The 144,179-nt window shown below is 45.0% G+C and overlaps 1 non-coding gene across 1 annotated transcript; it reads right to left on the bottom strand.

Annotated features, from left to right (window-relative positions):
- Window positions 1-10,150: 10,150 nt before the first annotated feature.
- On the bottom strand, window positions 10,151-10,225 carry Trnat-ugu (transfer RNA threonine (anticodon UGU)). Its single transcript has one exon. It is a non-coding gene; the product is annotated as a tRNA-Thr (tRNA).
- Window positions 10,226-144,179: the final 133,954 nt, after the last annotated feature.

The raw sequence follows: 144,179 nt of genomic DNA, 5'->3' as shown, positions 1-144,179 counted from the left end.
GAGAGATTCAGTTCTGACATTGCAATTCATAATGGAAGCAAGACTAAAGAAAAATCAAGACACGTAGACACGTTCATAGGATTTGTCAACCTGTAAAAAGCGTTGACCACTGTAAAATGGTCCAAGATGTTAGAAATTCTCAGAAAAGCTAGCGTAAGCCATAGGGAGAGACGTGTAATACACAATATATACAGGAGCGAAGTGGGAATAATAACACTGGACGACCAAGAAGGAAGCGATCGGATTAAAAAGGGTGTAAGACAGGGATGCAGTCTTTCCCCCTACTGTTCAATCTGTACATCTAAGAAGCAATGGTGGAAATAAAAGAAAGGTTCTGGAGTGGAATTAAAATTCAAGGTGACCGGGTTTGTCAATGATACGATTCGCTGATGAGATTGCTATCCTGAGTGAAAGTGAAGAAGAATTACACGATCTCCTGAATGGAATGAACAGTCTAATGAGTACAGAATATGGATTGAGAGTAAGTTGAAGAAGGTCGAAAGTACTGAGAAGTAGCAGAAATGAGAACAGCTAGACACTTAACATCAGGATTGATGGGGACGAAGTAGATTAAGTTACGGAATTCTGCTACCTAGGCAGCAAAATAACCAAACACGGACAGAGGAAGGAGGACACCGAAAGCAGAGTTGCACTGGCAAAAAGGGCATTCCTGGCCAAGAGAAGTCTACAGGCAGAAATTTCTGAGAATGGCCGAGAGAAGTCCACTACTATCAGACATAGACCTTAATTTGCGGAAGGAATTCCTGAGAATGTAGGCTTGGAAAACAGCATTGTATGGTAGTGAAACATGAACTGTGGGAGAACCGAAACAGAAGAGAATCGAAGCATTTGACATGCAGTGCTACAGGCGAATGTTGAAAGTTAGGTCGGCTGATAAGGTGAGGAATGAGGAGGTTCTACGCAGAATCGGAGAGGAAAGGAATATGTGGAAAACACTGATAAGGAGAAGGGACAGGATGATAGGACATCTGCTAAGACATGAGGGAATGACTTCCACGGTACTAGAGAGAGATGTAGAGGGCAAAACCGGTAGAGGTTGACAGAGGTTGGAATACATACAGAAAATAATTGAGGACATAGGTTGCAAGTGCTACTCTGAGATGAAGAGGTTAGCACAGGAAAGGAATTCGTGGCGGGCCGCATCAAACATAGTTCAGAAGACTGATGACTCAAAAAAAAAAGGCCAATTCTTCATCTGATTTTCGCGTTACGGAGCCTGATTTTGAGGATACTGTTTTAAAATGGTTCGAGGACAGTTTAGGGAGCGATGTCGGATTAAACTGAATGTGAACATAGTTCAGCATAGGAACGGTGAGACAGTGGAAACGACTTTGTTTTGCCACCTGTGAGTTTCTTGAATGCAACAAGTGGTCAAAGTGATAGAGTTGTAGAGACTGAACCTTTTGATAAAGGTACCAGTAGAAACCAACGATGGCCAACCGCATTATTTTCGGCATGTTCCACATAAGTGGGGTGAATGCGTTTGTCCTTCGCCATTTCTACAAACACGATACTCAGCTGAGCCGGTTTAATTTTTTTGAAGAAGCTTGCAAACTCATTGGCGACGTCACAGATAAAAACCGAGGTAACAACTCTCACCGTGTTTTGGGTGTACCAAGAGTAGAAGTCGTTGTACAACGAGTGGAAGAAGGCAAAACATGCTCCATCAGTGATTCAGAAAATGAGAGAAAGACCTGTTACATTTGTCATTGTTGCAAGAAGCCAGTCTAGCTTGATTTCTCTACAAAAATTTCCAGTGAGTGCAAAGAAAACCTCTGAGGGGAAAAAAAATACTAGTGTAATGTTCGGTTTTTGAATGTTTCATGGCAGTTTTTCATGTTTTTACTATTACATGTATAACAAACAATATACATATTGAGTAAAAATCTCTCGGTGTACATGCCGCGTCAATTCAGGATAAAACTCCAAGCTTTCGACCACTACCTCCATGGTCGTCGTCAGGGCTAAAACTGACTGTCGTGAACTAGCGAGGTTCCCACTTTTATATGCAAAGGACGGCTTCTGATTGGCTGGAATACGTCAGCGATATGGCGCGTAGTGAAGTGGTGCCCTCTACTTCCATAGATGTAGTTGCTATCCCGCGTTGCTTGCAGCGCCATCCCTTGAATCAGGAGGTAAAGTGCGGGAAGTTTTTCTCTGCGATTTTTCTTTATCCAGTGCACTCTTCCAAGTGTTGCTAAGTGCATAGCCGTTGTCTCTATTAAATTTACTATCGCTAAGTCTAATTTCGACTGCTTCCCGGATCACAGAGTCCCAGTAATTCGATGCGTGGGCTATTACTCTGGTTTAAACCAGCTTGGAGTTTTATCCTGAATTGACGCGGCATGTACACCGAGAGATTTTTACTCAAGAAATACGTCGCGAAAGACTTCGTAGCAATATACATATTGTACAGAGTAACGTTTAGAGTTCAGGCTATTTCAGTTTTCACAGCATTAACATTATCGTGTAATGTTATATCCATTTACTGCAGTTTTTCTTGTTTAAATGCGTTTCTGCCCCTAAAATAAACTTAAAAATATATTTGAATATATTTTTGTGCGGAGTTACTTAGCCTTTTACACAAAAAACTCCACTGTTTCACTGAAACTGATGAATGCCATTTTCATGGCTGTTTAAACATAGCAGTTTGTCATATCGCACCTGGGACAGAGTGTGACAAAGAAATTGACCTGGGAAACCTTGGGTTAAGCCAAGCCTACAGCTAGTAGTCTAATGGACTAAGATGCGGTGAACTCTGTGCATTGGGGCCCGGAGAAATTTTTCAAGGAGTGGGCGAGACTGAAAAATTACCATTTTTAGTCGCCCAAGAACTAAATTAAACAAGAACTACACTAGAGTTGTTTTACCTGAGAAAGGATAACAGTTACCTACTTTGGCACCTAAACGGTAAGTATATTTCTACACTATACACAAAGTAGTTACCTGAGAAATGATAACAGTTATCTACTTTAGCATCTAAACGGTAAGTATATTTCTACACTATACACAAAGCAGATTTTCTGTGTCAATAATACGAATATGGATGCCACATCTCTGATTAAAGGACCTGAAATTACATCCTCATATGATCAAATCCCAGGAATGCAGTGAGTTAAGAAATAAAGCTGGAAAATATTTACAAATGTAACTTACACTCCCCTGGTGTAAAATAAATTCTCAAATAGGAAAAAATTCATAATAACTGTGAAAAACTTGCAGCACACAACAAAACTGGCTCATTAATACCCAATCGAAGTGGATAAATAGGGAATAAACTACAAAAAAAACTTTATTAGTTTTGGTGCCATCTTTAACAGTGAGTTTGCTTGTAAAACTTCGGAACTGTTCACGTTCACGGATTTATTGGTTCACTTCCGTAATTTATGTTTTTACAGTTGACTGAAATAACTGTAGCTGAAAAAAAAACATGTTTTGGGAGCTACATTTGTTTTGTATAAGAATTTCTCGGTTCACTTACCACGTCAAATCCGGATAAAATTCTAAGCTTTCCATGACACCCTCCATCATCGTCATCACTTTTAATCTCTGACGACGATTGCTGCTGGGCCAAAGGAAGTCCGACAGGGTATCAGGAGGCATCCCATGACATTTTGTCACCTCAGTATAACACCTCGATGTCTTGTGGGCGAGACTCGTTAGCAATTTAATATCTTAAAAAATGAATTAGCTGTTGTTCAACAAAATTTTCCTACCAAAGTCGCTTAAAACTGATCAGACGTAGTAAATTACTGAAGCAAACATGTTGCTCTTGTTGTGGTCTTGACCGGAAGACTGAACCCGCTTACTGTGTTCAACGCTTGGTCCCCTTCTACAGTTCTTAACCCTCACACTTGTTTCCATTATCAAACTGACGATTCCTTGATGTCTGAAAACGTGTCCTTATCAGTCAGTGAATTCTCTTAGTCAGGTTCTACCATAAATTTATTATTTCCCGAATTCATTTCAGTACCTCCTCATTAGTTACTTGATCCACCCACTCAATCTTCGGCATTGTTCTATGGCAAGACGTCTCAACAGCTTCTATTTTCTTCTTGTCTGAGCTACCTGCTATCTGAATTTCACGTTCCGTTACACCACACGACAGGAAACTACCTCCAGAAAATTCTTCCTCACAAATTTATACTCATCTTCCGTCGACTGTCCCAAATCGTAAACTATCCAAAACAGTTCCTTAGTTAGAGGGATTTTTGTTTCAGAGATAGTTCTTGTCCCTATGTTCACAGTACCTTTTCTTTGTTTCGATCTGGTGTTGTTTTTGTCCCTGAGCATAGACTCGTCCAGGTTTCTTCTCTTTCTCTCGAAAACACTCGAATGCTTTTTTAAAAATAATAATTTGTTCTGCATTTTTCTGTCTTTTGAATGTCTTCATTAGTTCATCCCTGCTGAGCCTTGGGTATCATTGGTCCACTTATTGTACTTATTTATGTTATTCAATTATTAGAGCTTGTCCTCAATTCTTTTTACCACTCATTAACATGTGCTATCTCGAAAGACACATTTTTACCTTTTTTTTGCACCATTGGTAGAAAAAACTGCAGAAAAATGATCCGCATCGTCCTAGTGATGCCTCGTAAACAACGAATGAAAAATTCTGGCGTAAATTCTCTTCCAAAGTAGTGCCTTGTTAAATTGTGTATTAAAGAGACTCCTATTGAAAAGAGAAAGTATTACGAATAAAAACTATCGGTCCTATCGTATTAATTCCAATTTTACTTCTTCTTGCCTGTCAGTTTATGACAAATATCACAAACGTTCAATGTAGGTGCTTAACTTACGACAGCCTCTTTCCTGAAAAGTGGGGCTTTTGTTTGCATGACGTATTTCATGTTGAGGAGCAATATCCAAAGAAAGTGACGCACCTGGTACGGACTGTGTCAGAGAGTTCTGGAACTTCCTCATTAGATTTCTATATTCGATGTTAATAAATTGCACTTCTTCAGAAGCGTTTTTCTTGCCATTGTTGGTCTACATTTCATATCCTCTCTACATCGGTCATGATCAGCTCCTTTTCTCCGCAGTCCCTCATTTCCTACTCCAATTCACCAGCCATCGCCTGATTTAATAGTCTACCCTTGTTACAGTTTTGTTAATTTTCACCTTATGCCCTCTTTTCCAGGCACTATATATTCTATTCACCTGCCTTGCCCTTTGCCGTCTCTGACAGAATTACAATATCATCTAAGAACTTTAAAGTCTTTATTTCTTGTCTCTCACTTTTAAGACGCTTTCCAAACTTCTCCTGGGCAATCCGATTTCCCTTCTAACGATTTTTCCGATCAGTGTCCAGTGTGGCATGTGCCTTTGCGACGATTTGCTGTTCCACTTAGAAAGAGCTCCGTAGCCACAGTCTCAGGCGTTAAACGACAGACACCTGCGAATGCGTCACATACACGAATCCGCCTACCTGCTGTGTCTCGTGACACCCCCCCACCATTGTGTGGCGCTCATCAAGTCGTCGGCACACGTCTCGAGTTAGCTAACATTGACTTGACGCTGTACGAGTTTTGTGACGTCGCTTACTGCTATTTCGTGTTGAAGAGACATTTCGTCACGTGAAAAACAAAATAATTTCTGTGATATTTCGAGCCTAGGACTGTTGATAAAATATCGATATATCGATGATTTTTTCGAAAAGTATTGATACTTATCAGCGATATCTATCTCACCGACATATACAAAGACATCTAAACGCAAATATCGAAAGACGATATTTTTAATTTACATTACATTTTCTTAGAAATTTTCGGTAAATGTTTGAAATCGCTCTTTCGAAATGGTAGTAGACATAGTTTTACTTTCACTCTGTAAAGGACGCTTTCTACTTTTTGAGCTTTCATCACTTCTCTTTGACTGCGTGGAACAAGTATAGGTAGCACAAAGAAGTAGTGTGATTGCACTGGAGGGCGGGGGAGGGGGGGAGTGTCGGTGCGGATGGAATCACAAAAGATTTCCGATGTGAAGAATGTGAAGAAATAGCGTACCAGTTCCGTTAAAATAAATTTTTTAACGCAACTAGAGTGCTATATCTTCTATCGACAGTCTTCAAGAACGGCTCCTGAAAATAATGAAAATAATGTAAAACGACAAGGCTGGTCTTTGCGGTGAACGGAGACGCGCGAGGGGAAATTCTGACGTAATCGGGGCTCGGCGCTACCAACATAAACTGCAACGTTCGTCTTCATCGCACAGTTTCGACACTACAGCTGCTATGTCGCTGCCGTTTGCAGAAATGGAAAAACGGGGAAGCAGACGTGGCGGAGCCATCGGACGCCTTTCACTGTGGCACTTAGGTGCAGTTACCGTTGTCAGCAAACTGGTTATCGCCAAGCGTGAAGATGCATTGTCTTCAATTCTTGCCATAAAGGGGAATAAACAGGCTGCTAACTTGTTGATGAACAATTTGTTTTCCTTTTTTTTGTTTTGGGGGGTTGGGTCACCAGTCCTCTCACTGGTTTGATGCGGCCTGCCACGAATCCCCCTCGTGTGCCAGCCTCTTCATCTCAGAGCGGCACTCGCAATCTGCATCCTTAGTTATTTGCTGGATGAATGGAATGGATAGCGTCTTGAAAGGAGGATATAAGATGAACATCAACAAAAGCAAAACGAGGATAATGGAATGTAGTCGAATTAAGTCGGGTGATGCTGCCGGAATTAGATTAGGAAATGAGACACTTAAAGTAGTAAAGGAGTTTTGCTATTTGGGGAGCAAAATAACTGATGATGGTCGAAGTAGAGAGGATATAAAGTGTAGACTGGCAATGGCAAGGAAAGCGTTCGTGAAGAAGAGAAATTTGTTAACATCGAGTATAGATTTAAGTGTCAGGAAGTCGTTTCTGAAAGTATTTGTATGGAGTGTAGCCATGTATGGAAGTGAAACATGGACGATAAATAGTTTAGACAAGAAGAGAATAGAAGCTTTCGAAATGTGGTGCTACAAAAGAATGCTGAAGATTAGATGCGTAGATCACATAACTAATGAGGACGTGTTGAAGAAGGGATCGGTTGGTAGGACATGCTCTGAGGCATCAAGGGATCACCAATTTAGTATTGGAGGGCAGCGTGGAGGGTAAAAATCGTAGAGGGAGACTGAGAGATGAATACACTAAGCAGATTCAGTAGGATGTAGGCTGCAGTAGGTACTGAGAGATGAAGAAGCTTGCACAGGACAGAGTAGCATGGAGGGCTGCATCAAACCAGTCTCAGGACTGAAGACCACAACATCAAACAACATTCCAGTCTCTGTCTTCCCCTACAGTTTTTGCCGTCTACGGCTCCCTCCGACACCGTGGAAGTCTTAACAGATGTCCTACCATCCTGTCCCTTCTCCTTATCAGTTTTTTCCACATATTCCTCTCTTCTCCGATTCTACACAGAAACTCTTCATTTCTTACCTCATCGGTGCACCCAATTTTTCACATTCGTCTGTGGCAAATGGTTCGATTCTCTTCTGTTCCTGTTTTCTCACAGTCCATGTTTCACTGTCATACAATGCGGTACACCATACACATATAATATCTAGTAATAGATCAATAAATCAGCTCTGAAACCAGCAGTATATCTGTACAGCTGATATTTTTGTAGGTCGATGGTTCGAAGGTTTATCCGCTGATTTGTAGATATACCGATAATTTTACTGAATATATCGAGTGTGGTAGTGTTACTTTTTTAATATCAAAATATTGGATTCTCTATATTTTTAAAAATATCAGCACTCCTAATTTCGGCGACGTGTCACCTGTAGCAAGATCCCTGTGTCACAAGCAGAAAGTTTAAATCTTGCAGTAAGCATATTGGATCCAGAATGAGATTTTCACTCTCCAGCGGAGTGGGCGCTGATATGAAACTTCCTAACAAATTAAAATTGTGTGCCGGACCGAGACTCGGACTCGGGACCTTTGCCTTTCGCGGGCAAGTGCTCTACCAACTGAGCTACCCGAGCACGACTCACGCCCGGTACTCACTGCTTTACTTCTGCCAGTACCTCGTCTCCTACCTTCCAAACTTCACAGAAGCTCTTCTGCGAACCTAGCCCGCGAACGGCAAAGGTCCCGAGTTCGAGTCTCGGTCCGGCACACACTTTTAATCTGTCAGGAAGTTTCAAGCATATTGTATTTATCGTGTTCAGTAGAAGCCCATATTCGGTGGACGTTACGTAATACCTTACACCCTATGAATATACGCTGTTCCTAAGCAGCAGCACATTAATGTCTCGAGAATGAATCGTTATTGGTAAGATTTGTTGTACTGAAAGTGGGTGGATAAAAAACTTTCGTCTTTAATTACTGTCGCATTTTAACTCACTTTTCGTCAAAGTGAGCCATTTTAACGCAATGGAATACGGAAGATTCATGAAAAACGTGTCGTTCTTTTTGGGATTCGTTATATTAAACGTAAATCAGTAACATACCAGCAATTAAAGCCTGTAGAAGACTCTAAGATAAAATACAAAGTAGCTCATATAAGAGGTGCAATCCAGCGTCGTGAATAGAGGCACGATGTTACGGAACAGAAGCTAGGCGGGTATACCTTTCCAGTCCGACTATATCTATTTTCCACCTTCGCGTTTCCCAAAAGATTGTGGGACATTCTTGCGAAACTAATGGAAATAATATGGGTAATACTTGATGTCATGCAAACATAAACGTGTTCTCGGTCAGGGCTCATTTTGTTCGATTTGATGAATTTTTATAAGCTGATGTCCTTACTGGCTAGACATGCAGAGACTATGTTGTCTCAAGGAAGAAGCGAAGGACATTGTGTTTAATGTCCCGTCATTAGAGACGGAGCACAATCTCGGATGACGGTAAGGGTAGGGGAAGGAAATCGGCCACGCCCTCTGAAAGGAACCGTCCCGGAATTTGTCTGGAGCGATTTTGGGAAACCACGCAAAACCTGAATCAGGATGGTCCGACGCCGGTTCGAACCGCCGTCCTGCCGAATGCGAGTCCAGTCTGCAGAACGACTGCCGTCCCTTCGTTCGGTGCTTTCTGTCTTAATACATCTACTTCTACAGGCTGGTAATTATCGGTGGTGTAGCGGCAGCGTACTCGCTACCCGAGCACGGGGTCCCGGGTTCGATTCCCGGCGGAGTCAGGGATTTTTCCTGCCTCGAGATGACTGGGTGTTGTTGTGTCGTCTTCATCATCATCATTCATCCCCATTACGGCCGGAGGAAGGCAACGGCAAACCATCTCCATTAGGACCTCGCCTACTAAGGCGGTGTGGGTCTCCCGCATCGTTCCCCTACGCTCTGTAAAGAAGCATGGGACTTCATTTCCATTTTCGTGAAATAAAATAGTCATAACTTCTGAATGGTTTGCGTTAGGGCGTTGAAACTGCACTATCGACTTCGGGGCATGATGGGAAGTAGTATGAGCATGCATGGTTTCGTTTAGCGACTGAGCCCTTTTCATCTGGATGGGTTCGTCGATAAGTAAAATTGGCGCATTTGGAGAACTGAGAATCGGCATTTCGCGATCGAGAAGTCTCTTCACCATCAACGGGTGGCTGCGTGGTGTGCAGTGTCCAGTCGCGGAATAGTCGATGTGTATTCCTTAATTACACGATGAGTATCGAACGGTACTCGAAGGTCTTGGAAGACGATTTCATCCCCACTATCCAAAGTGACGCTGATTTCGACAAGATGTGGTTCATGCAAGGCGGAGCTCGACCCCAATCGAAGCATGAGAGTGTGTGATGTCCTGGAGGAGCAGTTTGAGGACCGCATTCTGGCTCTGGGGTGCCCAGAGGCCACTGGCATGGGCCTCGATTGGCCGCCATATTCTCCGGGTCTGAGCACACGCGGCAGCAATAACCCCAAAACAGTCTCTCAGGAGGTCATTCGACAGCGTCGATGCTCCAACACTTCCAGAGGCTCATGCAGAATTTCGCTATTTGTCTGCGCCACATTACCGCCAATGATGGGAGCCATATCGAACAAGTCATAACCTAATTCCGAATTATATATGACGGTAGTATCTGTTCCCGAAAGAACAGTTACCGTCGATGACCATGCAGCTTTGCTAGAAATGAAATGATAATTAAATAGACACCCTAGCTGCAAGCAGGCGTTGATACACTTCATTGGGGACATGTTGAAAATGTGTGCCCCGACCGGGATTCGAACCCGGGATCTCCTGCTTACATGGCAGACGCTCTATCCATCTGAGCCACCGCGGGCACAGAGGATGCCATGTAAGCAGGAGATCCCGGGTTCGAATCCCGGTCGGGGCACACATTTTCAACATGTCCCCAATGAAGTGTATCAACGCCTGCTTGCAGCTAGGGTGTCTATTTAATTATCATTTCATCTAATTCCGAATATCTGTCGTGACGTTTACACATTGATTGAAGTGTGTGCACGCCGTACTGATCTACGATTTTTTTTTCATATAGTTCCATAATTGCAGATCTGTGCTGTGCAAACCACCATGAAGTGCGTAGCACGGCGTGGATGAGTGGTTGAATGCCGAACTGTAACTATTCTAACTTTATCCTCGCGATCCCTGTGTGAGCGATACTTAGGGGGCTCTAGTACATGATTTAAAGCCGCTTGTTGAAACTTTTTTAGTAGACTTTCTCGGGATAGTTTACGTCTGTCTTCAAGACCCCGCCAGTTCAGTTCCTTCACTATTCCTGTAACAGTCTCCCACGGATTAAACAAACCTGTCACCATTCGTGCTGCCCTTCTCTGTATACGTTCAATATCCCCTCTTAGTCCTATTTGTTGCAGGTCCCACACACTTGATCAGTATTCTAGAAGCGGTCGCACGAGTGATTTGTAAGCAATTTCCTTCGTAGACTGACTGCACTTCCCCAGTGTTCTACCAAGAAACCAAAGTCTGCCACCTGCTTCACCCACGACTGACCCTGTATCATCATTCCATTTCATACCCCTATAAAGTATTACGCCCAGATATTCGTATGAGTTGGTCGATTCCAACACTGACTCATTGATTTTATAGTCATACCTAGGGTACTAAATTTTTTTCGTAGACCAAGTTGTCAATCTCCACACCATGTTGAAATCTTATAAAGATCTAACTGAGTCATTACGCAGATTCTTCATTATGGATAAGTGAAAATCGAAAGACTTGCACCCGGCAAACGGTCTAACCGACCACATTTAGATTTATTTACTGCATCTGAAGAAGAGAAATTTGTTAACATCGAGTATAGATTTTAGTGTCAGGAAGTGGTTTCTGAAAGTATTTGTATGGAGTGTAGCCATGTATGGAAGTGAAACATGGACGATAAATACTTCGGACAAGAAGAGAATAGAAGCTTTCGAAATGTGGTGCTACAGAAGAATGCTGAAGATTAGATGGGTAGATCACATAACTAATGATGAAGTATTGAATAGAATTGGGGAGAAGAGGAGTTTGTGGCACAACTTGACAAAAAGAAGGGACCGGTTAGTAGGACACGTTCTGAGGCATCAAGGGATCACAAATTTAGCATTGGAGGGCAGCGTGGAGGGTAAAAATCGTAGAGGGAGACCAATACACTAAGCAGATTCAGAAGGATGTAGGTTTCAGTAAGTACTGGGAGATGAAGAAGCTTGCACAGGATAGGGTAGCATGGAGAGCTGCATCAAACTAGTCTCAGGACTGAAAACCACAACAACAACAACAACTGCATCATGTGCAAAAAGCCTGATTTTTACTGTTAATATTGTCTGAAATGCCAACGTCCTTGCCGCAGTGGTTACACCGGTTCCCGTCAGATCACCGAAGTTAAGCGCCGTCGGGCTGGGCTAGCACTTGGATGGGTCTGCCGAGCGCTGTTGGCAAGCGGGGTGCACTCAGCCCTTGTGAGGCAAACTGAGGAGCTACTCGTTTGAGAAGTAGCGGCTCCGGTCTCGGAAACTGACACACGCCTTGGAGAGCGGTGTGCTAACCACGTGACCCTCCGTATCCGCATCCATGACGCCTGTGGGCTGAGGATGACATGGCGGCCGGTCGGTGCCGTTGGGCCTTCCAAGACATATTCGGACGGAGTTTAGTTTTATTACCTGGAAGGTCATTGTGAGACCTCTTTTTAGTCAGTTTTGATGTGGTTTCTCTTTTCACTCGCGTTCCTCTCTCTGATTCGTTGCAGCTAATTGAAGTTAAGTTTGGTGTCGAGTTAACAAATTTGTTTCGACATGTGCTGACTTCCACTTACTTTTTATTGAATGGTCAGTACTACGAACAGACTGATGGAGTTGCAATGGGAAGCACGTTATTACCTACTGTGGCCAATTTGTTTATGGAGGACTTTGACGAACGTGCATTGGAGACAGCGACCTTGAAACCTGCGTGTATTTTCACCTATGTAGACGATACTTCTGTTGTTTGGCAACATGGAAGTGAGAATTTAAACGGGTTTTTCGAACACCTGAATTCAATCCATCCGAATATTGTCCGCATCTCGTGGTGGTGCGGTAGCGTTCTCGCTTCCCACGCCCGGGTTCCCGGGTTCGATTCCCGGCGGGGTCAGGGATTTTCTCTGCCTCGTGATGACTAGGTGTTGTGTGCTGTCCTTAGGTTAATTAGGTTTAAGTAGTTCTAAGTTCTAGGGAACTGATGACCATAGATGTTTAGTCCCATAGTGCTCAGAACCATTCGAACAATTTTTTTTTTTATATATTCCTGAGCCTCGAGTCAAACAGAGATGGGGTGTACGTCAACACGATACCACAGTTCATCAAGGGTAGTGACTGACGTATTCTGACGAGCCAGTTACTCGGCCACCCTTGACCAGATGTTTCCAATTGGTGAGAGATCTGGAGAATGTGCTGTCCAGGCCAGCAGTCGAACATTTTTTGTATCCAGAAAGGCACGTACAGGACCTGCAACAAGTGGTCGTGCATTATCCTGCTGAAATGTACGGTTTCGCAGGGTACGAATGAAGGGTAGAGCCACGGGTCGTAACACATCTGAAATGTAACGTCCACTGTTCAAAGTGCCGTCAATGCGAACAAGAGGTGACCGAGAAGTGTAACCAATGGCACCCCATACCATCACGCCGCGTGATACGGCAGTATGGCGATGACGAATACATGCTTCCAATGTGCGTTCACCGCGATGTCGCCAAACACCGATGCGACCATTATGATGCTGTAAAGACAACCTGGATAGATTCGAAAAAATGAAGTTTTGCCATTCGTGCACCCAGGTTCGTCGTTGAGTACACCATCGCAGGCGCTCCTTTCTGTGATGCAGCGTCAATGATAACCGCAGCCACGGTCTCCGAGCTGATAGTCCGTGCTGCTGCAAACGTCGTCGAACTGTTCGTGCAGATGGTTGTTGTCTTGCAAAAGTCCTTATCTGTTGACTCAGGGAACGTGGCTGCACGATCCGTTACAGCCATGCCGATAAGATACCTGTCATCTCGACTGCTAGTGATACGAGGCCGTTAGGATCCAGCACGGCGTTCCGTATTACCCTCCTGAACCCACCGATTCCGTATTCTGCTAACAGTCATGAATCTCGACCAACGCGAGCAGCAGTGTCGTGATACGATAAACCGCAATCGCGATAGGCTACAATCTGACCTGTATCAAAGTGGGAAACGTGATGGTACGCATTTCTCCTCCTTACACGAGGCATCACAACAACGTTTCACCAGGCAACGCCGGTCAACTGCTGTTTGTGTATGTGAAATCGGTTGGAAACTTTCATGTCAGCACGTTGTAGGTGTCGCCACCGGTGCCAACCTTGTGTGAATGCTCTGGAAAGCTAATCATTTGTGTATCACAGCATCTTCTTTCTGCCGGTTAAATCTCGGGTCTGTAGCACGTCATCTTCGTGGTGTAGCAATTTTAATGGCCACTAGTGTGTTACCTGCAAGGTCATTATTATACAACATGAACGGTAAAGATCCAAAACACACTTCCGTGGTGTACACGCGAAGTTACTTCTGCGTCTGACGGCGACTCTCCATCCAAGACAACATGCTGCGTCGTCCCTATCAAAGCGTCCTCAGTCCAATTACTTGTTGACAGATACTGAAGTTGTTATTTGTCTTTAGTACAGACCGAACAACGTGCCTAGCAAATGGACAAGGCAGGAAGTGTGCGTTGTAGTAGGTGCAGGGACTGTACGCGCGCCTTTTTCGTGCGGTCCGCGAGCCAAACAGAGCCGGCTGGAGAGCGCTGTCGGCAGTGCGCGGGCCGCGTCGCGACTTTGGGCGCGCCCTGTGCCGCGCTCCTTTTGTCCGGCCGGCTTTCCCCGGCGCTGCCCCCTGGAGCGCGCCTCGGCGGCGCCTCTGAGGCCCCCGCGACGCTCGCGGTGCGTGGAGGAGGGGGCCTTGCGCGAGGCGCCCGGCCTCCTCCCTGACCTTCCCCAGGCGCGGCCGCGCTTGGGACAGGACAGGACCTGGCCGCTGCGTCGAGCGGACGGGGGGCGCTTCTACGCCGGCGCGTCCTCAGGCGTAACTGCTCTCCACTTACCAGCTCTCCCGCGTTCCCCGGCCTCTACCGTATTACGACAACTCACTCCTATTTCTCTGTATGCCTCAAGTAAGTGAAATAAAGTTGAAATATAATGACTTTAAAAATATGACGTTATCCCGTACGCTTGCTGTAGTTGTTTTTGCAGCACGCGCGTACGGGTGATATTCAATATCACACTTTGTGCGGTGCCATTTGTGCCAAGTTTATTTTCGGGGCTTATTATGTGTTTGTAAACACGCAGGAGGTCGCGACGTTGACGATACAGACGTCGACGAGGCATAGTGCTTCAATGCTGTTACAGACAGAGCTCACAGTGGAATGGTTCCGCTGGCGTGCACTGCCCGCTTACATACAGTACGCATAAAACATCGTCCGCAATTCTGCTAAACGCATTCTCTGAAAATCCTTTCGAGCAGTTAATTCTTGAGACTTCAAGAAGAATATAACAATTCCAATCCCAAAGAAAGCAGCCTGCAAAATACTAACACGAATTCCTTACAGATGAATGGAAAAGCTGGTAGATGCCGAACTCGGGGAAGATCAGTTTGGATTCCGTAGAAATATTGAAACACCCTACGACTTATCTAAGAAGACAGATTAAGGAAAGGCAAACCTACGTTTCCAGCATTTGTAGACTTAGAGAAAGCTTTTCACAATGTTCATTGGAATACTCTCTTTCAAATTCTGAAGGTGGCAGGGGTAAAATACAGAGAGCGAAAGGCTATTTACAATTTGTAAAGAAACCAGATGGAAGTTATAAGGGTCGAGGGGCATGAAAGGTAAGCAGCGGTTGGGAAGGGAGTGAGACAGGGTTGTAGCCTCTCCACGATGTTATTCAATCTGTATATTGAGCAAGCAGTAAAGGAAACAAAAGAAAAATACGGAGTAGGAATTAAAATCCATGGAGAAGAAATAAAAACTTTGGGGTTCGCCGATGACATTGTAATTCTGTCAGAGACAGCAAAGGACTTGGAAGAGCAGTTGAAAGGAATGGGCAGTGTCTTGAAAGGAGGGTACAACATGAACATCAACAAAACCAAACGAGGATAATGGAATGTAGTCGAATTAACTCGGGCGATGCTGAGGGAATTAGATTAGGAAATGAGACAGTTAAAGTAGTAAAGGAGTTTTGCTATTTGGGGAGCAAAATAACTGATGATTGTCGAAGTAGAGAGGATATAAAATGTAGACTAGCAATGGCAAGAAAAGTGTTTGTGAAGAAGAGAAATTTGTTAACATCGAGTATAGATTTAAGTGTCAGGAAGTCGTTTCTGAAAGTACACTCCTGGAAATTGAAATAAGAACACCGTGAATTCATTGTCCCAGGAAGGGGAAACTTTATTGACACATTCCTGGGGTCAGATACATCACATGATCACACTGACAGAACCACAGGCACATACACACAGGCAACAGAGCATGCACAATGTCGGCACTAGTACAGTGTATATCCACCTTTCGCAGCAATGCAGGCTGCTATTCTCCCATGGAGACGATCGTAGAGATGCTGGGTGTAGTCCTGTGGAACGGCTTGCCATGCCATTTCCACCTGGCGCCTCAGTTGGACCAGCGTTCGTGCTGGACGTGCAGACCGCGTGAGACGACGCTTCATCCAGTCCCAAACATGCTCAATGGGGGACAGATCCGGAGATCTTGCTGGCCAGGGTAGTTGACTTACACCTTCTAGAGCACGTTGGGTGGCACGGGATACATGCGGACGTGCATTGTCCTGTTGGAACAGCAAGTTACCTTGCCGGTCTAGGAATAGTAGAACGATGGGTTCGATGACGGTTTGGATGTACCGTGCACTATTCAGTGTCCCCTCGACACCAGTGGTGTACGGCCAGTGTAGGAGATCGCTCCCCACACCATGATGCCGGGTGTTGGCCCTGTGTGCCTCGGTCGTATGCAGTCCTGATTGTGGCGCTCACCTGCACGGCGCCAAACACGCATACGACCATCATTGGCACCAAGGCAGAAGCGACTCTCATCGCTGAAGACGACACGTCTCCATTCGTCCCTCCATTCACGCCTGTCGCGACACCACTGGAGGCGGGCTGCACGATGTTGGGGCGTGAGCGGAAGACGGCCTAACGGTGTGCGGGACCGTAGCCCAGCTTCATGGACACGGTTGCGAATGGTCCTCGCCGATACCCCAGGAGCAACAGTGTCCCTAATTTGCTGGGAAGTGGCGGTGCGGTCCCCTACGGCACTGCGTATGATCCTACGGTCTTGGCGTGCATCCGTGCGTCGCTGCGGTCCGGTCCCAGGTCGACGGGCACGTGCACCTTCCGCCGACCACTGGCGACAACATCGATGTACTGTGGAGACCTCACGCCCCACGTGTTGAGCAATTCGGCGGTACGTCCACCCGGCCTCCCGCATGCCCACTATGCGCCCTCGCTCAAAGTCCGTCAACTGCACATACGGTTCACGTCCACGCTGTCGCGGCATGCTACCAGTGTTAAAGACTGCGATGGAGCTCCGTATGCCACGGCAAACTGGCTGACACTGACGGCGGCGGTGCACAAATGCTGCGCAGCTAGCGCCATTCGACGGCCAACACCGCGGTTCCTGGTGTGTCCGCTGTGCCGTGCGTGTGATCATTGCTTGTACAGCCCTCTCGCAGTGTCCGGAGCAAGTATGGTGGGTCTGACACACCGGTGTCAATGTGTTCTTTTTTCCATTTCCAGGAGTGTATTTTTGTGGAGTGTAGCCATGTATGGAACTGAAACATGGAGGATAAATAGTTTGGACAAGAAGAGAATAGAAGGTTTCGAAATGTGGTGCTACAGAAGAATGCTGGAGATTATATAGGTAGAACAGATAACTAATGAGGAGGTATTGAATAGAATTGGGGAGGAGTCTGTGGCACAACGTGACTAGAAGAAGGGATCGGTTGGAAGGACATGTTCTGAGGCATCGAGGGATCACAAATTTAGTATTGGAGGGCAGCGTGGAGGGTAAAAATCGTAGGGGGAGACCAAGAGATGAATACACTAAGGAGATTCAGAAGGATGTAGGCTGCAGTAGGTACTGGGAGATGAAGAAAGTTGCACAGGATAGAGTAGCATGGAGAGCTGCTTCAAACGAGTCTCAAGACTGAAGACCACAACAACAACAACTATTTTCAGTTTTTGGATCACCTACAATACTCAGATATATCAGTAAGTGTAAAAGCTCTAAAAAAATATTAACATGATGCATATTCTTTACAATATTGCATAGCTTTCCATGTATAGGACTATTGCTTGTCGCAGCCAAAGGCCTGTAAGAAAGTGGCACTTGTTCCGGAACTACGAGAAATGTAGAGAATAGAATCCTGTTATTTGTCATCTCTCTGGAACCCCCGATGACCAGCGGTTATTTCCGTAGCAATAGGGAAATATTTTGTTCACTCCAGTAAGTAACTCTCCTGCCTGGAAATATCACCGGTTTTACGACCTTGAACTGGAGTCAGGAACACAGTTACCAACTTCCAGGTTAGCAGTAGTGGTAGCCCATTAACTGGCAGAGTACGTGGGCGAATACGACGACTGCCAGAGAAAAGTACCCACCCTGACAGTTATTTCCATAGTCGCTCGAATTCCTTATGGTAGCTATTTGCACTACCCGCCCGAACTAGATTGACGCGCAGAGCGGTGACTAGAGGGGATGACTGTACATGCGCAATGCCTTTACGTTCTCCCCCTATCAGCCGCCGCTCTGACATTAACTGTATTTGTTTGTGCTGAAAGCAGTGAGAGCGCACGAGATAGTACACAGTTCTATCAACAGATAGCGCCCAGTCTCGCACTTATTTCCATGGCGTACAGAACACCTCCCAGATGGTCCATGTCCGTCCATCGTAACAGGAGCTCAGATGAGTTGACGCGAAAGCGTAGTACAGGGCCGGCCAAACGCTGCACAGTTTGCAGACGTGCGGAAGTGCTGCACATGTGCGCACGTGTGCGACAGCGACATCTGTTATCAGACATGTGTCCTAAATGAACGGCGGCGGCTCCACTTCCCTGCTTATGTGGTACAAGCAAGAGCGGAACATACCCAGTCTCGTTTACCCCTGGTAACCGTAATCTTAACAGAGAAGTTCTGACAAATGGCAGGTACTGTGAAGAAGCAAAGGACGGGAGATCTATGTTCTCAGCCGTTTGAAAATGACTGGGAACTGCAATTCTTTCTTGTAGCCGTTGGTGAAAACTCACAGTGTTCGCTATGCCGCCGAATAATAGGCGGCCAGCGTAAGTCTTCAATTGAAAGACACTACAATACATATCACAAAGGCGAGTGTAGTGTACTGAAGAGTGGAGAACGGCAAGCAAAATTAAATGTCCTTAAGAAAATGGATGAGACACATCAACTCGATTCTCACGACCAGTGATAAATGTGTTTGGATTTATTCCTTTCATAATTAAAAATTATTGTTTACTAACTGTGCATTGCTGCCTCATTCTGCTCCATGTTACATTATTATCAGGAAAGTTGGTCATTAAACCGATTGTTCCAATGTATACTTACATTTAGGGTTTTTTTTAATGTGTGAAGCTGAAATCGATAAAACGCAACATTCATGTAATTGTCGGTTACTGTGCAGATTTCAGACGGAGCTGATGAAAGATGTAGCAATAATGGTATTGAAATAACAGGTGATCATCGAGAGGTCTGCGGTTGTCATTCTGTTCAGAGGTCAGTGAGACAGAAATTATGTGGGTGTAACTGAGGGCACCGAGAATTAGTTATAGGAAACCTCGCATTAGTTTAATGTTATTTGAAATCATGAATAAGATCGTTGGAAGTCGCTAAGTGCTCTCTTTCTCAAATAATAGATCAAAAACATTACGCGTGTTTATGTGCCGTCAGTCAAGCTGCCTTAATGAAAACCCGCGGCTGTTAACTGTATTACTTGTCTTACTGGGTTAAACTGTCAACATAAAAGTAGACGTCTCAATGAGTAGACTGTGACAGTATTTTAAATGTTTAATACGCGAAATACCTTCCCACGGTCGGCTTGCAAGCTGTGGAAAGAGCACTAGAATGCGCCGGTACAGAGTCTCCCAGCAAGTGGATAAAGCGACACCTGTGCGCAGAGACATGCACTACATGAACGCTGACGGCTGCGGCGTGCACGCTGTGACCTGGAAGTTGCACACGTGCGGGAGCACCGCACGCGTGCACAACTTCTGGCCGGCCCTGGCGTAGTACGATCTTCGGTACACAGGTGGCGCGAGGCATTGATGGCAGTTACAGAAATAGCTGCTAGTTTCAGATGAGCGGTTATCACACTAACTGCTACTTCTCAGTAAGCGGTTATTTCTGTCAGTTAAGTTATTTGTTGCCATCTCTAGACCGCGCCAGCGCCCTGCCTGGCGGAGCTGCAGCTCAGTTATAAAAGAATATGTTCAAACACGCATCGCGGAAAACCTGACGAACCGTGACCCCGGCGAGCTGTGTCGTCCTCCCGCCACCGTGGCTCTCGCGGCAGCACCAGCAGCGCGCTATGTGAGGAGCAGCGGGGGCCGCGTTCGGTGCCAGTCCCGCCTGGATATCTGCCCCCCCCCCCCCCCCAAATGCTATGTCCTTGAGCGTCATGCACTCCGCCTCGCCTTGCGTGTACGCCTCCCGTCCCCCACGCGGATCCTCTATGACCTCATTCCTTTCCCCCATCTGCTCCTATTCCTCGAACATATCCTCTACACCTGTTGTGGCGTAACAAACACACTGAAGTAGCCGAAAGGGCACGCGTCAACTCACGCCGTCTTGCGTGAGGTCTGAAACAGGATACTTATGAATGCTATAAAGAAAAGAACGGAGCTTAGGTTTACTTAACTTTAATTTCCTTGTGGTACATATCTCTTGATAATACAAGTGCGACTCTCTCCAGATATGGTTAATGGCGCCTTGCTAGGTCGTAGCCATGGACTTAGCTGAAGGCTATTCTAACTGTCTCTCGGCAAATGAGAGAAAGGCTTCGTACGTGTAGTCGCTAGCAATGTCGTCCGTACAACTGGGGTGAGTGCTAGTACGTCTCTCGAGACCTGCCTTGTGGTGGCGCTCGGTCTGCGATCCTGACAGCGGCGACACGCGGGTCCGACATGTACTAATGGACCGCGGCCGATTTAAGCTACCACCTAGCAAGTGTGGTGCCTGGCGGTGACACCACAACACCTCCCGCCACCTTGCTCCCCCTCATCCCCTGGTTGCTCCTCTCCTCTCCCACCCCCACCCCCTGGCACGCCTTCACTGTTGTGTCCCCCTTACCCTCCATCTCTACACCTTGTATGTCCTTTCCGAAGGTGGGTTCCATCAACTCCCCCTCCCGGATGATGCCCTCTCTCCCTCCTTTTATCCCTCCTATCAACTCTGATCCTCACTCCCCCTCCTTTCCTCCTTCCTTTTCCCAGGCTCCCTCTCCCCCCTTCCATCCTCTTTTTTCCCCACCTCCCCTCTCTCTGCCCCCTTCTCTCCTGCGAGTCCTTTTGCATTTCCCTCCTCTGCCTCTTCTCATTCCCTCTATCGTCTGCCCTGCCCCTCTCCCCCCTTATGAGTCCTCTTTCTCCCTTGGTTCCCCCTTTTCCTCTCCTCCCTCCTTGTTTTCCCCCTCCTCCAGCCCCCCCCCCCATCATCCCTTGGCTAGGGAGTGTCACCTTTGTGCCGACATTTTTGTGCAGTGTTCTACAGTGAGGGTTTTACAGTGAGTGTTCCGTGTTGTGTGTCTTTTGGGAAGTGTTTTGAACGGCCATCATACTGTCGCTGGGTGTGATTTTTATCTCTTGCGAACAGAAACCAGACTGTCGCCATGTTTTTTAATTGTGTGTCTACTATGTTCCTCGTCTGATTCCTGTGTGTTTTATTAACATTGTCAACCCCTTTGCTTTCCGTTCTAACTTTCCGCAATTTTCCGCTATTTTACACTAAGTCACCGTTTTATCGTCTTTTTCCTTGCTTCTTTTCTTCTTCCGTTTTTAAAAAAGTCTGTAGGCTGTAGAGCAGCGTACTAAGCTGCTGCCAGCCAGCCCCCTTCAGGGGGGAATTGAAATTCAATAAAGGAAAAAAAAAAGAAAAAAACGCCTTCGGCCCAGCGACACGTCTGAAACTTGCTCGCGGCCAAGAAACGCTGGGACTGGCGACAGACGTGCCCCCGTCTTAACGCTACCCTACCTGTCAACCCGTCTAAGTACTGGCCAGCCTTCCGCCGCCTGACCGGGTCTAAACGCCCCCCCCCCCCCCACTACCCTCTCCTTCGTGATGATCACCCCTTTCCTGATAACCTCAGCAAGGCCAACCATTTTCCTTCTTACCTCTCCGCTATCTTTACCTTCCCTGACGATCCCCAGTTCGATTACTCCCTCTCCCCTGATGTCCGCGAGCGAGCTGACACCTCTGCCCCTCCACTCGCTTCCAGTACTTGGACAACATCACACACACTGAACTCGTTGCCGCGATCACTACTCGACATATCGTATCTGCACTAACGCGACACCGCTCCCGGTCACGACAGTCACCTCTGTGAAGCTCCTGCGTCCTTCCTCTCCACCCTGGCCACACTATATAATGTGGTCTTGTCCAACGGCTTCTATGGCGACCTGTGCAAAACCTCCCGTATCGTGATGTTCCTCAAACCCGACAAACCGCCATCCGCTGTCGCTTCCTACCGTCCCATCAGCCTTACGTCGGTCTTCATTCAGCAAGGTCCTGGAATCCATCCTCACCAGACACACCCACCAACATCTCCGCCAGCACCGCCTCCTTCCCGCTGTAAGACGTGTATATTTCTATTGTCTATTGTCAAATCACAATTTATGAAAGATGTTCATATTTTATTAATAGGATTAAGTAGGAATAATTAATATTTGTCATGTTGGAAATAATTGTGGTAGCAGGGAATGTCTGCACCAAAGTATTGTTGACAAGAGAGACCGCACGTTGATATAATTTTAAAAAGGGTGGGAGAGACAGCGTATGGATACATTTTCAGAAAACAGCGGGAAAGACCGCGTATTGATACATTTTGTAACGGTAGCAGGGATTGTGTGCACCAGAAAGCATTGTTGGCCACTAGCTATGATTTACAAGAGATTATAAACGGATGTACAGAGACATCAGCTAACTATTATAATAAGAGGAACTAATATTATTGAATTAATTTTTTTGAGAAAGTCAAGACTACTGAAGGTATGCTTGCGCATTGCTAGTTGTCAGATTATTGTAAAAAGTAAGTCCCATTTGAACGTTGTAAAATCATTTCATTCAGAATATAATTAACGTTTGCCAGCAATATTGCATTTGTAATTATAATCCATCCCAAAAACCATCAACGTAAAACTTTGCAAAATTTTATTGTTGTCAAGAAAAAGTTTAACTATGAATTACGCAACTTCAGTCACATTAATTAAAGAATAACGTCAGCTTTGCTATTAAAGAATAACGTCAGCTTTGGTAATAAATACAGCCCACCAGCAGCTAATAGAGTATAGTAAACCAGAGTAAGTATATTCGTGTCGCAGTTCGATGTAGCAGTCAGATGGCGATCCAGTAACAGTAAAAAAGGTAAGGAACAGTTTTGGGTTATTGCAGGTAACGACTGAGGGCCACACGACGACGACACATTCTATGTTTCGCCGAAATAATCAGAAAATCACTTTTAATAAGCAGCAATTAAATTTGTATATGAAGATAGAGAAAGAGAATAAATTTCAAAGGGAAGATTTCAATTGTTATTATTAAGCAAGAGATAGAAATCCTAAGGAAAGATTTCATAGTTTATTGTAAAAGGGAAGGTTATCAATAAGAAAAGAGATATAGAGGAGACGACGGGAAGGTTTCACCGCTACCCAATGTGGCTTTCGACCGTCCTTCCCTCCCCATGACCTTCTCCTTCACCTCACTCACCTCGTCTGCGAGCAACTCAACTCCCGTTGCTCTGCCATCTTCCACTCCCTTGAATTTGGATGTGCCTACGACTGTGTTGGCATTCCTGTCTCCTCTTCAAGCTCCAAACCTTCGCCCTTCCTATCAACTACGTCCGTCTGATCGCCTCCTTCCTTTCCCACAGTCCTTCCTATGTCATCATTCATAACACGGATTCCCACACCTTCTACGTCTCCACCGGTGTGCCCCAGCGTTCAGTCCTCTCCCCTCTTCTCTACCTTCTGTACACGGCAGACGTGCCGTCGCCTTCACCTCCCTTACACCTTCTCCAGTTTGCCGATGACACCGCCTTCCTTGCCTTGCCCCCACCCCCGCAACGCTCCCAGCACCTTCTCCAATCCCATCTTGACCGGTTCACCACTTGGTGAAAACCAGTGGTTGCTCAAGGTCAATCCTTCCAAGACCCAGGCAATCATTGTAGGCAAAACCACCCCTTACTTCCGTCTCCTCGATTTCTATCTTACTGTCTATGGCCATCCTATCAACCTCACCCTCACCCTCATGTACCTTGGCGTCACCCTCGACCGTCGACTCTCCTGGACCCCCCACATCCAGACTATCCAAGTGTAGGCACACTCCCGACTCCGTCTCCTCGAGCTCCTTTCTGGCCGCACATGGGGTCAGGACCCCCCCGCCGTCCTCCACATCTATAAATACCTCATCTGTCCTATCCTCTGCTTTGCCCATACCACATGAATTGGCGCCTCTCCTACCTTCTACAAATCCCTTCAAATCCTGGAACACCATGCGCTCTGCCTCGCCTATCGCATCTGCCTCCGCTCTCGGATCCTGTATGACTTAATTCCATTCCCACACCTCCTCCATTTCCTTGAACGGATACGGATTCTTTATACCTCCCACAAACTTGATAATCCCCACCCACTTGTCTCTCCCATCCATTCCCACCCCCATCCACTGCCGTGCCTGTACTCCATCCCACCTGCTCTCCACCTCTCCACACTCCATACCTTTGCCCAAGGTGGCTTTCGCAAACTCCCCCTCCCTGATGATGCCCTCCTCCCCTCCATCTACCCCTCCTACCAACTTTGATCCTCCGTTTCCTCCCCCTGTGTTTTTCCTGCAGGGCAGTCTCTCTCCCTTCTCTCCCTCTTCTCTTCCTCCCTCCCTCCCTTCCCCCCTCCAGGACTTCCAAAACCCCCTACCTTCTCCCCTCCCCCTCCCTTCTCCTCTCCCACTGGGAATTAACACCCCCCCTCTCCCTCCTACCTGAACCTTTGCAAGGCCCCGGGTTTGTGTGTGAACAGTTCATCTTCGTGCGCTGGAGATCGTCGCCAATGTCCGTGTGTGTCTTTGTGTCAGTACTTCAGTGTGGCTCCGTTTGTGCTTCTCCGTTCACGTGTGGAAACTTGTTCTTCCCCGTTGCGTTTAGTGATGGACGTTTTTTTAATGAAACACTGCGCTCGTGAACGGCTTCATTTATTTCACTATGTCTGTCTCCCATTTTTATCCACCAGGCTTGTTTGTTTTTCTGTTTTTCTTCAGGTGTTCACTGTGGCCAAAGAGCCGCATACACAGGCCGCTGCCGGCCTACCTTTATTGTAAAGGTATTAAAATAACAATAGAGAAAAAAAGGGCCTTTGGCAGCCTTCGATGGATCACCTGAAGATGACTGTTAGGTGTCGCACTGAAATATCGTGGAGTGAAGTTTACGACGACCGGCTGCAATCCCGAAATCGTTTCGAACGTTTAATTGGCCAGGAAAATTTTAAATTTCATATCAGACGCGTTTACGGGGATGAGATGGTCTCACATATAACAAGTTTGGATAAGCCACATGCTAAGAGAGCAAAACGTGTTTACTGGGATGTCGGGAACATGGCACAATACCAAAATTTGCCAGAGTGACGCATGTTATGAAGACTACCGTTGCACAGAAGACAACGGAGAAGGCCAGTCACGTTATTGTTAAGGACAGAATTTGTTATAGGAGGCGAAGGTTGGATGCCATTTCGGAAAAACTGTTCCACCTGCATCTGAAGGTTGCAGCACTTCTCCCTCCTGTACCATGGGACTGGGTTGATGGAGTGGTTCAAATGGATCTGAGCACTATGGGACTTAACTGCTGAGGTCACGAGTGTGATGTCCTTAAGTTAGTTAGATTTAAGTAGACCGAGGCAGGGTTCGAACCTGCGACCGTAGCGGTCGCGCAGTTCCAGATTGAAGCGCCTAGAACCGCTCGGACACAGCGGCCGGCTTGATGGAGTGACTTCAGCCAAGTTTGACCGCACACACAAGGATGCAAGCTCTCGGCAGATGCCAAAATTTGATCGTTTAGTGCCGCAACAGCCATCGCCACAGGGAATAACTGCACGACCTTCCGTTGTCAACTTCATGGAGAAGAATTTGGACGACGTGATGCCGCCTGTTTCGGGTAAAGGACTCAATTTTGCACCTAAACCAAGTGCATTACCTCTGATAAGTTTTGCGACCGGTGTGGAAGAAGCTGCGCAACGCCTTCCTATGGACGCTGCCGAAGAAACAAGAAGGGAAACTTGGCGTGGTCTTTTGAAAGCTCACACTCAATGCAGTAATATAACCTCTGAAGAAAGGGCTGCACTAACAAGGGGAGGCCACCAATTGTGAAATTCAGATTCGATTCATACTGCGCATAATAAAAGCTCATGGCCAGAGGTGTAATGTGGCAAAGCACCAAGATGCACTTCTCAGCCGTTGTCGAGAAAATCGTCAGTTAAAAGAAACCGTTGCGGTGAAATACTCTCTACGATTAATAATTTTCAGCAGCGTCCTGACGCAGCGGTAAGCGCTCGGGTTCGTAATCCGAAAGTCGCCGGATCGAATCTCGCGCCATGCAATTCTTTTTTATTATTAGTTTTTTGTAATTCAAATATATATATAACTATTAATGAATGGCTTATGCATGTTGGTGAAGGCGGATCGCTCTCCAATTGTACCGCCTCCATTTTTCCGTTTGTTTAACAGGGTGTACCAAAGCTCTCACGTCCGCTCTGATTTTCGACGATGTTATAAGTTGCGCTAGGGACCGCATCTGCCTTCTTTCGAAGTTAGCTGGCAACTACGCTGTTATGCGGCGGCTCGTTTCGGCCCATTCAACATCTGTCCTTCAAGTGTAACGAGCGAGTAACGGAGTTTATATATCATACCTGCTGCAGCAAATTTGTGTTCGTGGGGTCTCTATTCTAATTCGAACGTTTGACTTACGCTATACGTATTCGTTTCGGAATATCGTTTCTACGTCTTCCGTTAACTATACGTGGTTAACATTATGAAGACAATTAATAACATTTGTGAAATACAACTTTGTTTGCGGAAAACATAATGATGTTCGAAGTCGCCAGTTTTTCCACGACAAACGACTTTCAAGAACTTATTATATGCATAATTGTTGCAACTCATTGCCGGGAATTATATATGAATTACAAAAAACAAATAATAAAAAAAAGTGTGCATGGCGCGAGATTCGATACGGGGAACTCCCGGTTACGAATCCAAGCGCTTACCGCTGCGTCAGGACGCTGCTGAAAATTTTTAATCGTAGAGAGTATTTCACCGCAACGGTTTCTTTTAACTGTCGATTTTCTCGACAACGGCTGAGAAGTGCATCTTGGTGCTTTGCCACATTACACCTCTGGCCATGAGCTTTTATTATGCGCAGTATGAATCGAATCTGAATTTCACAATTGGCGGCCTCCCCTTGTAAGAGCTCTCCGACAAGATCTGACCATGGTGGTGTTGAAAGCTGATAAAGATAAATCAGCTGTTTTGTTACGTCGTAGTCTGTAATCGGAGAAGGTGTATGGGCTACTTAGTGGTGCTACGTAAAGGAAGATCGAACACGATCCTACGGGACGTGTCCAAAGGAAGACGCGTGCACTCCAGAAATCTTCCTCATTACCTCCAGAGGCCATCAAGTGTTTAAGACAGCAAGGCAGCCCACCAGTAAGAGTATAAGGTCCTCGTAAAGTGCACAAACGTGGTCTTCCTTTGCGGCTTTAGTGAGTAATATTGATGCCGCTACATATAATTTAGCCAAACATCTTGCTTTCTTGCTGACACCTCTGGTTTGCCACAGTTCGGATCTACATCTACATTTATACTTCGCAAGCTACCCAGCGCTGTGTGGCGGAGGGCACTTTACGTGCCACTGTGATTACCTTCCTTACCCGTTCCAGTCGCGTACGGTTCCCGGGAAGAACGACTGCCGGAAAGCCTCCGTGAGCGCTCGAATCTCTCTAATTTCATATTCGTGATCAACCTCGTGTGGTATAAGTAGGGGGAAGCAATGTATTCGATACCTCATCCAGAAACGCACCCTCTCCAAACCTGGACAGAAAGCTACACCGCGATGCAGAGCGCCTCTCTTGCAGAGTCTGCCACTTGAGTTTACTAACCATCTCTGTAACGCTATCACGCTTACCAAATAGCCCTGTGACGAAACGCGCCGCTCTTCTTTGGATCTTCTCTATCTCCTCCGTCATCCCGACCTGGTACGGATCCCACACTGATCAGCAATACTCAAGTATAGGTCGAACGAGTTGATGGACTATTCTAAGGACTCTCCCAATGAATCTCAACCTGGCACCCGCCTTACCAACAATTAATTTTAAGTGATCATTCCCCTTCAAACTGTTCCGTACGCATACTCCCAGATATTTTACAGGAGTAACTGCTACCAGTGTTTGTCCCGCTATCATATAATCATGCAATAAAGGATCCTTCTTTCTATGTATTCGCAATACATTACATTTGTCTATGTTAAGGGTCAGTTCCCACTCCCTGCACCAAGTGCCTATCCGCTGCAGATCTTCCTGCATTTCGCTACAATTTTCTAATGCTGCAACTTCTCTGTATACTATAGCATCATCCGCGAAAAGCCGCATGGAACTTCCGACACTATCTACTAGGTCATTTATATATATTGTGAAAAGCAATGGTCCCATAACACTCCCCTGTGGCACGCCAGAGGTTACTTTAACGTCTGTAGACGTCTCTCCATTGAGAACAAATGCTGTGTTTGCTAAAAACTCTTCAGTCCAACCACGTATTCCGTTGGCTCTTACTTTGTTTATCAGGCGACAGTGGGGAACCGTATCGAACTTCCAGAAGTCAAGGAAAATGGCATCTACCTGGGAGCGTGTATCTAATATTTTCTGGGTCCCATGACAAGTAAAGCGAGTTGGGTCTCACACGATCGCTGTTTCCGGAATCCATGTTGATTCCTACAGAGTAGATTCTGGGTTTCAAGAAATGCCATAATACGCGAGCAATAAACATGTTCTAAAATTCTACAACAAAAAAATGGCTGTGAGCACTATGGGACTTAACTTCTGAGGTCATCAGTCCCCTAGAACTTAGAACTACTTAAACCTAACTAACCTAAGAACATCACACACATCCATGGCCGAGGCAGGATTGGAACCTGCGATGTTAGCGGTCGCGCGGTTCCAGACTGTAGCGCCTAGAATCGCTCGGTCACCCCGACCGGCAATTCTACAACAGATCGATGTCAGAGATATAGGCCTATAGTTTTGCGCATCTGCTCGACGACCCTTCTTGAAATCTGGAACTACCAGTGCTCTTTTCCAATCATTTGGAACCTTCCGTTCCTCTAGAGACTTGCGGTGCACGGCTGTTAGAAGGGTGGCAAGTTCTTTCGCGTACTCTGTGTAGAATCGAATTGGTATCCCGTCAGGTCCAGTGGACTTTCCTCCGTTGAGTGATTTCAGCCTTTTTTCATTCGTGCGAGGATTTAGAGAAGGAACTGCATTGTGGGCTTCCTCTGTGAAACAGCTTTGGAAAAAGGTGTTTAGTATTTCAGCTTTACGCGTGTCATCCTCTGTTTCAATGCCATTATCACCCCAGAGTGTCTGGATATGCTGCTTCGATCCACCTACTGATCGTGTGCGAAACTCAGCCGATTTTATCAACACCGCCGGGCGGTGTAGGCGACCTGTCACCGTGACTCTGACGCATGCGCGGAAACACTTGTCAGCGCCCTATGTAGGACGCCTTCGCCAGTTTTTGATGGCTCACCTGACTTGCAGGTGTCCGGTCGAAGTACCGTCGAGTGAAGTTTGCGATGACCGACTGCAGTCCCGAAGTCTCTTGGAACACTTAAGTCGTGGGGAAACTTTTTTCCGTATTTGTTCTGCAGCAGCCCAACGTCGCAGATTAGGCTAGTTCAGAATGAGATTTTCACTCTGCAGCGGAGTGTGCGCTGATATGAAACTTACTGGCAGATTAAAACTGTGTGCCCGACCGAGACTCGAACTCGGGACCTTTGCCTTTCGCGGGCAAGTGCTCTGCCAACTGAGCTACCGAAGCACGAGAGCTTCTGTAAAGTTTGGAAGGTAGGAGACGAGATACTGGCAGAAGTAAAGCTGTGAGGACCGGGCGTGAGTCGTGCTTCGGTAGCTCAGTTGGTAGAGCACTTGCCCGCGAAAGGCAAAGGTCCCGAGTTCGAATCTCGGTCGGGCACACAGTTTTAATCTGCCAGGAAGTTTCTTAGGCTCGTCCAGTCCATACTTTTTCCTGGCTTCTCTGTCGGCTGTAGTTTTGGCGTAATGCACGACTCTCTCACCGTAACTACAACGAATTCCTCGGCTCGATGGTGCTTTCCACTCTAAATAATCGTTAGCATTCTGATAAAGCAGTTGTGAGCGTACGAGCTGAGGCGGGAGATCAGAGCGGCAGTTTTCCGCGGCAGGGCACGTGGCTGGCTGTTGCTACGGGGCTAATGGTGGATTAAACTTGAACTTGGTCCCATGGAATGTGGCCAATCATCTGAGTACCTTAAATCTAAAATAACTATAACATCAAGATACAAAATAATGAACTCAAACGTAATCTGAAATATAGCTGGTGGCGAGCGGCTAGCGTTCACGCGCCGTTGGTAGAACCCGAGCGCAAGCTTGGCAGGCGCGTGTTAGCGTCCTTGGAGGAATTTATACGCCAGAGAAAAATTGATAGAAACAAAACGAAGAGTGACACGGAGGTGCGAGTTGACACTGATGGACAGAAAAATATGAAAAGCTAAATTATGTAGACACGCCACAAAAATATATAACAGTTTGAAAGTTATTGTTGTCTTAAAAACTGTAAATGTATGAAAGATCAAAAGGTGATATCTCGGCAACGGTTTGGCCGATTAATGTGAACAAAGTGTCTACGGATGCGGCTAGTAGGGCTGCATCGAGCAACTACAGCCGATTTAGCTCAGTATGTACCATTTCTGAATGAGAGGTCGGAATATGGGATTCGACTGAGACAAACTACGTTTTGGTAATAAATATATTTAAAGAGACGAAACTAACGGCAGCATTCTAAAGTTTAAAGAGGTAGGTGGGTAATTAAGTATGTATTTTTATTTGTTTATTTATATGGTAGTATCAAAAATCCTGGAAAAAGAAAATCACGCCACAAAAACATTATTCGTCAAGGAACGGTGGCAGATACAAAACATTCGTCTTCAAATTGTTATTGCCCGGAAAACTTCCATATCTTTCAGTATGTCATATATGTTTTTGTGTTTAGTTTTAGAATATACGTAATTTTTCACAACATTGTTTCCAGTTAGGCAGTTGTTTAGAGAGTGGACAGGGTGGCCATCTTTGATGACAGGGGAGTTGTTTCTGAGCGACGGTAAGAGCCGGACCTGCCGCCCATCTCGGGGTAGTAGTGGGTCGGTAGCCACGATCGGGAACAAGTGTGTACGTGGCGACGTTGGAAAGCGATCGAGTTGACCGCAATATAGTGGTACAGGACAGCAGACAACAGTGTATTTTGTGAACTGTGAACAGGTTGTCGAGTGTCGTGATCCCGACGTACGAATTTTGTAGTGAAGCGTTGTAGTATCAGTTATTTACGTCCGCCCTTACGTAAAACCCCTTCAGTCTGCATTTCAACTGTTCAGTCAATATACTGAAGACTACTCGTGGAAAAATACAAATGAACTACTTGTTCAAATTATAAATCAACCTGAGTGACTCCATATTTTGAAATTTCACCGCAGTACCTGCTTGCATTGTTTTTTTTTTTTTTTTAATATTTTATTTCAGCTTGAAAACTGAGTTTACGACATGTGTGAGCTGGCACTGTAAGACGAAAAACGTAGCCAAACACTAAGACCAGCCACATCTCCGGGCCGCTCAATGAAGATTAGTGGTCAGTGTAAAATATATATATATGGTGGTCCATTGATAGTGACCGGGCCAAATCTCTCAAGAAATAAGCATCAAACGAAAAAACTACAAAGAACGAAACTTGTCTAGCTTGAAGGGGGAAACCAGATGGCGCTATAGTTGGTCCGCTAGATGGCACTGCAATGGGTCAAACGGATATCAACTGCGTATTTTTTAAATAGGAACCCCACTTTTTATTGAATATTCGTGTAGTACGTAAACAAATATGAATGTTTTAGTTGGACCACCTTTTTCGCTTTGTGATAGATGGCGCTGTAAGAGTCACAAACGTATAAGTACGTGGTATCACGTAACATTCCGTCAGTGCGGACGGTATTTTCTTCGTGACACATTACCCGTGTTAAAATGGACCGTTTACCAATTGCGGAAAAGGTCGATACCGTGTTGATGTATGGCTATTGTGATCAAAATGCGCAACGGACGTGTGCTATGTATGCTGCTCGGTATCCTCGACGACATCATCCAAGTGTCCGGACCGTTCGCCGGATAGTTACGTTATTTAAGGAAACAGGATGTGTTCAGCCACATGTGAAACGGCAACCACGACCTGCAACACATGATGATGCCCAAGTAGGTGTTTTAGCCGCTGTCGCGGCTAATCCGCACATCAGTAGCAGATAAATTGCGCGAGAATCGGGAATCTCAGAAACGTCGGTGTTGAAAATGCTACATCAACATCGACTGCACCCGTACCATATTTCTATGTACCAGGAACTGCATGGTGACGACTTTGAACGTCGTGTACAGTTCAACCACTGGGCACAAGAGAAATTAGGGACGATGACACATTTTTTGCACTTGTTCTATTTAGCGACGAAGCGTCATTCACCAACAGCCGTAACGTAAAGCGGCATAATATGCACTATTGGGCAACGGAAAATCCACGATGGCTGCGACAACTGGAACATCAGTGACCTTCGCGGGTTAATGTATGGTGCGGCATTATGGGAAGGAAGGATAATTGGCCCCCATTTTATCGATGGCAATCTAAATGGTGCAATGTATGCTGATTTCCTACCTAATGTTCTACCGATGTTACTACAAGTCGTTTCACTGCATAGCAGAATGGCGATGTACTTCCAACACGATGGATGTTCGGCAAATAGCTTGCGTGCGGTTGAAGCGGTATTGAATAGCATATTTCATGACAGGTGGATTGGTCGTCGAAGCACCATACCGTGGCCCGCACGTTCACCGGATCTGACATCCCCGGATTTCTTTCTGTGGGGAAAGTTGAAGGATATTTCCTATCGTGATCCACCGACAACAGCTGACAACATGCGTCAGCGTGTTGTCAATGGATGTGCGAAGATTACGGAAGGCGAACTACTCGCTGTTGAGAGGAATGTAGTTACACGTATTGCCAAATTCATTGAGGTTGAGGGACATCATTTTGAGCATTTATTGCATTAATGTGGTATTTACAGGTAATCACGCTGTAACAGCAGGCGTTCTCAGAAATGATAAGATCACAAAGGTACGTGTATCACATTGGAACAACTGAAATAAAATGTTGAAACGTACCTACGTTCTGTATTTTAATTTAAAATTTACCAACTGTTCGCCTCAAATTGTGAGCTATATGTTTGTGACTATTACAGCGCCATCTATTACAAAGCGAAAAAAGTGGTCCAACTGAAACATTCATATTTCTTTAAGTACTACACGAATATATGATAAAAAATGGGGGTTCCTATTTGAAAAAACGCAGTTGATATCCGTTTGACCTATGGCAGCGCCATCTAGCGGGCCAACCATAGCGCCATCTGGTTTCCCCCTTCAAGCGAGACGAGTTTCGTTTTTTTGTAGTTTTTTCGTTTGACGCTTATTTCGTGAGGTATTTGGCCCGGTCACTATCAATGGACCACCATTATTGTTTTATAAAGAGTATAATTCTGTTTCCATTGAAAACTGTACGACGGTATTGGGCACAACGCACTGTCATGTCTACATTTCAGTACCACTACGCAATGTACGTTGAATATTTAGCTCTAGCCCCGACGTGCTGTGGCACGAATATATATGAAACAGACCGATAGTACCCGTCCACGCTATGAGCAGTGTTTGTTTGGGATGACTCCTGCTGCACATAACAAAACAGAAATCGTGAATACCTGCCGGAACATCAGGGAAAATCCGCTACCTGTTCTTAGAAGAGGCATTCTGAATGTGTGCAAATTTGTTAAATTTTATTGTGATTGTGTATTCTATGCCGTGAGAAAGCGAATTGTTCTGTTCAGCGTCACTTTTCATCCGTTAGACCTAAAAATGAGGGGATCCTTGCACCTGTGGCACGTGTCAGAAAACATAATCCAGGATCAACTGAAGACGTAAAGTCTGTATATGAGTCGACGATCATTTTGTTTTGAGCACTTTTATTTTCACAAGTCCGTCTTGATCACACAGATTGTTTTTACACTTTATGACCGGTTTCGGCTCATCGCCATCTTCAGATGATTTGTATCAGAATACTTTAACGATCTGCAGATGGTGACAAGTCGAAACCGGTCATAAAGTATAAAGAAATCTATGTGATAAAGAAGGACTTGTGAAAATGAAAGTGCTCATAATCCAGGATGTCTGAGTCGTTCCTACTCATCGATGTGACAGGAACGATCGTTCGAAGTGAAACAAGTCTAGTAAATAAGGGCTCTGAATTGCGTAACTTAACAGCTACGAGCATTTGTTCATCTTCGACACTGTCACAGAAATCTCTCCTGTCGCAGGCTCTTTGCGTTCCATGTTTCGAGTCGTCATAGTACGGATCGCAACAAGAAAAATGTGTCCAGTAAACACAGGCTCCTAAATACCTCATCAGCTGTGGGCACTCATTCGTCTTCCCTGCTGTGAAACACATCTCTTATACTGAACAAGGAAACTGGTACAGGCATGCCTATTCAAATACACGGATATGTAAACAGGCTGAATACGCCGCTGCGATCGGCAACGCCTATATGAGACAACAAATGTCTGGAGCAGTTGTTAGATCGGTTACTGCTGCTACAATTGGAGCTTATCAAGATTTAAGTGAGTGTGAATGTGATGTTGTAGTCGGCGCACGAGCGGTGGGTCACAGCATCTCCGAGGTAGCGATGAAGTGCGGATTTTTCCGCACGACCACTTCACGGATGTACCGTGAATATGAGGAATCCGATAAAACATCAAATCTGCGACAACGCTGCGGCCGGGAAAAGGTCCTGCAAGAACGGGGCCTACGACGACTGAAGAGAATCGTTCGGCCTAACAGAAGTGCAACACCTGCGGAAATTGCTGCACATTTCAATGCTGGCCCATTATCAAGCGATATGGGCCTTTGCAGCTGAAGGCCCACTCGTGTACCCTTGACGACTGCATGACACAAACCTTTTCGCATCACCTGGGCCTGTCAAGACCGTCATTGGACTGCTGATAACTGGAAAAATGTTGCCTGGTCGGACGAGTCTCGTTTCGTGTTGAATCGAGTGCGTGGAAGTGTACAGGTATGGAGACAACCTCATGAATCCAAGAGCCCTGCATATCTGTGTGGGACTGATCAAGCTGGTGCAGGCTCTGTAATGGTGTGGGGCGTGAACAATTGGAGCGATATGGGACCCCTGATACGTGTAGATACGACGCTGACAGGTGACACGTACGTAAGCATCCTGTCTGATCACTGCATTCCGACGGACTTGGACAATTCCAGCAGGACAATCCATCACCCCACACGTTCAGAATTGCTACAGAGTGGCTCCAGCAACACTCTTCTGAGTTTCAACACTTCCGCTGGCCACCAAACTATCCAAACGTGAACATCACTGAGCATACCTGGGATGCCTTGCAACGTGCTGTTCAGAAGACATCTGGATCCCCTCGTACTCTTACGTATTTATGGACGGCCTTGCAGGGTTCGTGGTGTCAGTTCCCTCCAGCACTACTCCAGACATTATTCGAGTGCATGCCACGTCGCGTTGAGGCACTTCTGCGTGCCCGCTGGGGCTCAACTCGATATTAGGCAGGTGTGCCGGTTTCTTAAGATCTTCAATGTAGCTCTAAAGGCATGCGTTTCAGAGGCCATGTTCACTAGATTTTTTTTTTTTTTTTTTGCTTCAGTTTCCTTCAGATGATCGTTCGCGTCATATCCATGAATAATGACCCTGCCGACATATTTAAAACGAGTTTGTATGCATGGTCATCCGCAGCATGCACAGAAATATTTGTATTTAAAATAAAAACACACCTTTTCTTGGCCACTGTATTTTACACTACTGGCCATTAAAATTGCTACACCACGAAGATGACGTGCTACAGACGCGAAATTTAACCGACAGGAAGAAGATGCTGTGATATGCAAATGATTAGCTTTTCAGAGCATTCACACAAGGTTGGCACCGGTGGTGACACCTACAACGTGCTGACAAGACGAAAGTATCCAACCGATTTCTCATACACAAACAGCAGTTGACGGGCGTTGCCTGGTGAAACGTTGTTGTGATGCCTCGTCTAAGGAGGAGAAATGCGTACCATCACGTTTCCCACTTTGATACAGGTCAGATTGTAGCCTATCGTGATTGCGGTTTATCGTATCGCGACATTGCTGCTCGCGTTGGTCGAGATCCAATGACTGTTAGCAGAATATGGAATCGGTGGGTTCCGGAGGGTAATACGGAACGCCGTGCTGGATCCCAACGGCCTCGTATCACTAGCAGTCGAGATGACAGGCATGTTATCTGCATGGCTGTAACGGATCGTGCAGCCACGTCTCGATCCCTGAGTCAACAGATGGAACGTTTGCAAGACAACAACCATCTGCACGAACAGTTCGACGACGTTTGCAGCGGGATGGACTATCAGCTCGGAGACCGTAGATGTTGTTACCCTTGACGCTGCATCACAGACAGGAGCGCCTGAGTTTGTGTGCTCAACGTCGAACCTGGGTGCACGAATGGCAAAACGTCATTTTTTCGAATGTATCCAGGTTCTGTTTACAGCATCGTGATGGTCGCATCCGTGTTTGGCGACATCGTGGTGAACGCACATTGGAAGCGTGTATTCGTCATCGCCGTACTGGCGTATCCCCTGGCGTGATGGTATGAGGTGTCATTGGTTACACGTCTCGGTCACCTCTTGTTCACATTGACGGTACTTTGAACAGTGGACGTTACATTTCAGATGTGTTACGACCCGTGGCTCTATCCTTCAAGCGATCCCTGCGAAACCCTACATTTCAGCAGGATAATGCACGACCGCATGTTGCAGGTCCTGTACCGGCCTTTCTGGATACAGAAAATGTTCGACTGCTGCCCTGGCCTGCACATTGTCCAAATCTCTCATCAATTGAAGAAGTCTGGTCCATCGTGGCCGAGCAACTGGCTCGTCACAATACGCCAGTCACTACTCCTGATGAACTGTGGTATCGTGTTGAAGCTGCATGGGCAGCTAAAATGTAATCACATATCATTCTAGTTTAATACGAGTATATTTGTCCATGAATACCTTTTTATCATCTGTATTTCTTCTTGGTGTAGCAATTTTGATGGCCAGTAGTGCATATTGTGATCTGTGTCTATTTGTGCTCCTCTGTACATCTTAGAATCCACTATCTGATTTGGGAATCTTTCCGACTGTGATGCAATATAACTGAAATCTTCCCGTATCTCCCGGTCTTTTCCAAATATGCCTCCTCCTCTTGTGATTCCTGAACAGAGTATTCGCTATTACTAGCTGAAATTTATTACAGAACTCAGTCTTTCTCCTCTCTCATTCCTTGTCCTAAGCCGATATTTTCCTGTAACCTTTTCCTTTACTGCTTCCCCTACAACCGCATTCCAGTCCCCCATGACTATTAGACTTTCATCTCCCTTGACATACTGCGTTACCCTTTCGCTATCGTCAAATATTTTCTCTATCTCTTCATCTTCAGCTTGCGACGTCGACATTTAGACCAAATGTATCGCTATCGGTGTTGGTTTGTTGTCGATTCTGATAAGAACAACCCTATCACTGAACAGTTCACAGTAACACACTCTCTGCCCTACATTCCTGTTCATAACGAATCCTACTCCCGTTATACATTTTTTCTGCTGCTGTGGATATTACCCTATACTCATCTAAACAGAAATCCTTGTCTTCTCTCCATTTCACTTTACTGCCCTCCACTATATCTAGATTGAGCGTCAGCATTTCCGTTTTCAGATTTTCTATTTTCCCTACCACGCTCAAGCTTCTGACATTCCACACCATGTCTCGTAGAACGTTAGCCTTTCGTTGATTATTCAACTCATTTCTAATGGTCACCTCCGCCGTGCAGACCTCTCCCGGAGATCCAAATGGGGTCAATTCCGGAATCTTTTGCCAATGGAGAGATCATCATGACACTTTCTCAATTGCAGGTCACATGTCGACTGGATACACTTTATGTGTTTTTAATGCAGAAGTTTTCATTGCCTTCTGCATCTTAATGCCGTTTCTCACTGTGGATTATTCCACCTTTAGGAGCAGTTTCCCACCCCAAGGACTAGAGAGTCCCTTGAACCTCTATCCGCTCCTCTACTCTCTGTGACAAGACCATTGGCAGATTGCGGGTGTTTTCTTATAATGGAAGTTTTCGGCCGCCAATGCTGATTGAAAAGCCTGGTTAAATCCGCAGGACAGAACAGCTAGTTGGAATTGTGGAAAGGGGCCAAAAATGAGCGGCTGTCAGTTACACTGGAACACATATAACTGTATTTAGTTGCCCAAAACATTACAGCGCAAATCTCCGAGCTTAACTATCGACTGAATATGTCACACAATTTGACGGCTTAAGGGAACAACCTCTTTAACTTTTAAAACGGCTAAAGGCCCATGATTTAAAACACAACTACAATAAATTTTGAAAAGGCTGAAAGGGCAAGGTTTTATCCTTAAATAATATTTCAAATAGGGCTGAAGGCCCAAACAGTCTAAGACGGGACAAGAAAGGAATTTTAATTTTAGAACGGCTAAACGCCCATGATTTAAAAACACAAGTATAATAAGTTTTCATAGGCAGAAGGCCTGAATCTTTATTCTTAAATAATTTTGAAAAAGTAGGCTGAAGGCCCAAGCAATCTAAGACTTAACAATAAGGAATTTTACTTTTAAAACGACTGAAGGCCCATGATTCAAGACACAACTACAATAAATTTTTATAAGGCAAAAATCGCAAGGCTTTATCCTTAAATATATTTTTTTAATGAAACTGAAGGCCCAAACAGTCTAAGATTTAATGAGTAAGGAATTTAAATTCTAAGACGGCTGAAGGCCCATGATTGAAAAACACGACTACAATAAATTTTCAAAAGGCAGAAGGCGCAAAGCTTTATCCAGGAAAAAAAAAATTAAATGAGGCTCAAGGCACAAACAATCCAAGACTTAGCAATTAAGGAATTTTAATTTTAAGACAGCTGGAAGCCCACGATTGAAAAACACAACTACAATGAATTTTCGAAAGGCAGTAGGCCCAAAGCTTTATCCAAAAAAATATTTTAAATGAGGCTGAAGGCCCAAACAATGCAAGACTTGACAAGTAAGGAACTTTCAATTTTAAAGCTTCTGAAGGCCCAATATTTAAAACCCAGCTAAAAGCATACAAATTCAAACCATCGGCTATAAGCCATTAAAATACGCAATCAAACGCCAGTACGAAAAGGCAGTAAAGCCAGCGGCGCTCAGAAGTTTCTGGGGGTCGGTCTGCACTAGAAATATTAACGTTCGCTTAGGGGAGACAGGTAGTCGGCCCAACTATATCCGATCCGCCGGCAACCCAACCGAGAGACAGTCAATAGACCCACCGACAAGACGATTTGCTTTCCACCCGACCAGGACACAAGGAACTCCAAAGCCAAATCCTAAAAGGCGTAGCCGCCCACAACCAAGTATGCATAAGCTGTCAAAACTACAGACACGTGTTGGACAGCGACAACACGGTCAGGAAAGGACACTGCCTGAATTTTACGTCAGCGGCCAGGGCTGGTAACGGAGCGCAAACGGCCACAAGGCACTTGGACTTCAAAAAACCAAAATACAGCTGAACTCTACCGGATGGTGGCCAAACTTTCGCCATCTGGAACACTCGCTGTTGCTCACGGGAATACCGCCAACAGCCAACCATGAAGACCGACGGCACAGTGTGAACGGACTGGCTTCGGCAAGTAAATCACCACTCAGCTCTGACGTCGTGGGTCGGTGAGCCACGAACCCCGCGGCACTCTGAACAGCTCCCCCCCACACACTCCGACACTGCGCAGAGACCGCCAGCTGGCCCGGCCCACTGCGCCGCGACCAGATTTCCCGGCTGATCCACACCGACCGACCGACTGCCGCACACCTGCCAGCCGGAAACTGTAAGCACCGGACCAAAGACAGTACAAGCTGCGAATATCGACACACACCGCTGCTGCCACACGTAGAAAGAGGAAGAACCTCGGCATAACCGCAATAACCGCGGGAAACCAAACACAGAGGAACAGTCAAGGTTTAAACCAACGCATAAGCCGGAGCCAGCACGGTTCACTGATTGTTAATCAAAATTACGACGTCTTCTAAATTTACCTTGCAGTTTCTGTCATTTAGTGGATTCTTTGTAGTTTATGTATGATGTATGCCCACAATATATACATCAGTGCTGCTGCAAGGTAAAACACTGTAATGTTGAATTAATTTGTTCTGAAATCGGTGCTGATATTCAAGACCATAAAAGTGGGTTAAAAGCTGTGAGCTGTCTGGGGAAGTTAACCTTGCATTACTGAGCAACTGTTTCACCAGGTATCCAGTCTAGCTTACCAAATTCCCAACCACACTAACATTAATTATAATCTTTTAATAGTCATCTTACGACAACCGGTGATATATATATAAAAAAAGAGAATTTAAATAAAAAGAAATAAATCAGTTTATATTTGGACATTTATTTTAACATTTATCATTGTTCCGTTAAAATTTCAGCATATTAAACTTGATTCATAACTAAACTAGTCCCTTATTTAGGATTGTGAAAATTTCAGTTTGTAATGTAACGGAACACATCAAATATGGAGCCAAGATTGGGAGACTGCATACAAACACTGCATTCATAAAATAACACACGAAGAACGTTGAAACATATGCAAGAGGAAATTAAACACAACCAACCGAATCAATTTTCACCCAAAGAAGTTACGTTCGTAGCGCAATCCTGTCCGTCATGTAATTACCACACACTGGTATACTAAATTCATACTATCTGTGAAATCTTCCCGAAAAGAATAGCTGAGGGATACCTTGATGATTACACTACATGTTTCGCGTGGTCAACTTGGTTTACACAAAGAGTGTAACTCCACAATAAATTTGATAATCAAAATAAATTACATCGAAACGCAATTTACAAAAGAAAAACCTCGAACTGGTAAACCGGAGGAGAAACACCCCTCTGAAGATGTCCAGCGCAGCTCTGGACGAAACGTTAGGAGCTAAAGAGTTCCATGGATCACGACCTTACATCCCGGAAGGTTTACCAGAAGAAAGGTGATTAAATTTTCAGTTAGGCTGAACTTAAGAAACCCATTGTGCTACGGACTTAGCACAACACGCTTAGCCGGAGATCTTACCACTTCAGACGCTCGCCGCGGACAGACTGCCGTGGGCCCCTACCGAGGGTGCTTCACCGATACAAACGGAAGTGACCAGAGAGGCAGCTCCCTATACCAACATGACAAGGGACAGACAGGACCATACTTAGAATAGAAACCTCTCTGCTTTTAGAAAGTGTAGCTACCTGTTCCGACGTTGGTCCTACAGTTCTCTAGCAGACAGGCTTGTCTGCTACCATCAAGCATGCAACTAGAAATACGTTTGCTCATACATCCTCTCACACAGAAGGGAAGGGGGATGACAGTATCTTATCATATACAGTATATAAAAGAAATCGGATGTAGGTTCCGTATGAGACTGTGTGACATGAATTACATATAAACTGTGTTTTAAAGTGTAGTACTGTGACAGATCGTTCTTGTTTATGTGTAAAAGTTACACGTTCCACTGCTCAGTCTCCTCCCAGATAGTCAGAAACACCACAGTAAGTTTAGAAGAGGAATGTATGCCGTAAATGACAACAGATTTAAGAAATTAACATGAAAGGAATCCAACATGGACCTTTCAACACCAAGTGTAAAACTTTTCCTGAGCGAATTAGTTTCTTGGTTCATTCCTTCAACATAGGTCGGGTGTGCATCTATAGTGTGAGACACGAGATTCTAAGAACAAAGTACGAAGTTTGCCCAAAAGAGGGCACCCAACACTGAGTCTTAACTGCTACTTTCAGTTGGTCTGACCAGCCCCACACACAGGATTATTCTTTGACGGAGAGGGGGGAGGGGGCAAATTGAAAGCTAAGGCTACCCACTGTGACTTCTTATATTATAATATAAATACAGACTCGATTAAACCTTTGAATCCATCAGACACGATCGGAATTGCTGTTTTCATTCGCCTTAAATGATCCATAAACGTTGTAACAGCATAATTTTCCGCAAAATACTACACAAATATGTATTCACTTTACAGCAGTCTTACTGACATACCAGTTTAACACATTACGCAGTAGAAAGGCAAATACCCCCAAAAATTCAAAGAAACCAATGGTAGGTTGCAAAATAATGCCAAGTCGTCGACGGAGTGGAGCGAACATGTCAGTCGCAACACGGCTGCTTACGTCATTATGTCAGTTAGCGGACAGGTGCGCCTGCCCACTCAGCTTCTTTTCCTTCAGTGTCGAGTGGAAGTCAGTTTCCAGTCGTCGCAGGCAGCTAAAACTTTGCCCTGAACAGCAGGTTGGTATAGGAAGGGTTTGAAGCAGTATTCGAATCTACATATACATCTACATGATTACTCTGCAATTCACATTTAAGTGCTTGGCAGAGGGTTCATCGAACCAAATCATACTATCTCTCTACCATTCCACTCCCGAACAGCGCGCGGGAAAAACGAACACCTAAACCTTTCTGTTCGAGCTCTCATTTCTCTTATTTTATTTCGATGATCATTCCTACCTATGTAGGTTGGGCTCAACAAAATATTTTCGCATTCGGAAGAGAAAGTTGGTGACTGAAATTTCGTAAATAGATCTCGCCGCGACGAAAAACGTCTTTGCTTTAATGACTTCCATCCCAACTCGCGTATCATATCTGCCACACTCTCTCCCCGATTACGTGATAATACAAAACGAGCTGCCCTTTTTTGCACCCTTTCGATGTCCTCCGTCAATCCCACCTGGTAAGGATCCCACACCGCGCAGCAATATTCTAACAGAGGACGAACGAGTGTAGTGTAAGCCGTCTCTTTAGTGGACTTGTTGCATCTTCCAAGTGTCCTGCCAATGAAACGCAACCTTTGGCTCGCCTTCCCCACAATATTATCTATGTGGTCTTTCCAACTGAAGTTGTTCGTAATTTTAACACCCAGGTACTTAGTTGAATTGAGAGCCTCGAGAATTGTACTATTTATCGAGTAATCGAATTCCAACGGATTTCTTTTGGAACTCATGTGGCTCACCTCACACTTTTCGGTATTTAGCGTCAACTGCCAACTGCGACACCATACAGCAATCTTTTCTAAATCGCTTTGCAACTGATACTGGTCTTCGGATGACCTTACTAGACGGTAAATTACAGCATCATCTGCGAACAACCTAAAGAGAACTGCTCAGATTGTCACCCAGGTCATTTATATAGATCAGGAACAGCAGAGGTCCCAGGACGCTTCCCTGGGGAACACCTGATATCACTTCAGTTTTACTCGATGATTTGCCGTCTATTACTACGAACTGCGACCTTCCTGACAGGAAATCACGAATCCAGTCGCACAACTGAGACGATACCCCAAAGGCCCGCAGCTTGATTAGAAGTCGCTTGTGAGGAACGGTGTCAAAAGCTTTCCGGAAATCTAGAAATACGGAATCAACTTGAGATCCCCTGTCGATAGCGGCCATTACTTCGTGCGAATAAAGAGCTAGCTGCGTTGCACAAGAACGATGTTTTCTGAAACCGTGCTGATTACGTATCATTAGATCGTTCCCTTCGAGGGGATTCATAATGTTAGAATACAGTATATGCTCCAAAACCCTACTGCATACCGACGTCAATGATATAGGTATGTAGTTCCATGGATTACTCCCACTACCCTTCTTAAACACTGGTGCGACCTGAGCAATTTTCCAATCTGTAGGTACCGATCTATCGGTGAGCGAGCGGTTGTATATGATTGCTAAGTAGGGAGCTATTGTATCAGCGTAATCTGAAAGGAACCTATTCGGTATACAATCTGGACCTGAAGACCTGCCCGTATCAAGCGATTTGAGTTGCTTCGCAACCCCTAAGAAACTCATGCTAGCAGCTGTTCGTGTTTCAAATTCTGGAGTATTCCATTCGTCTTCCCTGGTGAAGGAATTTCGGAAAACTGCGTTCAATAACTCCGCTTTAGCGGCACAGTCGTCGGTAACAGTACCATCGGCACTGCGCAGCGAAGGTATTGACTGTGTCTTGCCGCTTGTGTACCTTACATACGACCAGAATTTCTTCTGATTTTCTACCAAATTTCGAGATAATGTTTCGTTGTGGAACCTATTAAAGGCATCTCGCATTGAAGTCCGTGGCAAATTTCGCGCGTCTGTAAATTTTAGCCAATCTTCGGGATTTCGCGCTCTTCTGAACTTCGCATGCTTTTTCCGTTGCCTCTGCAACAGCGTTCGGACCTGTTTTGTGTACCATGGGGGATCAGTCCCATCTCTTACCAGTTTATGTGGTATGAATCTCTCAATTGCTGTTGCTACTATATCTTTGAATTTGAGCTACATCTCGTCTACATTTGCGTAGACAGTTCGGAAGGAGTGGAGACTGTCTCTTAGGAAGGCTTCTAGTGACACTTTATGCGCTTCTTTAAATAAAATTATTTTGCGTTTGTTTCTGGTGGATTTGGAAGAAACGGTATTGAGCCTAGCTACAACGACCTTGTGATCACTAATCCCTGTGTCAGTCACGATGCTCTCTATTAGCTCTGGATTGTTTGTGGCTAAGAGGTCAAGTGTGTTTTCGCAACCATTTACAATTCACTTGGGTTCGTGGACTAACTGCTCGAAATAATTTTCGGAGAAAGCATTTAGGAGAATCTCGGAAGATGTTTTCTGCCTACCACCGGTTTTGAACAAGTATTTTTGCCAACATATCGAGGGAAGGTTAAAGTCTCCACCAACTATAACCGTATGAGTGGGGTAACTTATTTGTTACGAGACTCAAATTTTCTCTGAACTGTTCAGCAAGTATATCATCGGAGTCTGGGGGTCGGTAGAAGGAGCCAATTATTAACTTAGTTCGGCTGTTAAGTATAACCTCCACCCATACCAATTCGTACGGAGTATCTACTTCGACTTCACTACAAGATAAACCACTACTGACAGAAACACACCACCACCAATCTGCCTAATCTATCTTTCCTGCACACCGTCTGAGACTTCGTAAAAATTTCTGCAGAACTTATTTCAGGCTTTAGCCAGCTTTCTGTACCTATAACGATTTCAGCTGTGCTTTCTATTAGCGCTTGAAGCTCAGGGACTTTCCCAGCACAACTACAACAATTTACAACTACAATTCCGACTGTTCCTTGATCCAAGCACGTCCTGTATTTGCCATGCACCCTTTGAGATTGCAGCCCACCCCGGACTTTCCCGAGGCCTTCTAACCTAAAAAACCGCCCAGTCCACGCCACACAGCCTCCGTTTGGGAAGAATGTCTCTGAGCACATCCCTAATGCTTAGACTGCATTCTTCAGCTTGTCACTCTGGTCAACATTTTCCCATTTCTTCTTCCATCTCTGGGATTCACTTTCAGAACTTTGGAGGTCACTGTTATAGGTGCAAATAGTGTACTGTATATATCAGATGTTGACTTTAGAAATGAATTTCGGGACAAGTTGTTGCAACTTAAGCCACTCGTTCTTATGTCCAGAAAAAAATTCTGACAGTTCAGTGTGTAATTTCGCAATGTAAGGTATTTTTTTTTCTGCGTGAAAGGCATAAATTTACTTTACACAAGTTTGCGAACAAAGAGATGAACCTTGAGTCTATTGTGTTCTGTGCTGAAATAGCCCAGATGCAACCATGCTGCCGGCCGTTGTGGCCGAGCGGTTCTAGGCGCTTCAGTACGGCACCGCACGACTCCTACGGTCGCAGGTTCGAATCCTGCCTCGGGCGTGGCTGTGTGTGATGTCCTTAGGTTAGTTGGGTTTAAGTAGTTCTAAGTTCTAGGGGACTGATGACCTCAGATGTAGAGTGCCATAGTGCTCAGAGCCATTTGAAGCATTTGAGCAGCCATGTTGCACCTACATTTTTTGTTGTATGGATAGTTACCGCAGGGGGACTGCATTCAAAGGAAGATAATTAGCTAAAACCTGTCCGTGGGTGATCTATTTTCAGCTACACGGAAATCTTTACGCATGTTTAAATTTAGTAACGTTACGAAACTGTGCACCATGTGCTCTGCTTTACAAGAGTTGAATCCTCATACAGTTTCATGAATCTTCCAGTGCCGTGTTTCATCAACTCCTTTACACCTGAAACTCCTTTCACTTCACTTCCAGTCATAATGAAGAGTTAATAATATTAGTAACGCGTTTGGGGACAAGGAAAGTTCCATTGTATGTAGTACAAACCGAAATATTTCGAGGGCCGGATGGGGTGGGTTGGGGGTGGGGGAGGTACACGCCGCCTTCTGCCCGCCGGTCCATCCCTTTCGTGCGCGCCTGCTTGTGACTTGTAGTTGTGACTGAAATGACAGACAGATACTGTGAGTGTGTTATTGTGAAAACTGCGACTTCTAGGTCACCGTGATTTACTACATATGCGTGATTTCTTGCCCCATCCTACTGCACAGAGCGACGCCACACATTGTGGCGTACAGCAGAAAGCTTGGGCTGAAGTGTCAGAATGTCGTGTGGCTAGGGCCTCCCGTCGGGTAGACCGTTTGCCTGGTGCAAGTCTTTCGAGTTGACGCCACTTCGGCGACTTGCGTGTCGATGGGAATGAAATGACGATGATTAGGACAACACAACACCCAGTCCCTGAGCGGAGAAAATCTCCGACCCAGCCGGGAATCGAACCCGGGCCCTTAGGACTGACATTGTGTCATGCTGACCACTCAGCTACCAGGGACGGACAAGTGTCAGATATTTTCCGATAACAGTTATCGCGGTTAGCGTTACTTTTCGGCACCTGCTATTTTATTTGAATGGAATGTTAAGTTCACTTTTCACGCTTGCAAGATCCAGTTTTTCTTTTGTTCAATCTTTCAGCATAGTTCTGGTGCCTTTTATTGTTGATGCAGAATATACGTACCAATTTTATTTAAGTTGGGAATACGTTAACATGTGACTCTGTTCTTTAGATTACAATGAAACAGTTACTAGAACAAGTAACAAGATTATATCCGGTAAACAGCGTGACACGATAGCTGGCAGCTTCACTAAAAGAACCATATGCGAAACGCAGATACATTTATTGAGGGTATTTTTGTTCTGTCGTTGCAACTACAAAAATGCATGTTTTTTTTCCACCAGGAGCGTTTCGCTTTATTGAGATAAAGCATGATCAGTGATCTGTAATCACGTTATGTACATTTAGAATTGCTTTTAGATCGAAAAACAGTTCGTTAAGAATAGGTTGATTTGTACTTACGGTGATTTGTCGTCTGATTTCTCGCTTACATCGGGAAATGTCGTCCGCTAACACGTAGTTGCTTTTCTGCGTTAGACACTGACGAGTTTGGTGTAATGTTTAGTTGTTCTGAAACACTATGCGTTTCTTATGTTTCTCACAACACCCTTTTATGCACACCACTGTATTCTGTATTGTTTTTGTACTTCTAAGTATGTGCTGGGATTTGTGTTGCCAACATAATCTTTTCACTCGTTTGTCTTTGACCATCAACCTTTCGTTTTTTATTGGATTGTTGTATGTGTGTACTTCTATTTAGTTATGTTTCCGAGTATTTCTATACTGTGCAAGAGTAGGGATGGATGGAGGGATATTTTTCTTTTCTTTTGGTGTAGTGGGGGAAGAGACATGAGGAGTGGAAATCAGTGTATAGCAGTGTGACGGAGTGTGGGTTAGAGGAGAAGGTGAGGAGCAATAAGTGAAATGAAACTGCGAGTGGGGGGTGGGGGGGGGTGGGGTGGGGGGGTTGGAGGGGGGGAGTGTTGTCAGAGAGTGGGAAGGAGTGAAGGATGCAAAAGGCTCTTTCCCTTTTCATGCAATTTCATCAATTTTTTTATATAGAGTCTAGTTTCCAATATCTGTTTGGTCATTGAGCTACACATACAATAATGTAATTAAAACAAAAGGTTCTAGGTCAAAGGCAAAGTACTGGAAAGGTTATGTTGGCAACACAAACCACAAGACATATTTAGAAGTACAAAAACAAACAGAATACATTGGTATGCATAAAAGTGTGTTGTAAAAAACATAAGAAACGCATAGCGCTTCAGAACAATTAAAAATTAGACCAAAATTATCAGTGTCTAACGCAGAAAACCAACGATGTAAGCGAGAAATAAGCCGAAAAATCACCGTAAGTACAAATCAACATATTCTTAACGAACTGTTTCTCGATCTAAAAGCAAATCGAAATGTAAATAACATAATCATAGACCACTGATGATGCTTTACTTCAATAAATCGAAAGACGCCCGGTGGAAAAAAAAATCACGCATTTTTGTAGTTGCAACGACAGAACAAAAATACCCTCAACACTATGGCCACGCAAATGAAGGACACGCACACTGTGTGGACAGAAGTGTTTGCATCCTGATGGTGGATATTGGACTGCAAATCAGTGTACACTCTCGTCGTCTGATGGAGTTACAAAGTATGACGCACAGTCAAATCAGAAATGGGGAAAAGCAAGTAAACTCTTTCTTACATCAAAACTTTGCCGTTGTCTACGGAACCATTACTGTATTCGGGTATGCACTTCCTCGTCCTAATCAAATCGACCACCATGGATTTGTTTCTCCGGGGCTCCAAAAACACGGAAATCGCACTGGGAGAGATCGAGGTTGTGTAAGGGATTCCCAGAGAAATCTTCCCAGCGCAGTGAAAACAATAGGCACGCCATCTTGCGGCAAAGACATTTTTCTTTCACTGTGCGATTCTACTGTTCACTGACTTTCTGCAGCACGGCCGTACATATTGCGCCCAGAGATATGTGAATGCTTTGCAAAAACTGAAGTGCGCCATCGAGTACAAACGGCCAGGAATGTTGGCGACGGGATCATTTTGTTGTAGGACGATGGCAGCCCACATGTTGCCAGGGTATTTCCTGACTACGCTGCAGAAGTAACTGGGAAGCCCTTACACACAGTCCCGACCTCTCCCCGTACAATTTCCATATTTTTGCAGTCCTTGAAGGACTCATTCGTGGCCGTACAGTTTCTTGGTGCGAAAGGTGCGCACCTGGACTCCGTAGGTTGCCGCAAGTGCTTTTTCCACGAAGGCATTCACCGTCTTGTCTCGCAGTGGGATAAATCTTCTGACAGTTGTGGCAATTACTTTGAACATAATAACCACTTTACTTACTTTTTTCCCATGTGTCTCGTTTTAATCTGATTGAATCTTATGCTATAAGAAAATATGAATGCGATGTATGTATACGTTTCACGGTAACCAAGTCGTACTTCTGCTAAAGAAAATGCTTTAAGACGAAACATGAAATGCGTTTCTCTTCAAAACGATATGACTGCGTGTATATCAGTGTGCTTGCCACTTCCTTTGCGCAGATTGCATTTCGCGAGTATTGAATCACAAGACACTTTTACGCCATCCGTGCATTGTTAACAACTGTCTCTTCTACATTTACGTTTACATCTGCTATGCAAAATCAGATTTAAGTGCCTGGAAGAGGATACATCGAACCACCTTCACAATTCTCTATTATTCCAATCTCGTATAGTCATTTTTACGCCATCTATGCATTGTTAACAACTGTCTCTTCTACATTTCCATTTACATCTGCTCTGCAAATCAGATTTAAGTGCCCGGAAGAGGATACATCGAACCACCTTCACAATTCTCTTTTATTCCAATCTCGCATAGTGCACGGAAAGAACGAACGCCTGTATCTTTCCGTACGAGCTCAGATTTCCCTTATCTTATCACGGTGATCGTTTCTCCCTATGCAGGTCGGCGCCAACAAAATATTTCCGCATTCGTAGGAGAAAGCTGGTGATTGGAAATCCGTGAGAAATTTCCTCCGCTACGAAAAGCGCCTTTGTTTTAATAATGTTCACCGCAAATTCTGTATAATTTCAGTGACTCTCCCCTATTTCGCGATAATACAAAACGTGCTGCCCTTCTCTGAACATTTTCGATGTACTCTGTCAGTCAGTCCTATCTGGTAAGGATCCCACACCGCGCAGCAGTATTCTAAAAGAGGACGGACAATCGTAGTGTAGGCAGTCCCTTTAGTATACCTGTTACATTTTCTAAGTGTCCTGCCAATAAAACGTAATCTTTTGTTAGCTTTCCCCACAACATTTTCTACGTGTTCCTTCCAATTCAAGTTGTTCGTAATTACAATTCCTAGGTATTCAGTTGAATTTACGGCCTTTATATTTGACTTATTTATCGTGTAATCGAAGTTCGACGGATTCCTTTTAGCACTAATGTGGATGACCTCAAACTTTTCCTTATTTAGAATCAACTGTCAGTTTTCGCACCATTCAGATATGTTTTCTAAACCGTTTTGCAATTCTTTTTTGATCTTCAGATGACTTTACTAGGCGACAAACGACAGCGTAATCTGCAAAAAACCTAAGACGGTTGCTATGACTGTCTCCCAAATCGTTTATATAGATAAGGAACAGCAAAGGGCCTATAACACTACCTTGGGGAACGCCAGAAATCACTTCCGTTTTACACCAACACTTTCCGTCAGTTAGTACGAACTGTCACCACTCTGACAGGATATCACGAATCCAGTCGCATAAGTGGGACGATATTCCGAAAGCATACAATTTCACTACAAGCCGCTTGTGTCTCTTCATTCTGATGCGGATATTGTAATGCAATCTCAAAAATTTCTTTCTTTTTCTGAGTTTTGTTCTGGCGCTTATTTTGAAAAATTTCTTGGCAGTTTACACACGGCCCACATTACTTAGCTGTAAAAGGACCTGCTTGTTATCTTATTCATCCAGCAGGTAAGCACAAAAATTTATGTATACCTTTTCGTGTAATTGAATCACGGAACCAAGTACTGGCATTTAAATACTTGCCGACTGACCTGCTTCCATGCACTCCAGTAAGTTTCAGAGCTTTATACAGCAGTAACGCGATGAAAAGATTGTTAAAATTACGAGCAGGAGTTCTGAAGACGCTAGTAGTGGATGGGAATAATAAACTTTATCCACCCTACAGTATGTGTATTTGACTGCCTCTTAGCATTCTTTGGAACCAGAATAAGTGATATTTCGCAGATTATATTTCTCACTGCTGCAAAAATTTTTCGACCAAAAATAATGTCCCAAATACGGATTCATTCGAACCTTCTTCTCCACTGCGTATCGATTCCGGGTGTGCTTGTACAGACCACAGGCTTGGCAGTGCAGCAGTAGCGACAACGCAGAAAAACTGCTCGAGTTTGGCGACTCGTTGGCTTGGACTGTGGGAACATCGCGTCTCAGTTACTACTCGCCGCTGTACAACAGTGCGGAACACCTTTCGGAAATCTCGGGAGTCAGAATATTCCTGTTTAGCTGCATCTGTTGTTCGCAAGGTGTCGGGCGTGAATAGAGGTAGCTGTGTCTCATACGAGAATTCTATCATCAGTGTGTAACACGCAATGTCTTTTACTTACATACTATTCATAAGTACACTCAATTCTTAGCTATAGCCCGCATCTCGTGGTCGTGCGGTAGCGTTCTCGCTTCCCACGCCCGGGTTCCCGGGTTCGATTCCCGGCGGGGTCAGGGATTTTCTCTGCCTCGTGATGGCTGGGTGTTGTGTGCTGTCCTTAGGTTAGTTAGGTTTAAGTAGTTCTAAGTTCTAGGGGACTTATGACCACAGCAGTTGAGTCCCATAGTGCTCAGAGACATTTAAAAAATTCTTAGCTATGGCATTCTTTATTGGGGGACAAATGCACAAAATATGAACACAATTTTTTTTCAAACTCTAGAAAAGAGCCATAAGAATAATAGCGAAAGATAGTAGTCGAGCTTATTGTAAAGATCTGTTCAAAACACTGGAGATTTTGACTGCACCGTCTGAATACATTTACCAGTCAGTTGTACACATCCAAAATAACATTGGTAATTAGTGCACAAACAGTTTTGTCCATGACCATGGAACAAGAGTTAGACTCAACTTACATTTCGCTACGGTCGCAGGTTCGAATCCTGCCTCGAGCATGGATGTGTGTGATGTCCTTAGTTAGTTTTAAGTAGTTCTAAGTTCTAGGGGACTGATGACCTCGGAAGTTAAGTTCCGTAGTGCTCAGAGCCATTTGAACACCCTATTTCTGAGCTCAACATCTCACACATTATAGAGGGGTGCTGACAGTTTTTCAGGGTAGCAAATGGGAAGCTGCGGAGCAGAAAACGGCCCAGATATCACCAGTGCGTGTGCGTGTGTGTGTGTGTGTGTGTAGCGAGTGAAGTGTTCTGAGACAACGTGTGCATAGTATGTGCAGTGACTGATAGTGAGATATGAGTGAACGGTGTGGGATTACATTATTTAATAAGTTCTTTGTAAAAAAAAGTATTGCATACCAGGAGCAAAATCTAATGACTGCCTCTAACTCAAAAAATGTTCAAATGTGTGTGAAATCTTATGGGACTTAACTGCTAAGGTCATCAGTCTCTAAACTTACACACTACATAACCTAAATTCAGTTGACAGATGCGCAGAGATGGTCCAATTCTACGAGCTTGTGGGTCCTGGATAGGACCGCACGTGTCCTTCGTCATTCTTTGACCGAGAGGTCTTTTCAGACAGTTCGGTCTCATCTTATCGTTGTTGCTTTCTTAGCACCACCCAGGGGTCACGTGTAGACAAATATTTCAAGAAATGGTGCCTCCACCTAAATCCTCAGAAAACAGTTATATCTGCATTCCACCTACGTAACAGACAGTCAAATTACAAACCAGAAGTTGTATTCAGAGACCAAGTGTTGCCATACTGTAGTACACCAAAGTACCTGGGATTAACACTAGATAGAACTCTGTCTTTCAAGCAGCATTTATCAAATGTGGCTGCTAAAGTTAAAACTAGAAATAATATTCTTCAGAAGCTTGTTGGTACATCATGGGGAGCCAATACTAACGTCCTGAGATCTACAGCATTAGCTCTGTCATATTCTGTTGCTGAATATTGCTGCCCAACCTGGATCAACAGTGTTCACACTAAGAAGACTCAATCAGGCAATGCGATTAATCACAGGATGTATTCGGAGCACAAACACGCTGTGGCTGCCGGTTCTAAGCAATATCCCACCTCCAGCCCTAAGAAGATCAGAAGCTCTCCTAAAGACGTGGAAAAACATTCAGCAGAACCCCCAGCTCCCCATCCATCAAGATATTGTACAAGGAACACACCAACGCTTGAAATCGAGGAAACCACCATGGCGCACAGCACTCGACCTTGAAGGATCTGCTTTCAACATTAACAGTTCATGGAAACTCCAGTGGGATCAGTCTTCAGTAGCCAATAAACATCTAGTCGAGGACCCTTCCAAGCAGACGCAAGGATTTGATCTTCCAAGGCGTCAGTGGAGGATCATTAACCGCATTCGAACTGGACAAGGCAGATGTGGCTATCTACTGCACAAATGGGGATGGGTTGGCTCTGCAAATTGTGACTGTGGTGCCCCCTCACAGACGATTCATCACATTGTTGCTGACTGCCCTCATCGTACTTTCAGAGGAACTTTAATGGACATTCATCGTACATCGGATGAAGCAGTCAAGTGGATTGAAGAACTAGATATAGAGCTGTAAAATTGTACGAACTTGTGATTGTACATTTTAGTCCTGAAAATATTGTATATAAATGTAAATCAATGTACACATCATACGATAAATAAATAAATAAAACCTAAATTATCCTGATGACAAACGCACACACACCCATGCCCGAGGGAGGACTCGAACTTCCGCCGGGACCAGCCGCACAGTCCATTACCGCTCGGCTAATCCCGCGCGGCTGCCTCTAACGAGAAGACTGTAAATGTTTGTGTGTATCAATTAGCTTAGTTTAAATTGGTCTAAACTTATAAATACTAAATGTCCTATATCCTTGTAAGAAGATATCTGCGGATGAATAAAGCTACTATGACTACTACTGCTACGAGTGGTTTTTCCTGAACGTTTGCGTAAGACAAGCTCGTGTTCCTCTACGAATCTGCTTTGATCCATTATAAATGGTTCTGAAAACCAGCGACTGTGAAAACAATAGGTTTGTTTACAAATAGTTCTTCTGCTACCAGTCACGATTTTCTTTATTTCATTTTTCACACCACGCCTCTCTTGAAACGCGTCGTGTCAAAAATAAAATAAAAAAAATAGTGACTGGTAGCAGAAGAACTATTTATATATACACCTATTATTTCTCTAGGAACTTCATAATCTTTCAGCGCAGAGTACTGGTCTGAAATTTTGCACATTTCCTGTTTTACTATTTTTAAGAGTAAAACAGAAGTGATTTCTGGCGTTCCCCAAGGTAGTGTTATAGGCCCTTTGCTGTTCCTTATCTATATAAACGATTTGGGAGACAATCTGAGCAGCTTTCTTGGGTTGTTTGCAGATGACGCTGTCGTTTATCGACTAATAAAGTCATCAGAAGATCCAAACAAACTGCAAAACGATTTAGAAAAAATATCTGAATGGTGCGAAAAGTGGCAGTTGACCCTAAATAACGAAAAGAGTGAGGTCATCCACATGAGTGCTAAAAGGAACTCGTTAAATTTCGGTTACACGGTAAACCAGTCTAATCTAAAAGCCGTAAATTCAATTAAATACCTAGGTATTACAATTACGAACAACTTAAATTGGAATGAACACATAGAAAATGGTGTGGGGAAGGCTAACCAAAGGCTGCGTTTTATTGGCAGGACACTTGGAAAATGTAACATACCTACTAAGGAGACTGCCTACATTACGCTTGTCCGTCCTCTAGAATACTGCTGCGCGGTGTGGGATCCTTACCAGGTAGGACTGACGCAGTACGTCGAAAAAGTTCAAAGAAAGGCAGCGCGTTTTGTATTATCGCGAAATATGGGAGAGAGTGTCACAGAAATGATGCAGGATTTGGGCTGGAAATCATTAAAAGAAAGGCGTTTTTCGTTGCAACGGAATCTTCTCACGAAATTCATCTCGCCAACTTTCTCCAGGGAGAAACGATCACCGTGAGCCGGCCGAAGTGGCCGCGCGGTTCTGGCGCTGCAGTCTGGAACCGCGAGACCGCTACGGTCGCAGGTTCGAATCCTGCCTCGGGCATGGATGTGTGTGATGTCCTTAGGTTAGTTAGGTTTAACTAGTTCTAAGTTCTAGGGGACTAATGACCTCAGCAGTTGAGTCCCATAGTGCTCAGAGCCATTTGAACCATTTTTTTTTTGATCACCGTGATAAAATAAGGGAAATCAGACCTCGTACGGAAAGATATAGGTGTTCGTTCTTTCCGCCCGCTATACGAGATTGGAATAATAGAGAATTGTGAAGGTGGTTCGATGAACCCTCTGCCGGGCACTTAAATGTGATTTGCAGAGTATGCATGTAGATGTAGATGTAGAAGAAAAGGAATGACTTGAGCTACACTGCAGTCACGCGAGGCTGGTTACAGCGGAAGAGTTTCTCGAGAAATGTAAAGCATAGGCTCAGAGCCTTATGAACTCAGTTCACTTACTGCCAGCATTGTTTTCGTGAGTACAAAATACACGCTGGAGCTTGCCGAGTTGTGGTCGCTAGCGTGGCTCGTGCTGCGCCTCGACTGGCATCCTGGAAAACTGGCTGGAAAGGCTGGACAGTGGTCAGTTGGCTGGGCAGCGGTCAGCGCGGTGGCACGCTCCAGGCCGGACTCTGGTCAGTGGAACACGTCTGGAGTGACCGCAGTCCAGTCTGGAGCGTGCGCCACACTGGATGGTGCTCACATACGGTCTGTCCCGACTGGACATTCGTCTGACCAGTACATACTGACTGGTTGCCGGTGGCACACTCCCGACTGGACAGTGGCCAGCGTGGGCCGTTTCCAGGCGAGTGAAACAGCCTCCGAACGGAAGTCCTTCCAGTTCCAGAGCTGCCTCTCTGCCTACGGACAGGTCCACCTTGCAACCTCGGTGGTCGCCAGCTCGCAGCCCCGATGGGAGTTTGAAAGACTGCCGTACAGGGCCGAACGCCGTACCTCCTGGCAACTCTAGCAAAAAGGTCTGGCTTCCTTTGTGAGCCGACATTTAAGTACTGTGTCCAGTGGTGGGGTGAGTCGGTCAGGTTGACCCTGCGGAAGGGTTAGCAGGCCAGGTCAGACCAGACCAGACAGGTCAGCCGGCGCGAGCCGACGCTCGGGAAGCGCAGGGGGGGCATAACTATACTGTCATACGTGGAGGCCATTCAAACTGTAGCAGAGTGGCGGGCACAGCAAAAACACGACCAGGCTCGGTCGTGTCCGGCGCTACCTGAGACAAGCAGTGGCCGAGGAGGTGTCCCAGCCGTGCGAATAACGACTGAAGGCACGGCCGCGAGACTTCACCGAACACAGCCCTCGGGTACAAAATTCGATACAGTGACATCTGCAGATGAAATGCGCGAACAATACATATACAGGGTGTTACAAAAAGGTACGGCCAAACTTTCAGGAAACATTCCTGACACACAAATAAAGAAAAGATGTTATGTGGACATGTGTCCGGAAACGCTTAATTTCCATCTTAGAGCTCATTTTAGTTTCGTCAGTATGTACTGTACTTCCTCGATTCACCGCCAGTTGGCCCAATTGAAGGAAGGTAATGTTGACTTCGGTGCTTGTGTTGATATGCGACTCATTGCTCTACAGTACTAGCATCAAGCACATCAGTACGTAGCATCAACAGGTTTGTGTTCATCACGAACGTGGTTTTGCAGTCAGTGCAATGTTTACAAATGCGGAGTTGGCAGATGCCCATTTGATGTATGGATTAGCACGGGGCAATAGCCGTGGCGCGGTACGTTTCTATCGAGACAGATTTCCAGAACGAAGGTGTCCCGACAGGAAGACGTTCGAAGCAATTGATCGGCGTCTTAGGGAGCACGGGACATTCCAGCCTGTGACTCGCGACTGAGGAAGACCTAGAACGACGAGGACACCTGCAACGGACGAGGCAATTCTTCGTGCAGTTGACGATAACCCTAATGTCAGCGTCAGAGAAGTTGCTGCTGTACCAGGTAACGTTGACCACGTCACTGCATGGAGAGTGCTACGGGAGAACCAGTTGTTTCCGTACCGTGTACAGCGTGTGCAGGCACTGTCAGCAGCTGATTGGCCTCCACGGGTACACTTCTGCGAATCATCCGACAATGTGTCAATCCTCATTTCAGTGCAAATGTTCTCTTTACGGATGAGGCTTCATTCCAACGTGATCAAATTGTAAATTTTCACAATCAACACGTCTGGGCTGACGAGAATCCGCACGTCATCAACACAGATTTTCTGCGAACGTTTGGGCACGCATTGTTGGTGATGTCTCGATTGGGCCCCACGTTCTTCCACCTACGCTCAATGGAGCACCTTATCATGATTTCATACGGGATACTCTACCTGTGCTGCTAGAACATGTGCCTTTACAAGTACGACACAACATGTGCTTCGTGCACGATGGAGCTCCTGCACATTTCGGTCGAAGTGTTCGTACGCTTCTCAATAACAGATTCGGTGACCGACGGATTGGTAGAGGCGGACCAATTCCATGGCCTCCACGCTCTCCTGACCTCAACCCTCTTGACTTTCATTTATGGGGGCATTTGAAAGCTCTTGCCTACACAACCCCGGTACCAAATGTAGAGACTCTTCGTGCTCGTATTGTGGACGGCTGTGATACAATACGCCATTGTCCAGGGCTGCATCAGCGCATCAGGGATTCCGTGCGACGGAGGTTGGATGCACGTATCCTCGCTAACGGAGGACATTTTGAACATTTCCTGTAACAAAGTGTTTGAAGTCACGCTAGTACGTTCTGATGCTGTGTGTTTCCATTGCATGGTTAATGTGATTTGAAAAGAAGTAATAAAATGAGCTCTAACATGGAAAGTAAGCGTTTCCGGACACATGACCACATAACATATTTTCTTTCTTTGTGTGTGAGGAATGTTTCCTGAAAGTTTGGCCATACCTTTTTGTAACACCCTCTATAACGAGCTGCGAGATGTACAGGGAGAAGTGCCTGCGGAAATGTAGGCGAGGAAAGACGAGGTGGTGATGCAATAGCTCCATACTTAACAATAATATACAACCGCAGCCAAAGACTGAAACGTTGCACAGGTCACACCAATATTCATGAAAGAAATCCACTAAATTACAGGTCCATACCGTTAACGTCGATACGCAGAAGGATTCTGGAGCGTGTATTGTATTCGAACATCATGATTTACCTCGAAGGAAACGGTCTGTTGACACACGAATTTAGAAAACATAGCTCTTGTGAAACACAAGTAGCTCTTTACTCGCACTAAGTGTTGAGTGCTATGGACAAGGGTGTTCAAATTGATTCCGTGTTTTTGGATTTCCGGAACGCTTTTGACACTGTACCACACCAGCGGCTTGTTGTGAAGTTGCGCGCTTACGGAATATCGTCTCAGTTACGTGACTGGATTTGTGATGTCCTGTCAGAGAGGTCACAGTTCGTAGTAAGTGACGGAAAGTCATGTAGTAGAACAGAAGTGATTTCTGGCGCTCTCCAAGGTAGTGTTGTTATAGGCCCTCTGCTCTTCCTTGTTTATATAAACGATTTGGGAGACAATCTGAGCAGCCGTCTTGGCTTGTTTGCGGATGACGCTACCGTTTACCGGCTAGTAAAGTCATCTGAAGATCAAACCAAATTCCAAAACGATTTAGAAGTGATATCTGCATGGTGCGAAAGCTGGCAATTGACCCAAAATAACGAAAATGTGAGGTTATACACATGAGAGCTAAAAGGAATCCGTTAAACTTCGGTTACACGGTAAATCAGTCAAATCTAAAGGCCGTAAATTCAACTAAATACCTAGAAATTACAGCTGCGAACAACTTAAATTAGATGGAATACATAGAAAACGTTGTGGGGAAGGCTAACCAAAGACTGCAATTTTTTTGGCAGGACACTTAGAAAATGTAACTGCCTACACTACGCTTGTCCGCCCTCTTCTATAATACTGCTGCGCGGTGCGGGATCCTTAGCAAATAGGATTTACGGAGTACGTCAAAAGTTCAAAGAGGGGCACCGCCTTTTATACTATCGCGGAATACGGGAGAGAGTGTCACTGAAATGGTACAGGATTTGGGGTGGACATCATTGAAACAGAGGCGTGTTTCGTTGTGGAGGAATCTTCTCACGAAATTCCAGTCACCAACTTTCTCCTCCGAATGCGGAAATATTTTGTTGACGCCGACGTACATAGGGGGAAACGATGATAGAATAAGGAAATCAGAGCTCGTACGGGAAGATATAGGTGTTCGTTCTTTCAGCACGATATACGAGGCTGGAATAATAGAGAATTGTGAAGGTGGTTCGATGAACCCTCTGCCAGGCACTTAAATGTGATTTGCAGAGTATCCATGTCGATGTAGATGTTGATGTAGAAGGTTTCTGACTGTAAAGACAAAATGAATTACTCGAATAATGACGCAGTCACAGGGTTTGGTAATAGAATGCGGAAATGCACCGTATCCGAGAAGGAATGGTCGATATTCACTTATGTGAGAGGAAGGATCATTTGAAGGAAAAAAACTTCATATTGACATACGCCCTATTCAGAATATTTACCGTGACAGAATACATTTAATGTAAATTTGTTTTTGGGCTAGTGACTTGGTCGAATGTGTCTTACCCACCCCAACAGCTTTGATGTTTTATTGTAGCCAAACTACTGTGCCGCTTTGAACCTGTTTGCTCGGGACGTGCCTGCCGTTGAACGCGCCTTTGTCCGCTGTGCGTCGTGTGTTAACTCGAACCAGGCGCTGACACTGTGTCAGACAGATGCATCGGCTATCTTTGTTTGCAGCCCGTGGGCTGAAACGCCACACATCTACATTAGTGCAGGGTGTGGAGCGAATGAAGAGTGAAGGAGAGGCACACTGCAGTCAGTCGCAACCACTTCTGTTTTATTATTCTTGCAGATCTACATTTCGGCAATAAATAGCCATCTTCAGTACAGTTTCGTTATATTTCGACACACTCGCGGCAGTTGGTGTCATTACATATTCTTACAGGTGTACAGGCAAATACTGCTGTGTCCTTCTGCCTCTACACCTGTAAGAACATATGATGACATGAACAGCCGCGAGTGGGTCGAAATATAACTAAAGTTTCCTGAAGATGGCTATTTATAGCCGAAACCTAAATTTGCAAGAATAATAAAATCTAATGTGATTGCGACTAACTGCTGCGTGCGTCTGCTCCCTTATAGTCTACGGTCGCCGTGCGCAGCGGTTCCTGATGGAATTAGAGTTGGTAGGATGAAGAATGAACCGTTGAAACGAAAGTGAACAGGGGAGGTGAGTTGCTCGTTCGCGCCACGCACGCGGCCGCGCTCACTAGGGAACGTGCAGACGGACTCGGACACGCAACACAGCACGTACTCCCGAGACTGGACGAACTCTTTGAAGTTGGCGGTGGAATACTCGAGCGTTTGTTGTGAACTACACAGCAGCTGTACAGTGGCGTGTACGATAACGCTTACAGACGAATGAGTTAAAAGTAAGTACTTCTCAATTGTTGCTTCGAAAATAGTACGTTGTAATGTTTACTAACTGCTGTACATGAGTGCAAACTTGACGACGTGGCGCTTAATACTGGAAATAAATAAGAATTTGCATTAAATGTGTCCTATGGTTCAAATGGCTGTAATCACTATGGGACTTAACATCTGAGGTCATCAGTCCCCTAGACTTAGAACTACTTAAACGTAACTAACATAAGAACATCACACACATCCATGCCCGAGGCAGGATTCGAGCCTGCAACTGTAGCAGCACCGCGATTCCAGACTGAAGCGCCTAGAGCCGCTCGGCCACAGCGGCCGGCTCCTGTTGATGGCCCAGGATTGAAATCTGCAGCAATTTGCGGAAAGGTTGCACTTCTGTCTCGTTGAAAGATTCTCTTCAGTCGCCGTTGGTCCCGTTCTTGCAGGATCTTTTTCCTTCTGCGACGATGTCGGAGATTTGATGTTTTACCGGATTCCTGATATTCACGTTACACTCGTGAAATGGTCGTACGGGAAAATCCCCACTTCATCGCTACGCCGGAGATGCTGTGTTCCATCGCTCGTGCGCCGACATTCAGACTCACTTAATTCTTGCCAACGTGTCATTGCAGCAGCAGTAAAGGATCCAACAACCGCGCCACACACGTGTTGTATAGGCGTTGCCGACCGCGGCGCCGTTTTCTGCCTGTTTACATATACCAGATTCTTTGGCACTTCAGAGTACATCATCAGATTTGGCATTACTTCTTTATTTTACTTGAAAAATCTCGAAAATCACCTATGTGCAAAGAGGGCTACCCCCTTAACGGGCAGACCATTTACTAGCCCACGTACGCCCCCAGGCCAATAAAAGCATGTGTGTATTTTGAAGTGAGGAATCGAAATGATTCGTTCTCAGAATGTAACTTTAAATAAGGCAGAAACCGTTTTAGTATGCAGGACTGCAAGATAACTTTGAATTTACGGCGCGGGAGACCGAAAAGATGACCCTCGAGACTGTAATCGGCGTCCATTTTCTCAAAATTGGACGACATACGAACTTCCATTTCGCCATGAATGCTGCCGCAAGCCTGAACGCGGAGTAATCGCGAGGAAACCGTGCAGAAATTTAGCAGAGGTTTGCGAAATACAGCACCCATTTCGTCTAAGCTTCGCCACAGCACAGCGAAAGAGACCCGCATCAGGGTTGCATTTTGTCATCGTACATGCGGAATTCAGGTGTGTGTTGTGCTCGTTATCACCACTTCATAAGTAATGTTTACTAGACGCACCGTTACATCAGGGACACGCAGCCTTACTTATTCTCTTTCTGACCGTCCACCGGTTCCACAGCAGTGATGATTTATGGAGTAGGGTACTTAGTGGAACAAATACTGAAGTCAAAATTTTATGAAAACTAATAAAAGTGTTTTCAAAATCCATACCATCTGTCGCCCATCATGGAAGCTGGACCAGCCACTATTTGGAGATAGAGAACAGGTTGATTAAATGGAGCTTCCTCTATACTAATGTGTGGAAAATAAAGTACTTGGTTATTATTTCTCACTGTGACTGAGGCAACCTGAGAATCTCCAATAGAGCGAAATTAGCCAATAACGCAAAAGCGAGAAATGAAGTGACTGTTTAAAAAATGAAAATAGGCTACGCAGCACATTGACTTCCACGAAGAAATTTGCAGCGACTGTTGGTCCATATAGCGTTTCGAGCTCTTTTTTAGTCCAGGAAGCAAGTCAAATTGTAAATAACTTTCATTACACATCAGCAATGCTACTTTGCTTCAATAACACTGAACGTCTTTGGTGACAAAGACGGGCATTTTCTTGTAACTGCAATGGCGGAATTCAAATACTCTCTGTATTGACATGTTGCGCGTAATATGTGTGTAAATAAGGTAAGATTAATGTAAGATAAGAAGGAACTAATAAGTCGAATATCACAAGACTAAATCACTCCGGTCGGTATTACCGTCATCGAAGAATTTCAAACTGTATGTACCGCCATGCCCTCGTTCGTCAAGAAATGACGTAAACAGTATTGGTGGCAGGACGATGGCTTGTCACACTCGTAATTACGTACTTGTTTCCCTGTCTGTTAGTCGGTGTCTAGACTGGCTTTCTGGTGACTGTTGCACCACGTGGTCGCAAGTGGCAGGTTAGAAATGTGGGCCTGCTTTACGATATCAGAATTGAGTCGTCAGGCATAGAAGCACCAGGTCCCGGAGCAGAGGGCGTGTTCGCTAGCGGACAGGGAGACCAGCTGGGCAGTGTGGTGCGATGTGCAGGGGGCAGCTCAGCTGCCGGAACTGTTGCGCCCTGTCTGGGTCAGCAAAAAGGTGTGCGTACCTGGCGAGAGTTAGTGTGTGGCCACCGTGTGTGGAGGTGACGGAGGCCCGCTACGACAGGCTGCGTGGAGCGCAGCTCAACTGCCGCTCTGAAACCGGACGCGACTGGTCTAGCGAGAATAATTCACACAGCGAGATGCGATCGTTTAGATAGCGACGAAGAGTGTAGTGACTAAACGGGAATCGTGAAATGTACGTACAACATATTCAGGTAGAAATTTACAGCCGGACGGAGTGGCCGATGTCGGCCCGGTAGCTGAGCGTGTTCGGTCAGAGGGCTGCGTGCTCTCTGTAATAAAAAAACTGAGTCAAGGAACCAACGACCACTTTGCACGGATGTCTTGTGGCGTCCGCCCCGACCAAACGCAACGAACTATATCGAACAAAATGAGTTAGAAAAAAAAAAAAAAAAAGCGGCGCTACAGTCTGGAGCTGCGCGACCGCTACGGTCGCAGGTTCGAATCTTGCCTCGCGCATGGATGTTTCTTTTTTATTTATTTGCACGTCAAGTTCCCGTAGGACCAAATTGAGGAGCAAATCTCCAAGGTCATGGAACGTGTCAGTACATGAACTTACAACATAAAAAGTAATAACAGATAAAAATAAATGTTCATGAACCTGAAAGAAAATCAGTCCATAAGTTTAAGCAAACGCTATCAGCAATACAATGAGAATCAGCTTAAGTTTTCAAGGAACTCCTCGACAGAATAGAAGGAGTGACCCATCAGGAAACTCTTCAGTTTCGATTTGAAAGTGCGTGGATTACTGCTAAGATTTTTGAATTCGAGTGGCAGCTTATTGAAAATGGATGGAGCAGTATACTGCACACCTTTTTGCACAAGAGTTAAGGAAGCCGATCCAAATGGAGGTTTGATTTCTACCGATGTGTGTGACGTCCTTAGGTTAGTTAGGTTTAAGTCGTTCTAAGTTCTAGGGGACTGATGACCTCAGCAGTTAAGTCCCATAGTGCTCAGAGCCATTTGAACCATTTTAGAAATTTACAACCAAAACTCTCGCAGGAGCAATTGTTAAGTGTTATCCAGTACGAGGTACTGGCGGACGTAAAGCTGTGAGGACGGGTCCTGAGTCGTGCTTGGGTAGCTCAGATGGTAGAAAACTTGCCTCCGAAAGGCGAAATCCCGACTTCGCGTGTCGGTCCGGCACACAGTTTTAATCTGCCAGAAAGTTTCATTATCCGAATGTCTGGAACCCTAAAGAAATTATGCTATTAATGGAAGTAACACAGCATATTCTTCAGCAAAATGTAAGTTTTCATTGTAGGAAAATGTCACACCTATTGAAATATTTGAGTTCTGTGTACATTAGGCTGTGCTTAATGTGTCGAATTCTAAAGCTAAATCCATCCTCCAGTGGCTGTAAAGGCCTCGTTAGTTGCTGTTGGAACTCAAAAAGTCCCTGTAACCCCTCCTTTAGCGCACAGAAACCAGCCTCAGATCGCGCCTTAATAATCATGTAGCTAAACCAACCAACGATGAACCAGCTGTGGACGTCTGCACTGCGCAGTCAAAAATCCAGGTCACCACGCTGTCGCAGTATTTATTGCTTGGAGGAAATAACGTTTCCTCCCTACCTGTTGAGGACGTCTTCAAGGAGGATTTTAGCCTCTGTGAATGCCCGGCACACACTCTTGCTAGGTGATACTTGCTCGACCACGACATGATATCTCGGAATGTTTCAATGAGCGTGACAGCAGTTTGAGGGACGAGTGGACACCATGACACTTTCCGGAAGCCACTGTCTCTCACCCTCTAAGCCTGGACCCGACGTAAGCAATGAGAACTGCAACGCGTTCTGTGGAGGGCGTTACGTTCTTGTGCAAACGGAACACACAGGCCACCGTCGAGTCTGCAAAGTGCCACAGTAACCAGTATGCAGTCTGGAACACGTCCACACTGACCAGTGTCCAGCTTGGAGCGTGCCATACTGACCAGTACCATTGTGGAGGGTGCCAAAAAAAGCCAAGAAGCACACTGGAATGTCCTGGCACAGTGACCAGTGTCCAGCCTGGAGTGTGCCACGATGATTACTGTCCAGTCTGGAGCGTGCCACAGTAACCAGTATGCAGCGTGGAACAGGCCCACCCTGACCAGTGTCCAGCATGGAGCGTGCCATAGTGACCAGTGTCCATTCTGGAGCGTGCCAGAGCAACCAATAAGCACGTGCCGGCACAGTGACCAGTGTCCAGTCTGCAGCGTGCCTCGGTAACAAGTATCGAGCCTGGAACGCGTACACACTGACCAGTTTCCGTCCTGGAGCGTGCCGAAACGCCCCAGTATGCACCCTAGAACGTGCCGGCACACTGACCACTGTCCAGCCTGGAGCGCGCCACGCTGACCAGTGTCCAGTGTGGGGGGAGCCACTGTGAGCAGTATCCAGTCCGCGGCACGCTCCAGACTGGACGGCGGCCTTCACGGCCGTATTCCCGTTTGGAAGACCCCGGCGCACTGGCCGCTGTCCAGCTGCTCCAGCCTGTTCTCCGGGAGCGGCTCGTGCCGCGCCTGGAACTTAATCGCGCTAAGTGGCGGAGGATGCTTTTCGCGCTCGGAAACTGTACTGAGCAAACACGGTGGGCTAGATAAGGACGTTGGGTTTCTCACCATTTGCTAATTCACCGCTAAATTGAATGGTCTTTCTTCTCTGTGATACATACGCGAAGGGGTCTCTACTGTGCAAGCTACTGACAAGTGGTTATTCCCCTTTGTTTTCGTGTATGGAGTGTGAGAAGAACAATTATTACAAGCTCTGTGCGCGCTGCAATTATTCTACACTTGTACTCACGGCCTCCATCCGAGTTATACGAGCAGTTTCGTGATATACTCCCAGCCTCCTATCTCAAATCACATTCTTGAAACTTCCGATGTATCTTCACCATGGGATAGATTGTTCTACCTTGAAGCGTCTGCCAGTTTAGTTACTTCAGCAGAGCCGATGGCGCTCCCCCGTGGGTCAAACGAATCTGTGATCTGAATTTTGAACTTTTCCCGATATAAAGAATGTTCCATGAAGTTTCTGGATTGCAACCGGATGACGCCGGTTTCTTAGCACGATGAGGCTCTCTGTCGTGTAGGCGCATTCATAATGGTGATACCACATGCGCTCTCTCTCTCTCGGACTGAGGGCAAACGCAGCTAAGACTCGGATGTCAAGTTAATAAAACTAGCTGTCATCGGAGACATCATCAGTCATGAAATGTTTTCCGTCGGAGGATACGAGGGCTGAATGAAAAGTTAGCCTCCATCTTCGTTAGTTAGGTTTGGATGGGAATATTTTAATAAATCAAACGCCGAAATAATCCTTAGCATGTGCTCTTTAATTACCAATATTCACTTTTCCACATAATCACCAGCCAATCGGATACATTTGTGCCAACGATGAACAAGTTTTCTGAAGCCGTCACGGAAGAAGTCGGCACTCTGTTTCCGTAACCAGTGCCTCACTATCCTCTCAGTGTCTTCATCAGACGCATAGTGATGTCCCTGCAGATCGTATAAAATTAATTGTTGGTAAGGCGGGTACCAGGTTGAGATTCATTGGGAGAGTGCTTAGAAAGTGTAGTCCATCAACAAAGGAGGAGGCTTACAAAACACTCGTTCGACCTATACTTGAGTATTGCTCATCAGTGTGGGATCCGTACCAGATCGGGTTGACGGAGGAGGTAGAGAAGATCCAAAGAAGAGCGGCGCGTTTCGTCACAGGGTTATTTGGTAACCGTGATAGCGTTACGGAGATGTTCAGCAAACTCAAGTGGCAGACTCTGCAAGAGAGGCGCTCTGCATCGTGGTGTAGCTTGCTGTCCAGGTTTCGAGAGGGTGCGTTTCTGGATGAGGTATCGAATATATTGCTTCCCCCTACTTATACCTGCCGAGGAGATCACGAATGTAAAATTAGAGAGATTCGAGCGCGCACGGAGGCTTTCAGACAGTCGTTCTTCCCGCGAACCATACGCGACTGGAACAGGAAAGGGAGGTAATGACAGGGGCACGTAAAGTGCCCTCCGCAACACACCGTTGGGTGGCTCGCGCAGTGTAAATGTAGATGTAGATGTAGATCGTCTTTCATTATGGGGAACAGATGGAAGTCAGACGGTGCTAAATGTGGACTGTACGGAGGATGCCGTACGGTGGTGAGCTTCAGTCTCTGAAGTTCCCCTCTGGTGGCACGTGAAGTGTGTAGTTTGGCATTGTCATGCTGCAGGAACACATTTCCCTTTTCCTTTCGGATCCTTCTTAGCCGTCTTTTCAGAGTTCGCAACGTTGTCATGTAACGCTCTGAATTTATCGTTGTTCCACGACGAAGGAAATCAACACGGGTAACAGCAGCTGCGTCCCAGAACACTGTAGCCATGATTCTTCCAGCTGAGGGCTGCGTCTTGATTTTCTCTTTCTGGGGCGACTCTTTGTGTTGGTATTCTATAGACTGACTTTTGGTCTCTGGGTCGTTATGGAGAACACAAGTTTCGTCTCCTGTCACAATTGAATGGAGAAAGACGTCACCTTAATTCTCGTAACGCGAGAGGAGCTCCTGGCAAATTTCAAGTCTGTGCGCTTTCATTTCAGGAGTCAGCATCCGGGGTACCCATCGTGCACAGATCTTCCGATAGCCGAGCACAGCAATAATGTGACCCACGCATTCTTGTGAAATGCCGATTGTGCTTGCAGTTTCTCTCTGAGTGTACGACGATCGTCCTAAATCAGTCTGTCAACATCTTGCTCGTGAAACTCGGTGGTTGAAGTCACAGGACGTCCACCTCTTTGTTTGTCACACAGGTCAGATGTACTCACATCAACACAATCACTATAAACTGCTTTCATTTTCTGATGAATCTCCTTTGGGGTGACACCTTCCGCTGTCAAGAATTCAATGACTCCACGTTCCTTAAATAGCATTGGCCGACCGTCTGCGCAGGGTTCCATACCTTACACTGTAACAACACGACCGATCAATGCTGAGGCTTCCCGAAAACTGGAGCTGTAGACAAGAAGTTACGGAACAAGCCAGTAACTACCGCATACCAATGCTGCCAACTGTTCAAGAGTTACGAAGGTGGAGGCGTTACTTTTCAGTCAACCCTCGTATTAAAGAAATCACCAGGTCCCACATCTTATCCAATTGAAAGCCGCCATCACGATTAATAAGATCTTCAACCAAACGTATTTCCACCGAATCCGAAATAACTGAATCGCAGAAGGATCTCGTCGAGGCCAAGATTTTCGTGGCAGAATAATCCACGCAATGCTGGGCTACGGCTGACTTACAGGCCTGTCATAGGCGAGTGTGGTGGTTGGATCCATGCACTTGGCATGCTTTTTCACTTCCAGTGTTCGACTGTCTGTTCTGCTGTCACGGGGTGACGAAACTAATGGAATGTAGCACCATACCAATAGCGATTTCGCGAATGAGGTAGCTGTCGGATAAACGCTCGTTAAAAAAAAAAAAAAAAAAAAAAGACAACTTGCTATTGAAATTCCGAGAGCTTATGTGGCAAGTTAGATAGTTACGTGTTCCATTGACCGATCTCACGGTAAGCGTTATGATGTGCAACGTGTCAAGTGCGTAAGAAATGCACACATGAGTCAAGGTTTTCCTTTTTTTCTTTTTTTTTTAAGCTTAAAATTTTTATTACCTACCCCATTCCCTTAAATGGCACAAAATCTTTATACCTATAGATTTATTTATTCCTATTCAAGAATTCATCTGTAGTATAGGAGTAGTTGTCAAAGAGATATGACTTCAATTTATTTTTAAAACTATTACTGCTGTCCCTGTCACACATTTTATTTCATCTGGCAATTTATGGAAAAGTTTTGCAGCAACATATTTTACCCCTTTCTGTGCCAAAGATAGGTTAAGTATAGTGTAAGTCTCTCCTTCTTCTGGTATTATAATCACGAATGCCACCTGTTTTTAAACAGGTCCATGTCGTTGAGAGGAAATTTCATTACTGAGTAAATGTACTGTGAGGCTGTTGTAAAATTCCTAACCTTTTAAGCAGATGCCTACAAGATGTGCGACTATGAACCCGACACATTATTCTGATCACTTTTTTGAGCAGCCAATACTTTTTGGCTAAGTGCTGTGTTACCCCAAAACATTATTCCATATGACATCAGAGAGTGAAAGTATGCAAAGCATGTTATCTTGATAATTTCTGTATCTTCAAAATTAGCAATTATTCTGATTGCAAAAGTTGCTGTACCTAGTCGCTTTAGGCCAAAATATGAATTTTCCAATCAAAATTATCATCTATATGTACACCCAAAAACTTTTTACGCTCTACCTGGGTACTGACTTCTGTTGACGTGTTATATTTATTGAAGGAACTGTACTCCTTGCAGTAGAAAATTGGATGTACTGTGTGTTTTCAAAGTTCAGAGCAAGCCCATTTGCAGCAAACCAGCCAATAACTTTTCCAAACACATTGTTTGTATCATTTTATATTGGAGTTCCCTTTACTGTTTTATTAATGACGGTTGTCTCATCAGCATAGAGTCTCAGTTTAGCTCCTTGTTTCAGATAAGACGGGACGGGGTCATTCACGCATATGAAGAACAGAAAGGGACCCATAATTCAACACGTATGGAACACGCAATGTAATTTCACCCAAGTTAGGTGAAGTGGGAAACTTCGTTAAATCACTTAGATCATATAAGGAAACTTTTTGCTTCCTGTTCTGTAGATGTGACTTATACTACTCATCTGCTGTTCCATTTATACCATAGAATTGTAATTTCTCTAACATTAAGACATCTCATGACTTCGTCCCACATACAGGGCTATTACAAATGATTGAAGCGATTTCATAAATTCACTGTAGCTCCATTCATTGACATATGGTCACGACACACTACAGATGCGTAGAAAAACTCATAAAGTTTTGTTCGGCTGAAGCCGCACTTCAGGTTTCTGCTGCCAGAGCGCTCGAGAGCGCAGTGAGACAAAATGGCGACAGGAGATGAGAAAGCGTATGTCGTGCTTGAAATGCACTCACATCAGTCAGTCATAACAGTGCAACGACACTTCAGGACGAAGTTCAACAAAGATCCACCAACTGCTAACTCCATTCGGCGACGGTATGCGCAGTTTAAAGCTTCTGGATGTCTCTGTAAGGGGAAATCGACGGGTCGGCCTGCAGTGAGCAAAGAAACGGTTGAACGCCTGCGGGCAAGTTTCACGCGTAGCCCGCGGAAGTCGACAGTCGACGAATAAAGCAAGCAGGGAGCTAAACGTACCACAGCCGACGGTTTGGAAAATCTTACGGAAAAGGCTAAAGCAGAAGCCTTACCGTTTCGAACTCATTGATGGGGACATGCTGCGCCGAGTGTGGGAGGAACTTGATTATCGGCTTGATGTCTGCCGAATCACTAAAGGGGCACACATCGAACATTTGTGAATGCCTAAAAAAACTTTTTGAGTTTTTGTATGTGTGTGCAAAGCATTGTGAAAATATCTCAAATAATAAAGTTATTGTAGAGCTGTGAAATCGCTTCAATCATTTGTAATAACCCTGTACTTCTCGTGAAATGATTAGGATTACAAAAATGGGGGAATTTAGAATTCATACTGAGAGTTAGCGACAGTAGTTGTTCCGATGCATCATTCGCGAATAATGGAGAATGGCACGAAAATGCCGTATGAACTACCTCCCACCAGACAGCTTAAGATGGATTTCGTAGAACAGATGCGAAGTTTGAGAGAAGTTGGCCCAAGTATGAATAACGTAGCATGTAGTAGAAACAAGTCGAAAGAATGTCAGTTCATGTGAAATATTGTGTGACAGAAAAGGTATTATAGGGAATGCGAAGAGAGATTGCAGAGAACAGACGAAGACAGAAGTCTACATTCATCTCTTATGTCACCCGGGAAAAAATAAACTTTGGTCTGGACGAAGCACTAGAGTGTCAGGTACTGTGGGTGTAGAACAAATCTGCTGTGTGAAACAGGTTATTGGTATGCTGGATTTAGTGGGTATGTAGACAAGAGAGACATAAGTCTAAGGTAAGAAGCGAAATAGCAGAAAGTTTGATCAGCACAAAATTACAGCAATTAATCATTAATACCTGTATCATCATCAAAAATTTCAGATTGTGACTACTGTTATGCCCCAATCCATCTTTATATATATATATATATATATATATATATATATATATATATATATATATATATATGTGTGTGTGTGTGTGTGTGTGTGTGTGCGCGCGCGCGCGCAAACATACATTTGTAAATGGAACACTGCCTAGTTCGAGTACGAGTCGTTCACAAGGTATCATGTTCTGAGAAACTCCTACATCGACACTTGTGAAAGGTAGCACACACTACAGAACAACACACTGCATACACCAGTTATGTGGATTCCGACCACTGACAACGCAATCAACCATTACAGGTTGTGTTCATAATGACCGCCGGCAGCGGCAGGAAACGCGTCCAGTCTGGTACGGAACGACTGCTGCACACGTGCCAGCATCTCAGTGGAGCCGCGCGGGGTAGCCGCGTGGTCTTAGGCGCCTTGTCACGGTTCGCTCCGTCGGATGTTCGAGTCCACCCTGCGGCATAGCTGTGTGTGTGTGTGTGTGTGTGTGTGTGTGTGTGTTGTCCCTAGCGTGAGTTAGTGTAAGTGAGATTAAGTAGTGTGTAGCAGTTTGGTCCCATAGGATCTTACCACAAATTTCAAAATTTCAAATCTCAGTGGAGATGTCCGACCAGGCTGCAGTAATACCTCGTTGCATATCATCGATTTTAGTTGGTACGTCCTTGCAGACAGTGTCTTCTAGCTTCCGACACAGAAAATAGTCTACGGGCATCAAATCCGGAGAACGGGCCGGCCAAGTTATAAGTCCTGTGTGTCCAATCCAACGATACGGAAACAATTCGTGAAGACGTGTTGTAGTACGCCGTGCTCTATGGACTGGACAAGCGTAGTGTAGGTTCCCCTTAGACTGCAGAAGAACGCCTTCTAGCTTCCACGGAAGACGATCGGAAACGAGGCCTATGAGCTGATGGTTCACTATGCTGTATCACATGATGAAGCAAACTGGGATTGTCAGCAGGTCAATGGCGCATGTTTCGGCGGTTTACCTGGCCATAATTGGTAAATGTGGCCTCATCTATAAACAAGACACACGTTACACCTGTAGTGTCCTGTCTTAATACCCACGTACAAAGGTAAAACGTTTCTCACAATCGTTTACACACATAATGGGGAGGGAAGCGATAGGGATGGAACGTATATGGATGGAGAATGCGAGAGACAGTTCATTGTGCGAGTGCGTGCGCACCAACTGCAGCGACAGCAACAACATTAATTTCCCCCTCTTATGCCGTCACTTTTTTCCTTCTGTCACGTTGTTTAGGGTGCTACACTACCGCTTTCACGTGCTTGAACAAGTTGTTAAATAAATATCTTGCGTTCAACCTACACTCCCCATACACCATGAGCACGTCGGCCTTTTCTGCATTGGTAAGTGCCAGCGTCCACCCACGTCCTACTGTTTGGACTGTCACACACTAACTAACAAGTCGTAGTGCAATCGAGGAACATACAAGCACACTGTGAGCAAAGGTACCTAGCAGCTACGCAGTTTGAATGGCACAAACAAGTGTCGGTATGGAAACGTCTCAAAATGTGATATCTCGCAAACGACTCGCACTACAATCCTGCAACAAATGCCACTGACATTCTAATTCTCCTACTTTTACTTTGTTGATGTCAAAAGGCATAGTTCCATTTTTTTTAAAAAAATATGTTTGCACAAAGAATGCGCCTTCCAAAGTATTATTACAATTTGTTTATTGGGTAAAAATACGAGGCCCTGACTGCCAATGCATTCTCTGAAAACCGCACTTTAAAAGCACTTTCCATTTCCGCAACGTCTGCGGTGCAAGTTTTAGACGTATATTCAACATGGGCTACAAGACTATGCCCTGTGGGACACCCGTAATTGCTTGTTTCCCATTCGATAAATCAGTGTCCAGACTACGGCACACGTCCCTAATTGCAGAGTTACTGCTCTGGTCGTGCCTTACGATATCTGAATGGAGTCCGCAGGCGTAAAAAGGAGAGGTCCCAGGGCACAGGGTGTGTTAGCTGGTGGATGGTAGAGCACCTGGTCAGCCTGGGTGGACGCAGCGTGAGGCAGCTGCCGGAACTGTTGCGCCCTGTCTCGGGCAGCAAAAAGGTGTGCGTACCTGCCGAGAGGGAGTGTGTGGCCAGCGTGTGTGGAGGTGACGGAGGCCGGCCCCAGCAGGCTGTGTGGAGCGTAGGTCAACTGCTGCTCTGCTTCAGAGAGAATAATTCGGTCGTGTAGGCAGCGATCACAACTATTCTGACGACAACGGGAATGGTGCTCTAATTACCTATGAACAGGTATTCAAGTAGAAAGGTACATTCAGAAATCTCGCGCGAGCATTTGTTGACTATTATGCGATAGTAGCACTACATTTCAAAAGCTTCTATTCCCTTCTTGTCTAAACTGTTTCTCGTCCAAGTTTCACATACGTACATGGTTACACTCCATACAAATTCTTCTGAAAGTAATTGTATGGAGATGAAACATGGACCATAGACAGTTTACACAGGAAGAGAATTGAAAGCTCTCGCAATATGGTGCTACAGAACAATATTGAAGATTAGGTCGGTAGACCACGCAACGAATGAGGAGGCGCTGAACAGGGTTGGGGAGAAGAGCAATTTGTGCCACAACTTGACTGGAAGAAGTGATCGGTTGGTGGCACATGTTCTGACACATCAAGGGATCACCAAAATTTAGTACTGGAGGGGGAGCGTGGAGGCTAAAAATCGTAGAGGGAGACCAGAGATGAATACACTAAGCAGATTCAGAAGCATGTAGGCTGCAGTAGGTACTGGGAGATGAAGAAGCTTGCACAGGATAGAGTAGCAAGGAAAGCTGCATCAAACCAATCTTTGGACTGAAGACAACAACAACAACATCCGATAGTCTGGGAGCCTAACTAAATTGTTCCGTTAAAGTAAGGGATAGAGCAATTTCCACTATAGAATGTAAATTGTCATACTTATTCAAGTATCGACACCTCGGACATCATATAGATGTCAGGCCATGACCCGACGCACGGTCCTGTGTCTAATGTTGCGACTCCTAAACGCGGAGACATCGGCAGAGGCTACAAGGACTTCCTTAGATGCTGTTAGAACCCAGCGAGGCTACCTTCAGTGCACGTAAACATGCATCAGACATGGGGCTACTGCTCATACAACTAAATTCACCAACGATATGAATACCGCCCCTGAAAAACTACACTGTTGTACCTCGATCTATAATTACTGTAGTGCTGCGGTGCTGCAATGGACAGCATTTCTGCCTAATAGGCAAGGAGACCTGGCTTCGAATCCTGGCAATGGTATGAAATTTCATTCATTTCTTCAGCTTCCATCATTATCGTACATAAAGACGAGACTTAAATGTCTTGGAGAAAATTTAATTATAAGACCTACACTGTACGCTCAAAAATAGCAGGTTTCTACGCTGTGGTCGAATTTACTTCTTGGAGTCGTGGAAGTTTCGTCTCCACGTCTGGAGGACGTCTTCAAGGAGAAGCTGTCTGAAGATCGGATATGCACCCTAGCTCCCTGATATTCATTCGACCACGGCATAATAACCTCAGATATTTAATGAGAGCAGCTTTAGGGGCGAGTGGACACCATGCCCCGTGCGCCTCTGACCGCATTTCTGGCAGGCAGGAAACGAAGCGAGGAGAACTTCGAGGCGTTGTATTGGACTGGAAACGGAGCACGCTCTCCAGTCTGGAGCGTGCCACAGTAACCAGTATGCCGTCTGGAACCCGTCGACGCTGACCAGTGTCCACTCTGGAAGGTGCCGAACCGCTCCAGTATGCAGACTGGAACGTGCCGGCACTCCGCCGACTGTCCAGCCTGGAGCGTGCCACACTGACCACTGTCCAGCGTGGAGGGAGCTGCAGTGAGCGGTACAGTATCCAGTTTGTGGCACACACCAGACGAGACAGCTGCCATTTGGGACGTATTCCAGTCAGCGTAGTCCAGTCTGGAGAGCGCCTCTGTGCAGCTGCTCCATCCTCTTCTCCAGGGCTGTCAACGATCGGGCACAGAACTGTAGCGGGGCATGTGGCGGAGGGTGCTGTGTCTGATAGGAAACAGTGCTGGGTACATATAATGGGTTAACCGACGGCTAATATTCGGTTTCTCACCATTTGTTAATTTCACTGGTAAACCGGACAGCCCTCCTCTCTACGCTTCACACGTGAAAGGATTTATAGTGTGCAAATCACTGCGAAGCGCATGGCTGCGGGTACACTCCACTGTACCAGTTACTAGCTTTTCCTCCTGTTCCATTGATCTGTGGAGTCCGGGAATGATGACTCTTGAAACACATCTGGGGGAGCTGTAATTAGTCTCATCTTATGGTAGAAATCCCTACGGGAAGGATACGAAGCGGTTTGCAGCATGTTCTTAGATTTCTCCCTTGAATCGCAATATTGAAGGGAGTAGTTTGTGTCTATCTCCAGGCGTCCCCGAGTCCACATTTTTCAGCATCCCATAGGTGAAACAAACTTGTAAACATTATTGTACCGTTCTTTCTACACGTTTAGCATATCCTATTTGGTTTGGGTCTCACATACTTTCAGGTACGTAGGATGGGTCGCACGAGTGTTTGCTAAGCAATTTCCTTTATAGGCGCATTGCATTTTCCTAGTATTCTACCAGTACGTCAAAGGCTGCCACCTACTTTACCTTCTGCTTAAAGTCTCTGATAGTTCTATTTATACCCCTACAAACTGTGACACCCAGGCATTTGTTATGAGTTGTCCGATTCGTAATGTGACTAGTTGATCTTGCAGTCAAAGGACACTACATATTACATTGATGCTGCGCAGAAATCTATCTGGTCACTTTTTTTCCCCACAATACTTCTTTATAAATAACTGCATCATGAGTGAAACTCTGAGGTCACTGTGAAATTGTCTGCCAGGTCATTAATACACAAGGTGAGCGGTGAGGGTCCCAACACACTTCTTTGTGGCAGGCCTTAAGTTACCTCTACAGCTGCTGATACCTCTCCATTCGAGGTAACTTGCTGCACCTCCCGTCAAACATATCCTAAGTCAAATCACAAATATCGCTTGATATACGATAATACTGTCAATGACAAGCGTAACTGAGGTATTGAGCTAGTTTTTTCCCAGAAGTCTACTGTTTGTCTTGAGCCATAATGGTGTTTACGTTTTACATAGTCCTCTCGTTGTAATGTATTACAGCAGTGTGCGATTTGTGGTTTTACCAGTAGGGGAGATCTCTTGGGGGGTTAGTATAATTATATATGTTATTAGCTTGGACCGTGGCGTTACCCATGGTTAAACAGTTATTTATAAACAAATGTTAATGCCGAAACTCACTCTTCACGCGTATGCACTATCAGAAAAGCCATTCCTTATGATATCTTTAAAAGTACATTATAGGTAAAGCTTATTTACAAAATCATCTACATACAGGTATACGAGGGGAATTCAAAAAGTAAAGGCACATTTGTGAAAAGCTGTACTTATTCTGATGGTAGGTTCAAATGGTTCAAATAGCTCTGAGCACTATGGGACTTAACTTCTGAGGTCATCAGTCCCCTAGAACTTAGAGCTACTTAAACCTAACTAACCTAAGGACGTCACACACATCCATGCCCGAGGCAGGATTCGAACCTGCGACCGTAGCGGTCGCGCGGTTCCAGACTGTAGCGTCTAGAACCGCTCGGCCACTGAAACATGCGATATTTTTCTACGTAAGCTCCCTGGAGTTCAATGCAGTTTTCCCGACGTTTTACGGTTTTTTTTTATCTACAAAATACGTTCGTCGGTTTAACCTGTAACCAATTTTGTACCGCAGCAATGACGTCTTCATCACTTTGAAATCTTCGTCCCTGTAGTGTTTTCGTTAAGGGTCCAAACATGTGAAAATCGCTTGGAGCGACATTTGGATCTGATTGCAGGTTTTACCTTCGTATGCAACACATCACATCCACCATACAATACAGAAGCCTCGTTTACGCTGGGGCGACGTCTTACAAACATTGTGGCATGCTACGGAAATGTGGCGTGCGTCGTCTTGTCATTTAGTTCTAAATGTTTTGAAATGCTTAGCCACTACATAACACTTTTTCAAAATTAATAAGCAACCATGTGTTGCTGTTGTGGTCCTCAGTCCTGAGACTGGTTTGATGCAGCTCTCCATCCTACTCCATCCTGTGCAAGCTTCTTCATCTCCCAGTACCTACTGCAACCTACATCCCTCTGAATCTGCTTAGTGTTTTCATCTCTTGGTTTCCCTCTACGATTTTTACCCTCCACGCTGTCCTCCAATACTAAATTGGTGATCCCTTGATGCCTCAGAACATGTCCTACCAACCGATCCCTTCTTCTAATCACGTTGTGCCACAAACTCCTCTTCTCCCCAATCCTATTCAGTACCTCCTCATTAGTTATGTGATCTACCCATCTAATCTTCAGCATTCTTCTGTAGCACCACATTTCGAAAGCTTCTATTCTCTTCTTGTCCAAACTAGTTATCGTAGTTATCGTCCATGTTTCACTTCCATACATGGCTACACACCATACAAATACTTTCAGAAACGATTTCCTGACACTTAAATCTATACTCGATATTAAGAAATTTCTCTTCTTCAGAAACGCTTTCCTTGCCATTGCCAGTCTACATTTTATATCCTCTCTACTTCGACCATCATCAGTTATTTTGCTCCCCTAATAGCAAAACCCCTTTACTACTTTAAGTGTCTCATTTCCTAATCTAATTCCCTCAGCATCACCCGACTTAATTCGACTACATTCCATTATCCTCGTTTTGCTTTTGTTGATGTTCATCTTATACCCTCCTTTCATGACACTGTCCATTCCGTTCAACTGCTCTTCCAAGTCCTTTGCTGTCTCTGACAGAATTACAATGTCATCGGCGAACCTCAAGTTTTTGTTTCTTCTCCATGGATTTTAATACCTACTCCGAACTTTTCTTTTGTTTCCTTTAGTGCTTGCTCAATATACAGATTGAATAACATCGGGGACAGGCTACAAACCTGTCTCACTCCCTTCCCAACCACTCCTTCCCTTTCATGTCCCTCGTCTCTTATAACTGCCATCTGGTTTCTGTACAAATTGTAAATAGCCTTTCGCTCCCTGTACTTTATCCCTGCCACCTTCGATTTTCAAAGAGAGTATACCAGTCAACATTGTTAAAAGCTTTCTCTAAGTCTACAAATGCTACAAACGTAGGTTTGCCTTTTCTTAATCCAGCTTCTAAAATAAGGCATAGGGTCAGTATTGCCTCACGTGTTCCCATATTTCAACGGAATCCAAACTGATCTTTCCCAACGTCGGCTTCTACCAGTTTTTCCATTCGTCTGTAAAGAATTCGTGTTAGTATTTTGCAGCCGCGAACTGATAGTTCGGTAATTTTCACATCTGTCAACGCCTGCTTTCTTTGGGATTGGAATTATTATATTCTTCTTGAAGTCTGAGGGTATTTCACCTGTCTCATACATTTTGCTCACCAGATGGTAGAGTTTTGTCAGGACTGGCTCTCCCAAGGCTGTCAGTAGTTCTAATGGAATGTTGTCTACTCCCGGGGCCTTGTTTCGACTTAGGTCTTTCAGTGCTCTATCAAACTCTTCACGCAGTATCACATCTCCCAATTCATCTTCATCTACGTCCTCTTCCATTTCTATAACATTGCCCCCAAGTACAGCGCCTTTGTATAGACCCTCTATATACTCCTTCGACCTTTCTGCTTTCCCTTCTTTGCTTAGAACTGGGTTTCCATCTGAGCTCTTGATGTTCATACAAGTGGTTCTCTTTTCTCCAAAGGTCTCTTTAATTTTCCTGTAGGCAGTATCTATCTTACCCCTAGTGAGACAAGCCTCTACATCCTTACATTTGTCCTCTAGCCATCCCTGCTTAGCCATTTTGCACTTCCTGTCGATCTCATTTTTGAGACGTTTGTATTCCTTTCTGCCTCATTCATTTACTGCATTTTTATATTTTCTCCTTTCGTCAATTAAATTCAATATTTCTTCTGTCACCCAAGGATTTCTACTAGCCCTCGTCTTCTTACCTACTTGACTTTCTGCTGCCTTCACTACTTCATCCCTCAAAGCTACCCATTCTTCTTCTACTGTATTTCTTTCCCCCATTCTTGTCAATTGTTCCCTTATACTCTCCCTGAAACCCTGTACAACCCCTGGTTTAGTCAGTTTATCCAGGTCCCATCTCCTTAAATTCCCACCTTTTTGCAGTTTCTTCAGTTTTAATCTACGGTTCATAACCAATAGATTGTGGTCAGAGTCCACATCTGCTCCTGTAAATGTCTTACAATTTAAAACCTGGTTCCTAAATCTGTCTTACCATTATATAATCTATCTGAAACCTGTCATTAATAGTAAACAAATTTAAATTATATGTAAAGTTTTAATCCGGTGCGTGAGAAATTAACATCCCAGGTTGGGATGCATAAACTAAAACCAGAGGAGGGGATGGTCTGATGCAGAGGGGGGAATCCCCCCCCATCCCCCCCTGCAAATCGCACACTGTAGTACAGAGGATATACACGAGCCGTGGCGACTCGCTTAGCTGGCCTAACTGCCCCTGGAACCGGTATCGATAGTCACCTCCCTTGTGACTTGTCTTTGGTTTTCCTGGTTGATGTGCGGTGCGGCGAGGGTGAGTTGTGAACGGAAGGAGGAGGGCAGTGGCTGGCGGCGGGGTTTGGTTGCGCCGATGTGGGGTTTGACAACGCGTGTACCCAGCCGCGTCGCAGAGCGACAAGTCGAATGCTGGGCAGCCACTAGAGGAGGTGACGAAGGTCGCGCTCTGGAGCTCTGGTGACGGGGGTCTCCCTCTGTTACTTGAAAAGCAGTTGATAGGACAATTGACGGTGCACCGTAACATACTGCGTATTGATATTACTGCCCTGTGGTTTTATTGTTTAAAGGAAAATGGGCGCAGTATCACTGTGTCTTGTTCAGTGAATAATATGTATTGGTTTGCTCTGCAGCGTGCCTTGGCTTGAGAGGCGCCAGTAGTTGTTAGTGCGTATTTTTTGAAGCCACGTGATTCCGTTATTTGGTAAACCGCTTGTGTGCACCCGCTTGGGGTGCAATGTTATGAGTAGAAGTGGTAACACCGGTGACTGGCACTGTACCCGTGCCAATGTCGTGGTGCTGTACCAGGTACTGGACATGAATTTGAAACCTAATTGTGATTTAGTAAAGTCTATTTATTCTAACCTACATTGATGTGTTTTAGTCATAATTGAATTACGTAGGGCTGCTACTGACAAGGGAACCTCCCCATCGCACCCCCTTCAGATTTAGTTATAAGTTGGCACAGTGGATAGGCCTTGAAAAACTGAACACAGATCAAGCGAGAGAACGGGAAGAACTCGTGTGAAACTATGAAAAAAATAAGCAAAATATACAAACTGAGTAGTCCATGTGCAATATAGCTAACATCAAGGATAATGTGAGCCAAGGAGTGCTGTGGTCCCGTGGTTGGCGTGAGCAGCTGCGGAACAAGAGGTCCTTGGTTCAAGTCTTCCCTCGGGTGAAAAGTTTACTTTGTTTATTTTCGCAAAGTTATGGTCTGTCCGTTCGTTCATTGACGTCTCTGTTCACTGTTATAAGTTTAGTGTCTGTGTTTTGCGACCGCACCGCAAAACCGTGCGATTAGTAGACGAAAGGACGTGCCTCTCCAATGGGAACCGAAAAAGTTTGATCGCAAGGTCATCGGTCAACCGATTCCTCCACAGGAAAACACGTCTGATATGCTCTATACGACCCTGGTGACGGCATGTGCGTCACATGACAGGAATATGTTGTCGACCCACCTAACTTGTACACTTGGCGAATGGGTAAAAAGATTCTTCTACCTTGCCCGATTTAGGTTTCCTTGTGAATGTGATAATCACTCCCAAAAAAGTGATGAAAACATGTTTGTCACATAAACTGCAACAAATGAATGCAACAGTTTCACAGTCGCACAGTTTTCCCTGTGCTCTGTCAAAACATATGCTTTTAACGTTTTCAAATTGTTCCGTGTGTAGACCGTCAAATCCTACATAAGTCAAAGCAAATCTGAACATGTCCTGGAATTTTGGAGAGCGAAGTGGATTATGTGTGAGTGCCTGAACTTTGATAATTGTCTGAAAATAAAAAACTAAAATTTCCACTCGAGGGAAAACTTGAACCAAGGAGCTCTCGTTCCGCAGCTGCTCACGCTAAGCACCAGACCACGGCACTCTTATGCTCAAATAATATTTGATGTTGCTCGTCTTGCACATGGACTACTCGGTTGGTATGTTTTCCTTATTTTTGTCATAGTTCCACACAGCTTCTTCGTGTTTTCTCGATGGATCTGTTTTCAGTTTTTCAAGGCCTATCCACTGTACCAACTTATAACTAAATCTGAGGGGGGTGCGATGGGGAGGTTCCCTTGTGAGTGAAATCTTCTCCTTTGCTTAGCAACACTTACTTATGCCTCTGTCACACTTCTAAATGCTCTAAAAGCTTCAATTGATGAACTGTTATCGATATTTAATTGTAACAAATCGTAGTAAGAATGACACGCTGTCATCGTACATCCTTCAATTGCCTTAAAACGGCTTTCTCTCATAACACTTATAACGCGAAACTGACTAAATAAGAAAGTTCTTCAACCACAAATATACGTTTCCCATGGCTTTGTTACAACAAATCGTACGCATAACGATTCGTTCTCGAGACATTCCGTGGGCTGGTGCTTACACCAAACCTCCAGACGTGAGAGACTCAAATCGGCACTAAACGTTGTATGTCAACATGTTATCAAACAAAACTCCGATATAGTTTGCGCTACCTGCTGTCTCAGCAGAACAGGGGCAAACTTTAATTAAAAGTAACACCAGATTTATGGAGATCGGGAGAAGCCTAACTGGGAATGTCTAGCACGTAGAGCTTCCGTGGAGAAGTCCATTGAGCGTCGGATGGTCGTACAAAGCGTCCTCGGTTCAAACCTCAATGACCTTTTTTCTACTGTAGTATACGTGAAAATATTATTGCGGCAACGTGCTTATGACATGTAAAATGGTTGTTTGGAGTTTACATCAATTTTCTATTGGCAGTCTGCTTTGCTTCGTTTCTTTGACAGTAGTAGAACCAATAGAGTGCGTTTGTAGTTTCACAAAATATATGATCAGAAGAGAAAAATAAAGAAACAATTGCATCACACACAAGGAAGTAATAATAATAATAAGACTAACGGTAGTAATAATAAACAAAATAATGTAATAAGTGCATAACGTTCAACTAACGAAGCGAAAGCAGATTACCAAAAGAACGTTGCTACAAACTCCGAAAAGTCCTTTTACATGTTAGGAAAATATTCTCCCACGTGACAGTTTTACGCGTAAACAGGTAAAAAAATTACCAGCAGTGAGGACCACACGCAGTACCAAGTCACCCACGACAGATTTACGAAACAGTCACTGAAAAAAAAAAAATGGTTCAAATGGCTCTGAGCACTATGGGACTTAACATCTCAGGTCATCAGTCCCCTAGAACTTAGAACTACTTAAACCTAACTAACCTAAGGACATCACACACATCCATGCCCGAGGCGGGATTCGAACCTGCGACCGTAGCGGTCGCGCGGTTCCAGACTGTAGCGCCTAGAACCGCTCGGCCACTGTGGCGAAACAGTCACTGGCAGACTCGATTTTCCTGTGCTCCGTAGTCCTGGTGTCACTTTTAATTACCACGAACTAAACTGGTGTTTTGGTTGATACTCTATCGACATACAACGTTTGCCACACATGTGTGTGATTTCTGGAGATTGGGGTGTTTGTACATCTTCATAAGATTTAACGTATAACATAAAACCCACTGAATTTGGTCTTCTACTGAACACGAAAAATACAATATGGCGTCTTACCTTCTGCTTGTGACGTAGAGAGCATTCTCGCTTCCTACTGGTTCTACTTAACGTGGCACGCTGCCGTAATACCGCAGAACGTTTCATGAGATGAAATGCCTCCTCAACGAGAAACAGCAGGAAGTGACGTCAGACAACTCTCAGAACGCCACGTCGACGATAGATAGCTATAACTCGTTCCGTGTGCTGACGGCTTTAGGGATGTTCTTCGCTTTTTGCACTCATGCCGTTTACTTCATCCAAAGTTGTCGCAAGCCCGTCGAGCTAAGGCGTCTGCCGGGTAGCATACCAACAGTGGATGTTTTCAGGTCGCTCACAAGGGAAGTCTCTCGGCTAGAAAAGCAATTCCCTGTCCCTGTTGTATTTAGATGCTTTGCGTATCACTGTGATGAGGATGCTGAAGGTATTCGACTGCGCTATTCGTAGTTTGCCCAATATCGGACTTTGATATCGTACCTGAGGTTCCTCAACAAAATACATTACGGAATATACAGAACCACAAGAGGCACATATCTGGACCAGAGTCGTAAACACGTCCTTGAGCTGTAAAATCGAATGCCACTTGAATCACATTCTTGAATTCAGTAACATATCCGGAAGTTTTCACCCAGCCGCTTGCCAAGGATATTGAAGCATAGACTGCTACACTGCAGCAGACAGCTTGTTATAAATGACAGACCTAATTTCATTATGAAAATCTACTTCTTGATTTATAGAGACTCTAATCCTTCCAGCACATATTTTATATTGCCGGAAGAAATATACATCCGAAGACTGTACCTTCTGTATTTTGTTGCTTTGGCGGAATGGTATCTTTACGCGGATATGAAACGTTTGCTATTATTGTGTCCTTGTGAGCACTCCAAGACTCACAAAGTGGTAATATGTTTTTGGTTATTTGCGACACTGTCGTTAACAACATTCGCGAACAAGAATTTTTAACAGTCTTTTGACACGTTCTCAAATTTTACGAGCTCAAAATGTATATTTGATAGAAGTGTAAGATGGCAAGAACTATGCCCCTTACATGAAGTCATTAAAGATCATCTAACTCATGTTGAGCGAACAGTAGGCCTGAACAAAATGACTGACAAGGCACAATGCATCTTTTAGAGGGTATAGTATGGACGTATTGGAATAATTAATGTCGGGTGATGGTTTTAAAGTAATTCACACGACATGAAAACTTTGTGGAAACGCGTCAATTTACTGGAGGCTAGTTTATCCCAGGGAAGTATACAGAGGTGGCCGTGGCCGGCCGGGGAGCGCCGAAGGGAAGCGACAATAGGCAGCTTAGGGCGGCTCGAGCTCTGAGAAAGCGGTAACGGGGCGCGGCCTCCAGCCGCCTTAAGATGAGTGACAGTGAGGGGGTGCTTGACCCCGACTCCATGCTGGTCTACCGGGAAGCAGACGGAGAACTTGTACGCCTGTTGATAAATGTCCGTCGTCCTGTTTTCAGTGAAAGATGCGAGAAAGGCGCACAAAGCTACGGTGGAGCGGTCAACAGAAGCCAAAATATCCGTGTTCGTGACTATAGCAACTTCACGCTGAATTCACGGTCAGCAGAGTCTGAAGTAAATCAGGTGAAGAGCGACAGAATGAAATATGCCGGCCTCTGATGGGATCATAAGACAGAGGAATTTGAAGTACTCTCCTGGGAGTCAGAATTCCGGAAAAATTGTTTTGTGCAGACGCTAACCTTGATGGGTGGCCTGGGAGAAGCTAAATAGCAGACGTTGAGAGAAAGGGAAATTTTGTGGGAATTTGTTCACTTCCCAGAGCAGGCATTGGTCGGCGCTGGGAAGCGACGCATAATTAACGCGACTTGCGCTGCAATTGGCGTAAGTGATTTTGCTGGAGGGGAAACCAAGGCGAAGAGCGGACTGGCAGAAGTCCCCGTAGAGATCTTCCCAGCTTGCGCAGAGTGCGGACGTGGCGTTCTTTACTCAGCTTGCCTGAGGAAAAATGAGCATCTCTGCAGTTTAGAACGGAACGATTGAGCTTGGAGATGAAAAGTTTTCGTTCAGCTATGTACTGAGCAAGATAGCTGGAAGTGAATAGACGAGCGCAGCCTTGCAGGACCACGATGTCGGCCGACGTCCACACAACGACGCCGCTCCACCACGCTCTATTCAGTGATATTGCGCCCTCTCCGGCCACTGATTAATTTGTTGGATCACGTCGGCAAAGTTTCCACGAAGGTTTCATGGACCGTGTACTGTAGAATTCTTCTCGCACTTCGCATTACGCCTGGGTCAGTCGATAGGAATTACTTTTGAGTTATCGCGCTTTACTCCACGCAAACGCAATTTATTACCACTGCCTGTTAGGAGAGTCATGTAATGTGATGATTGAAGGTCGTGAGTTAAAATAAATTTGTGCTAATCGACTGCATCTGTTTTCAATCAAGTAGTTTAAATCTCAAGTCACTTTCTTAATTAATTTTATGTTCAACATTGGCATCTGGTGTTCGATGGCTGAATATAACATCAATGTGCGCCCCTTTTTAATTAAAAGGGATCAATTCTGAATCAATTAATGTCAACACTGCCACCACTGTTCAATCAGGAGTCACAGGGCCTTATTACTTTCTTTGCGTTATCCGACATTGCGGCAGTTTTGCACTCTCTGTTGATCTGTTAGTCAATTACCTGGGGTGAACACACACCAAAACCAGATAAGTGATAGGTGGAGTGTTACAAGAGCCTTTTTACCTTTCGAGCCGGAAGTCTTTTCTTGAAGACCATTATTCAGTCCTTTTGTAGGTGTCTACTCGCTGTGAATCCAACGTATAGTGTATGACTGTCAGTTGTATCCTGTGCACACTGGACGATGGCAGCTGTTGATATCTTCCCTTTCTCAGATACTGTCACACCAGAATTTGGTTCATAATTACTTTGATAAGTGTTCCAAATACAGTGTGGCTGTATATGGAAACATGCAGTTTTCTGGCTTGCTTCTACTGTAAAACGGACCCTAGACTGACGAATATCTTCAGAGATGTACGGAATCATAACTCATAGCCATTCAGTCCGATTTTTAGTGTCAGTCTTGAACCTTTTGATTTTATCTCTTCGGTTGACTGACTGACGTGCTAGTTGGACAGTACGATAGAAAGAGTGCAACTCTTTTCATCCATTCACTTCTCTCTTCGACCTGTTCTCTTACAATGCCCTCTAGGTTCAAAGGACCCTGAAGTCCTCTAAAGACTGGCAGCTAGCTTGAAATGTACAGAAAGGGAAAACGTCATAGTATTGTACGAGGGCAGTTCAATAAGTAATGCAACACATTTTTTTCTGAAACAGGGGTTGTTTTATTCAGCATTGAAATACACCAGGTTATTCCCCAATCTTTTAGCTACACAACACTATTTTTCAACGTAGTCTCCATTCAATGCTACGGCCTTACGCCACCTTGAAATGAGGGCCTGTATGCCTGCACGATACCATTCCACTGGTCGATGTCGGAGCCAACGTCGTACTGCATCAATAACTTCTTCATCATCCGCGTAGTGCGTCCCACGGATTGCGTCCTTCATTGGGCCAAACATATGGAAATCCGACGGTGCGAGATCGGGGCTGTAGGGTGCATGAGGAAGAACAGTCCACTGAAGTTTTGTGAGCTCCTCTCGGGTGCGAAGACTTGTGTGAGGTCTAGCGTTGTCATGAAGAAGGAGAAGTTCGTTCTGATTTTTGTGCCTACGAACACGCTGAAGTCGTTTCTTCAATTTCTGAAAAGTAGCACAATACACTTCAGAGTTGATCGTTTGACCATGGGGAAGGACATCGAACAGAATAACCCCTTCAGCGTCCCAGAAGACTGTAACCATGACTTTACCGGCTGAGGGTATGGCTTTAAACTTTTTCTTGGTAGGGGAGTGGGTGTGGCGCCACTCCATTGACTGCCGTTTTGTTTCAGGTTCGAAGTGATGAACCCATGTTTCATCGCCTGTAACAATCTTTGACAAGAAATTGTAACCCTCAGCCACATGACGAGCAAGCAATTCCGCACAGATGGTTCTCCTTTGCTCTTTATGGTGTTCGGCTAGACAACGAGGGACCCAGCGGGAACAAACCTTTGAATATCCCAACTGGTGAACAATTGTGACAGCACTACCAACAGAGATGTCAAGTTGAGCACTGAGTTGTTTGATGGTGATCCGTCGATCATCTCGAACGAGTGTGTTCGCACGCTCCGCCATTGCAGGAGTCACAGCTGTGCACGGCCGGCCCGCACGCGGGGGATCAGACAGTCTTGCTTGACCTTGCGGCGATGATGACACACGCTTTGCCCAACGACTCACCGTGCTTTTGTCCACTGCCAGATCACCGTAGACATTCTGCAAGCGCCTATGAATATCTGAGATGCCCTGGTTTTCCGCCAAAAGAAACTCGATCACTGCCTGTTGTTTGCAACGTACATCCGTTACAGACGCCATTTTCACAGCTCCGTACAGTGCTGCCACCTGTCGGAAGTCAATGAAACTATATGAAACGAAGCGGGAATGTTTGAAAATATTCCACAAGAAATTTCCGGTTTTTTCAACCAAAATTGGCCGAGAAAAAAAAAATGTGTTGCATTACTCATTGAACTGCCCTCGTATGATTACAATATCAAAAAGTTGCAGTTGGAGTATGTCAACTGATACAAATATCTGGGTGTAACACTTTGTACGGATATGAAATGCATCACATAGGCTCAGTCGCAAATAGAGCAGGTGGGAGACTCCGCATTGTTGGTAGGGTACTGTGGAAATGTAGTTACACTGAAAAAGAAGCTTATGAAATACTCGTGCAACCCGTTCTAGGATGTTTCTCTGTATGGGACCTGCGTCACTTATCACTAACAGGGGATAATGTAAGTATACAGAGAAGGGGAGCACCAATGCTCGCAGGTTTGCTTTTGAGTGTCACAGAGATATTGAAGATGGATGTAAACTGTGCTGGCGTCAGCTGTCGCCAGCACAACGATCAGCAAAGAAAAAGTGCGAAGATCGGGTGAAGCGCGCCTATCGAGAGAGAGGCCAGAGACACGCCCACAAGCAACATGCCGCCAACGCCCTCTCCACGGAAAGTGTTAAGGCCGCCGCACTGACTGGAGGACCTCACTCACTTAATCGCTCAGCCTCACTCAACCATCCAGTTTGGCGTCCGGCAGTTTACTCGCAAAGCAGGTTTATTTCGTCACAGGCTACGACAGTACCTAGCGACCATATTGGTGACCACATTGGGACTAGTTTACCTCATCCATAAATGTTCTTTGCATCAGTCTGCAAGAGGACTATTACTGAAGAGCTTGTATCACAGCACATGGACTCTATTCAAGTCAAGTAATGGTCTCCATATTAACAGAATCTTCCGTCGGTTCTTGGTAGAACAACATTATAATAAATGAAAAGCACCAGTTTGCTTTTGTTGTACAATATTACTTTTATTGTAAACCGGTTTTCGGCTTACAAGGCCATCTTTAGACATTTACTGAATATTATCACCACAGAAGTTAAATGTTAGCAGACAACATTGGAAGAGAAGTAACACATCTAGACTGATGTAGAAACATACAGTAAGTAACATATTTGCAATGAAAAAGTAAAACCTGAACTGTACATGAATAACAATGGAGTAGACAGGAAAACCTTTAGCACAAAACAGTAATAGCATAACAGTTTCTATTAATAAACAAAACTAATGAAATAAAATAAAATTAGTAGTAGACAAGGCTTCATCAGGAGGTATGAAACATGGAGAGTGATACACAACAAATTAGAAGAAGAGACAGTTATCAATGTAAATATAGAACAGATAAGGAACTTAAGCAATATCAATAAGATAAATAGAAATAAATAAATGCAGGAAAATTGAGGTGTTTGAGGGAACCTACAGTTTGAGAGTGTGGTGGTACTGCATTTTAACATTAACATTATAATCGAAGCAGTGGCTGTGTGGCAGTTTTCATTAAATAAATGAGCAAAATAAAATATGAACAGTACTTGAGACAACTACAAGGGGTGTTAAACATGGACAGTAATACAAGTACCAGTTAAAAGAAAGCCTTAACTATTGAAACTACAGTCTATTTGGAATACAAAGACAACTTCAACAAAACAAAACAAAACAATGAATACAGGAAAATCGGAATATGTAGGAATAGAGAGTGTGGAAAGTAATGAACAACAAAGATGGTTATATGAAGTTTAGGAGAGGGGAAGTGTTGACCTGTGTCTGATCATTTCACGCTAATAAAGAACCGTATTGATCCACATGTGCATTTGTGTTGTGGAAAGAGGATACTGGTCGCCCGTAACAACATCCTCTCCCTTGCTTGCTTGTGGTATAAGACTCTACATAAACTATACTGAGAAAACCTACTTAAAAAGTTTCAAGAACCAGCTTCAGATGATGACGCTAGGAATATACAACCCATCACTCCCACAGGGATCGGGAGGACAATAGTAGATTAATTTTGGATGCAGAGAGGCATTCAAACAACCTTTCTTCCCACATTCATTGTGTGAATGGAACGAGAAGAAGCCCTAATAACTGCTACAATGATAGTTAGTCTCACGCCACGCACTTCATAGTGGTTAGCAGAGTATGGACGCAGATGTACCAGTGGTGTTCAATAAGTAATGCGACACATTTTTTGTCTGTTAAAAAAATGTCGATTTCGTTGTGAGACATCGTGGAATATTCCCGCTTCTGCTCCTGCAGTTTCATCAACCTCCGATAGATTACGGCGCGACACGTAACGTTCAGAGTAGCGCCTGTACCGGAGGTGCGATCCAAGCGGAGAGCTTTTGGCGGAAAAGCAGACCATCACAGATATTCATAGGCGCTTGCAGAACGTCTACGGACGCCGGCCAGTGAACGAAAGCACGTTGAGTCGTTGGGCGAGGCGTCTGTCATCGTCGCAACGAGGTCGCGCACACCTGTCCGACGTCCCGCGTGCCCGACGCTCTCTCGCAGCTGCGACTCTCGGAACGTCGCCACGTGCGGACACTCTCATTCGTCGTCGCCGACGGACCACAACCAAACACCTCGCTGCACAACTGGACGCCTCTGTTGGTACTGTCCGCAGCTCGTGGTATCGCGGTCGTGTTCTCGCTTCCCGAACACTGGGGCGCGGGTTCGATTCCCGACGGGGTCAGAGATTTCCACCTGCCTTCCACCTGCCTCGAGATGACTGCGTGTTTGTGTTGTCCTCATCATTTCATCATAATTCATGAAAGTGGCGAGACTGGACTGAGCGAAGGTTGGGAATTTGTACGGGCGCTGATACCCGCGCAGTTGAGCGCCCCACGACCCAAACATCGTCATCATCATCATCATCATCATCTCTGTTGGTACTGCTGACGCACTCGTCCACCGGTTGGGGTTCTCAAAGACGTGTGCCCGCCGGGTTTCTCGACGCCTAACAGAAGACCATACAGAACAACGGAGGACCAGTTGTGCGGAATGGATTGTGCGTTACGAGGCATTTTGTCACAGGAGATGAAACATGGGTTCATCGCGTCGAACTAGATGGTTCAAATGGCTCTGAGCACTATGGGACTTAACAGCTGTGGTCATCAGTCCCCTAGAACGTAGAACTACTTAAACCTAACTAACCTAAGGACATCACACACATCCATGCCCGAGGCAGGATTCGAACCTGCCACCGTAGCAGTCGCGCGGTTCCGGACTGCGCGCCTAGGACCGCGAGACCACCGCGGCCGGCGTCGAACTAGAAGCAATCAGTTGGTCGCAGTGAAGGCTGCACTCGGCGTGAAGCAGAATGTGTGGATGATGAGGAGACTATTTTGAAAAAAATAAGATTTACTGGCCAAAATAGTTGACAATAACATAGTGTATTGGAATACTGAATAACCGGTTTCGAAAAAGAAAATGTTGCATTACCCATTGGACTCCCCTCGTAGAGGCACTGGACAGCTATCGAGTTAGATACGTTGCTGTTATTGTCGTTGTTGTTGTTGTTGTGGTCTTCAGTCCAGACACTGGTTTGATTCAACTCTCCATGCTACTCTATGCTGTGAAAGCCTCTTCATCTCCGAATAACTATTGCAACCTACATCCTTCTGAATCTGCTTAGTGTATTTATCTCCGCTTTTTATACGCCACGCTTCCCTCCATTCGTGATCTCTTGGGCCGGCCGAGGTGGCCGAGCGGTTCTAGGCGCTTCAGTCTGGAACCGCGCAACCCCTACGGTCGCAGGTTCGAATCCTGCCTCGGCCATGGATGTGTGTGATGTCCTTAGGTTAGTTAGGTTTAAGTACTAAGTTCTAGGGGACTGATGACCTCAGAAGTTAAGTCCCATAGTGCTCAGAGCCATTTTAACCATCTCTTGATGCCTCAGAACGTGACCTACACACCAATCCCTTCTTTTAGTCAACTTGTATCATAAATTCATCTTCATCAGTTACGTGATCCACCCATCTAATCTTGAGCATTCTTCTGTAGCACTACATTTCAAAGGCTTCTATTCTCTTCTTGCCTAAACTGTTAATCGTCCATGTTTCACTTCTACACACGGCTACACTCCATACTTTCACAAAGGAGTTGCTGACACTTAAATCTATACTCGATGTTAACAAATTCCTCATCTTCAGAAAAGCTTTCCTAGCCATAGCCAGTGCACATTTTGTATCCTCTCTACTTCGACTTTAATCAGTTATTTTCCTTCCCAAATAGCAAACTCATTTACTACATTAAGTGTCTGATTTCCTAATCTAATTCCCTCAGCATCGCCTGATTTAATTCGACTACATTCCATTATCCTCATTTTGCTTTTGTTGAAGTTCATCTTATACCCTGCTTTCAAGACACAGTCCATTCCGTTCAACTGTTCTTGCAGGTCCGTTGCCGTCTCTGACAGAATTCCAATGTCATCGCCCACCCTCAAAGTTTTTATTTCTTCTCCCTGGACTTTAATTATTACTCCAAAATGTCCTTATACGTTTTCTTTACTCCTGCCCCAATATACAGATTAAATAACGTCGGGGATATTCTACAACCCTGGCTCACTCCCTTCTCAACCACTGCTTCCCTTTCATGCCCCTCGACTCTTATAATTGCTATCTGGTTTCTGTACAAATTGTAAATAGGCTTTCGGTCCCTCTATTTCACCCCAGCCACCTTCAAAAGAGAGTATCCCAGTCACATTGTCAACAGCTTTTTCTGATAGGAAAGTAGGTTTGCGTTTCCTTCACCTATCTTCTAAGATGAGTCGTAGGGTTAGTATTGCCTCACGTGTTCTACGGAATCCAAACTGACCTTCCCCGAGGTCGGTTTCTAACAAACCATTCGTTTGCAAAGAATATGTTGCTATGACTTAACAAAATTCGGTTCTTATAACTCTATTTTCGTTCAGCTTTCTGTAGTCTTTTATAAAGGCTATAGGTAGCAACGGTATGAATTTCAGATTTTTATGTTAATTTTCATGTGCGTAAAGCGTTACCTAAAACAAAAAATTTACATTTTCCGCTGGGAAATAACTGCTTGACATGTTAAGATTAACTTACATGTCTAATCCTAAAGTTGCGGAGTAAAGAAAATTTTGAGGAAAACGCTAAAACTTATTGATTATAGAGCGCACAGAAGCGTCTAAACAGTACAGTCCCCCCCCCCCCCTGCCACCCTTCCACCAATAAGTCTTGGCTCGCGCCATCTGACCTGGCACCAGTTCTACCTGACCTGCTGACCCCTGCATACGGTCAACCGGCCGCCTCCGTCCCTAGGGCAGGACACGGTCACAAAAGATGACCGTACCTTTTTTGCCAGTCCCTTTCGGACGTATGAGATACGACCCTGTAGTGCACGCTTTCAAACTCCCATTGGGGTCGCGCGACATTGGTGGGCATAGCCGGCAGTTTGCAGCGAACAGACCCACTCATCAGCCCTGGACAGCTCGGCTTAACGGCTGCTCCTGACATGACGCAGGCGGTTCTCAGAACAAAGTCGCCATCACAGACGCCGTCTGTGTTCAGAATTATTTCCGTCGTCCACGAAGCAACAATAGTTTAGTAGCAGTAGCAAATATTTCACGAGACGGTTTTACGGACAACTCGAGGAACATGCTGACGTGACAGAATTGCGGAAAGAAACTACTGTGACTCTTTGAATTACTGTCAGGGAGTAAAGTTATGCTTTTCCTGTTTATAAAGCTACTGTAAGCCGATCAGACTAAGTGATCACCTAACGCCCTCCAAAATTGTATTCCCAACACTGAGGCAATTTCCAATAGTTGAACAGCGACGTGTGTCAGTTCACGTTTGTAATTTTTGTAATACCTGCCATTCATACTGTTGAATATGACACGCTGTGTGCCGAAATCGGCACCAGATATAGAAACCACACAGTGACTCCAAAGGAAAAAGGTACTATGAAACTGTTCACACAGTACAGTGCCTGGAACCCAACAGAGTACGTGTAATAACATTCTGGTGGAGCAGGAGGTTAGACTTCAACATCCCATCCACATAACATTTTGTAATGTTTTGTAACGGAGCTAGTTTTCGATGTTTTTACAAAAAAGGAAAACGCACTGATGATAGCGATACTGTCGCTGAAACTAGTTTGGGAAAGAAGCTACGCAAAAGTGTTTTGCATCAGGGCGGCCCCGCAGTCTCACATTGAAGCTACGCGTCTATGGACTTATCCACGACCATACCGTGACTCTACACCAATGGCCATTAAAATTGCTACACCACGGAGATGACGTGCTACACACGCGAAATTTAGCCGACAGGAAGCAGATGCTGTGATATGCAAATGATTAGCTTTTCAGAGCATTCACACAAGGTTGGCACCGGTGGCGACACCTACAATGTGCTGACACGAGGAAAGTTTCCAACCTATTTCTCATACACAAACAGCAGTTGACCGGCGTTGCCTGGTGAAACGTTGTTGTGATGCCTCGTGTAAGTAGGAGATATGCGTACCATCACGTTACCGACTTTGGTAAAGGTCGGATTGTAGCCTATGGCGATTGCGGTTTATCGTATCGCGACATTGCTGCTCGCGTTGGTCGCGATGCAATGACTGTCAGCAGAATATGGAATCGGTGGGTTCAGGAGGGTAATACGGAACGCCGTGCTGGATCCCAACGGCCTCGTATCACTAGCAGTCGAGATGACAGAAATCTTATCCGCAGGGCTGTAACGGATCGTGCAGCCACGTCTCGATCCCTGAGCCAACAGATGGGGACGTTTGCAAGACAACAACCATCTGCACGAACAGTTGGACGACGTTTGGAGCAGCATGGACTATCAGCTCGGAGACCGTGGCTGCGGTTACCCCTGACGCTGCATCACAGACAGGAGCGCCTGCAATGGTGTACTCGACGACGAACCTGGGTGCACGAACGCCAAAACGTCATTTTTTCGGATGAATCCAGCTTCTGTTTATAGCATCTTGATGGTCGCATTGGTGTTTGGCGACATCGCGGTGAACGCACATTGGAAGCGTGTATCCCCATACTGGCTTATCACCCGGCGTGATGGTATGGGGTGCCATTGGTTACACGTCTCGGTCACCTCTTGTTCGCATTGACGGTACTTTGAACAGTGGACGTTACATTTCAGATGTGTTATGACTCGTGGCTCTACCCTTCATTCGATCGCTGTGAAACCCTACATTTCAGCAGGATAATGCACGACCGCATGTTGCAGGTCCTGTACAGACCCTTCTGGATACAGGAAATGTTCGACTGCTGCCCTGGCCAGCATATTCTCCGGGTCTCTTACCAATTGAAAACGTCTGGTCAACGGTGGTCGAGCAACTGGCTCGTCACAATATGCCAGTCACTACTCTTGATGAACTGTGGTATCGTGTTGAAGCTGTATGGGCAGCTGTACCTGTACACGCCATCCAAGCTCTGTTTGACTCAATGCCCAGGCGTACCAAGGCTGTTATTACGGCCATATGTGGTTGTTGTGGGTACTGATTTCTCAGGACCTATGGACCCAAATTGCGTGAAAATCTGATCACATGTCAGTTCTAGTATAATATATTTGTCCAATGAATACCCGTTTATCATCTGCATTTCTTCTTGGTGTAGCAATGTTAATGGCCAGTAGTGAAGTTTCCTGTTTGCTGATGTGCCAGTATGAACTGTACAAAGTGTCTATAAGGAATGGTGCACTTGTCTCAGCCACGTAACACGGCGTGAGGGCAGTGGTGGTCGTGTAAAAGATTCTAACCGACAAGGTTGACGACCAGTTTCTTGCCTTCTCCGTCGCTATTAAACCCGACAGCAATTGCTGCTGTCTATGAATGCAAGTTCGTCTCAACCATTTTTGGAGTGAACATTACGAAGCATACTATTCGTTTCGAGTATTAGGCTGTTATCCGTTCCGAACTCAAAAACAAAATGCTTCACATCTTCTTCCATCTTCTTCGCGGTCTTCCAATACATCTTTTCCCACTCTCTAATAGTTCAAAATCCAGTTGCCTGTGGTTAATCACAGACACAGTCCCATTCACTGTTCAGAGATGTCACTAAACCCTCCCAAATATGTAAACAACCATGCATGAGCAGGGGGTTCGACAGCCGATCATTTCCAGTCATTTCACCAGGAGGGAGGTACACGGCTCGTGTTGTCTGTAGTTCAACCGTACCTAGACGCTTAATACAGCTGTTCGATCGCGTCCGCATTGTTACTTTCCGCCAGGAATGGCTCTCCACAAGGGAAGTGTCCAGGCGTCTCGGAGCGAACCAAAGCGATGTTGTTCGGACATGGGGGAGGTACAGAGAGACAGGAACCGTCGATGACATGCCTCTCTCAGGCCGCCCGAGGGCTACCACTGCAGTGGATGACCGCTGCCTACCGATTATGAATCGGAAGAACCCTGACAGCAACGCCACCATGTTGAATAATGCTTTTCGTGCAGCCACAGGACTCAAACTGCAAGATGCGCAAATTCACTTCCGACGTCCATGGGGAGCTCCATCTTTGCAACCACGATAACATGCAGCACGGTACAGATGGGTCCAACAACATGCCCAATGGACCGCTCAGGATTTCCATCACGTTTTCTTCACCGATGAGTGTCGCATATGCATTCAACCAGGCAACCCGGTCAGGCTGAACCCCGTAGATACACTGTCCACTGTCCCTGCTGTTTTGTGGTAGCATTATGTGAGGTCGACGTACGCCGCTGGTGGTCATGGAAGGCGCCGTAACGTCTGTACGATACGCGAATGCCATCCTCCGACCGATAGTGGAACTTTATCGGCAGCATAGTGGCGAGGCCTTTGTCTTCATGGGCGACAATTCGCAACCCCATCGTGCACATTTTCTGAATGACTTCCTTCAGGATATCGACATCGCTCGACTAGAGTGGCCAGCATGTTCTCCAGACATGAACCCTATCGAACACGCGTGGGACACATTGAAAAGGGCTGTTTATGGACGACGTGACCCACCAACCACTCTGAGGGTTCTACGCCGAATCGCCGTTGAGGAGTGGGACAATCTGGACCAACAGTGGCTTGATGAACGTGTGGACAGTATGGCACGACGAATGCAGGCACGCATCAACGCAAGAGGACGTGCTGCTGAGTATTAGAGGTACTGGTGTGTACAGCAATCTGGACCACCACCTCTGAAGGTCTCGCTGTATCGTGGTACAACATGCAATGTGTGGTTTTCATGAGCAATAAAAAGGGCCGAAATGATGTTCATGTTGACCTTTATTCCAATTTTTGTACAGGTTCCAGAACTCTCGTAACCGAGGTGACGCAAAACTTTTTTTATGTGTGTATTTATTGTGGTAATCCAGCTTTCGCTTCCATAATAAGCCATTATGGCCTGTTTTGTACTTTATGGCACAGTGTTTTGTTAACGACATGACACTTGCATGACCACTGACAAAATGAAGGAATAGAATGACATCTGTTCACATGCGACGTACTAGAGGGAGCTGTAGAAGGTACAAACTGTAGATGAAAATAGAAGATTGGAATGCATACAACAAGCAGTTGAGGACGTTGGTAACAAGTGTTGCCATGACGTGAAGAGGTTGGCGCACGACAGTAATTTGTGGCGCGCCACATCAAACCAGGAAAAATAAAATGCCGGACTGCTTGGAATTTTTCTATTTTATTTTCAATATCAGACTCAATATTGAAGCAAATATCACATAAGAGATTTGAGACACCTTGTCTAAAACTAAAGTACCCAAAGGAGTTTTTGATCTCAATGAACGTTTTCTTTGCAATGCCATTATAGTCGTTTTAGTACTCGAAATTTTAAAGCTGTATACGTTGCCTATTTCGTTAAACTGATATACTCTTCTCTGGAGCTCATTTTCGTTGTTTTGAGAATTGAGTATATCATCCACAAAGAGAACTCCACTCAGGTATTCCTGTTTCGTTATCTCAAGTCGTTTGTTTATTGTATGTAGGGTGTTACAAAAAAAGTACGGCCAAACTTTCAGGAAACATTCCTCACACAAAGAAAGAAAATATGTTATCTGGACCTGTGTCCGGAAACGCTTACTTTCCATGTTAGAGCTCATTTTATTACTTCTCTTCAAATCACATTAATCATCGAATTGAAACACACAGCAACAGAACGTACCAGCGTGACTTGAAACACTTTGTTACAGGAAATGTTCAAAATGTCCTCCGTTAGCGAGGGTACATGCATCCACCCTCCGTCGCATGGAATCCCTGATGCGCTGATGCAGCCCCGGAGAATGGCGTATTTATCACAGCCGTCCACAATACCAGCACGAAGAGTCTCTACATTTTGGACCGGGGTTGCGTAGACAAGAGCTTTCAAATGCCCCCAAAAATGAAAGTCAAGAGGGTTGAGGTCAGGAGAGCGTGGAGGCCACGGAATTGGTCCGCCTCTACCAATCCATCGGTCACCGAATCTGTTGTTGAGAAGCGTACGAACACTTCGACTGAAATGTGCAGGAGCTCCATCGTGCATGAACCACATGTTGTGTCGTACTTGTAAAGGCACATGTTCTAGCAGCACAGGTAGAGTATCCCGTATGAAATCACGATAACGTGCTCCATTGAGCGTAGGTGGAAGAACATAGGGCCCAATCAAAACATCACCAACAATGCCTGCCCAAACGTTCACAGAAAATCTGTGTTGATGACGTGATTGCACAATTGCGTGCGCATTCTCGTCAGCCCACACATGTTGATTGTGAAAATTTACAATTTGATCACGCCGGAATGAAGCCTCATCCGTAAAGAGAACATTTGCACTGAAATGAGGATTGACACATTGTCGGATGAACCATTCGCAGAAGTGTACCCGTGGAGGCCAATCAGGTGCTGATAGTGCCTGCACACGCTGTACACGGTACGGAAACAACTGGTTCTCCCGTAGCACTCTCCATACAGTGACGTGGTCAACGTTACCTCGTACAGCAGCAACTTCTCTGACGCTGACATTAGGGTTATCGTCAACTGCGTGAAGAATTGCCTCGTCCATTGCAGGTGTCCTCGTCGTTCTAGGTCTTCCCCAGCCGCGAGTCATAGGCTGGAATGTTCCGTGCTCCCTAAGACGCCGATCAATTGCTTCGAACGTCTTCCTGTCGGGACACCTTCGTTCTGGAAATCTGTCTCGATACAAACGTACCGCGCCACGGCTATTGCCCTGTGCTAATCCATACATCAAATGGGCATCTGCCAACTCCGCAATTGTAAACGTTGCACTGACTGCAAAACCACGTTCGTGATTAACCTTTTGATGCTACGCACTGATGTGCTTGATGCTAGATCTGTAGAGCAATGAGTCGCATGTCAACACAAGCACCGAAGTCAACATTACCTTCCTTAAATTGGGCCAACTGGCGGTGAATCGAGGAAGTACAGTATATACGGACGAAACTAAAATGAGCTCTAACATGGAAATTAAGCGTTTCCGGACTCATGTCCACATAACATCTTTCCTTTATTTGTGTGTGAGGAATGTTTCCTGAAAGTTTGGCCGTACCTTTTTGTAACACCCTGTATATTTCCTTCTACAAAGAATGAAACCAATGTATTTATTAAGAAGAATATGTCATGCTGCACATACTTGTTTTACACCTTCCATAACAATTATTTCTTCTAACCGATTCCTACCAGTGATTATTAAAATGTGCATACTTTTGTAGAGGTCTTTCACTAGATAACGTCTCTTAGGTGATTAGGGTATCCACATTCAGCCATAATCTTCCATAGGCTGTGACGGTTGACACGGTGAATAGCCTTCTCACGATTGATAAAGGCCACTTGTTTTTTATCTTAAATTCGCTGTGTTTTTCTATAATGTTCTTAGTCACGAGGGGCGTTCAATATGTAATCCAAAACATTCCTTTCGGCCGATTTCGATCCAAAAAATACCGAATTTGTTGTGGAACGTTGTGAACTACTCTCGCTTCAGCCCTTGCAGCTCCTGGTAAATCTTTCGGGACGTGAGGTCGTGATCGAAGAAACTCTTCTGTTCCTGACGTTTCGTCCAGGAATGCGCTGGACATCATCAGAGACGCTGCTCCGCTGAGTTTTGACTACTGACCGGTCAGCCGTCCGAGAGCGACATAAATACTGTAGGAGAGGGGGCGTGGTCAAAGTAACACGTGATGAGCAGAGATAATCCTCGTCAGAGATAAAACTTAACTAACTATCGATTGTCGCCTTGTCACAGGTAAAACTTTCTAGCGATTCCGCAGAGCTGCTGTCCAAATGTCGCTAAGTTTCATTGCCTCCTCTTTCCTATTAAAATTATCCTCATGCTTATAAATTTCGACGGCTAGTCGTGGATAATAATTTGACGTTCTAGATAAAATTTCACAGAGTGGGCTCTGTTCGCATAACAAGCTACGACCAGATTAGTGATTAGCAGTGAGGCTAAAGTTTGTAATAGCAAGATTACCGATATTGTATACAAGAGGACTTTTACTGATGAGCTTGTACCACAGAACATGCATTCTATTCGAATTGAGTAAATGTTCATGTAAATAAAGGACAATGTTAATCCACATGTGCACTTGTGTTGTAGACAGATACCGACCACATGTAACTAGATCCTCTCCCTTGCTTCCTTGCGATACAAGACACTATACTTAATTTTGGAACTAAAACGCGCTATATTTCGACACCTTTCTTTTAAAAAAATTCCAAAGATACACGATATTTGGTTTTGTAAGTGTTTTGTGAAACAACAAAGTAATGAGATAATGAGACAGTTGGTACACCTGTTACAAAAGTTGCTTCCTCTGCATTACTCCACTCCATAGCGACACCTGATTCGCATTGACGCTCCAGCCCCGTTTGAAATCAGCGCAGCCAAAATGTGTGCACCATCCTTAGGCCTGCTGTTGGTAGATTACTTCATTGTTTGACTCCTTACTTCTTAAGTCGCAGAAATCTGAAGACTTCAGGCTGCGTATGACCACTGCCACTTCCAGGATCTACTGATAATAAATAATATCGTCTCTTGTCTTTATAAAGAAACTCAGATATTTTAATGTAAGTAATTGGAATTTGTTCGTATGCAGAGTCTTAGGTCCTACCTGAACACTATGCTGATTTTTAGGTCTTACGTGAACGCTATGAGCAAGGGAGCAAGAAAGTGTGAAGTGGAAATACGAGAGAATGAAAGACATAAATGACAGAAATAATTGCTTTATTCTACTGTTTAGCGATCTAAAACCACAGTATTGTCAATATTTTTAGTGAATATTCTCTCGTCATTCGCTAAATGTCCTTGCGCGCTGTGTTCACACTCATAAAATTGCAGACCATCGACAGATCGAACTCGTTGCAGCATATAACTTACCTTGCGTAAAATTTGGTCGCCTTAATAAAATCCCAAGTTTTTACACTATTTGTTCTTGTGACTTATTAGTGGTAATAGCAAATGCAGGGATAATTGGCAATTGAATTCTCTAAAATCGAAAGGGTACACTAGTAGCCGAATGTTAAGTCGTATGTCCAGGTGGAATCTGCAGTAATCAAAAGCATCGTTATATAAATATTTGACACACATTCTAGTTCCATTAACTAATCTTTCTATCGTGTTGATAATTCAGACAAGAAGAACAATGCAGTTAATTTTTAATTGTAATGTGTGTGGTGGTAAACCGTTCGCAAATAGAGAATTCAAAAACTCTAACGGATAGTAATTAATAATTTAGTATTCATTGCCTAAAGTTATTTTATCATTACTGTGATTAACGTTTGCTTCACATGGCATAGCACTGAGCATATCGTTATTTGTTATAACACAATATTCTCTTTCGGTGCTAAAACAAGTGAATTAAACATGGATTCTGATAAAATGTTTTCTGCCAGACTGCTACAGGCATCGTTAATGACATTTTTTTCACCGACTGAAGGCTGTGATATTTCAATAATATTGTCACCAAACAGTGGAAATTTCCTTGCTTGGTCGTTACCAGTTTGACTCAGAAAATCCACAAACGTCCTCATATTTTGAGTTAAAGTAACGAAATTTATGAGAAACTCATTCCAGCTTGTAATGCAATTTTCAAGTAAAGTTCCATGTGATCCATGTGGAACAACTGTTAAAATTTGTCGGAAATCACCCCACAAAAGGCCAGTTTTACCTCCAGAAGTTATATGTTTACTGTATTACATTCATCTGTACACAAATAATCCCTCTATAAGCTTCCATACTTGAAGTGGACACGTGGAAACGCCGTCAATAAGAATCAATTAACATGAATTAATGTACTGACCTTGGTTGCTGTTTGGTGTTATACCGGACAGTGAATTTGCAAAATTAGAATGGGCAACTGAAATGCATTATGGAAGGTTGTACCTCCAATTAGAAGAGCTGAAGCCATGCCACTGAAGGTTGTTGCAATGCAACGAAGAATCATCGAATTTATTTTGTGAATATCTGCAGTTTGTCTGAATTTTTTACCACAATTTGTGTGGGTAGTTAAGTAAAACACATTTGAGGCAGTGTCATCGTAAAGAACTTCACAAATTACGGGTCAGTTATAGTACAGTCAGCTCTTTCGTAATGTTAGTTATATTTCGACTCATCGTGGATTGGATCTAAAATACGTACTTCAGGAAATTGTGGCATTAGCTTTGGAACAGGTAAGTCAAGCAATCGAAATGTCAAATTACGACCATTCAAAATGTCAGCAATTTCTAATAATGCTCTGTCGCATAACGTTTCTTCACTGTATTCCCTTAAGAAATCTTCGAAAAGAAATACTCGAGCCCCAGTACTAAAGCGTCTGCTGGTACGTTCAATACACAAATTACACCAAGTGGATGACGCATCTGCCTTGGCGAATTCAGTTCCTGTGCTTCATTTAAACATTCACGCCATCCACTGTGATATGAACCAGTACCTCGAAATTTTCTGGTAATTACGGCAAAAGAGCGCAAAGTTACTTTTACAGTAAAGTTACTGGAATAACGGCGCCAATGAAGAACGTTATTCATAGACTTCGTTAGTACGATGTTTTGATTTCCACTGCTGACAACATTATCGAGCTGGTAGTTGCCGCTTTGTAGGTGCCCGGTACGCGTACGTTACTACAAAAGACCAGGTACACATGAGAGAAGGCGACTTCACGAAATGTTGTTACTTTCGCGTGTTGCTTCTCCTATAGCACCTGATCACTACGCAGGGCAGCTTTCAGTGTTAAACGTGTTGGAGATTTCAATGCGTGGTAGAGAAGGTATCATCAGAACTCTTGACGGTTGTGTATACACGTTGACTTTCCTTTGTGCACATCCATGGCAAAGTGCCTTTATAATTATAGAGGTTTCGTTGGCCTCTTTGAATAACTAATATCAAAAACTGGTGCTTCAGTTTTCGTGTTCACGCATTAATGTTATGTACTGTGTAGTAGCTACAGCAATGTAGTAGGCGTTTCATATTTATTCTTACTATTTGCTGTCAATTAGTTCAAAAATGGTTCAAATGGCTCTGAGCACTATGGGACTCAACTGCTGAGGTCATTAGTCCCCTAGAACTTAGAAGTAGTTAAACCTAACTAACCTAAGGACATCACAAACATCCATGCCCGAGGCAGGATTCGAACCTGCGACCGTAGCGGTCTTGCGGTTCCAGACTGCAGCGCCTTTAACCGCACGGCCACTTCAGCCGGCTTGTCAACTAGTTCCTTTATCTTTTGCGAACTGAATAATTAAGTAATTCCTCCACTGTGGGAAATATCGATTACTGGGAGAGGCTTTTTCATAAGATATTTGAGGGTAACATCACTGTACAGCCTGCAGAATGCTTTTTATTGATAATTTTTTTTTTTTTTTGGGCGGAAGGAAAGGTGATACAAAAGTAACACCTGGCGTAGTTGTTGAGCATATACTTAAGTATAATAGAAAAAAATTGTGGGAAAATATTATAAAATGAAGATGCTGCAGCAATTCTCCCGAGGCACGTTGAATCTAAGGCGATCTGTAGCACGCACTGCAACTGGTGACAATTTAAATCTGGAAGAAAGAAAAAAAAACCTGTGTAATCTATGTGAGTGTTCCTAGCGAACCATACAGGGATTTTTTGTGTAATTGGTGAGTGTTTGAATAAAGTCGATCAATTTCCAACAAAAATGGAGATTCATTTGTTGATAAATATTTTTTTAAATTATCTGATCGAAAATCCCCTTTCAAATGAAAAGATTGAAAACTGATGAAGCTGTACTGCGCACCCTTTTGAAAAATCATACTCCGAGAAAAGCGCGTTTGAAGTTTTTAAACGTGTTGTAGACATGAAGAAATGAGACAAATTCTACGTTTAGAAAACTCTTACCGTTAACCTGCTATCCGAGGACTGACCTGTCGTATTGTTGGCGTTGCGATCGAAATCAGATCCACCAGCTTGTCACAGAACGAGTGAAATGTCGGCCGTGCCATTTCCACGAACACAGGCGACTTTACAGTTCAGTTTAGCACTATTGGAAGCAGGCGCATTGCTAGGACGATTCGGCGGTTGATTTCATATGCATTCCGTATAAACGTAGCTTGCTACTTGGTGTAACAACTTCTGGGCAGTTTGGACAAGCAGTGACTATTGTGAAGCCTGATCCCCGAGGAATTGGTTCTTGCGACGTGATGTCTGCACCGCACGTTTAACATTTCACGTGTCGGGAAGCAACAGAGAAGACGGCAAGGACATTTATAATCATTTAGCTCAATCCGTAATTCACATCAACATTCAGCCGTAGTAAAGTTAGCTTTGAAAACCGAGCCGCAGTGCGTAGCGTGAAGCCGTTGCCCGCCCTCCGTTTTCTGGCGGTGGCGCCGTTGTCGCAATTGAAGGCTTCGGTGTCTCCCTGTAGCGGGAGAGGGCAAAAGTGGGCTGTTCGCGTGCGTTTAAGAGGTGGCTGTACGGGCTCTCGTGGAGGGTTGGCAGTCCTACCTTGCGAGCGTGTGTGTTTGCCGTAAGTTTACTGGCAGAAATTTGTAAAATTTGTTTTTTTATATATTTTGGAAGTGTTAATGTTATTAACTGTGAGTGTCCCCCCGTGTGCATGACTCATGCGTTTTGGTTTTTCTGTTTTGAGAACTTTTGTAAACAGGATTGTCTTTATATGTTGCAGACAAGTTGGATTATGCTCCATTTAATAAATGGAGTGAAATTCACCTGTAATTTAGCTCAGCTTGAAATATAACACAGCGTCGCGTTGTATACGTTAAATTGCTTGCCTGTACTTGCCTTTTACTGGTGTGAAATATTTTATAATAATTTAATAATTTGAAAGTCCTTTCCTATCGCAAATTGTGACTTATTTGCTAAATGATTGTTGGTTTTTTTTATATCGTAAAGTCTTGCATCAAATTTGAATAAAAATTGTGTGTAACTTCACCAGTTATTCCTTGGCACTTACTTCCACTTTTACATTTTGTGTATTGATTGAGATTAATAACCTTTGGTGAACCAGTAGTAATTTTTACGGTTCAAACATACTGGTCACCGTCTTTCACTTTCTTAGCAGAGGTACTTGCTCCTTGCTAGCTTCTCGCAGCCACATATCTGTTCTTTGGACGCTTTGACGACAAAATGCTTCGAGGCCGCGTTGTATCCTATGTTTCCGTACCTTTCCTGTCCGAATACACTTTCTCACCACTCATTCTTACTCGAAAGTCAAAATTGTATACCGTAATATCACACATAAACTATGAAAAGTCAGTACTGGACACGGAAATCAAGATTCGAAGCGAAAGAAATGTCTTTTTCCTATGCGTACTGTCGCTTGCTCATGCCAAGCTCACGTATTATTCTAAAGTATTGTTCCACGCTTATGAGTAGCCGCACACACTGCAGGGGGTATCCAGTTGGTGCAGGGAGGCCGTTACAGGTCATCCGAAGCGCTAGAGCAGGCGCTGGAAATTCCACAGAACAGTTTTTTTTTTTTTTTTTTTCTCGGATCAGAGTGTTTGCCTCGTATTTTAGAAGGTTGTAAGCATCTTTTAAGCCACGAAAAAATTATTTTTCGAAAATTCTACAGCGATGTTCCCCCTAAGCATACGTGATGTCTATGTTTCAGTTTTACTGTCATACAGTCATGGTAAAAAGCATTTGTGTATTAAGTGGACTTTGTAAGATGTTCATTCATTTGTTTCGCAGTCTCTAAACTGCACAAGACTGCACCATGTGCTAACGGTAGTATTAGAAACATTATTATTGGTAACTTAAGTAATCAGTATTACAGTGGCTCAAATGGCTCTGAGCACCAAGGGACTTAACAACTGAGGTCATCAGTCCCCTAGAACTTAGAACTACTTAAACCTAACTAACCTATCACACACATCCATGCCCGAGGCAGGATTCGAACCTGCTATCGTAGCAGTCGCGCGGTTCCGGACTGAAGCGCTTAGAACCGCTCGGCCACCGTGGCCGGCAGTATTACAGTGTTACGAAACAGTGATAATAATAATAACATAACTGAAAAATGTCTTTACCTCACCAAAACTCATTATTCAGGTTAGAGATGGTTTTACTCGCAATTAGCTTCATATCTCCTAACATCTATGAAAAATTGGTCGGTGTGCTTACATACAGGCTGTTGATAAAGTTCCGCTAACATTTCCGAATATCGTAACACGGAAATTATTGGTTATAGAATCACAGTTTGCTTTAAAAGAATTTAGCAGCTTCCAAGGTTTCTTTGCTTAGTGGTTTGTTGAAGATTTGATTTGGAGACCATAAGAACGGTGACAGGTTAGGAGCAGGCGGAATGTTTCATCTCGTACGGACAGTCCAAATTTGTGACAAACGGCGCTGCGGACAGACCGACACCAGAACGGGAGAAAGCGGCCGCTAAAAGACAGGCAAAATGAAGAGGCGGGCAAAGCCAGAGCCCGTCCCCCGTAACCCCGTAACCCAGGCACGTGCTGACGGAGAGTGCAGGCTGCGTTTCGACTCAGCCCCCAGGAGTCAACACGTCGCGCATGGCGTGAATTGCTGCAAGCAAGATCAACTGTGCATAATGTGCTACACAAGCGTTTACGCGTTTTCGTGGACCCCAAGTGCAAATCATCCACGCACTGCCGTCAGACGCTCGTCCTTTGCATTTCGCATTCTCGCATCTACTGCCTGGAAAAATTCCTGTTTGCAGGTGAACCGAAATTCGACATTTCTGGAGATGGCACTCGGAGCAACATGGGATATGGGGCTCCAACAGCTCAAAGAACACACCTGTACACGCCCACGACTGCCCGAAGGTTAATATCCGGTGTGGCCGCGATAGGCCAACAGGCTATTTTGTCTCCGTAGAGGAAGCCGTGACGGGAAAAGTCCACCTGCAGACGATCAGACAGATCGAGGAGCCGCGGCCGTCCGTCATCTTCCAGCAAGATGGTGCACGGGTTGGTTGGTTTTGGGGAAGGAGACCAGACAGCGTGGTCATCGGTCTCATCGGATTAGGGAAGGATGGGGAGGGAAGTCGGCCGTGCCCTTTCAGAGGAACCATCCCGGCATTTACCTGGAGTGATTTAGGGAAATCACGGAAAACCTAAATCTGGATGGCCGGACGCGGGATTGAACCGTCGTCCTCCCGAATGCGAGTCCAGTGTCTAACCACTGCGCCACCTCGCTCGGTAGATGGTGCACGCCCACAGTGAAGAATGACCTCGCAGGATGGGCTCAATGACGCGTTTCCTGTGACGTGGATGGATCGCTGTGGTCCCATCCCATGGAAACGGCCACCAACCTACCAGGGATCATGATGAAATATCGATATATCGACACGCTCATTGAAGGGATCGATATATCGTGGCAACCTACCACTCCAGAGATATCGACATCGAAATGTCAATAGCGAGTGCCTATATTTGTATTTTACATTATGTTTTTTATCTCAGTATTCGGTAAATTTTTTGAAGTTATTCTTTTGGAACTATGGTACGGCATAATTTTACTTTCACCGCGTGAAGGAGTCTTACTGCTGTTTTAGCTTTCACCACGTCCAGTCTTTCTCTTTGACTGTGTGAAGCAAGTATATGTGGCACAAAAGAAGAAATCCGGTTGCACTGCTGCGGGGTGGAGGGGGGGGGGGACGGACGGAGTGGATGAGGGGGAGGGGGCGGTGTGAATGGAATAAAAAGATTTCCGATCTGCAGAAATAGCACACCCCTTGCGTTAAGAGTTGTTTTCTTCAAACACAGTTGTTGAAAATTATGACAAAAAACTGAATGGCAAGATTGGTCTCGACGGTTTTCCGGTGACTTGTGAGGGGAAATGCTGACGCAATGGGCGCTCGGCGCTACCAACAGAAACTGCAACGTTTACTTTAGGACACAGTTCTGAGACTGCAACTGCTACGTTGCTAGCGTTGGCAGAAATGAAAAAAAGAAAAAAAAAACAGGGAAGTCGACGTGAAGTGACGATGGGTGACACCTTTCATTGTGCCACTTACATGCAGTTACCACTGTTAGCAAAGTGGCTGTCGGCAAGAGAGAACGGGCATCGCTTTCCTTTCAGTTCGTGTTCTGAGGCGGATAGGCAGGCTCATAGCTTGTTCATGTACACAACATCTACACCGCTGGCCATTAAAATTGCAGAAATGCAGATGATAAACGGGTGTTCATTGGACAAATATATTATACTAGAACTGACATGTGATTACATTTTCACGCAATTAGGGTGCATAGATCCTGAGAAATCAGTACCCACAACAAACACCTCTGGCCGTAATAACGGCATTGACACGCCTGGCCATTGAGTCAAACGGAGCTTGGATGGCGTGTACAGGTACAGCTGCCCATGCAGATTCAACACGGTACCACAGTCCATCAAGAGTAGTGACTGGCGTATTGTGACCAGCCAGTTGCTCAACCACCATTGACCAGACGTTTTTAATTTGTGAGAGATCTGAAGAATGTGCTGGCAAGGGCAGAAGTCGAACATTTTCTGTATCCAGAAAGGCCCGTAAAGGACCTGCCACATGCGGTAGTGCATTATCCTGCTAAAATGTAGGGTTTCGCAGGGATCGAATGAAGGGTAGAGCCACGGGTCATAACACGTCTGAAATGTAACGTCCACTGTTCAAAGTGCCGTCAATGCGAACAACAGGTGACCAAGACGTGTAAACAGTGGCACCCCATACCATCACGCCGGGTAATACGCCAGTATCGCGATGACGAATACACGCTTCCCATTTGTGTTCACCCCGATGTCGCCAAACACGGATGCGACCATCATGATGCTGTAAACAGAAACTGCATTCATCCGAAAAAATGACGTTTTGCCATTCGTGCACCCAGATTCGTCGTTGAGTGCGCTCCTGTCTGTGATGCAGCGTCAAAGGTAACCGCAGCCACGGTCTCCGAGCTGATAGTCCGTGCTGCTGCAAACGTCGTCGAACTGTTCGTGCAGATGGTTGTTGTCTTGCAAACGTCCACATCTGTTGACTCAGGGATCGAGACGTGGTTGCACGATCCGTTACAGCCATGCGGATAAGATGCCTGTCATCTCGGCTGCTAGTGATACGAGGCCGTTGGGATCCAGCACGCCATACCGTATTACCCTCCTGAACCCACCGATTCCATATTCTGCCAACAGTCATTGGATCTCGACCAACGCGAGCAGCAATGTCGCGATACGATAAACCGCAATCGCGATAGGCTACAATCCGACCTTTACCAAAGTCGGAAACGTTATGGTACGCATTTCTCCTCCTTACGCGAGGCATCACAACAACGTTTCATCAGGCAAAGCCGGTCAGCTGCTGTTTGTGTATGAGAAATCGGTTGGAAACTTTCCTCATGTCAGCACGTTGTAGGTGTCGCCACCGGCGCCAACCTTGCGTAAATGCCCTGAAAAGCTAATAATTTGCATATCACAACCTCTTCTTCGTGTCGGTAAAATTTCGCGTCTGTAGCACGCCATCTTCGCGGTCTTGCAATTTTAATGGTCAGTAGTGTAATAATAAATCGACACTTGAATATGCAGCTCTAAAATCGGCTGCATGTGTGCAAAGTGCAGCGGATATTTTTATACGCCGGTGTGGTGATATTTTTACTGTCGATGTATCGATACTGTTCTTCGACACATAGGGAGCCGTTAACGAATTTTTTTTAAATATATCAATACATCGAACTCCCGATTTTTTAAAAAAAATAACAACAGTCCTGCTACCTACATCACGCCAGTTGGGTTGCATCAAAGATGGCGTGCACACAACACTAGGCAATAACGTTTCTACCCCTCGTGTACGAATCAGTGAAACTGTGACTACTGTTCGCGCGTACACGGGCAGAACTGGAATATTGCCTTGACATCTGCGAGCAACGAGGGAGGTGCGCAGTCACATTCTCACAGAATAAGAAAACTTCGATAGCTGCTAAACGCTTTACAACAAACCGCGATGCTGTACGTCTAACAGTTTCGAAGTTACGATTTTATGAAACGACAGCGGGTGTTCACGAGCCCAGTGTATATACGGGCCGGCTTTTGGTGCGGTGGATCGTCCTGCACTGTTTTTTTTTTTTTTTTTTTTTTGGTCATCAGTCTACTGACTGGTTTGATGCGGCCCGCCACGAATTCCTTTCCTGTGCTAACCTCTTGACCTCGGAGTAGCACTTGCAACTTACGTCCTCAATTATTTGCTTGACGTATTCCAATCTCTGTCTTCCTCTACAGTTTTTGCCCTCTACAGCTCCCTCTAGTACCGTGGAAGTCATTCCCTCATGTCTTAGCAGATGTCCTATCATCCTGTCCCTTCTCCTTATCAGTATTTTCCTCATATTCCTTTCCTCTCCGATTCTGCGTAGAACCTCCTCATTCCTTACTTTATCAGTCCACCTAATTTTCAACATTCGTCTATAGCACCACATCTCAAATGCTTCGATTCTCTTCTGTTCCGGTTTTCCTACAGTCCATGTTTCACTACCATACAATGCTGTACTCCAGACGTACATCCTCAGAAATTTCTTCCTCAAATTAAGGCCGGTATTTGATATTAGTAGACTTCTCTTGCCCAGAAATGCCTTTTTTGCCATAGCGAGTCTGCTTTTGATGTCCTCCTTGCTCCGTCCGTCATTGGTTATTTTACTGCCTAGGTAGCAGAATTCCTTAACTTCATTGACTTCGTGACCATCAATCCTCATGTTAAGTTTCTCGCTGTTCTCATTTCTACTACTTCTCATTACCTTCGTCTTTCTCCGATTTACTCTCAAACCATACTGTGTACTCATTAGACTGTTCATTCCGTTCAGCAAATCATTTAATTCTTCTTCGCTTTCACTGAGGATAGCAATGTCATCAGCGAATCGTATCATTGATATCCTTTCACCTTGTATTTTAATTCCACTCCTGAACCCTTCTGTAAGAAACGGATAAAAACAGATGGGAACGTGGCTCTCTCAAGCTGTCTGAAACTGCAGCGGCGCCTCCGCTGCCGCGCTGCTGGTTTCCGGGACCAGGGAGATGTGGGAACCGCTCGGCCACTTCACGACTTGTCTCGGTGGGAAACCAGGCGTCAACGTGACTCACAGACGCGGCTCGTTCGAGGAGAGGCAGGACAGAATGACTGCGAGAAAATGAAACGGCTACGGCTGTCCTTATGATTTTATTAATTTATAGCTGCCAGTTTCACCTCTTCACTGAGCCATCTTCAGGCTATAGTTGATGCTGAGGAGGTTGACAAAATGGTTCAAATGGCTCTGAGCACTATGGGACTTAACATCTGTGGTCATCAGTCCCCTAGAACTTAGAACTACTTAAACCTAACTAACCTAAGGACATCACAGACAGCCATGCCCGAAGCAGGATTCGAACCTGCGACCGTAGCAGTAGCTCGGTTCGTGACTGTAGCACCTAGAACCGCTCGGCGACCCTGGCTGGTCAGGTTGACACGATGCCTATGTGTGTTGTAGTTGAAGTGGAAGATTAGGGAAGGTGTATGTTCCCTTGTGGATGTACACCATCGCTAAGATGATCACTGAGAGTTGACCATAAACTGAAAAAAAAACATACATCCAGTAGTGAAGGTGAACCAAGGAAGGTGAACTAGGGAAGGTGTACAGTAGCAAATTATCCGCTTGTGAAGGCGTACCATCGCTGCTCCCCAGTTATTAACGGTGCGTCAAACAATGCTGCCACGCATCAGCGTGAACGCAACTCTCGTCAGCTCGTTATTGTTGTGTTATACAGCAGTGCAGTTATGGTTGACAGTAGGGCAGTTACGTTTCCGAGAAGCGCAGCTGTGGTTGACAGTAGTGCCGTTCGCCGACCCTTGTGGCCGAGCGGTTCTAGGCGCTTCAGTCTGGAACCGCGCTACCGCTACGGTCGCAGGTTGGAATCCTGCCTCGGGCATGGATGTCTGTGGCGTCCTTCGGTTAGTTAGGTTTAAGTAGTTCCAAGTTCTAGGGGACTGATGACCTCAGAAGTTAAAGTCCCATAGTGCTCAGGACCATTTGAGTGCCGTTACGGTTCACACCAGTGCAGCTTTGGTTGTCAAGTTCTACGAACATCTTAGAGTGGAATGGGGAAATTTCATTTACGATTCTGTCTTCATGGACGGAGAGAAGGACGAGGCACTTGTCAGCAAGGCTAAAACACTAAAATCTGGACGGAAGACGGACGGCAACGCTTTTGGAAATACGAAGTGCTGGAACTGAATGGAGTAAGCAAACTAATAGAACCTGTTACTGAAGAAGGTAAGATTAAATACTATGTTTATGATGACTATGTTTTCAAACTGCAGGTGGTAAATGCAACTTTCGAAATACGACTGTTTTGTTATTACAGCCGTGGTTCACACTAAAGGCACAGATTCGCTAACGACAGTGCACTATCTGTAGTCAACGTGTAACGTTTGACGCAAGTGGAATCAATAACCCACTTTCACTAAATGGGCCACTGAAGGTGCACTATCACCATTGATGGTGTACTTGCCCTGAAACTTCCGCTTCCACTGTAACATCAGTGGCCAACATACACTATGTCACCAAAAGTATCCAGACAAGCGTAAAAACATACTTTTTCATATTAGATGCACTGTGCTGCCACCTACTGCCAGGTACACCATATCAGTGACATCAGCAGTCGTTAGACTTCCTGACAGAACAGAATGGGGCGCTCCGTGGAACTCACTGACTTCGAAGGTGGCCAGGTGATGGGGTGTCACTTGTCTTATACGTCTGTACGAGACATTTCCACACTCCGAAACATCCCTAGCTTTCCGGTGTGACAGTGAAGTGGAAACGTGAAGGGACACGTACAGCACAAAAGCGTACAGGCCGACCTCGTCTGCTGACTGAGAGAGACCGTCGACAGTTGAAGAGGGTCGTAATGTGTAATAGGCAGACGTCTATCCAGACCATCACACAGGAATTCGAAACTGCATCAGGGTCCACTGCAAGTGGCAGTTAGGCCAGAGGTGAGAAACCGATTTCACGGTCGAGCGGCTGTTCATAAGCCACATATTACGCGAGTACATGCCAAACAATGCTTCGCTCGGTGTAAGGAGAGTAAACATTGGACGCCTGAACAGTGGAAAAACGTTGTGTAGAGTGACGAATCACGGCACACAATGTGGCGATCCAGTGACAGGGTGTGGATATGGCGAATGCCCGGTGAACGTCATCTGCCGGCGTGTGTAGTATCAACAGTAAAATTCGGAGGCGGTGGTATTATGGTGTGGTCTTATTTCTCATGGATGGGGCTTGCACCCGTTGTTATTTTGCGTTGGACTATCCCATCACAGGCCTACTTTCGTGTTTTAAGTACCTTCTTGCTTGCCACTGTTGAAGAGCAATTGAGGGACGGCGACTGCATCTTTCAACACGATCGAGCACCTGTTCATTATGCACGGCCTGTGGCGGAGTGGTTACACGACAATGACATACCCCTAACGGACTGACCTGTACAGAGTCCTGATCTGAATCCTATAGAACACTTTTGAGATATTTTGGAACCCCAACTTCGTGCCAGGCCTCACCGACCGACATTGATACCTCTCCTCTGTGCAGCACTCTGCGATTAATAGGCTGCCATTCCCCAAGAAACCTTCCAGCACCTGACTGAGCGTATGCCTCAGAGAGTGGAAGCTGTCTAGAAAGCTAACGGTGGGCCAACACCATACTGAATTCAGGCAGGAAGGCGCCACGAACTTGTAAGTCATTTTCAGCCAGGTGTCCGGATACTTTTGATCACATATCGTAACTGGTTATTATCTGAAAAGTTTGGTGACAGCACTCCAACCACCAATTGTCAGTTGGCAGTTTTCATATAGTCCAGTTATGTTGGCCACTGATGCGGTATATATATGGATCGTGTCGACCCTTTCAGCATCAACTATAGCCTGAAGATGACGCATTGAAGAGTCGAAACTTGTGGCTACAAAATCAGTCAAATGGTAAGGACGGCTACATGGGTTCCATTTTCTCACAATAGTTAACGGCCGTCGTCCCCAAGACCACCAGTCTAAAGGACGGACGTACAAAGGACAGAGTGACATCATAACAGAAGTGAATGTGCCGGTCTCGGAGACGAGGATCCGCGAACAGGGCAGACCAGCAGCAGCGGCCAGACAGGTACGCGGCGTCTGGTGTCGGTGTGACAACCCAGACACTGACGTCTCCATAGCCCGAGGCAGTAAGGCAGGTTTCCACCCGGCGTCGTAGCTGTCCCTGACTTACGTGCTTTCCCACACGCGTCTAGCTCCGGACGCCTCATTTGGACACGTATACGAAGACTGCGCTCCACAGAGAACTTCTGCGACCGTTGAAGAATCTGTGAAATTCGCGTCCAGTATTCGCGGGAACCACCTGATTAGTAGCCCACTGCCTACCTGCACCGTGTCAGGCCTCTTCCAGCGGAAACGCTCCCTGTTACGCACCATGTGCAATCCGAAAAGTCACCCATGCTTCAACTACCGTCCTTCGTATCACTCTAACTTTCATAACATTCACTTCGAGCACCTCGTGTGTTTACGCGTGTACCGGTCCAAACAGATCCTGCTCGTACGTAAAGTACGCCAGTGGCAAGACACAATCAACAGTTCCACTGCGCGATGTCAGAGATAATACTACGGATCACCTTGCCACTGAAGCGGAGTTTTCAGAAATATCTTCATCGAAGCAGACCGAGTAAATATTTCAGAATGAAAATCGAGAACAGCAGCTAAGAAGGGCACCTCAGACCCAGGTATCTTCGGTGTAGCGATGCAGCTTAAGTCACATAATGTAGGCAAGTCTTACTGTCCAGTCTGTATACGAAACACATTTTTTTCTTTTTACACAGTACGCTGGCACAATGTATCCGTACTTTGCAATCGTATCCAATCGCTAGCTAGACGAAAGCTACGTTGCTAATGACTGGAAAGTTGCCCAGGTGACAAGAAAGGAAGTAGGTTCAAAAAGGTTCAAATGGCTCTGAGCACTATGGGACTTAACTGCTGCTGTCATCAGTCCCCTAGCACTTAGAACTACTTAAACCTAACTAACTTAAGGGCATCACACAGATCCATGCCCGAGGCAGGATTCGAACCTGCGACCGTAGCGCTCGCACGGTTCCAGACTGTAGCGCCTAGAACCGCTCGGCCACTCCGGCCGGCAAAGGAAGTAGGACTAATCCGATGAATTAGAGATTAATGTCACTCGAAGAAAATTGGGCAGGTGCCATTAGGACTCCCACTCTGAGGGTCCTATACAAACTTTATCACGTACATATAGACAGTTCTTCCATTCCGGGAATCGAAACTGTCGACCATTTCCCCCTGTTATCGACACCAATACTGGCAACACATCAATCCCAGGGATTTCAGGATTTTCGAGAATGTTTTAATTTCAGTAACATAAATGTGACATAAAGTCATGCAGGAGTCAGGCGAACGTTATTTTAATAGTAAGTAGCTCCGCATTCAGGCTGACTGGCTTGCAGTGGTAAAACTCGAACATCAGCCAAGAACAGTAAGCGAAACTTTGCTTCACATACAAAATGAGACGCCGTATTTATGTGCAAGGCTACTGGATATATGGTGATGGATAAATTCCGAAGCGCGTCGTATAAGCAATCGCTAGAGTTTGACTTTTACGCACTACTGGGCAACGGAAAATCCTCGATGGCTGCGACAAGTGGAACACCAGCGACCTTGGCGGGTTAATGTATGGTGCGGCATTATGGCAGGAAGGATAACTGGCCCACATTTTATCGATGGCAATGTAAATGGTGCAATGTATGCTGCTTTCCTACGTAATGTTCTACCGATGTTACTACAACATGTTTCAGTGCATGACAGAATGGCGATGTACTTACAACATGATGAATGTCCGGTACATAGCTCGCGTGCAGTTCAAGTGGTATTGAACACCATATTTCATGACAGGTGGATTGGTAGTCGAAGCACCATACCGTGGCCCGCACGTTCACCGGATCTGACGTCCCCGGATTTCTTTCTGTGAGGAAAGTTGAAGGATATTTGCTCTCGTGATCCACTGACAACGCCTGACAACGTGCGTCAGCGCACTGTCAATACACGTGCGAACATTACGGAAGGCGAACTACTCGCTGTTGACAGGAATGTCGTTTCACGTATTGCCAAATGCGTTGAGGTTGACGGACATCATTTTGAGCATGTATTGCAATAATGTGGTATCTACAGGTAATCACGCTGTAACAGCATACGTTCTCAGAAATGATAAGTTCACAAAGGTACATGTATCACATTTGAACAACCGAAATAGTGTTGAAACGTACCTACGTTCTGTATTTTAATTTAAAAGACCTACCTGTTACCAAATGTTCGTATAAAATAGTGAGCCATATGTTTGTGACTATTACAGGGCCATCTATCACAAAGCGAAAAAAGTGTGCAACTAAAACATTCATATTTCTTTACGTATTACACGAATATGTAATAAAAAATGGGGGTTCCTATTTAAAAAAAACTCAGTTGATATACGTTTGACCTATGGCAGCACCATCTAGCGCTCCAACCACAGCGCCACCTGGTTTCCCCCTTCAAGCTAGACAAGTTTCGTTCTTTGTAGTTTTTTCGTTTGACGCTTATTTCGTGAGATATTTGGCCCGGTCACGATCCATGGACCCCCCTGTATAGGCGTTGCCGACCGCAGCGCCGTGTTCTGCCTGTTTACATATCCTTGTATTTGAATACGAATACGTAAACCAGTATCTTTGCCGTTTGAGAGTATAAAGTACTCTCCATGCCGTATGCTTCATGGCGCTAAGTTGTCGGGATTACAGGGTGCATCACTAAGTTATGTTTCCTTTTCTCGTCGGTTCTTCTTTTCCACTCTTCGTCCGACGTCACTTACATCATCCTTTTATATCGTTGTACGAAGTGTGGGTCGCGGTACCTTCAGACGAGACGGCGCCCTGTTTAGCTGTTGAAGCAACACGTACCGCTGTGCCCTTTGACGCAGTATACTGTGACTTATTTTTGCCATCTTTGCTCGGTACTCGTTTGCTGCACAATTTCATAACCGACAGGTTTCTTGCGTCGGTTTGTAAAATTGTTTTTCAATATCGTGATTCCTACTCGTGAGTCATTTAAGATAACAGTTTCTCCTTCAGTACAGTTTCCCGAGTAGCAAAGTCGGTCTGAAATGTCCGCTAGCTGTGCCTTCACAATAGACATTTCCACAGGTAATTTACAGCATCCCACCACCTTCTGTTGCGTGTTGTACGAATGCATATCCGGTGCTACTGGCATTCTTCGCCCCGCCTGTGAACCAGAGCTCTGCCGACAAAACCGCCAGAGATTAGTATTCGGGGAAACCTTCAGAGTACTTTGGTACAAGGCATCCACGGCCCCGGTCTGATAGTTATAGGGTAATACTGCGCAAGTGAGCAGCCTTCACTTGTGTCTGCTGCTAACCTGGGAATGTGAACTGACCACCTAAGTGTGCTACTGAGCTCAAAGCCACATCACTTACGTGTCCGCATCTCGTGGTCGTGCGGTAGCGTTCTCGCTTCCCACGCCCGGGTTCCCGGGTTCGATTCCCGGCGGGGTCAGGGATTTTCTATGCCTCGTGATGACTGGGTGTTGTGTGATGTCCTTAGGTTAGTTAGGTTTAAGTAGTTCTTAGTTCTAGGGGACTGATGACCACAGATGTTAAGTCCCATAGTGCTCAGAGCCATTTGAACATCACTTACGTGAAATTGAAAAGAATGTTGCGTGCGTGAGAACCGATCTCATTCGTAAGCAAATAAATAACCGAACCAATAATCGCACGCTCAGTAGACTCGGTCAGTGCGAACTATTTGAAAAAAGATCGCAACCGTATATAAAAAAAAAAAAACGGTAATGTCCATCTGTATAAGAGCACGAAACTTTCTGCGCTGAAATAAGGCCCTGGAAAAGTAAAGAAACTGGCAGAACGTACATTGGGCTAAGGAAACGAAACAACCACGTGTTATGAATCTCAACTGCAAAATGAAGAACTGGCAGAAATAGCAACACAGCAAGACTGCACAACAGCTAAAAAAAGTACTGCTGAAAGCTGACTACAGTTGTAAATAAGTTATACACAACTGCAATCAGTCACTTTTTTTTCAATAATAATGCTTTATTACATGAACCGGTTTTCGAACCCTTTCAGGTTCATCTTCAGATGATTTCGGGAGGATCCGGGAAGTTACATCATTACTGGTAGTAGCATAATGCTGGGTGCTGGTTCTATGGCAGAAAGATGGGTCACACTTTCTCTTTCTCTCTGTCAAGATCTGTTACAAGCAACAGTCGTAAAGCGCATGCTGGATGCTGGTAAAGTGTCACAGTCAAAGTGTAAACTAAAATAGTTCGTGTGAAAGTGTTCTGGACATCAAAATGGAGGCACACAGATACGAAAAAAACCGCCTATACTGTCGCAGTAAGTAAAAACTAAATTTACATACATATCTAGATAAGCTATAGTCATGGCGATACATTAAAGTGTGACCCATCTTTCTGCCATAGAACCAGCACCCAGCATTATGCTACTACCAGTAATGATGTAACTTCCCGGATCCTCCCGAAATCATCTGAAGATGAACCTGAAAGGGTTCGAAAACCGGTTAATGTAATAAAGCATTATTATTGAAAAAAAAGTGACTGATTGCAGTTGTGTATAACTTATTTACATTTAATATACAGTCACGGTTCTAAAATATCCGTAATGGATAAGCATAATCTGACTACAGTTGCTCCAGAGAAACAGCGTTCGTAATCTTGACACAGAACGCCAAAGGAACACATCACTCAACTTTTAGTACTGAAATTTCAGTTAGAAATGAACATATCCGAGAGAACAATTACAGAGTCTAATATGAAAATTCAGTGACTCTGATAACTTCCGTGGTAGAGTGAATTAACTCAGAAGGTCGATCAATAGAGCAATCATCAAAAACTCGACTCTGAAGAGGGTGAAGTGGACCAGCAATACAAGCCGACAAAAATAAAAAAATAAACGTCTTACCTCATCAAATAATACTGGTCCTACATTTCAGAACATTTTTTATGTCCTTATGCTATACAACCGTTGTTCTGAGTCATTATTCCTCCCCAAATAAGTCTGCAGCTCACATAGTTAGAAAAATGCCTCCAGGCCACACACAACGAAAAATCCACCTGCTGCACACCGCTGCTTTCCACTATTGGCCGTCAAAGATTCTACGACTGCTCTGTGCTGCTGTCGCACACACACCTGCTGTTGCATAACGACGGAAACAAGACTGAAGAAAAATCAAGACACGCTCATGGGATTTGTCGACTACGTAAAATGGTGCAAGATGTTCGAAACTCTGAAAAAAAAAGTGTAAGGTATAGGGAGAGACGGGTGTATACAATATGTACAAGAACCCAGAGGGAATAATAAGAGTGGACCACCAAGAACGAAGTGCTCGTATTAAAAAGAATCTAAGACAAGGTGCAGTCTTTCGCCCCTACAGTTCAACCTATACAGCGAAGAAGCCAATGATGTCAATAAACAAATGTTTAAGAGTAGAATTAAAATTGAGGGTGAAAGGATATCAGGACAAGATTCGGTGATGGCATTGCTATCCTGAGACAAAGTGAAGAAGAATTGCGTGATCTTCTGAACGGAATGAACAATCTAATGAGTACAGGATATGGACTGAGAGTAAATCAAAGAAAGATGAAAGCCATGAGAAGTGGCAGAACTGAGAACAGCGAGAACCTTAAAATGAGGATTGATTGTCAATAAGTAGATGAAGTTGAGGAATTCTGCTACCTTTGCAGTGAAATAACCAATGATAGACGGAGCAATGAGGACATCAAAAGCAGACTAGCAACGGCAAAAAGGGCAATCCTGATGAAGTCTACTAGTACCAAACATAGGGCTTAATTTGAGAAAGAAATTTGTGAGAATGTATGTCTGGCGTACAGCAATGTATGGCAGTGAAACATGGGCTGTGGGAAAACCGGAACAGAAGAGAATCGAAGGGTTTGAGATGCGGTGCTACAGACGAATGTTTGAACTTAGGTGGACTCGTAAGGTAAGGAATGAGGAGGTTCTGTGCAGAATCGGAGAGGAAAGGAATATGTGGAAAACACTGATAAGGAGAAGGGACAGGATGATAGGACATCTGCTAAGACATGAGGGAATGACTTCCATGGTACTAGAGGGAGCTGTAGAGGGCAAAAACTGTAGAGGAAGACAGAGACTGGAATACGTCAAGCAAATAATTGAGGACGTAGGTTGCAAGTGCTACTCAGAGATGAAGAGGTTGGCACAGGAAAGGAATTCGTTGCGGGCCGCATCAGACCAGTCAGTAGACTGACAACTCAAAAAAAACTTTTTCTCTGCCCACAATTTTTCAAATACGTCATTTTCTCTACAATATTACTTTTATTGCTAACCGGTTTTCGGCTTACAAGGCCATCTTCAGACATTTACTAACACCGGTTAGCAATAAAAGTAATATTGTAGAACAAAAGCAAACTGGTGCTTTTCATTTATGATAATATGTCATTTTCCTTTACAAATATTAACACATCCAATAACCTCATCAAAACATAACCACCTTACAACTGTAATTATGAATTATTCCGTTTGTCAGGGCGTTCAGCTTGTTTCTATCACAACAGTGAAGAAGCCTGTGATGTACAAAAAGCAAAATCTACAACACGCAACCGGTAGTAACGCAACAGCACTCAGACTAAACAGGTACACTTTCATCCCAGTGCGTTCAGACTGCTCTCTGAGAGTACTGTGCACCACGTAACAAGTGCGGAATTGTTTCCTTACAGGTGGTGTCCAGACTCACGACCACCACCATCACTGCAGACCGTCCAGCGACGCAGCATCCACTGTCTCAAGGCGCTCAAGAACTCCAGGACTCTGCCGTACAGCTGCCGCGGCTGTCACACTCAGAAACGTCCCCTTTTGAAAAATTATACAAGACTGTGCTTATCCTGACACACAAAATTTTTAGCGCAACGCATTCTGACTTCCAAAAATCCCTACAAAAGAATGGCCCTGACTAACATTAACCTATACGTTTCACAAATCAGTTACCTCACAAACATCTTCGTTACTCGAACTACTGCAATACAGCGAGCGCCACTACTGCCAGCTAAATAAAAGATTCTAACTACTGAAGGCACTAACTACTGATAGGCATAGTTAGCAAATGAAAGATTTTAATAGAGAACAAACAATGTATTTACCTTAAGTGTTCAAAAGTCATAATATATATAGCAGTTCATGACATCCATTCTTACAGATTTACTGTCTCTGTCCAGATCATCCGCTCTCAAAAATCTGCCATCTCTCTCCCCACATCCACCACTGCTGGCGGCTCACATCCAACTGCGCAACGCTACGCGCTGTTAACATCCAGCTGCCCAACACTACAATGGCAGACAACAATGCAAACTAGCCACAGACTGCACACAGCACAGCCAGTGGTTTTCATACAGAGCGCTACGTGGCGTTACCAATGGGAAAACCTAAACAGCCGACTTACAACTCTTAACAACCAGGTCCATGTGAGAGTCTGTCGGTGTCTCCTATGTAAACGAATCGAACGAGTTTGTTTCCAAACGAGACACACATCACGTCCCACCGACATTTAGACTGCTGCGCACTATTTCCAGTGTAATACAGATACGTAGCTAATTCGCGGTAGAGATTGAAAAGAAAAAAGGAACACACGGTGCTCCATTGCAGACTGTTAATGAAGATACGAGCATACGGAATAGGCTGCCTGGCTCAAAGACTGCGTAAGTTCTTCCCGACGTCGAGTGTTCGTCGGAGACGATGGTATGTCAGAAGTGTCACAGGGAAGCGTAGTAGGACCGTTGTTGTTGTATAAAAAAATTATTTGGCAGACAGGGTGGGCAGCAATCTGCCGTTGTTTGCTGATGATGCCGTGGTGTACGGTAAGGTGTCGAAGTTGAGGCACTTTAGAAGCATACAAGATAACTTAGACAAAATTTCCAATTGGTGTGACCATTGGCTGCAGACTTTAGATGTGCAAAAAGAAACCCGTAATGCTAGAAGACAGCATTAGTAGTGTCCTGTTGACACAGTCACGGCCATTAATATCTGGGCGTAACGTTGCAAAGGGATATGAAACGAAACGAGCACGTAAAGGCTGCAGCAGGATCGGCGAATGATCGGCTTCAGTGTATAGGGACAAGTCTAGAAATGTACGGCTCATGTGTAAAGCTAACTGCACATAGAACATTAGTCCGACCCATTCTTGGGTACTGTTCGTATGTTTGCGATTACGGCTCTTAATAAGATATCGATATATCGAAGTTACTTCCAGAAAACACCGGTATACGGGGTGGTCCACTGGTAGTGACCGGGCCAAATATATCGCGAAATAAGCGTCAAACGAAAAAACTACAAAAAAACGAAACTTGTCTAGCTTGAACGGGGAAACCAGATGGCGCTATGGTTGGCTCGCTGGATGCCGCTGCCACAGGTCAAGCGGATATCAACTGCGTTTTTTCAAATAGGAACCCCCATTTTTTATTACATATTCGTGTAGTACGTAAAGAAATATGAATGTTTTAGTTGGACTATTTTTTTCGCTTTGTGATAGATGGCCCTGTAATAGTCACAAACATATGGCTCACTATTTTATACGAACATTTGGTAACAGGTAGGTTTTTCAAATTAAAATACAGAACGTAGATACGTTCGAACACTTTATTTCGGTTGTTCCAATGTGATACATGTATCTTTGTGAACTTATCATATCTGAGAACGCATGCTGTTACAGCGTGATTACCTGTAAATACCACATTATTGCAATAAATGCTCAAAATGATGTCCCTCAACCTCAATGCATTTGGCAATACGTGTAACGACATTCCTGTCAACAGCGAGTATTTCGCCTTCCGTAATGTTCGCACACGCATTAACAATGCGCTGACGCATGTTATCAGGCGTTGTCGGTGGATGCCGATAACGAATATCGCACAGAAAGAAATCCGGGGACGTCAGATCCGGTGAACGTGCGGGCCACAGTATGCTGCTTCGACGAGCAATCCACCTGTCATGAAATATGTGCCGGACATCCGTCATGTTGGAAGTACATCGCCATTCTGTCACGCAGTGAAACATCTTGTAGTAACTGTGGTGTCACCGCCGGACACCACACTTGCTACGTGGTAGCCTTTCAATCGGCCGCGGTCCATTAGTACATGTCGGACCGGCGTGTCGCCACTATCAGTGATTGCAGACCGAGCGCCGCCACACGGCAGGTCTAGAGAGACTTCCTAGCACTCGCCCGAGTTGTACAGCCGACTTTGCTAGCGATGGTTCACTGACAAATTACGCTCTCATTTGCCGAGACGATACTTAGCATAGCCTTCAGCTACGTCATTTGCTACGACCTAGCAAGGCGCCATAATCCTTTGCTATATATATTGTGATGCCTGTACCGTCAGACCAATGTTCACCAATTATGGATTAAAGTTAAGTATTACATCAACTATGTACTTTATTTGCTACTATACATTTCCTTGTAATGTTCCAGACCTCACGCCAGTCTGCGTCTAATTAACGCGTGCATTTCGGCCTCCTCTAGCAACACGGTGTTGGCTCTTCTGCCAACACTTCAGTAACATCGGTAGAACATTACGTAGGAAATCAATATACATTGCACCATTCAGATTGCCATCGATAAAATGGGGGCCAATTATCCTTCCTCCCATAGTGCCGCACCATACATTAACCCGCCAAGGTCGCTGATGTTCCACTTGTGGCAGCCATCGTGGCTTTTCCGTTGCGCAATAGTGCATATTATGCCGGTTTACGTTACCGCTGTTGGTGAATGACGCTTCGTCGCTAAATAGGACGCGTGCAAATATTTGTCATCGTGCCGTAATTTCTCTTGTGCCCAGTGGAAGAACTGTACACGACGTTCAAAGTCGGCGCCATGCAATTCCTGATGCATAGAAATATGGTACGGGTGCAATCGATGTTGATGTAGCATTCTCAACAGCGACGTTTTTGAGATTCCCGATTCTCGCGCAGTTTGTCTGCTACTGATGTGCGGATTAGCCGCGACAGCAGCTAAAACACCTTCGTAGCCATCATCATTTGTTGCAGGTCGTGGTTGACGTATCACATGTGATTTAATGTTGGCTGTTTCCTTAAATAACGCAACCATCCGGCGAACCGTCCGGACACTTGGATGATGTCGTCCAGGATACCGAGCAGCATACATAGCACACGCCCGTTGGGCATTTTGATCACAATAGCCGTACATCAACACGATATCGACCTTTTCCGCAGTTGGTAAACGGTCCATTTTAACACGGGTGATGTATCACGAAGCAAATACCGTCCGCACTGGCGTTATGTTACGTGATAGCACGTACTTATACGTTCGTGACAAATACAGCACCATCTATCACAAAGTGAAAAAAGAGGTCCAACTTCAACATTCATATTTATTTACGTACTACGCGAATATGTAATAAAAAATGGGGGTTCCTGTTTAAAAAGACGCAGTTGATATCGGTTTGACCTATGGCTGTGCCATCTAGCGGACCAACCATAGCGCCATCTGGTTTTCCCCTTCAAGATAGACAAACTCGTATGGTAATGGTTTTCCGTGTTATAACATGCTAAACAGGAAAATTTTAATTACAACTACACGGTACAGACAACCAGAGACCCACCACTCACGGCATGTAGAAGCGAAGCGAAGGACGAGCGTGTGGGGAGTGTCAACATGTTGTCAAACTTTGTTGGAGAATACATATTACATTCCAAAAACAGGAAAGCGATATGAGTACAAATACCTGCAGTTCTATTTAAAAAAAGAAATCTTATGCTGTTTTTCTGCATCTATACAGGGTCGTCCATTTATCGTGACCGGGCCAAATATCTCACGAAATAAGCGTCAAACGAAAAAACTACAAAGAACGAAACAAAGTTGGTAGCATCAATGTCCAGAGTATGGGGTGCATGATTTCCGTGCGGCATAGCGTCACCGCCCAGTTCGAACAATGGTCACCAGGTGCCGTGATCAGCTATCGTGATTCATAGTCTCACACACCTGACCAGTCCCAGCGGGTTTGTTGACATGTCATGACATGTCAGCATGAGCTTAGACAATAGGAGCAGGGCATTACTGGTGAAGCCTTGTTATGAAAACAACAGCGATGGTGCAGCCGCACTTCGAGAATGTCACCGGCTGACGAGGAAGTTCGAATCCGGTGGAGAACTGGGCGCCGCTCTGGGAAGAGGCCGACGACTGCTTCCACCACAGGTGTTTGACGGAATCGCGGTTGCTGTGGCAGACATCGCTGCCCGCAGTTCCCGATCGTCAGGCAGTGCGCGTGCTGGGTCGTGACAGCTGAACGTATCGAAGTCCTCTGCACGGAATGCCCTCCGAGGCATTCTCAAACGGCGTGCGTACATGATCTGCACCGTACAGCAGCCAGCACCACAGGATGCACAGCGACGTGTTGACTTCGCTCTCCACTTTCTCGACGACGGCTCGCCCTGGACTAACGTATGGACAGACGAAGCTCGTCATTGTCTGGCGGGTGAGGTGAATGCACGGAACTGCCGAGTATGGGGATCTTCACCTCCACTCACTGTTCCTCTGTCACCGTACGGTGTGGCTTCACGGCGACGTTCATGATTGGCCCATTCATTTTCGAAGAGGTTGGCGCTCAAGGACCAAAGACGAGCAGTGTGACTGGCCGTCGGGTCATACCCGCCCTACAGGAGAGACACGCATCGAACTCTGTAGGTTTCATGCAAGACGAGGCCCCACCACACATCGCCCGTGAGTGACACCTGCTTCTCCGAGGCATATTTGCAAACGATCCAAATGCTTGGCCGGCACCATCACCTCATCTCGCTCCCTGGTTGTCGGGCTTCCTGGAGGACAGGCTTTACCAGGTGAACAGTCACACATGTGCTCTTCTGAAACACAGCGTATCGAGAGAGGTAGGCAACTTGCATGGTTCTGCTGTGCAGAATGAAACTTTGCGCTTTCAGACTCTTCTGGATACTGATGGGCGCCTTATTGAGACCCTTTTGTAGCTGTGATAACACCGGTATGACGTACCGTAGCAGCACATGAAAAGTACACTACTGTCCATTAAAATTGCTAGACCAAGAAGAATTGCACATGATAAACGGGTATTCATTGGACAAATATATTATACCAGAACTGACATGTGATTATATTTTCACGCAATTTGGGTGCATAGATCCTGTGAAACCAGTACCCAGAACAACCACCTCTGCCCGTAATAACGGCCATCACACGCCTGGGCATTGAGTCAAACAGAGCTCGGATGGCGTGTAGACGTACAGCTGCCCATGCAGCTTCAACACGATACCACAGTTCATTGTTACGAGCCAGTTGCTCGGCCACCATTGACCAGACGTTTTCAGTTGGTGAGAGATCTGGAGAATGTGCTGGTCAGGGCAGCAGTCGAACATTTTCTGTATCCAGAAAGGCCCGTACAGGACGTGCAACATGCGGTCGTGCATTATCCTGCTGAAATGTAGGGTTTCGCAGGGATCGAATGAAGGATAGAGTCACGGGCCGTAACACATCTGAAGTGTAACGTCCACTGTTCAAAGTGCCGTCAATACGAACAAGAGGTGACGGAGATGAGTAACCAAAAGCACCCCATACCATAACGCCGGGTGATAAGCCACAATGACGATGGGGAATACACGCTTCCAATGTGCGTTCACCGCGATGTCGCCAAACACGGATGCGACCAACGTGATGCTGTAAACAGAACCTGGATTCATCCGAAAAACATGACGTTTTTCCATCCGTGCACCCAGATTCGTCGTTGAGTACACCATCGCAGGCGCTCCTGTCTGTGATGCAGCGTCAAGGGTAACCGCAGCCATGCTCTCCGAGCTGATAGTCCATGCTGCTGCAGACGTCGTCGAACTGTTCGTGCAGATGGTTGTTCTCTTGCAGACGTCCTGATCTGTTGACTCAGGGATCGAGACGTGGCTGCACGATCCGTTACTGTCATGTGGATAAGATGCCTGTCATCTCGACTGCTAGTGATACGAGGCCGTTGGGATCCAGCACGGCGTTCCGTATTACCCTCCTGAACCCACCAATTCCATATTCTGGTAACAGTCACTGGATCTCGATCAACGCGAGCAGCAATGTCGCGCTACGTTAAACCGCAATCCGACCTTTATCAAAGTCGGAAACGTGATGGTACGCATTTCTTCTCCTTACACGAGGCATCACAACAACGTTTCACCAGGCGTCGCCGGTCTACTGCTATTTGTGTATGAGAAATCGGTTGGAAACTTTCGTCATGTCAGCATCTTGTAGGTGTCGCCACCGGCGCCAACCTTGTGTGAACGCTCTGAAAAGCTAATCATTTGCATATGACAGCACTTTCTTTCTGTCGGTTAAATATCGAGTCTGTAGCACGTCATGCTCGTGGTGTAGCAATTTTAATGCCCAGTACTGTATTTCAGCTGAATTGATTCTGGATTACTTCTCTTCCCCGTGCCCTTGACAGTAATTCTACCAAGTTCGGCACTCGTACGGTGGTTAGTATTCGTATTGTAACGTGCTAAATAGTTTAACTGTAACCACCCCGTGCTTGGCGCTCGTGCAGCAGGCGGCGGCAGTGGGGGCTCAGCGACCGGCTACCAACCGAGGCGTTCGAAATTTAAAAGCCGTAGTTGCAGGCATAACCGCTTACTCCCGGAATTGTGGCCCAGATTTTGGTGCAGGACTGATTTCTGGGGCTGATATCTTGCAGGTGCACTCTCTTCTCCTTAAATTATGTCGAGTTGCTGACGTTCCCTTGTGAGCGGAGAGCATATTCTGTGTCGTAGTGACCAGCGAAATTCCCGTAAAAAGGCTAAATAATTTGTTGCCACGCCTCCCACCCTTGCCCACCACCGTACGCCGGTATTCTCACAGCTGGCGCCGACTGCGCCACTAATTCTCGGACGCAACGGCCCAGTGTGGACGAGTTTTTGCTGTGCCCGCGAGTTTGTTACAGTTTGAATGGCCGCCTCAAACGACAGAATAGTTGCCTGCCCCTTCCTGCAGCCGCCACTAAGCTTTGGCTCGCGCCGTCTGACCTGCCAGGCCTGACCTGCCCTCCTAACCCTTCCGTAGGGTCAACCTGACCGTGGGGCAGGACACAGTAGTTACACGGCCGGGCACAAAGGGTGACCCGACTTTTTTGCGATTCCCGACTGGACGTATGAGGTACGGCCGCGTAGGGCAGGCTTTCAAACTCCCATCGAGGTCCTGCGGCCGCTGTCGCTTCGACCACCAGTTTGGAGCGACCATCCGCGTCCTCTGGAGACCCACACACCATCAGTGGACAGCTCTGCATAACGGCTGCTCCCCACATCGTGCGTAGGATACTCAGGAAAACGACCACGGCGCACCGTATGCGTCTGAATCGGTAGAAGTACTAGTAGGCAAACCAGGAAACCATTACAAGAGAACAGTTCGGTCGGCAGTCCACTATGGGCAGGTATACTGACAAAACGACAGTGGTTCTTGCAGTGTACAGGAACCTACACTATCTCATCAGAAGTATCTAGACACCTTTTAGTGGACATTAATGTGGGGTGCATCCACCCTTCACCCTTACATCTACATCTATATTTATACTCCGCAAGCCACCCAACGGTGTGTGGCGGAGGGCACTTTACGTGCCACTGTCATTATCTTCCTTTCCTGTTCCAGTCGCGTATGGTTCGCGGGAAGAACGACTGCCAGAAAGCCTCCGTGCGCGCTCGAATCTCTCTAATTTCACATTCGTGATCTTCTCGGGATGTATAAGTAGGGGGAAGCAATACATTCGATACCTCATCCAGAAACGCACCCTCTCGAAACCTGGACAGCAAGCTACACCGCGATGCAGAGCGCCTCTCTTGCCGAGTCTGCCACTTGAGTTTACTAAAGATCTCCGTAACGCTATCACGCTTACCAAATAACCCTGTGACGAAACGCGCCGCTCTTCTTTGGATCTTCTCTATCTCCTCCGTCAACCCGACCTGGTACGGATCCCACACTGATGAGCAATGCTCAAGTATAGGTCGAACGAGTTGATGGACTATTCTAAGGACTCTCCCAATGAATCTCAACCTGGCACCCACCTCACCAACAATTAATTTTATGTGATCATTCCACTTCAAATCGTTCCGTACGCATACTCTCAGATATTTTACAGAAGTAACTGCTACCAGTGTTTGTTCTGCTATCGTATAATCATACAATAAAGGATCCTTCTTTGTATGTATTAGCAATACATTACATTTGTCTATGTTAAGGGACAGTTGCCACTCCCTGCACCAAGTGCCTATTCGCTGCAGATCTTCCTGCATTTCGCTACAATTTTCTAATACTGCAACTTCTCTGTATACTACAGCATCATCCGCGAAAAGCCGCATGGAACTTCCGACACTATCTACTAGGTCACTTATATATATTGTGAAAAGCAATGGTCCCATAACACTCCCCTGTGGCACGCCCGAGGTTACTTTAACGTCTGTAGACGTCTCTCCATTGAGAACAACATGCTGTGTTCTGTTTGCTGAAAACTCTTCAATCCAGCCACACAGGCTCTTACTTTATCAGGCGACAGTGCGGAACTGTATCGAACGCCTTTCGCAAGTCAAGGAAAATGGCATCTACCGGGGAGCCTGTATCTAATATTTTCTGGGTCTCATGAACAAATAAAGCGAGTTGGGTCTCACACGATCGCTGTTTCCGGAATCCTTGCTGATTCCTACAGAGTAGATTCTGGGTTTCCAGAAATGACATGATACGCGAGCAAAAAACATGTTCTAAAATTCTACAACAGATCAATGTCAGAGATATAGGCCTATAGTTTTGCGCATCTGCTCGACGACACTTCTTGAAAATTGGAACTACCTGTGCTCTTTTCCAATGATTTGGAACCTTCCGTTCCTCCAGAGACTTGCAGTACACGGCTGTTAGAAGGGGGCAAGTTCTTTCGCGTACTCTGTGTAGAATCGAATTGGTATCCCGTCAGGTCCAGTGGACTTTCCTCTGTTGAGTGATGTCAATTGCTTTTCTATTCCTTGGACACTTATTTCGATGTCAGCCATTAAGGACGGCTTCAACTCTGCTGGAGACATTTTCAGTCAGGTGCCCGAGTTTCTGTGGAGGAATGGCAGTCCAATTCTTCCTCAAGAGCAGAAACTGTAGAAGACATGTGTCAGACGCTGGGGTCCGGAGTGAGATCTTACCTGATTCCAAACGTGTTGCATTGGCTCTGTATCGTCCATCCTGAACTGTTGTAAGGAACTGTGACTGTTTTTGACAGTAAAAGTTCACATTTAACAAAATATTCCCGGCTATTATTCCGTCGTCGAAGGGATTTCACTTTGAAACCCGACGTTTCGTCCCCTAGTAGCCAGCCAGGTGTGAATAGGGCACTCAACATACCTTCGGTCCCCCTTGAAGATGTCCTCCGCAGATGGGGACGAAACGTCGGGTTTCAAAGTGAAATCCCTTCGACCGGCATAATAGCCCGGAATATTTTATTAATTGTGACAATTCCGGCCGTGAAAGTTTACATTTTACAACAAATATTCAAATAAAAACGGTTACCTGCGTCATTCAGTCTCTCCTTACTTAATACCATGTCGCATTTCGTAAGTTTACACTCTCGTCTTTAGGTGGAGCAACGATATTATATAACTTTTTTGCTAGCTGGATGCAGCCAGTTGTTTGTTGTGGTTTCATTTCGCTAGAAAAACATAAAATAGTCACTCTTCGGCGCGAATATGGCACTAAGATTATACATTTCAAACGGTGACACAGTTACTTACAATCGATTCAGTGCACAGGACCCTACGGCGTCATATTTATAAATTTACTAACTTAATTTATCACACAGAATACGAACTAATAATGAAAACAAACCAAACATTATAACGATGTAAAGATACATCTGTTGTCTCGGAGGTTACTCATATAACAATTATAAAACTGTTTCTTTAGTTACAAGTTGTTAAAAGTATTACGATTGCCAATACATGACAGTATGTTACTGATTCGTATTCTATGAGCTAAATTAAGTTAAAAATGTATATTTAAGACGAACCGTTCAGGTCTGTGTACTCGAACAGGTTCCAAGCAACTGCATCGTCGCTTAAAATTTAGATCTTAGTGCTACATTACACCTGTTATGCGTACGTTTCTCTTCCAAAAGGTAAACACAACAAACAACTGGCTGCATCCAGCTACCAAAACTTGTTGTTGCACCTGAAGATGAGTGTGTGAACTCTCGAAACGCGTCGTGGGATGAAATAAAAGGGGTCACTGACGCAGATAGTTGTTTTTATTTGAACTAATGGTGTTCTCTTGGGTTCAGGTCGGGACTCCGCGGTGGCGAATGAATTTCAGGATTGTTGCTGTCCACAAACCATTGCTTCGCAGACGCTGCTTTACTAAAGGCTGCGTTGTCATTTCGATAAAGAACTGTTGCTCTGCTGTACACGATACGTGACGCTGTAATATGCTTTCACATCCTTCCCCATTTAGTGGGTTCTGACGAGTAACAGTACGACCACAATCTAACCTCGGAACACACCCCCTTACCGCAACACCACCACCTGCCTGCTCCGCTGTTGGCTCTAGACATGATGGCAAGTGACGTTCTCCACACATTCGTCAAACGAAAACCCTTCCATAGGATTGCCACGGGGTGTAGCGTAATTCACCAACCTGTGTCACTCGTTACAGAAGAATGGGAAAGAAAACTGAGGCTGTATTGGATGACGATCAGTTTGGCTTCAGGAAAGGAAAAAGGTACCAGAGAGGCAATTCTGACGTTGTGGTTGATAACGGAAGCAGGGCTAAAGAAAATCAAGACACATTCATATGATTTGGCGACCTGGAAAAAGCGTTCGCCTATGTAAAATGGCGCAAGATATTGCAAATTCTGAGAAAAACAGGGGTAAGCTATAGGGAGAGACGTGTAATATACAATATGTACAACAACCAAGAGCAAATAATAAGAGTGGACGACCAAGAACTGGATGCTCGGATTGAAAAGGGTGTAAGACGGGGATGTAGTCTTTCGCTCCTACTGTTCAATCTGTACATCGAAGAAGCAATGATGGAAATAAAAGAAAGGTTTAGGAGCGAAATTAAAATTCAAGGTCAAAGGATGTCAATATACTATTCGCTGATGACATTGCTATTGTGAGTGAAAGTGAAGAAGAATTACACGATCTGCTGAATGGAACGAGCAGTGTAATGAGTACAGAGTATAGACTGAGAGTAAGTCGAAGAAAGACGAAAGTAGTGAGAAGTAGCAGAAATGAGAACAGCGAGAAACTTAACATCACGATTGATGAAGAACACGAAGTTAAGGAATTCTACTACGTAGGCAGAAAACCTGTGACGGACGAAACAAAGAGGACATTAAAAGCAGACTAAAAGTGGTAAAAAGGGCATTCCTGGCAAGAGAATTTTGCTTGTGTCAAACATATGCCTTCGAGTGAGAAACAAGTTTCTGGCGTACAGCAATGTAAGGTAGTGAAACATGGGCTCTGGGAAAACCGGAACAGAAGAGAATCGAAGCATTTGAGATGTGGTGCTACAGACGAATGTTGAAAGTTGGGTGGACTGATAAGGTAGGGAATGAGGAGGTTCTGCGCAGAATCGGAGAGGAATGGAACATGTCGAAAACAATGACAAGGAGAAGGGGATATCTGCTAAGACATCAGGGAATTTCCACGGTGTCAGAGGGAGCTGTAGACGGCAAAAACTGTAGAGGAAGACAGAGACTGGAATAGAACCAGCTAATAATCGAGTACCTAGGCTGCTCTAAGAGGTTGGCTCAGGAGAGGAATTCGTGGCGGGCCGCGTCAAACCAGTCAGAAGACTGATGACTGTTTCTCTGGCCACATTTCTTCAAATATATCTTTTCCTTTACAATTATTAAGACACCCAATAACCACCAAGTCTGTTGACAAAATATAGATAGAATTATACGATCATTGTCTTAGATAAAGATGAGACTCAAATGTCTCAAGGAAAATCTAATTATAAGAACAAATTAACAAATTGGCATTTTTCACTTTACTTGTACCGTGAAGCCTTCCTTGTTGCCAAATGTGACGAATCTAGGCCGGCGAGAGGTACAGCACTGCTTCTGAAGAACGACTTCGCGAGTGTCAAAATATGTGACCTGAATGTCTGCATATCTTTTGACTGCATTGACTTAGAAGGCTACATTTGTTATTCTGCCAAGGGCCTGTGTACCTCAGTACGTGATATAAATTTGAAATTGGTGCGGCTACCGATTGCTGAGACAGTTGGTTTTTATCAGCTGGACAGGCGCACACAGTGACAGTATAAGGAATCCATTTCCACCAGTTGAGTTACGGGACTCTAAAAATTGGAATAAACTTGTAGTTTTGTCCACCGACGAGACCCAGAAAGCAGTAGATGGCGACAACAAGGTTGGTGCCGTGTTCCTTGAATCCCGGAGAGCATTCGATGCGGTCCCGCACTGCCGCCTAATGAACAAAACCCGAACAGGTGTTGCTGTTGGCAAATCTGTATGGGGGGACATATCCACCACTGAGCAGTGGTGAGGTAACTCCAGACCCACGGACTGGAAGTAGACTGGAGGCGGCCGCTGGCACGCGCCCGCAGTGACCGGTGTCCAGTCTGGAGCAGCTCTCCCACTCTCCAGTGTCCAGCCCGGAACCTGACCACACGCACGCGCTTGCTGACCAGTGTCCAGCTTCTCCAACCTGTTCTCCAGGCTTCCAGGCGCGGCCCGCGTGTAGCACGTGCCGTGTCGGCGACCACGCATGCACTCACTGAGGTGTGTGGCGGAGGGTGTGCAGCCCACACCCCCCAACTAATTTTTCTCCTACACTCTGGGAGACTGGCTCCGTATTGCTGAGCTATCCATGAAAGATATTTATGAACGGAGGCTACAGTTCCGTACAGTAAATGGTATGACGCCATTAATAAATATAGACCTTAATCAGAAGCATATAGCTAAGGTAGAATATTCAAAATTTTTAGGTGCGTCCATTGATGAGAGATTAAATTGGAAGAAACACATTGATGATCTGCTGAAACGTTTGAGTTCAGCTACTTATGCAGTAAGGGACATTGCAAATTTTTGTGATAAACATCCTAGTAAATTAGCTTACTACGCCTATTTTCACTCATGGCTTGCATATGGCATCATATTTTGGGGTAATTCATCACGGAGGAATAATGTATTTATTGCACAAAATCGTGCAATCAGAATAATAGCTGGAGTCTACCCAAGGTCATCCTGCAGACATTTATTTAAGGATCTAGGGATATTCACAGTAGCTTCTCAGTATAAATACTCTCTTATGAAATTTGTTATTAACAACCAAACCCAGTTCAAAAGTAATAGCAGTGTGCATAGCAACAATACTAGGAGAAAGGATGATCTTCACTATTCAAGATTAAATCTAACTTTGGCACAGAAAGGGGTGAATTATACTGCCACTAAAGTCTTTGGTCACTTACCAAATAGTATCAAAAGTCTGACATATAACCAACAAGTATTTAAGAAGAAATTAAAAGAATTTCTGAATGACAACTCCTTCTACTCCTTAGAGGAATTTTTTGATATAAATTAAGAAAAAAAAGAAAAAAAACAAAAAATTATTAAAAAAACTTAAAAAATGAAAGAGTTTTTATATTAACTTAAGTATGTTGTTAAATTAACCTAATTATGTCATGTATTGGAAAATTTGACTCGTTCCACATCATTATGAAATATCGTATTCATGATCCATGGAACTAGTATTAATCTAATCTGCACAGTAATCATATTTCTGGATGTTGACACATTTTTGTCCTCTACGTGTTTCCTGAGAAAACAACAGATATTCCGTCTTATATTTCTTTACTCAAACGCGTTTCAGCTCTCTTCTGCTATCCACATTAGTATTTTTTATCGTTCAGTCTGAAAATTATTAGGACTGGATACCGTAATCCACTAAGTTACAAGCCCATATCATTAACACCGATATGCTGCAGGATTTTGGAACATATACTGTAATAGAACATTATGAATTACTTCGAAGAGCATGGCCTATTGGCACACAGTCAATACGGATTTAGAAAACATCGTTCTTATGAAACAGAAGTAGCTCTTTACACACGCAAGGAGTTGAGTGCTATTGGCAAGGGATTTCAAATTAATTCCGTATTTCTAGATTTCTAGAAGGCTTTTGACACTGTACCTCACAAGCGGCTTGTAATGAAATTGCGTCCCTGTCGAATATCGTCTCAGTTATGTGACTCGAATCATGATTTGCTGTCAGACAGGTCACAGTTCGCAGTAACGGAAAATCATCGAGTAAAAGAGATGTCACACCTGGCGTTCGCCGAATCTGTGTTATAGGCCCTTTGGTGTTCTTTATCAACATAATTAATTAAGGAGACAATCTGAGCAGCCATCTTAGGCTCTTTGCAGATGATGCTGTTATTTATCGACTAATAATCAGAAGATTAAAACAAATTGCAAAACGATTTATAACATATGTGCATGGTGCGAAAATTGTCAATTTACACTAAATAATGAAAAGTGTGAAGTCATCCACATGAGTGCAAAATGGAATCCGTTAAACTTCGCTTACACAATAAATCAGTCAAATCTGACGGCCGTAAATTCAACTAAATACTTAGGAATTACAATTACGAACGACTTAAATTGGAAAGAACACATAGTAAATGTTGTGGGGAAGGCTAACCAAGGGCCTCGTTTTCTTGGTAGAACAATTAAAAAATGCAACAGATCTACTAAAGATACTGCCTACACTACGCTTGTCCGTCCTCTTTCGTAGTACTTGTGAGCGGTCTGAGAACCTTATCAGACAGGATCAATGGAGTGCATCGAGAAAGTTCAAAGAAGGGTAGCACATTTCGTATTATCGCGACATAGAGGAGAGAGTGCCCCGGACATGACACAGGATTTGGAATGGACACCATTAACACAAAGGCCTTTCTCGCTGCGGCGGAATCTTCTCTCGAAATTTCAAACAGCAACTTTCTCCTCCAAATTCGAAAGTATTTTGTTGACGCTGACCTATCATGAGAGAAACGATTATAATAAGAACATGTCGGAAATCAGAGCTCGTGCGGAAAGATGTAGGTGTTCGTATTTTCCGCGCGTTGTACGAGATTGGAATAGCAGAGAATTATTGTGAAAGTGGTTCGATAAACCCTGTAGCAGGCACTCGAGAGTGATTTGCGGAGTATCCACGTAGATGTAGACATTTGAGTTTCAGGTTAAATTTATTTATATACGTGTTGAGAAGTGACAAACCGGTGGTGGTTTGGATTAAAATTGTATAATAATTGAGAGGGCCCCCGTGAAAAATGAGTGATGGTAGAACAGCAGAAGCGACATAAAGAGCACACCGTTGAAAGTGAAACATTTTAGTTTCCACATGCGACGATGACATCCGTTAACTGCGTCTGACCACTATGGGACTCAACTGCTGAGGTCATAAGTCCCCTAGAACTTAGAACTACTTAAACCTAACTAACCTAAGGACTTCACACACATCCATGCCCGAGGCAGGATTCGAACCTGCGACCGTAGCGGTCACGCGGTGCCGGACTGAAGCGCCTAGAACCGCTCGGCCACAGCGGCCGGCAACATGGCTGCAACTGGGCTATTTCAGCACAGCGGCCGGCCGCTGGTGGCCGATCAGTTCTGGCGCTACAGTCTGGAACCGCGCGACCGCTACGGTCGCAGGTTCGAATCCTGCCTCGGGCATGGATGTTTGTGTTGTCCTTAGGTTAGTCAGGTTTAAGTAGTTCTAAGTTCTAGGGGACTTATGACCTCAGCAGTTGAGTCCCATAGTGCTCAGAACCATTTGAACCATTTTTTTCAGCACAGAACAGAATAGACTCAAGGTTAATCTCTTCGTTCGGAAACTTGTGTAGAGTAAATTTATGCCTTTCACGCAGAAAAAAAAACCTTACATTGACAAATTACACACTGAACTGTCAGAATTTTTTTCTGGACATAAGAACGAGTGGCTTAAGTTGCAACAACTTGTCCCGAGATTCATTACTAAACTCAACATCTGATACATACAGTAGACTGTTTGCACCTATAACAGTGACCTCCCAAGTTCTGAAAGTGTTGTAAAAAGTGAATCCTAGAGATGGAAGAAGAAATGGGAAAATGATGACAAGAGTGACAGGCTCAAGAATGCAGTCTAAACGTTAGGGATGTGCTCAGAGACGTTCTTCCCAAACATTCGAACACTGCTTCAAACCGTTCCTGTAGCAACCTGCTGTTGAGGGCAAAGTTTTAGCTGCCTGCGTCGAATGGAAACTGACTTCCACTCGACACTGAAGGAAAAGAAACTGAGTGGGCAGGCGCACCTGTCCGCTAACTGACATACTAACGTAAGCAGCCGTGTTGCGACTGACATATTCGCTCCATTCCGTCGACGACTTGCCATTATTTTGCAACCTCCCATTGGTTTCTTCGAAATTTTCGGGGTATTTGCGTTTCTACTGCGTAATACGTTAAACTGGTCTTTCAGTAAGACTGCTGTGAAGTGAACAAATATTTGTGTAGTATTTTGCGGAAAACTGAGCTGTTCCAACGTTTATGGATCATTTAAGGCGAATGAAAACAGCCATTCAGTTCTTGTCCACGTGTCTGATGGATTCAAAGGTTTAATCCAGTCTGTATTTATATTATAATATAAAAAGTCACAGTGGGTAGCGTTAGCTTTCAATTTGCCCCCTCCCCCCTCTCCGTCAAAGAATAATCCTGTGTGTGGGACTGATCAGACCAACTTGAAGTAGCAGTTAACAATCAGTGTTGGGTGCCCTCTTTTGGGCAAACTTTGTTCTTAGAACCTCATGTCTCACAAGATGGATGCACACCCGACCTATGTTGAAGGAATGAACCAAGAAACTAACTCACTCAGGAAAAGTTTTACACTTGGTGTTTTAACTTGCAGCAGCACTGATGTATACAGGGTGTTACAAAAAGGTACGGCCAAACTTTCAGGAAACATTCCTCACACACAAAGAAAGAAAACATGTTACTTGGACATGTGTTCGGAAACGCTTAATTTCCATTTTAGAGCTCATTTTGGTTTCGTCAGTATGTACTGTCTGGTGTGACCGCCAGACACCACACTTGCTAGGTGGTAGCCTTTAAATCGGCCGCGGTCCGTTAGTATACGTCGGACCCGCGTGTCGCCACTATCTCTGACTGCAGACCGAGCGCCGCCACACGGCAGGTCTAGTCTAGAGAGACTTCCTAGCACTCGCCCCAGTTGTACAGCCGACTTTGGTAGCGATGGTTCACTGACAAAATACGCTCTCATTTGCCGAGACGATAGTTAGCATAGCCTTCAGCTACGTCATTTGCTACGACCTAGCAAGGCGCCATTACCAGTTGCTATTGATCTTGTAATTCACGTATCGTCAAGACCGATGTTCACCATTTATGGATTAAGGTTAAGTATTCCACCAGCTACGTCCGTTTTTTCTAAAGTCTAAATTCCTTGTCCTGTTCCAGACCTCACGCCAGCCTGCGTGAGCTAAAACGCGTGCCTTTCGGCCTCCTCTAGTAACACGGTGTTGGCTCTCCTGCCAACCACAACATACTATACTTCCTCGATTCACCGCCATGATTTCATACGGGATACTCTACCTGTGCTGCTAGAACATGTGCCTTTACGACACAACATGTGGTTCATGCACGATGGAGCTCCTGCACATTTCAGTCGAAGTGTTCGTACGCTTCTCAACAACAGATTCGGTGACCGATGGATTGGTAGAGGCGGACCAATTCCGTGGCCTCCACGCTCTCCTGACTTTCATTTATGGTGCCATTTGAAAGCTCTTGTCTACGCAACCCCGGTACCAAATGTAGAGACTCTTCGTGCTCGTATTGTGGACGGCTGTGATACAATACGGCATTCTCCAGGGTTGCATCAGCGCATCAGGGATTCCATGCGACGGAGGGTGGACGCATGTATCCTCGCTAACGGAGGACATTTTGAACATTTCCTGTAACAAAGTGTTTGAAGTCACGCTGGTACGTTCTGTTGCTGTGTGTTTCCATTCCATGATTAATGTGATCTGAAGAGAAGTAATAAAATGAGCTCTAACATGGAAAGTAAGCGTTTCCGGACACATGACCACATAACATATTTTCTTTCTTTGTGTGTGAGGAATGTTTGCTGAAAGTTTGGCCATACCTTTTTGTAACACCCTGTATACTGTGTTCGAACATTATGAAGTACCTCGAAGAAAACGATTTTTTGACAAATAGCCGACACGGATTCATAAATTATCGTTCTTGTGAAACACAACTAGCTCTTTATACTCTTGAAGTAATGAGTTCTGTCGACAGGGGATGTCAAGTTGATTCCATATTTTTGGATTTCCTGAAAGCTTTCGACACCGTTCCTCAGAAGCGTCTTCTAATCAAACTACGTGCCTATGGAATATCGCCCCAGTTGTGCGACTGGATTCCTGATTTCCTATCAGAAAGGTCACAGTTCGTACTAAGAGACGGAAAGCCATTGAGTAAAACAGAAGTAATATCCGAAGTTCCGTAAGGAAGCGTTATACACCTTGTTTTATTCCTGATCTGTATTAACGACATGGAACACAATCTGAGTCGCCCTCTTAGATTGCTTGCTGATGATGCTGTCATGGTAAAGTCATCCGATGACCGAAACGAATTGTAAAATGATTTAGATACGATATTTCTATGGCGCGAAAAGTGGCAGTTGACCCTGCATAAAGAAAAGTGTGAACTTATTCACGTGAGTATTAAAAGATATCAGCTAAATTACACAAATCTGAAGGCTGTAAATTCAACTAAATCCTTAGGAACTACAATTACAAGTAACCTAAATGTATGTGTTGCTTGAGGCTTTCCCGACGGACGTGTTGTATATATGGTTCTCGGGCGAGACGTCGGATGTCATAGCGAAAACTCCAGAATATTTCGTCAGCGCAACCGGCCGACATCTTCAAGTGCGACGAACACACTGCTAAGACAGGACAAGGGCTCCCCATTTATGCCAGTTTTAGGCAGGAAGTGCGCATGCGTGGAGGCGCCAAATTCGATGGCCAATAGCGACGATATCAACTGATAGCTGGAAGGACAGTAACGCCACCTACAGGGTGAAGAACCAAATACTTCGGCGCACGCGCGGAGGCTGCCGCCGCTGCTCTGCGCTGCCATCGGCAGCCCCAGCGACCTGTGTCGGAAGCCGCAAGCAGTACTGCGCGTCCACGTATGCGCCTTGATTATCCTCCCGTTGTCAACAGAATATTTATCTTGCACTTGCACGCATGCGCACTTCCTGCCTAAAACTGGCATAAATGGGGAGCCCTTGTCCTGTCTTAGCAGTGTGTTCGTCGCACCTGAAGATGTCGGCCAGTTGCGCTGACAAAATATTGTGGAGTTTTCACTATGACATCCGGCGTCTCGCCCGAGAACCATATATACAACCTAAATGGAATGGACAACGTAAATAATGATGTGGGCAGAGCGAACCAAAGACTGCGATTCATTGGCAGAACACTTAAAAGGTGCAAGAGGTCTACTGTAGAGACTGCTTACACCACGCCTGTCCGCCCTATTCTGGAGTATTTCTGTGCGGTGTGGGATCCGCATCAGGGGGGACTGACGGATGATATCGAGAAAGTTCAAAGTAGGGCAGTTCGTTTTGTATTATCGCCAAATAGGGGAGACAGTGTCACAGAGATGAATTGGAAGTGGCAATCATTAAAACAAAGGCGTTTTTCGTTGCGACGGGATCTTCTCATCCAATTTCAACCCCAATTTTCTCAAATGGTTCAGATGGCTCTGAGCACTATGGGACTTAACATCTTAGGTCATCAGTCCCCTAGAACTTAGAATTACTTATGCCTAACTAACCTAAGGATGTCACACACATTCATGCCCGAGGCACGATTCGAACCTGCGACCGAAGCGGTCGCGCGGTTCTAGACTCAAGTGCCTAGAACCGCTCGGCCACTGCGGCCGGCCCAATTTTCTCATCCGATTGCAAAAACATTGCTTTGGCACCCACCTACGCAGGGAGAAATGATCATCACAATAAAATACGAGAAATCGCTGCTCGCACGGAAAAATTTAAGTGCTGTTTTTTCTGGCGCGCCGTTCGTGAGAGCAATGGTAGAGAGACGGCTTGAAGGTGGTTCATTGAACCCTCTGCCGCGCACTTTATTTAGCAATCACGTAGATGTAGATGAAGATGAGAGAAACGTCTGTGGAAAGCGGTTCATTATAAAAGGAGAAATATTGAACCTACCTTGGCCTTGGAACGTTTTTACCACGTGAAAAACAGATCTCGCCTTCTAATTTCTCAGGATGAGAAAATGCAGTCAGTTTGCAAACACGAAAAAAGACGTCAATAGGTTCGTTTAAGCAGTTACCAGACAGCGGCAGACAACAGGCTGTACTGCGCAGCCGCAGCTACGATGACGTAGGCAGTCCGTGCTTGGTGCCTGCTCTGCTCTGCTTTTCGCCGCATTTCTGGTGGAATTCCGTGCGTGGTGGGGCATCACGTGACCATGTGCAGCCCCGCGGCATGCTGTTCAGAGGACATACAGAGTCGTACTTAGAGCAATTGTTTCACCATATCCCACCCAGATAAGGGATGCAAATAAGGAAGCAGTTCTTGCCAAAATATCATTTCAAAATTAGACTCCACTGCTCGAATTGTTATGTAGCATTTCAACAGATTTACATCTACACAGCAAGTCGCGTCGATGGGGATGAAATGATGATGATTAGGACAACACAACACCCAGTCCCTGAGCGAAGAAAATCTCCGGCCCAGCCGGGAATCGAACCCGGGCCCTTTGGATTGACATTCCGTCGCGCTGACCACATTTTTTTTTTTTTAATCTCATTTTGTTCGTTTTCGTTCGTTGCGTCTGCTCGGCGCGGACGTCGAAAGACACCCGTTTCATTTCGTTTTTGATCCATTAACTCAGTGTTTTTATTACAGAGGGTAGCTAACCCTCAGACCGAACACGCTTTTTTTTTATTTAATCTCATTTTGTTCGTTGCATCTGCTCGCGGCGGACGTCGTAAGACATCCGTTAAAGTTCGTTGTTGATCTATTAGCTCAGTTTTTTTTATTACAGAGGGCTGCTAACCCTCTGAGCCACCGTGCCGGCAACCACTCATCTACCGGGGGCGGACTATCATGGTCATGAGAATGTATGTTAATTCACTTGATGGCTGCCGCTGGCCACAGAAATCTGTTTTGATTTCATTTGACGTGGTAGCTGTAAACGAAGAGACCACCAATGTTACGAAGACACGTGGGTCACGTGGGGAAGGACCCCCCCTCCCCCACTATAACTCAGCTTGCTCTGCACATGCGCGAATCTGGCAGCTTGGGCGCGCCAGGAAAATTTTTCCGGGTAGCATCTGGCTACTTGCTGCTACTGGTGATACGGCAAACAGCCACGCTTCAAGTAGCCAGAAGCGGGAAGAGGCACTGCTCGTACGCGAATTCAGCTCTGCGCATGCGCACCAGCCCACTGGCAACTGCTCATACGAACCTAACAAGGGAACCTCCCCATGGCACCCCCCTCAGATTCAGCTATAAGTTGGCACAGTGGATAGGCCTTGAAAAACTGAACACAGATCAATCGAGAAAACAGGAAGAAGTTGTGTGGAACTATGAAAAAAAAAGCAAAATATACAAACTGAGTAGTCCATGCGCAAGATAGGCAACATTAAAGACAACGCAAGCTGAGAAGTGCCGTGGTCCCGTGGTTAGCGTGAGCAACTGCGGAATGAGAGGTCCTCGGTTCAAGTCTTCCCTCGAGTGAAAAGTTTACTTCTTTTATTTTCAGACTATTATCTGCCCGTCACTTCTTTGGGAGTGATTATCACATCAACAAGAAAACCTAAATCGGGCAAGGTAGAAAAATCTTTTTACCCATTCGCCAAGTGTAACATATTCCTGTCATGTGACGCACATGCCGTCACCAGTGTCGTATAGAATACATAAGACGTGTTGTCCTGTGGAGGAATCGGTTGACCTATGACCTTGCGATCAAATGTTTTCGGTTCCCATTGGAGAGGCACGTCCTTTCGTCTGCTAATCGCACGGTTTTGCGGTGCAGTCGCAACACACAAACACTAAACTTATAACAGTGAAGAGAGACGTCAATGAACGCACGAACAGATCATAACTTTGCGAAAATAAAAGAAGTAAACTTTTCACTCGAGGGAAGACTTGTACCAAGGACCTCTCGTTCCGCAGCTGCTCACGCTAACCACGGGACCACGGCGCTAGTGAGCTAGCACTCTCCTTGATGTTTTTTCTTAGTTCTACACAACTTCTTCCTGTTTTCTCGATTGATCTGTGTACAGTTTTTCAAGGCCTATCCACTGTGCCAACTTATAACTAAATCTGAGGGGGGTGCGATGGGGAGGTTCCCTTGTAAGAACCTAGTAGGAGCTCTCAATTCCAGGAAGACCTATAGTGGACGTGTGGCCTTTTTTTTGTGGCCAGTCTATCGTGACTGTTAAGAGTAGATTAGATTAGATTAGATTAATACTTGTTCCATAGATCATGAATACGACACTTCGTAGTGATGTGGAACGTGTCGGTTAATAAAAGATGTCTGTACAAGATATTACATTACACAAAATATTGCATGACACTAATGTTTAAGTTTTTTTCCCCTAATTTATATCTAAAAATTCAGCCAATGAGTAGAAGGAGTTGTCATCTAGAAATTCTTTTAATTTATTTTTAAATGTTAGTTGGCTATCTGTCAGGCTTTTGATGCTGTTTGGTAGGTGACCAAAGACTTTTTTGGCAGCATAATTTACCCCTTTCTGTGCCAAAGTCAGATTTAACCCTGCATAGTGAAGATCACCCTTTCTCCTGGTGTTATACCTATGCACACTGCTATTACTTTTGAACTGGGCTGGATTATTAACAACAAATTTCATAAGTAAATATATATACTCTGAGGATCCCTAGGTCCTTAAATAGATGTCTGCAGGATGACCGTGGGTGGGCTCCAGCAATTATTCTGATTACACGTTTTTGAGCAATGAATACTCTTCTACTCAACGATGAATTACCCCAGAATATGATGCCATAGCAAAGCAGTGAATGAAAGTAGGCGTAGTAAGTTAATTTACTGACATTCTTATCACCAAAATTTGCAATAACCCTAATAGCATACGTAGCTGAACTCAGACGTTTCAGCAGGCCATCAATGTGTTGCTTCCAGTTGAACCTCTCATCAATGGACACACCTAAAAATTTTGAAAATTCTACCTTAGCTACAGACTTCTGTTCAAAGTCTATATTTATTACTGGAGTTGTGCCATTTACTGTA

The sequence above is a fragment of the Schistocerca nitens genome, chromosome 11, assembly GCF_023898315.1.
Source record: "Schistocerca nitens isolate TAMUIC-IGC-003100 chromosome 11, iqSchNite1.1, whole genome shotgun sequence".
NCBI lineage: Eukaryota > Metazoa > Arthropoda > Insecta > Orthoptera > Acrididae > Schistocerca > Schistocerca nitens.
This window is presented reverse-complemented; position numbering and strand designations above follow the sequence as displayed.